Source organism: Camellia sinensis, chromosome 3 (genome assembly GCF_055761805.1).
Source record: "Camellia sinensis isolate YWXY chromosome 3, ASM5576180v1, whole genome shotgun sequence".
NCBI lineage: Eukaryota > Viridiplantae > Streptophyta > Magnoliopsida > Ericales > Theaceae > Camellia > Camellia sinensis.
The window spans coordinates 25,160,600-25,281,324 of record NC_138963.1 but is presented as its reverse complement, the minus strand read 5'-3'; the positions used below and the strand labels follow the sequence as shown (position 1 = coordinate 25,281,324).

At 37.7% G+C, this 120,725-nt stretch overlaps 6 protein-coding genes across 10 annotated transcripts; 2 read left to right on the top strand and 4 right to left on the bottom strand.

The window, feature by feature from the left end:
• Positions 1 to 24,936: 24,936 nt before the first annotated feature.
• Positions 24,937 to 26,285, bottom strand: LOC114281240 (uncharacterized). Its single transcript, XM_082917891.1, has 3 exons — positions 25,345 to 26,285; positions 25,029 to 25,104; positions 24,937 to 24,942 (listed from the first exon to the last, which is right to left on the bottom strand). Exons 1-3 carry the CDS (start codon positions 26,283 to 26,285, stop codon positions 24,937 to 24,939), a joined length of 1,023 nt encoding a protein of 340 aa, XP_082774017.1.
• A 10,808-nt stretch (positions 26,286 to 37,093) lies between these two features.
• Positions 37,094 to 38,122, bottom strand: LOC145822405 (uncharacterized). The gene is made up of 2 exons (XM_082919333.1): positions 37,655 to 38,122; positions 37,094 to 37,484 (listed from the first exon to the last, which is right to left on the bottom strand). The coding sequence occupies exons 1-2, from the start codon at positions 38,105 to 38,107 to the stop codon at positions 37,209 to 37,211; spliced, it is 729 nt and encodes a 242-aa protein (XP_082775459.1). The 5' UTR covers positions 38,108 to 38,122; the 3' UTR covers positions 37,094 to 37,208.
• Positions 38,123 to 41,601: 3,479 nt separating this feature from the next.
• LOC114281247 (uncharacterized) lies at positions 41,602 to 46,498 on the bottom strand. Its single transcript, XM_028223688.2, has 4 exons — positions 45,903 to 46,498; positions 43,072 to 43,523; positions 42,614 to 42,872; positions 41,602 to 42,065 (listed from the first exon to the last, which is right to left on the bottom strand). The coding sequence occupies exons 1-4, from the start codon at positions 46,387 to 46,389 to the stop codon at positions 41,920 to 41,922; spliced, it is 1,344 nt and encodes a 447-aa protein (XP_028079489.2). The 5' UTR covers positions 46,390 to 46,498; the 3' UTR covers positions 41,602 to 41,919.
• Positions 46,499 to 48,121: 1,623 nt separating this feature from the next.
• LOC114281248 (pentatricopeptide repeat-containing protein At3g53360, mitochondrial) lies at positions 48,122 to 63,221 on the bottom strand. Of its 5 annotated transcripts, none has more exons than XR_003635841.2 (5): positions 62,660 to 63,221; positions 58,428 to 61,293; positions 49,856 to 49,928; positions 48,605 to 48,732; positions 48,122 to 48,503 (listed from the first exon to the last, which is right to left on the bottom strand). XR_003635841.2 is itself a non-coding variant. In XM_028223691.2 (2 exons), exon 2 carries the CDS (start codon positions 60,841 to 60,843, stop codon positions 58,549 to 58,551), a length of 2,295 nt encoding a protein of 764 aa, XP_028079492.2. In that variant the 5' UTR covers positions 60,844 to 61,293; positions 62,660 to 63,221; the 3' UTR covers positions 58,102 to 58,548. The 5 variants fall into 5 exon arrangements, 1 of the variants encoding a protein (XP_028079492.2); XR_003635839.2 differs by having other exon boundaries at positions 48,122 to 48,490; XR_003635842.2 differs by having other exon boundaries at positions 48,122 to 48,485.
• A 7,295-nt stretch (positions 63,222 to 70,516) lies between these two features.
• Positions 70,517 to 74,376, top strand: LOC114281249 (elongation factor 1-alpha). Its single transcript, XM_028223692.2, has 3 exons — positions 70,517 to 70,744; positions 72,382 to 72,853; positions 73,133 to 74,376. Exons 2-3 carry the CDS (start codon positions 72,392 to 72,394, stop codon positions 74,012 to 74,014), a joined length of 1,344 nt encoding a protein of 447 aa, XP_028079493.1. The 5' UTR covers positions 70,517 to 70,744; positions 72,382 to 72,391; the 3' UTR covers positions 74,015 to 74,376.
• A 3,351-nt stretch (positions 74,377 to 77,727) lies between these two features.
• Positions 77,728 to 83,086, top strand: LOC114281250 (beta-1,4-xylosyltransferase IRX9). The gene is made up of 3 exons (XM_028223693.2): positions 77,728 to 78,594; positions 80,678 to 80,906; positions 82,583 to 83,086. The coding sequence occupies exons 1-3, from the start codon at positions 77,930 to 77,932 to the stop codon at positions 82,748 to 82,750; spliced, it is 1,062 nt and encodes a 353-aa protein (XP_028079494.2). The 5' UTR covers positions 77,728 to 77,929; the 3' UTR covers positions 82,751 to 83,086.
• The last annotated feature ends 37,639 nt before the right edge of the window (positions 83,087 to 120,725 follow it).

The following is a 120,725-nucleotide window of genomic DNA, read 5'->3' as shown; positions in this document are numbered from 1 at the left end:
CTATCTAGGGTCTATTTGGGGTTGGTTTTGTCATTTGTGCATTGCTTTGGGTACCTCTAGGGTAACGCACTTCACTAGTTTCGGTACTCGGGCCCCCTAGCTTGCATAGTGTGCCATGTTTGCATAATTCAGGACCATTGTTTATCATATCTCAGTGCTGGAAATTGCATGTTTGTATGCCATCTTTCATCCCTTACCATGCTTTGGTAGAGTGGCATTTGATGCCTTAGGTTCGGTCCTTGGAATTCGTGCATGTGTGCACACATTTCGGTTGTCTCAATTTCATCTAATGGCCACTGATGTGAGTGTGGCTGAGGTCCACTCGTGTTGGTGTAAGTCCATCGTGCATTGTGTATGCCATTTCAGTCCTTAGCATTGCATGTGCTAGGTTGTATGTTAGAGCATTGTGTATGCCATGTTACATCGAGCATTGTGTATGTCATTTCATAGCATTGCGTATGCTAGGTTGTATGTTAGTCGCATTGTGTATGCCATCTCATTTGCATCGTGTTTGGGATAGGAGTTAGCCCAAGCACGGGAAACGAGGGACGTTTCGTACTCCGAGTGACGGAACGTGTCTCAATTCCCTGTCGCCGACACTCCGAATTACCCATGATGGAGTTTAGGTCTTGTTGTGTTTTCATGTGCATTCATTTCACATTGAGTCGTGCAATTCGACTCCTCGGCCATCATGCATCGAGATGCGTGATTGGTGGCACGAGGATCGAGGACTACACTCCCTGAAGAGTAGTCATGTATACATATGTGAAAATACTTTGCCATGCCCCTTTGTTGCTCTCTGTTGCAGCAAATCAGAAATCAGCAGCCTTCTGGAGCTTTGCACAATATTCCGAGAACAATTGCAAACAGAGACAAACCAGGGCATCGCAATGGATTTCCGTGCCAGGCAACTCAAGCATGCATCATTCATCATTCGGAACAGAGCTGAGGCGGTCCATGGATTTGTGTGCTAATTTACTTGCTTTCCTAGATTAATTTGTTAATTAATTAGGATTTTGTATTATTCGGACTGTACTATTTGTTCGGACTGTATATTATTTATTCGGACCCTCCGAGCGAGGGCACAATTGTAATAAGTGTGCGTGCCTGTGATGTATGTCTTCCAACCCCACGTCTTTTTCTCTTTTATTTACCAGCTTATGATGGTTAGATTAGGGCATGTTTCAATTAGCATACAGTATGAGAGCATGTTTACATTTATTCATCTGTCTAGCATGCACCGGGCTCGGCGCATCATGCTAACTGCATTTGTATTTCGATTCCGAGTTGAATACTTGTTAGTTGTAGCATTTCACATGTCATCTTTAGAATAGCCGAGCCTATCTTAGTTGCATTTTGCATGTGTTGCATTAGGCATTTCTGTATAGTTAGGATCATGCATGGATTTCTAACATAGCTTTTGTTTTGGCTTGGAGTACTCGGTAAGTGTTTATGTTTTAGCATCCTTGCATGTGTGTGAGTGACTGCCATGATAGCATGCTTACCATGAGGCTATGTGCTTATATGATATAACTGTCTGAATGCCTGTGGGTGAAGGTTGGGTTATTTGAATTGGAACAATTCATTAATTGTGGGTTTTAAGCCCACTAGATAATGGCAAAATTATGTTTTCTAAGCCCATCTGAGGGTGGCAAATCCACGTCTTAGCCTACCAGCAGGTAGCACCACCAAACCATTTTCAAAACAAAATGAAATGTTTTGTTCCAATTCAGGCGATCCAGTCTATACTTGTATGTTGTGCGCATCACATAGTAAATTTAGGCTAATAACCGAAATAAGAATGCATAATGTTTTCAAAACTAGACATCATGGTTAGTAGAGGCTGATCTTTGATCGGGCGAGCGGGGGTGCTCATGAAGTGACCTTCCCCAATCGTACCCAAGTTCCCGAGCCGAGGCAACTTTAGTGATGACGGACACGTGGCCTTAGGCAACGAGTCAGGATTTCCTAAATTTCTCCAAAATAAATATTTAGGTGGCGACTCTGTATCTGGCAAAGCAGTCCATGTTTGGCACTTCTTTCAAAAAATCTATTTTCAAAAATGATTTGCCGGATTTGGACTCTTTGATGATTTCATCGGTCTTGCATTACACTCTGCGAGATTAGATACAGCCGTGACACAAATTGAGTCCGAACTGTAGTGAGGCCCAAGGGCGCGTCTACAGTGAGAAGAGCCAATTAACATAAAACAATTCTAGGATCTGAAACCGACCACATTTACCAACGGTCCAAACCTAATGGTAACAGACGCTTGGGTTAAAGACATGGAAAAGATTTTTCACACCATACCTTGCACCGAAAGATAGAAGGTAACTTTCGCCACTTTAATTTTCAAAGATAATGCGCAAGAATAGTGGCTTCTCACCCTGGAGAAAGAAGAAATCGTGACTTAGGCAATATTCCTGGAAGTATTTTATGGAAAATACTTCCCAGATTCACTACGGGAACAAAAGGCATATGAATTCATATATCTAAAGCAAGGAACCATGACGGTGGCCAAAAACGAGAGCAAGTTTGCGACATATGTCATCCCCACCGAAGCTCGAAAAATAAGGAAATTCGAAGTAGGATTGGAAGCTGAAATCAAAGATAGGTTTGTGGTTTTGAAACTACCAACCTATGCGAAAGTGGTAGACAGAGCGTACATTGCGGAAAAAGTGATAAAAGCCTCTCGTTCCGGGAAACCAAGCTAAAAGAAACAATTTTGGGAAAGAGACAACAAAAGATCCGATGCTACGCCTCCTTATGGGGTAAATACGGGCACAACCAATTCAGGCAATCAAGATCCTATTAACCCCTGAGGTGACATTATTCCAACTTGTCCCACTTGTGGGAAAGCTCATTAGGGACAATGCCATCGAGACATGGGACATGCTTTAAATGCAATCAAGTTAGCCACTTGCTGAGAGATTGTCCAAAGCTTACCAATCCTACAACCGGCCCCTCTAAACCAGTCAAACAATCCGCAGGACCTAGAGGAATGGGGAAGGTCCAAAAAAGCCAAGGAGCTTTTGCCTTGGTACCTAGAAAACCTGAGGTTACCGAGAACGTTGTGTCAGGTACACTTTCTGTTTGTGGTCATTCAGCTCATGTCCTCATTGACTCAGGTTCAACCCATTCTTTTGTTGCACCACACTTTGTTTCCAAATTAGCATCAATACCCGGACCCTTAAGATATATAATGTCTATGTCTTTTCCTTATGGTAGTTCTACCCTTGGTACTAATGTGTACAAATCTTGTATTATATCCTTAAAAAGTAAAACCTTATACGTAGACTTGATTTCCCTCCGCTTTGGCTAACTTGATGTGATCTTAGGAATGAATTGGCTAGCTGCCAATCACGCCTCTATTGATTGCAAAGCCAAAAAAGGTCTCTCTCAGATTACCAAACCGACTCGAGCTTATCTTTGATGGAACAGGAATTTCCACTTCTCTATGTCTTATATCGTCTATGACAGCCCAACGACTTCTAAGAAAGGGTTGTTGTAGTTATATCTCTTATGTGATCAATACGCAACCAGAAGCCCCCATACTTGATGTAATCGCCGTGGTTCGAGAATTTCCAGATGTCTTTCCTGAAGATCTACTTAGTACCCCGGTTGACCGAGAAATCAAATTCACCATAGAAACTCAACCTGGTACCCAATCAATATCAAAAGCCCCTTACCGTATGTTAATGACAGAATTGAAAGAACTGAAGACCCAACTCCAAGAACTACTAGACAAAGGCTTCATTCGACCAAGTATCTCACCCTAGGGAGCTCCAGTACTATTCGTAAAGAAAAAGGATGGCACCATGAGATTGTGTATCGATTATCAAGAATTGAACAAGGTCACCATCAAGAATTGGTACCCCATGCCACGAATCGATGACTTGTTCGATCAACTTCAAGGCATCCAAGTATTCTCAAAAATCGATTTGCATTTTGGCTGTCATCAACTAAAAGTTAAAAAGGAAAGCATCGAAAAGACCGCCTTCAGAACACGTTACGGGCACTACGAGTTCCTCGTCATGCCATTTGACATCACAAATGCTCCAAAAGCCTTTATGGACCTCATGAATCGGGTTTTCAAACCCTATCTTGACGAGTTCGTCATTGTCTTTATTGACGACATTCTCATATACTCCAAATCACCAGAAGATCATGAACACCACTTGCAAAGAGTTCTACAGATACTACGTGATCACAAACTTTATGGCAAGTTAAAGAAATGCGAATTCTGGATTATTAGTGTACACTTCATCGGCCACGTCATTAACAAGGTTGACATCTCAGTTGATCCTCAAAAAGTTACAGCAATCATGGATTAGCCAAGACCTACTAACATCTCTGAGATTCGAAACTTCTCGGGTCTAGCCGGTTATTACCGACACTTCGTGTAAAATTTTTCGAAGATAGCATCACCCTTGACACAGCTAACTAAAAGAACACACCCTTTGAATGGACTGACAAGCAGGAACGTTACTTCCAAGAGTTGAAAAACAGACTGTGACAGCTCTTATACTAGCACTCTCCACAGGAACGAAAAGGTTCGTAATTTATAGCGATGCCTCATACAATGGTTTGGGTTACGTCCTTATGAAAAATGGAAAAGTCATTACGTATACCTCGCGTCAACTAAAGACTCACGAGAAAAACTACCCAACCCATGATCTCGAATTGGCTGCGGTGATCTTTGCCCTCAAGATCTGGCGTCATTATCTCTATGGTGCAACCTACGAATTTTACACTGATCACAAGAGTCTTAAATATCTGTTCACACAGAAGGAGCTAAATATGAGGCAACGACGGAGGCTAGAATTTACAAAAGACTACGATGTAGAGATTCATCACCATCCAGGCAAAGCTAACGTGATAGCAGACGCGTTGAGTCGAAAGACTATCAGAAGTTTGGCATATACCCTCGTTCCCCGCAAGATCAATGGACTGCTCGCCAACATAATCATGGAACCCGCGTTGATTGAAGAAATTAGAGCACATCAATGTGAAGATAAACTTTTGAAAAAAAAGTACGAGAAGCAAAAAAGTCAGAGCCAAAATTCGGCGGCTGACCTCATTCCGACGCAGATGTCTGAGCACACACCTCTCGGTTATCATTTTAACTTCCCGCCCCTTCGTACACTTCTATTTATTGTGATTTAAAATTTCGACGTCTTTTCAAATACATACACATTTTTAGGTGCTCATCGCTGGACTACCTTCTGAATTACTTCTGCAACTTCCTTTTCTTCACTATCCTCTTCGTCTCTTGTAAGTTCTCTCATTCTCTGCTTCAAATCCTTTTTCCTGGTTTGTTTTTGGTTTAGCATATTCCTATAGGCTGAAGGAAATGGCACAATATTTGAAAGATCTCCTCTCCTTGGATCGAATTTCTGGCTTCCGACGCCATTTTTTCATTCCTGATGACGTCCGTCTATTAACAGACGGCACCCTCGATATGGAGAGGGCTGATGAGACCACGATCGTCTTCCCTCTCCTGTCAATCGCAGAGGGTGGAGTCCATTTTCCCCTTTACCCATTCCTTAGGGTTGTGCTTTGCCATTGGGATCTAATCCCTTCCCAACCCAATGTTAACTTTTTTAGAATCATAACGAGGATTATAGAGCTAAACCGTTGCCTTAGGATTAACCTCGGCATTCCTGCTATTCAACATTGTTATGCCTTGGCCAAGTCTTCTGGTCGGCACGGACGTTATTTCCTTCGGGCCAAAGACACCGACCATCAATTAGTGACTATGCTTTCCAGTTCTGGGAAGCGAGTCGATGATGTTATGGTCGTTGTCCAAGGTAACTGGGAATTCGGCGAATGCGAGGATCGCCTTGATCCTATTCCTAGACGAAGGGGTGAACCAGGTGGCCGTATAGCTTTTTGTGTTTATTTTTTGTTATATTTATAAAGCTTCATTTTTTAGACCTCATGGTTTTGCTCGTGCAGGAAACGATTTGAAAAAAGTCCTGACTTCAACCGACGACGCTGTTCTTTCGGAAATCAAAGTCGCACTCAAGTATTTCGGTCGTCTGAGTCTTCAAAAACAAAGGAGGGCGACCCACGTTCTGCTTCGCTACGAGCCGACATATACGACCTTCTCGATGGCAGAAAACATCCCAATTCCGAAGGGTGAAGAGTTTCTTACCGCTCTTATTTTAACCGACTTCAAAAACTTGCGACAAGTTGGTTTCGAGGGGTCCGATTCGAAGCGGACGGAAGTAGTTGAGGTCGCCGAGTCAGATCAATCCGAAGCGGAAGTAGAGGAGGCTTTGAAGTTGGCCTTTGAGGAAGCCGGACTCAATTCAACCAACCCTCTGTCCACTTCGGGCCGAGGAGACCTTCCATTTGATGACGTTTTTAACGGTTTAGAGGACCTTCCTGGCGTATACCCCGAAGACATGGCTGGGTTAAACCTCGCACAACATGCCAAAAAGAAAAACGCGGAGAGGATAGCCGCGCGGCGAAGAGCAGAGGCCATTCGATCTGAAGTGCCACATGCCGCCGAATCTCAGCCCTCATTGCCTATTATTGAGGAGGAAACGGCAAAAAACCGAAGTGTCGAGTCTGAGGTGGTTGTGCAGGCCGATCAAGAAGCTAAGCAAAGGGTAGAGAAGCGTCCTGTCGAGGTCAAGGCCGGCTCAGAAGAAAACCGTACCGACAAACGACCTCGTTTAGAGGAATCAGATGTGATTATGCCTTTTGTCATTCAACCGAAGATAAAAAAAACATGCAGATCTCTTCTGATGCTTCAGTTATTAGAGACCCAGCCATCGCACTCAACATGGCTGCGTCCGTCTCATTGCCGGCTGACAAGGCGGCTTTCCAGGCAGAGCCGGATCTGCTGGTAATAGCACTAGCCGCTCAATCGGCTCTCTTGGTGTATACCTTGACCTTGTCTTTCCCTTTTATGCAAATATTGTTTTCGTTTTAATTTCCTGTTTCGCAGACGGTCGGCAGAATAGCCGAGATAGGTCGTCGCCAACATGACGCCGTCAAACGACTTGGCCGTTTACAAACGGAGGTAGAGGGCCAAAGGAACAGGGCTGATTTCGAGGCGGCGAGGGCAAAAATGGAAAGCGTCGGGGCCAAGGCCTAGATGGAGAGGGCGAGAAATGCGGATCACCTAAGATTGGCCACCGAGAAGAGGGCAGACGCGAGTGAAGACGTGCTCAAGCTAGCCCAAGAGGCGATCGCCAAACTGGAGGCTGAGTTGGAAGAATTAAAGAAGGCGAAGGAAGAAGCCGACTCCAAGGCTTCCAAAGCGTATGAGGCCGGGTAAAACGCTGCTCTAGACAATTATGTGGAAGAAGTCCCCAAATTTGAAAATCGGGGATTCAAACACGGCTGGCTCAAAGCCCTTGCTCCTGCTGATATGACATTGGCTATGCCGATTCCATACGAGCAAATGGATGTTGAGCCGCTGGAATCTGACTCCGAGAATTAATTAGGGCAACACTCTTTGTTACAGCTTTTTGTTTTAGTAGTTTTTATGTATTGCTACAGTTTAAGTTTTTGTTAGGTATTTTCATGCGAACTTGTAGCTTTTTGTTTAATAGTTTTCACATGTAAAATGGCTACAGTTTGTGCCCAATTTACTAATGAAAATTTTCCTTGTACTTTGCTATTATTTGTACTTTAATTTTGCTATTGTTGAATGGTATGAATGGTATTGTTTTTTGCTATTTTGGACAAAACATTCATGTATACTTGCCGATTAGATAACTAGGTAATTTAATTTATCCTCGTTGAATAGCCGATCAGATTACTAAATTTGCCCTTGCCCCAGCCAATGCATGAACTCCAAAAAGCCGAATACTAATGGTTCATGGGATAGCTGTGGCACAAATCGATCGGCATTGGGCTTAGATACTTGGCCGATCAGATTAACAAATCTGCCCTTGCCCCAGCCAATGCATGAACTCTAAAAAGCCGAATACCAATGGTTCATGGAGTGACTGTAGCACAGATCGATCAGAATCGGGCTTAGATGCTTGGCTGATCAGATTAATAAATCTGCCCTTACCCCAGCCGATGCATGAACTCCAAAAAACCGAATACCAATGGTTCATGGAGTGGCTGTGGCACAGATCGATCGGAATCGGGCTTAGATGCTCGGGCTTAGATGCTTGGCCGATCAGATTAATAAATCTGCCCTTGCCCCAGCCAATGCATGAACTCCAAAAAGCCGAATACCAATGGTTCATGGAGTGGTTGTGGCACAGATCGATCAGCATCGGGCTTAGATGCTTGGCCGATCACATTAATAAATCTTCCCTTGCCCCGGCCAATGCATGAACTCCAAAAAATCGAATACTAATAGTTCATGGAGTGGTTGCGATGCACGTCGATCGACATCAGTCCTTTGGAGTGTAGCATTAATGAAATCGCCTTGGGGGCGCTGCAAGCATTAGAAATAAATGGGATGGACTCTTCATGCCAGTGACTCCACTTATTGTATTCAGAGTCAATTTAAAACAGTTTGTTGTGCAAGGTTAGATAAGTGCGAATGTCAAATAGATTGTTCTTCAACAACAAAGGAGAAGCGCGAACGTTGGCTGAGTTTGACACTGCAATGAATCGCAGCAGCGAAGCCACCCGTGCGGGAGGTAGGACGTCCAAGGAATGGGAAAAACGTCAGCCTCTAAGTCGTCGAAGTAGATCACCTCGAAAGGAAAAACAACAACGAAAAAGCTCCCTACGACCACGATCGAGAAATGAGGCTGACGCAACGCCGCGACTGTTGAGTTTTGCGGTTTTTGTGGAGAATAAACCGATGACAGAGGTGGACTCCATTGTCAACGACCTAGGTGTAGCGGTCAAGTTCACTCGACAGATTTTTCCACCAGAAGTCCAGCAGTCGAGGGTTGGTCGACAGGATTTCGAAGTATTTTGAAAGGGCATCTACGGGGCGGTGAAAGGACTATATACCGCTTATGAAGTCGGCATGCGCCTGCGCGCCGCACGGCGAAAAATAGAGAAAAATGACGAACTTGGAGGCTTGCGCAGAGAAGACCGAGCGTGAGCTTAGGAAACTTAGGAAGACTCAAACCACCGAGCCGCGTGCGGCAAGTCAATCTAACCCGGTCGTGGAGGAGAGAGTGACCCAACGGTTGTTAAGTCACGCGATCGCCGATCGAGATACGGCAAGCATGTTTGCCATGGAAAATACAAGGACCATGGGTTATGAAAAAGGCTTCCACGATGGCCGAAGAGTCGGGATGGACAAGACCAAGGAGAAACTCGCAAAGGAGGTGTGCCGATGCGAGAATCTAGGCTTTAGGCACTGGTGGATTAAGGCTCTCCAAGCCTCAGAGGCACTCCAAGGAGCAGGAGTTGAATCGGCGTCGCCATTATATCGTCGTCACAACTTTCCTTTTGACGCTTTTGAAATTGAGAAGAACAATGACGAGGGCGATGCCAAATAGAACTAAACATATATTGTAAACGTTCCAATACAGATTGGGCATCAGCTATGTATCTATTGAATAGTTTAATAAAATATTTTATTTTAAATGTTTTTGTTTGATTTTGAATGTTTACATGCCTAATTAGGCATCTTGTTTCGAATGTTTGCATATTTTAATTGTTTTTATGGTTGCGCCGGCCCAACTTATTCAAGCATTTGATTTTCAATATTTGTATGCTTTTAAGGTGTAAACGGTTTTTGCCGGCTCAGCTTAACAAAACATTCCACTTTGAATATTTATATGCTTTAACCTTCGTTGTGAAGAGCGCTCCGAACCCGGAGCCGTATTCGGCCCACGACTGGGGCTTCGAATTCGGAGTCTTATTCAGCCCAAAAGCGTCATGCGTCGATGGGGCTCCAAATCCGGAGACTATTTGGCTAATCGTGATATCCACGAAGGGCGCTTCGAATCCGGAGGCTTTTTCGGCCCAAAAGTGTCATACGCCGATGGGGCTCCGAATCCAGAGTCAATTTGGCCAATTGTAATATCCACGAAGGGCGCTCTGAATCCGGAGACTTTATTTGGCCAATCGTGATATCCACGAAGAGCACTCCGAATCCGGAGGCTTAATCGGCCCAAAGGCGTCATGTACCGATAGGGCTCTGAATCCAAAGACTATTTGGCCAATCGTGATATCCACGAAGGGCGCTCCAAATCCGGAGACTTTATTTGGCCAATAGTGATATCCACGAAGGGTGCTCCGAATCCGGAGGCTTAATCGGCCCAAAGGCGTCATGCATCGATGAGGCTTTGAATCCGGAGACTATTTAGCCAATCGTGATATCCACGAAGGGCGCTCTGAATCCGAAGACTTTATTTAGCCAATCGTGATATCCACGAAAGGCTCTCCGAATCCGGAGGCTTAATCGGCCCAAAGGTATCATGCGCCGATGGGGCTCCGAATCCGGAGACTATTTGGCCAATCGTGATATCCACGAAAGGCACTCCGAATCCGGAGACTTTGTTTGGCCAATCGTGATATCCACGAAGGGCGCTCTGAATCAGGAGGCTTAATCAGCCCAAAGGCGTCATGCGCCAATGGGGCTTTGAATCCAAAGACTTTGGCCAATCGTGATATCCACGAAGAGCGCTCCGAATCCGGAGGCTTTTTCGGCCCAAAAGCATCATGCGCCGATGGGGCTCCGAATCTGGAGACTATTTGGCCAATCGTGATATCCACGAAGAGCGCTCTGAATTCGAAGGCTTAATCGGCCCAAAGGCGTCATGCGCCTGTGGGGCTCCGAACCCGGAGACTATTTGGCCAATTGTGATATCCACGAAGGGCGCTCCGAATCCGGATGGGGCTCCGAATCCGAAGACTTTATTTGGCCAATCGTGATATCTACAAAGGGCGCTCCGAATCTAGAGGCTTAATCAGCTTGAAGGCGTCATGCATCGATGGGGCTCCGAATCTGGAGACTTGTGAACTGAATTGCGCAATGAAGAAATGAGAAACTTTGCATTGCAAAAGTGAAATATGTACAAGTATCAAGCCCCACAAGTCGGGTCAATGATAGAATTTACGTAAATGCGTTGAATTCTAAGGTCGTGACAGACTCCTTCCAGACATGTCTTTGAGTCGATATGCCCCTACTCCCGCGATCGAATCGACCTGATAGGGGTTGTCCCAGTTAGGACCCAATTTTCCATCAGCCGATTTCCTGGCAACTGGGAGTACTTTCTTCTGGACCAACTCTCCTGGTGTTTACCGGCGCAGCTAAACACGTTGATTATACGACTTGGCAAGCTGCTGTTGATACCGCGCCATCGATGCAAGGGCACGGTCTCTTCATTTTTCAATCAGAACCAAATCCAAGGCCAGCATCATGTCGTTATGGCCCATATAAAAAACTTTCGATTTCAAGGTTGGGAGGTCGATCTCCAGGGATATGATTGCCTGTGTTCCAAAGCATAGAGCAAACGGCATTTCCCCAGTAGATCGCCTCGGCGTAGTTCGATGAGCCCACAATACACTCGGTAATTCTTCGACCCATTTGCCTTTAGCTTTCTCCAGCCTCTTCTCGATGCCGTCCAAGATGGATTTGTTAGAGGCTTCAGCTTGACCATTGCTTTGTGGATAAGCCGGCGTGGAAAAATAAGGTCTGATACCATACTTGCTTCACAATTCTCGGTAGACGCCACAATCAAACTGGGTACCATTGTCTGAGATAAGTACTCTTGGAATGTCAAATCGTGTTATGATATTTCTCCAAACAAAACACTTCACATCAGTATCTCGATGTACGTTAGTGCCTCCGCTTCTACCCATTTTGTAAAATAATCTGTCGCGACAATCAAAAATCGCTTGTTACCCAGGGCCTGAGGCGGTGGTCCGACGATGTCGAGTCCTCATTGGGCGCACGGCCAAGGACTGGTTATGGAGCTTAGCTCTTCAGCAGGCAAGTGGGTCAAATGAGAGAATTTCTGGCATTGTTCACACTTTTTCACGTAACATTCAGCATCAGCTCTCATTGTCGGCCAGTAATACCCCTGTGTCACGGCTCAATGAGCCAAAGAGCGCCCGCCAGAATGGGCGCCACAACTGCCTTCATGTATTTTAGTCAGAAGCTCTTCAACTTTGTCCGGATGCACGCATTCCAAATATGGACCAAAAAGGGATTTTTTATAAAGTTTTCCTTGCGGATCCAAGTAGTATCGCAGGGCTTTGTTTCGCAGCTTGTGCGCTTCTTTCTTGTCCTCTGGGAGCTATTCGGAAGACAGGAATGCAGCAATGGGATCCATCCAACTCGGTCCAGGTTCTATGACATTGACCTGAACTTTCTCCGAGAGGCCAATGCTCGGCTCCGGGATGAAACCTACTTCGATGGTTTGTTTAATCTCTGAGTTAATGGCGGAGGCTAGGCAAGCCAGGGCATCTGCATGTGTGTTCTGATCACATGTTATCTGATTCAATTCATGATGGTCAAATTTTGCCAGCAAGGAATTAGTCATTCTCATGTAAGCCGCCATACGGTCGTTTCTTGCCGCGTACTCCCCCTTGAGCTGATTGATCACCAGTTTTGAATCGCAAAATATAAGCAAACGCCGAGCACCCAGAAGATGTGCATTCCGCAAACCGGTTAGAAAGGCTTCGTATTCAGCTTCGTTATTTGATGCTTCGAAGCCAAGCTTGACGGCCTGCTCAATTATTGCGCCGTCGGGAGCCATGATTACTACTCCAGCTCCACTGCCCCACTGATTGGATAATCCATCACAATATAACTACCAAATGTCCCCAACATAAATTCTCCAGTTCGGCTTTGGTTGAATTTCATCAGACTTGAAGTCGGCAAGATCCCCAGTGAATTCGGCAATAAAGTCGGCAAGCACTTGTCCCTTGATCGAGGTTCTAGATAGAGACTGAATATCGTACTAGCCGAGTTCAAGAGCCCACTTTGAAACACGACCTGATGCTTCTGCACTTCGTAGTATTGATCGGAGGAGATAATCTGTTAGCACCCCGATATTATGCCCCTAAAAGTAATGCATCAGTTTTCTTGCCGCCATGACTAGGGCTAAGATGAGTTTTTCCAGCGGAAAATAGCGTGTTTCGGCGTCAACCATTGCCTTGCTCACATAATACACTGGCCCCTGCTCCCCCACCTCTTCCCTTATCAGTATGGTGCTGACGGCCCGGTCAGAAACTGCTAGATATAAAATGAGCGGGTCACCTGCGGAAGGTGTTGTCAAGAGTGGTGCTGATTGGAGGTAGGTCTTAAGGCCGTTGAAAGCAGCTTTGCACTCAACAGACCATTCGAAAGTCTTGCCCTGCCGTAGCATATGAAAGAATTGTCAGTAGCGATCTGTGGACCGACTGATGAACTTGTTGAGTGCGGCGGCTATCCCCATCAACTTTTGAACTTCTTTCACTGAACGAGGGGAGCCGAGCTCCAAGATTGCTGTGATTTGCCTCGGGTTGGCTTCGATTTCTCGGTGGTTGACAATGTAACCCAAGAATTTGCCAGAACCGATCCCAAATGTACATTTGGAAGCGTTCAGCTTCATTTTGTATTTGCGTAAAATGCCGAATGTCTCTTCCAGATCGGCTAAATGAGTTTGCTCTTCTTTGGACTTGACCACCATGTCATCAATATACACTTCCATAGTCTGGCTGAGTGGCTCCTTGAACATGAAAATGACCAGTCTTTGGTAAGTTGCCCTTGCATTCTTCAGCCCAAAAGGCATAACCTTATAGCAGTAGGTTCCTCTTAAGGTGAGGAATGCAGTTTTGTCTTGGTCCTCCGGATGCATGGCGATTTGATAGTAGCCTCTGTAAGCATCGAGGAAGCTCATACGCTGATGGCGTGCCGTCGCATCTACAAGTTGGTCAATTCTGGGTAGGGGAAAACAATCTTTGGGGTAGGTTTTGTTTAGGTCTGTGAAATCAACGCACATAAGTCCCATTTTTCTTCTTCACAACCACAGCATTAGAGAGCCATGTAAGGTAGGTCACTTCCCTGATTGCCCTGGCGTCAAGCAACCTGTCAACCTCCTGAACAACGGCGGCAGTGTGCTCTGCGACCGACCACCGGCTTTTCTGAATGATTGGCTTGCATTTAGGGTCAACATTCAAACGATGCTGCAAAATTGATGGATCTACACCCGGCATCTGATATGGTGTCCACGCAAATACATCAAGGTTGCCGAGCAGGAAGGAAATTAGCTGCTGCCTGTTGGCTTGATTTAGGGAGGCGCTGACCATGAAGAACCTGTCTGGGTTGCCGTCAATCTCAACTCGATCTAGGGCTTCCGTGGCCTTTTCACTTGGGAGCCGCCCAACATCGTCGAGGCTCTCTCGATCCGGCACCTCAATTGAATTCACTTGCAACTCTTTTGGCGTCTTTTCAGCAAGGAGATAACATGCTTGTGCCGATTTTTGGGAGCCACGGATTTGCTCAATGTCGCGCTCTGTCGGGAAGCGTAGCAGCTGGTGATAGGTGCTTGGCATGGTCTGCATAGTATGCAACCAAGTTCGGCCCATGATGAGATTATACGGTGATGGCAGCTTGATGACCAAGAATTCCACATCCACTATTCGGGATCCCGCTCGAACAGGTAGTGTGATTTTCCCCAACGAGTATTTCGGATTGGCATTGAAGCCGAATAATGGATAAGGAGCCGGAGAGAGATCCAATTCAGAGAAGTCGAGTTTGGTGAATGTCTTGTAATACATAATTTCCGATGTGCTCCCCAGATCAATGAGTACACGCTCAACGGTGAATCAGTTTACGCGTAACTCGATCACTAAGGGATCGATATGGGAAAGTATCACTCCGGTCAAATCTAAATCATCAAAAGCAATGCTCGCAGCTTCATGGGGCTGTTTAGCCGGTGTGAGTTGATTTTGAGGGTCGGGATTCGACTGAATCGTATGCACCGTGAATGACATTGGCAGACTATATATCATGTGGATCACGCTGAGTGGAGGGGAATCCTGTCTCAAGGCTATTGCTTTGGTTGAGTTACCTTTTCGGATGTGTTATTATAGCCGACCATCTTGTACCAATTCCTCTAGGTGATCCTTTAATGCATAACAACTCTTAGTATTATGGCCGTGATCCTTGTGATACTCGCACCGCCTATTCCATCTTCTCGTTTCGGAAGGGCCCACCATTTTGGACGGCCATTTAAAAAACGGAAGGTGTTGGACTTTGGACATAACTATGCTGATTGGCTCTAACAACTCTGTGTATTTCTTGTTGGCGTGCCTGCCATCGACTTGCACTTGTTCATTTGCTCGATAGGAGCATTGGTCGCTCGATCGACGAGAATCCCGTCCCTTGTCTCGTTTAGCCCGATGCCGCGGTTTAGGGCTCTAAGGTGGTACGAAATTTATCGACTCAGCAATTTCAGAATGGGCTGTCTTGTTGGCCACGTTTCCGACTTTAACCCGCAAGGCGTCATCCTCCACTTTGCAGTATTCCTCAACTTTCTTCATCAATGACCAGATTGTTTTGGGGGGTCTTCTAGTCAAGGAGCTACGGAGAGCACTGTCAGGATGCCAACCCATTTTGAAGGCGGTAATGGCCATGGAGTCGTTGCAAGCGTCATTAACAAGATTAAAGCACTCCCAGTAGCGTGCCGAATACGCTCTTAGTGTTTCTCCTAGCTAGATCTGCATTGCCCAGAAAGAGTCGGCTTGTTTCGGTTGGACCTCGTTGGTGATGAATCTGGCCCTGAAGGATTTCTGTAATTGTTAGAAGCTCTTGATCGAAGTCGGCTCCAGTTTATAATACCACCTGACAGCCAATGGTCCCAAACTACTAGGAAATATTCAGCACATGAGGGCCTCGTCATTTGCATGCAGTGTCATGGCTTGCTTGTAGTGACGGATGTGATCGATGGGGTCTGATTTTCCATCATAGAGAGTGAACGACGGAGCTTTGAACTTTTTGGGCAGAACCGCCCTTATGATCCGTCGTACAAAGGGATCATGCTGGTCTTCTTCGTCTGAACTGTTTCTTCTTCGCTTATACCTTATATGTACACTCTCTTCAAAAGAACTGGTAGCTTCGAGTGGACCCTTCTTTTTGGGCTCCGAGGATAATGAGTCAGAGTCACTGTCAGTGTCTTGTTGTCGGGCTCGAGGTCGTCGACCACCTGCAGTCAGAGGTCGTTCCGGATCTAGGCGTACAGCTTGTTTGGACTTCGCTATTTCCAAGGCCAAATCCTGACGGAGACGTTCGTTCTCAGCGATCATGTTCTCCAACCTCTATTCTTTTTGCTTTGCTTGCTCCATAATCACTTGCATTGCCTCATGTGCTGATGTCGAGGGTGAACCGAAGTTTAAGGCCCTTCTTGCGGTAATATTCTCTGGCCCAAGCATATTGTTTGGAGTGGTTTCATCTTGCGGCGTACGGTCGACAGTGACTGTCGGAGGATCTTCCGTCACGCCCGCCATGGATGTGCTTGAGTATTCCCACAGACGGCGCCAATTATGGAGAAGTGGTTTGGAAATACTCTTCTGATCCTAGGAGACGCTCATGATCCTCAGCTAGTCACCTGAAAAGGAATAAACACTCCGGTCGGGGGTGCCGGAATTAGCACTCCGACGGGCAAGTCTATCTCTACTCTCTGAATTACTTGTATTTTAAGTTAAGCGTAATGATTCTCACATACCTCTTTCTAACTGATGTTCTTCTATTTATATCTTTTTTTCTAGGGCCTTGGGATTGGGCCCACTTTCAATTCGTCATTCGGCTTCTTTTGTAGCAAACCGCTTTTCACTCGGCCCCTTACTCAACCGGCTATTTGGCCGAATAGGGTAAGATTTGAACATACGAGACGGGGTCGAGTGCTATATATATATTTTGACTCTCCAAGTTCAAATATTTGGCCTCTTTACGACTCTCAATATTCGGCCCCCACAGTAGACTGATTGGCGAAGTCGGCGCATTTTCTGCCAATCAAAATCACGTACTCCCTTAATAAGTTTGCCACTTTATACGTCAAGGAAATCATTCGATTGCATGGTACCCCAATTTTGATCGTGTCTGACCGAGATCCCCGCTTCGTATCTCACTTCTAGAACAAATTGCAAAAGGCATTGGGAATAACACTGAAGTTTAGCATGTCTTATCACCCGCAAACTGATGAACAATTGGAAAGAACAATTCCGACTTTAGAAGATATGTTACGTGTCTGCGTGCTAGACCTCAAGGATAATTGGGATAAGCACCTACCTTTAGTGGAATTCGCCTATAACAACAGTTACCAACAGTTACCGAGCAAGCATTGGAATGGCACCGTATGAAGCACTGTATGGAAGGAGATGTCGATCACCTCTGTGTTGGACAGAAGTCGGAGACAAGAAACTGTTACGCCCTGAAATCGTGTAAAGTACAAGTGATAAAATTTAACTCATCCAACAACGAATTTGCACTACCCAGAGTCGCCAGAAAAGTTATGCAGATACATAAAGACGGGAATTGGAATTCCAAGTAGGAGATCATGTTTTCTTAAAGATCTCACCAACAAAAGGGGTTATCCGATTTGGAAAACGAGGTAAGTTAAACCCACATTATATCAAGCCATTTGAGATACTAGAAATGATTGGTTTTGTGGTATATCGCATTGCACAGCCACCTGAATTGTCCAATATCCACAATGTGTTTCACGTTTCGATACTTTGACAATATCTTCGAGATCTAGAGCATATTGTTGATTATGAGGACCTAGAAGTTCAAGAAGATCTCTTTTATGAAGAACAACCAGTACAGATTCTCGATCGTTGTGATCAAGTCCTCCGAAACAAGACTATACCTCTGGTAAAAGTCTTATGGCAGAATCATCATATCAAAAAAGGTATGTGGGAAACGAAGAATCAGATGCGGGCTCGATATCCACACTTTTTTGAAAATAAGGTACAACAAGTTTGAGGACAAACTTCCATTTAGAATGAGAGAAATGTGACACCCTAAATATTTAATTAATACTACAACCAATCACGATAATAATAATAATAATAATAATAATAATAGTGGCAGTAATAGTGAAATAAATTAATAAATTTTATGATGGTATGCGATAAAGTGTAATTTAATTTACATTAAGAGTCATCGTGCAATTATTCTATTAATTAGAGTTAATATAAAATTAAGCAGGGTTATTGTAGATAAACCTCAGTATGGAGTGGATGAGCTCAAAAAAAAAAAAAAGTACAGGATAAGCATACCAAAGGAAAGGCCACGTGGTGATACCACGTGGTTCCTTGGAGAGGAAGGAAAATGGATTAGATTAGAGAGAAAAGGGTTGGGAAGCACCTATAAAAAAAGGGGCTTTAGTTAGAAGTGGGGAGTAAGGGAGGCATGGTCAGTCAGCAAAAATGGGGAATTTCGGTGAACGGAGAAGTAACGGTAAGGATTAATATAAAGATGAGTTATATTATACCTTGAGTCTTCATAATACATTTTACGTATATTTTCAGTTACCATAACTTATTTTACGCAATTTGTGTTTTATAAAATATATTAATATTTCGATTATGTTGATTATTTCGGAACTCTATTTGCTTAAATTGAAACCCATAGATATATTTGTTTAAATTTTAATAATTATTTGACAATGATTTTGTAAATAATTATTTTTTGTAAGTACCATCACAGAAGTCTCACGCCTTGGGGGACTTAAATAAACCATTGGCTGTTGAATGGTCACCTTGTGACCCTCTGTTTGTCATGGATCTATTGACCTCTGTTCTGACTGTCACTCCAGTGACCTCTGTTCTGTTATGTTTTGTACCGTGGATATGATTATTTGTTTACATAGTTTCTGTATTTCAGTTTCTGCCATTTAAATAATTTATTATTCAAAGTAAGTTATGTATAATGTTTGGACATAAATAACTATCTATGGTTATCTTGTGTCCCTATGCTCTTGGTATAATATCTCCCACTCTGTTGTGTGCTTATAGTTGTTACCCTTTTCAAGTAATGAAATGTAAGGATGGATTGTAACCTCACGTAGTGGGACCAGCACGAGATTTGATGCCGACATGTTACATTTTTTTTTTCTTTCTCTTTTTTTATATAATAGTCTGTCACCGAATAATAAAATTATATGAGCCCTATAGATGTGTTTTCTTTTATCAAAATAATAAGATAATTAATGAAATAAATTTTCTGTTTAATTATTTTTTTACTTCCATTCTGCCTCTATTTGCGCCATTTTATTATTAAGATTATAATTAATTAGTAAGTTGCGATTCCAGCCCTAAGTCCCTGGAGTTGGGTTGTGACATATATCATTTAATTGGATTTCATTCTTCAATCCATTTAAATGAGGGGACATTGTTTGCACCATATTTTATTTTTCTGTTGATTGTGACCTATTAATTATGTCCAAATTCTATTATGGTATGTCGATTGAAATCATAACTATTTTTAAGGAATAACTTTGACCATATTTGTTTTTATTATTATTATTTCTTTCAACAGGCATGCTAACGTGGCATGACAGATGTGTTAAGGATGTAGTATAATGACATGTTAAATAGAGAGCCAGAAAGTTAGCCATTGCAATAATTTGAAAGTTAGTTGTTGAGATCAAAGAGCCAAGATCAAATTAAGCACCAAATCTACAAAGCGGTTCCTATCAAACATGGGATATGGAAAATGTTGAGCAAATCATTGGCTTGTTGAGGAAATCGTGGGTTTAGGTTATCTCTTTTCCTCATATGGCTAAACCTATAAATAGGCCAAGAGAGATACAAAGAGGAATGGATCATAAACAACCATCAATCATAATCGTGAAGAGTTATTTACGAATAATTCTAAATCAACCATTTTAGGAATAGATTAGAGAAATAGCTTTTTCCAACCCCCACTTCTCTTCTTTCTGTCGATAGATGTATTTTTTCAATTTTTTTTTGTTCTTATTTAAGTTCTTGTAATTAGTGACAAATGACAATTTATTCAAATTAATATATATTCTATTTTATTCAATTTTTTCTTTACTTAATTACTGCCAGGGAAATTCTTAATCTTTTTAAAGTACAGGACTCGACCACGAAGTCTGATCTTTTTATATTTATATAGGACTCAACCACAAATTCTGATCTTTTTACATTTATTTAAAATTTATTTAGGTCTATTGATCAATCACTATCGATTGAGTCTAAACTGAATTTTTGCTAACATAACTAGGACAAGCTTCATGACTTTGTTGTTCCATGCCTTATTTTGCCCGGTGCCTGGCATCATTGTTCTGCTACAAAACTCTTAGTTATAGATAGGGATGGCAATATGAACCCGGCCCAACGGGGACCCGGATCGCCTCATCCCGATAAATAGGATTTTCCCCAAAACATTATTCCCCATAGGGCCGGGGCTGGTATTGAAAAATACATCCCCGATGATTTTCAAGTCGGGAACGAGGATAAGTTCCTCGGCCCTGGCCCCGGCCCAACCCCAGCCCGAAATTTCCCTGAAGCATCCTGTCTATATATAATATACCTCTGTTTAGTTGTATTATATAAATATCTCTCTCTTTTTAACTCATAAATATATCTCTCTCTTTGACTCTCTTATCTTCTCTCTCTGACTCTCTTTCTTATCTTCTCACTGACTCTTTTATCTTCTCATTCTCAACTCTCTCACTCTCTCGGTCTCATCTCTCTTACTGTCTCACTCTCTCTCAACTCTCTCACTCTCACAGTCACCGACATGGCGACACCACCACCACCGCTGGCCCCGACCCCCCTCTCTCTCTCTTCTCCTCGTCTCGGTTTCTCTTTCTCTCTCTCCACTTCGTCTCTCTCTATTCCTCATAGCCACCACCGCCGCAGAAGGTCTGTCTCTCTCTCACTACTACCAAATCCACCGCCACAACTACTGTTGATCTCCCTATAGAGCCTGGTCACTGGCGTCGCTCAGATCTGTGCCAGACGATGAAGGTGTACTCAGATCTGTTAGATCTGTTATCTCTCTTTCTCTCTGATCTATTTATGATTGTTAGATCTGTATTGTTGATGATGATTGTTAGACCTCTGATCTGTTACTCAAATTTAATTTAAATCTGTTAGATCTGTATTGTTGATAATGATGATTGATGATGATAATTGAACAAAATTGATTTGTTGATTTGTGATATATATTGATTAATCTCAAGGATTTGTCAGGGTCGGGAAAACCTGATCCCCGTTAGAGGACGGGAACGGGAGGGTGATGGGTTCTCCCGCTCGGGATCGGGATCGGGGGCGGGGGCCGGGGCTGGGGCCGGGGCGGAAATTTTTTAATCTTCAAAGATCGGGAACGGAGAGTGTAGTCTCCGACTCCACCCCGACCCGTTGCCATTTCTTATAGTAGATTTCTTTAGTTTTTGTTTATCCCAATTCCCTTTAATACTGTGTGAAACATTGATGGATAGAATCACGACACAAATACTTGGAGCAATTATTCACTGCCGATGGCCAAACCCAGTTAGCTCTACACATTTTGTGTGGGTCCCGCCTTTAAATAACATCTTGGGAAGGGTATATTTCCAGTTCCATTTCTATTAATCTTGAGGATTGCATCCTTGTATTATCGATAATATTCTGTGCCTCTCTCTCTCTCTCTCTCTCTCCCCTCAGTTTGTTTACTTCTTTTTTTCGCAAGAAACCTTGAAACAACACCAAGTGTTTCGATATTTAGTCCCATGAAACTATAGGATGTTTCCATGTTATCGTAGTGTTAAATCACAACCTGCATTGAATGATAGAGAGATGACCTCTTTTCTTTTGTTGCTGCAGGACCACAAAATTCAAATGTTCCATGATACATGTTTATTAGTTATTACATCCTTTCAGCCAAAGCAATGATCAACACTCAATTATTGACGAGTGCAGATAAAAGCGCCGAAAGAACTACACATGCGACTAGTCAATCGAACCATAAGACCATCTCTATCTTATCATCAAATTGGGCAATGCTAGAGACCTCTAATTTAGAGGCTGTAAACACATCTCTAATGAGGTGGAAAAGGCAAAAAAAAAAAAAAAAAAAAAAAAAAAAAAAAAAAAACCAAGACACAGTGGTACCTCTAATTAGAGGTCCCAAGCATTTTTCCAACAAATTTGATAAAAAATCATCATTTTTCTTATTTCAATGATTTCATCAGATGAGTATCAAATACAAGATATTATAAATTTTTCACTAAATTGAGGACACCTGAAACCTTTCATCATTTCACTATTTATAGCCATTGATTTTGTATCACCGGACAATTGGCGGGACGTCTTGACGGATGTTCAGTCAGATGATCACCTTTTTGTAAAAATTTGTGAAAAGATTATACTAACCAGTTGACTGGCCAAACATCTTCCTGATTGACCGGTATTTTGATGAAAGTCCGTTAGAGCACGTGATATCAGATGAAATTTTTATTCAAATTTAATAATAAAAAAAGGATATAATGTTGAAGATACTCTAATAACATCACTTATGTGAGGTGTGCTGATGGTCCCAATAGCGGTCAATGATCAAATGTTGAGTAACTATTAATTGCTCGTTCATGGATATTGATTGTGAATGTTGAAGGTAATAGGAAATTGATTGAACTTTAGCAGATCACAATTTACACCCCTGCTAAATTACAGGTCATGTATTGTGTAAAAATCATACTTTCATAAAGCACAATCTAATCAAACTTCCTCCATGAGAAGTGAGCCGTTGGTTAACCTCCTAAAATGTACATGTTGGCACGATGGGACCTATTAGAGATATTCTTGTTCACTTATATTTAGTTATCAAGGTGGGCCTCATTGTGTTGACACGAAGATACTAAATTTTTTTTTTTTTTTCTTTTTTGGGTGGTTTAATTTTGTACATGTAAACTTACTATTCTAACTTATTTTTATGGGAGATTGAATACCTTGGATAAGAGTGGATAAGAGATGTAAATGAGATAAAAGAGAAAACTAGGCCTTGGGGTATTTAGGAGAGTTGGACTAAAATTATACATTAAAAGATAAAATAGATTAAAATAATTAATAAAATAAAATGTCACCATCAATCTATAATCATTTCACTTTTTCTTTCATAACTATCAAATCAACTATAAAAAAAAAATCAATCAACTTCTCAAACATAATTATTTTAATGGTTGTGGAAAAAAAAAAGTAAAATGATTATGGATTGACTGTGATATTTTGTTTTATTAATTATTTTAGCCTATTTTATTTTTTAGTAAGTTATTTTAACCCAACTTTTATTCCAAACACTCTTATTTGTGCTATGTTTAGTTAAGGTGGGATATAGTACTGAAAGAGGGAAGGGTTACTTTTTACCGTTTGGTGAGGAGAGATAAATAGTTCGGAGAAAATGAATTAACTTATCCCATGGTGGAGGTGGGATTAGTTATCCATTAAGGCCATGTTTATTTGGGTGGACATGAGCTTGGGATTGGACTAATAGTCCAATAAAATTATTAATCCGATATTTGGTTAAACAATTGAAGTATGGACTAATTATTTTAAACTTGACTATTAGTTAAGATAGAATACATAATCCAACGGATTCGTAGTCCTAAGACTATTAGTCATGAGAATGTTAATCCAGTCCGTCCAAACAAACATGGCCTAAATAATCCCGCATTTGAGGGATAGGTAGAAGCTTTTACAAAGCAAAAAATGGGCAATGGAATAAAAGGGTAAATTCCACTTGCTTTTCAGCTTTATTCCCGCTACTTAATACGGTAACCAAACGAGTAAATCATAATGTATTAGAAGAATGACATTTGTCAAAATCATTTTTTTCATCATACTGATACTTCTCCTAAAAGTGAACCCCTTGGTGCATATTCACACTATTTGTGTGTTTGTCAATGCTTTTAAGCTGTTGCACTTTGCGCATAAATTACTTTCCATGTGCTTTGGACTATGCTTCACACTTCCATTTCATAGATCTTTATTTTACTTTTCTTGAGTTGGACAGAAAGAGTCAGAATATAGACCTAAATTAGTGACTTTTGAAAGGTAAAGAGCAACAAACACTAAAGAGAGATTTGTTTTGTGGCTTTTGGAGATTAGAAATGAAAAATAGCTTAATCAATTTGATGAAACTAACAAACGTATTTTTAACCTGTTTGGAAAGGATAAAGTGGTAAGATCACCATGTGAACTTTAGCTAAAACTAGGACTTTGTTGTTTGGAATGTAAAAGAGAACAAAAAAATAGTTTCAACTTCATTTTTCATTTCTTTTCTTTTTTTTATTTGTCACAAAGTTAAAGTCTAAACATACCCTTAAATAAATTAGTAGACATGCAAGAAACAAGGTATCGGATGAAAAATTGACTGGCACCTGTGAAGACTGCTAGAAAAGTAAGAGTTGTGATTTCCACCACCACTTTCACCCTTCCACCATCACCAATTTATTACCTCTAATACAACTACTAGTATATTAGTTTTAAGGACGCTATCAAATATAAGAAAATTTTATTTGTGTAAAAAAGTTTTATGTTGAAAAATATTTTCAACCAAAATAAATAAGGTGGTTTAATATTTTTTTTTACCGTATAGGGAGTTTTTATTTCCACACATTTTCTCAGTGACTAAAGTTAGCATTTTATCAAAAAATTCATTAATTCAAAAGCACTTTATTGTTAGCAAAATACACTTATAAACCACCTTATCTGACATGTCAAACGAAACCTAATCTTAAAAACATTCATTAACTTAACTCGGTTAAACTCGAGTCAAGTTCAGAAAATTATACATCATGCCCTTCAAAATTCTCAAGAAAAAAATTGTCAAAGCTATTCAACAACACAAAAAGAGCAGAAAAAGGGTCAGCTCAGCTCATGAGGATAAGTGGACCACCTCTGAAGGTATTATTACTATATTAAAATCTGATACGCAAGAAAATAATTAAAATGGTCAGAGCATCCAAAGGTGATGAAATTTAATAACAATATAAAAAATAAAATAAAAACATCCTAACCCAAAAACTGTCTTGAGAAGTCTAACCGTATCCTCCAAAATCAAAACTATAAAAAGCAAAAGCAGAAACCAAAAACCAAAAACACTGAACAATTTCAGTGAGTCAACAGTTGAATTCTATATTACTAATTACAGCAAAGACAGACAGTAAGAAGATGCCCATGAAGAGACAGTAAGAAGATGCCCATGAAGAGCTCTGCGGCAGAGTCCTTGAAATAAAATAAAATAAATACACTTGAAACAATTTCATTGTTTTCCTCAAAAAACTTTAAATGCCATTATTTCAATAACAATATGTTATTATATCATTTTCCATAGAACTCAGAGATTCCCTCTAAAAAAAACCAAAAAAAAGAGTGATTAACAAAACTAGACATTTATATATATTCATATGAAAAAATGATAGAAGTTTAGGTAATTTTGATTTAAACTAATTGATTAAACCCAACCTTGTCTGCCTCCAGAGACTTGCCTCTGGATTGAGCCTCTCTCCTGTTCTTGCTGGCTCAGATTTACACCTAGTGAGTATCAGAGGCCGAGCATTGTCTCCTTCTTCCCCTGTTTCTGGTTCTTGATCACTAATTTCTCTGTTTTTTTCAGAAATTGAACCTTCAAATTCACTGGAATCTCCCAAATTTGTTTCGTTTTGTTGATCCATCTTCGATTCTGAAGTTGAATCTCTGCAATTGAGTTCGCACTCCGATGTGGGTCTCTCCTGTTCTCTGTTTTCTCCATTATCGACCTCTGTTTCTGAGGTCCCCAATGGCGAACCCACAAATCTGCTGACCAGTGATGAAGATCTGTTTGGAGCAGATCTACATCTAGTTAAAAGCAAAGCATTCTTGGGTGGTAAAGAAGAATTGAAAGCCTCTCTTGATAGTTCTTCTTGAGCTTCATCTTCCTCATCTTCTGTCTCATTTTCTTTGTACTTTTCTTTCCCATTCGTTTCCATTTTCGACGAATCGTCTCTAATTTCAACTTTCCTACAAAACCCAAATCGGAAAAACCACAAACACTTGCTCCAAACAGGACACAACGATTTGGGTCTAAACCTTTTTGCGAAATGGTGTGAAAACAGAGTCTTTCTGACCCGCCAACAAGAACAGGGTTTTCTGGCCGGAGCTCCGGTGGTGCGACGCCTCCTTCCGCCGCCACAGCCGGAGGAGGATTTTTTGGAGGAGCGGCGGACTCGAACTTGGCCGATGCAAGTGACTTTGGGGGAAGATGGTTCTTGGGTCGTTTCTATCATTGATGTGGTGGTGGTGTAGTTCTTCCTGCGCATGAACATTGGGCTCGAGCGAGACTTGCCTCTGCTTTTGCTTCCAACATTGCTTCTCAGAAACCTCATCAATGGCGGTGGAAACTTGTCTGTCCTGCTCGGACTCGACATGGGTTTTGCTAAAATCTTCATCTCTCTCTCTCTCTCTCTCTCTCTGGTCTCTTGATGCGTTCTGGCGTGAGATATTAACTACCTTTTAATTCATTTTTGTTTTTTTTTTTGTTTTTTTTTAATTTTTGTTTTTGTTTTGATTTTTGGCTGTGCAGTGCTGTTAATGTATGTTTTTATTTTGTTTTTATAAATGAGTGCACGTACGGGTGAAGGAGACTGATGGACTTTTTATCTACTTCGAGGTTGTAAGCTTCTGTTTGGCTTTACACTTTACAAATATATTTTTTCTTGGGACTTTCTCCCAATATTATATCGTTTTTACAATATATATTTTCCTTGGAAAAATAATAATTCAGTGTGAATTTTAAAAAAAAAAAATCAAATCAGTGATAAATGTTATGAATTTTAATTACTAAAGTGTTGAATTTTTCCATCAACGTGTAATTATTTTTGAAAGATGGGATTGAGGTGTGTAATTTTTCTAAAATTTTATGTATCATATCCTTTTTCGTAGTATTTAATTATAATCTATTAAGGTAGTAATAATCATTTATGGGATCATTGAGGCCACAATTTTTGTGGCTCAAATGGCTCGAAATTACTAAAACGACGTCGTTTTGAGTACAAAACAATTTCAAAATTGCCAAAACGACGTCGTTTTGGCAATTTTGAGCCATTTGAGCCACAAAAATTGTGGCCCTCAAACATTTTCCTTATGGGATTGAGGTTTTTTTTTTTTTTTTTTTTTGTTAAAATAGCCAAAAAGCTAAAACACCTAATCACATCACTCTTTTTAATTTTTTACACATTTTTTTTTTAAAATCAAAAAGTTAACTAAAATAATCTCAAATACTCTTTATACATGATGTTTGATTATAACTCTTTCTTTTTTTTTTAATTATGACTTATAAAGAATTTAGTTATGATATTTGTAATTTTTAATTTCACAAATATCATAACTTGCATTATGGTACCATAGCATTTTCCATTTTCTTATGATAAGTATGTCATTGAATTCTCTTTAAGAAAAGAAAGGAAAAAATTTACAATTTCAAGTTATTTTTAAACGAGAAATAATTCATTCATCTAAGTCCTGGTTTGACTATCATTTTGGGGTTAAAAAAATATAAAATGATAAAATATACTAAATAAGTTAATAAGACAAAATATCACATTCAACCCATAATTATTATATTTTTTCTTTCATAAAAATTAAAAAATTCAAAAAAATTCAAACCAAACGAGACTAAAAAAGTCAAACTAAAAAAGTTTCAACACAAAAAAATTGACTAGATTAATCAATGCCAAACAAAGCTTAATTGAAACTTCTCAATTTCATCTTCAACAACGCGAGACTCACGTAAAGGCACACCAACGCTTCTCTCTCATCTAGATCATTTGAGTAGAATTAGGAGACTCAATTAGAGACATCTAACCGGACTCCTTTTAAACATTATGCTCCAATAATTTTTTTTGTTTTGGCAACAATTATGCTCTATTAATTTGATCCAGAATAATATAACATGATAAATATCAACTATTTTTTTTTTTTGTCAAACGGTCAATTATATAAATTTAACTCTCTTATCACATTATTATATTATAATTTATAATATAATAAAAAAAAAGTCAACCTTTTCCTTTTTTTTATTTTATACATTTTTCTTGTAACGTTATCACATATATACATATATAGGGTAGATCTATACTAATACAAAAAAACTAACATCTTTATTAGAGTAGACGTCATGAAAAAATAATAATTTGAAAATGTCCCCAGAACATTATAAGTGATATAAATTGCTTCATTCTTAAAAATATTCTTAAAAAATGATAACTACTATAAACTGATACAAATAATTATTATATTTAATTATAAATTATACACATGTCTATCTCTAGTTATATTATATATAATATAGGAAAAAATTCAATTAAGTGTATATTTTAAAAAAAATTACAAATAAATAGTAAAGTTTATATACATTAATAATTAAAGTTGAAATTTGTTTTATGAATAATAATTAAAAAGTTCAAGTATGATGCAGTGATAACTGGTGGATTTGGGTGAAATGTATCATTTTGTATTATAGGTGTAGATATATAGATTGGACAGCAACAAGACCTATAAATTGGGGGAAATTGTATTTTGCTCCATGAGCAAATCCAATAATTTGAAATTGATTGGATAAAATAGCGAATCCTACCATGTAGAATAAGACATTTGTATGTCCCTTCGAAAGAGTTACAAAAGTGATTGACGCCAAATGGTAAAATCTTGAGAATAAATTTAAATTTTAAATTCGAGTCATTCAAAAGAATCACTAAAAATTTGCATGATCATTAACTATAAGACCTTAGAATTAATCAAAATACACAAGTTAGCATGAACACCGACTTATCAAAACAAAACAAAACAAAAAAGAGGAATTACAGTTCAATTGATATTTTCAAAAATAATTATAAGTAAATAGTAAATTTTATAAATATTAATAATTATAATTATAATTTTTTCATGAATTTATAACAAATTTATCTCTAAAATTAAAAAATTTCTCAAAAAAACAAAAAAACCCAAACCAACAAATAACTTCTCATAATAAGTTTGGTCACTCAGTTACTCCAATGATATTTATTCATGATTGGGTGGATGGGTGATTCATTTCTATGTTTTTTTTAGAGTGAGACATCAATACCCAACCCAACTGTTTCCAATGATTTAATCTATATTTTATGATCGAACTTATGATGATCTTCAGAGGACCACCCCAACTCCTCCAAATTCCAATGGAGGAGGTGAACATGACCCACTTCACCACCATTACACTCTACGCAAATAAATACCAACTATAAAAAATTAATAATAACAATATCAACACAAAATAATTACGTAGTAATAGAAGTATTAAATTTTTTTTTTTTTTTTTTTTTGGTTAAAACAAAGCATATCACTAAAAATTAATGAATGGTCTGGTATACAAGAAGTTTAAAATTTATTTATATAATCTAATGCATAAATTATTTATATTTCTATTATTTTATAATTATTTTGTGTTAATATGGTTTATGCTCAATCACATTATAAGTGCTAGAAATAATCTTTAGTCATAAGACATAATTGAATCTACTCTTCAAACAAGATCTTTTGTTTTTTGTTAACCACAAATATATATGGACATAAAAATTTATATAAGTACATACGATATACTAAATTCATTTTAATTTGAGTCTACACTTTACTAATATGAATGCAACGTTCACTTTCTAAAATTATATATATAAAAATATATATGTTTTATAACACAATTCCACCACATATAATCAAAGAGCTTATATGAGCATTTGAGAACTAGATTTTTCAACTGGCCCTCCTTGAATCTGTTTGGCTAAATCATAAGTTGATAAAGCCTTAGATAGGTCAGGGGTTCGAGGGCTGGTAGGGAGAGAGAGAGAGGAAAGAGAACTAGATTTTTCATGTATTTTCTTTTCTTTAGATGGAAGAATAAGCATCAAATACTTCAATTACATCCATCCAACTTAAGCACCAACCAGCCTACTCAAAATTTAAGGGGAAAAATGTCAATAAATTTTTTTTCTTTTTTTCTACTATAAATTCTCACCATCCAAACACACAAACCTACATGTTTCAAAATTTACTTTTTAGTGAAGAACAACTAGGGTCTTCCACATATTCTTAGGAACAAAAAGGGTAGGCTTCCAACCATCCATGGCTCTCTCTCTCTCTCTCTCTCTCTGAGTAACTCTCTCTGTAGTAGCAACCACCACACATTACAAACTTTGGCGATGTTTGGGAACAAATGTTTTAGGGTTTTTTTTTGTTTTTTTCACTAAAAGACAAATTGGTTACAAAATCAAAAAAAAAAAATCTAAACAAAATATCACATCAAATCTCATAATCATTTCACTTTTTCTCTCACAAACATCGCCTCCAACCATAAAAAAATCCAACTATCTTCTCGAACACAAAAAAAAAAAATTCTCCAATAATATCCTACAACTAAAAAAACCTAAAAAAAAACTCACTTCTCAAACACCCACTTTATATATATATGCTGAACTTTCCAAAATTAACCCTAAGGCCTCTTCAAACTAACTTGGGCAATTTAGTAATCACAGTGGTGCCGTTTGGTAACACTTACGTTTTCAGTTTTCTGTTTATATTTACAAAAATTTAAAAAACTCAAATAAAAACTTGTTTAATAAAATTTTTGATTTATAAATCAGTGATCTCAGTTTATAAATTTGGCCAAAAAATGAAAACACAAAAAATGTGTTTCCATTTTGAGTTTTCAGTGTTTTTTTTTACCACCCAACACTAGCCACCACTCGCTACCATTTTCCACCACCGTCTTCCGCCACCACCACCCACCCCCACCCCCACTCCCACCCCCACCTGCCACCACCCACCTACCACCCACTCGCCACCACCACCCATCCCTCGCCACCACCACCACCACCACCACCACCCACCTGCAATCCACCCGCCACTACCATCCACTGCCCGCCACCACCGCCTGCCAAAAAACTCAAATAAAAACTTGTTTGATAAAATTTTTGATTTATAAATCAGTGATCTCAGTTTATAAATTTGGCCAAAAAATGAAAACACAAAAAATGTGTTTCCATTTTGAGTTTTCAGTGTTTTTTTTTACCACCCAACACTAGCCACCACTCGCTACCATTTTCCACCATCGTCTTCCGCCACCACCACCCACCCCCACCCTTCCCCCACCCCCACCTGCCACCACCACACACTACCCACCTGCCACCCACTCGCCACCACCACCCATCCCTCGCCACCACCACCACAACCCACCTGCAATCCACCCGCCACTACCATCCACTGCCCACCACCACCGCCCGCCACCTACTTGCCACCACCACTTACCACCCACCTGCCACCACCATCCACCACCAGCCACCCACCACCACCACCATCACCCATCACCCACCCGCCACCCACCACCATCACCACCACCACCCACTCGCTACCACCCACCACCCGCCACCGTCACCCACCCATCCACCACCACCACCACCCGCCACCTACCCGCCACTACCCACCATCCTCCACTCACCTACCACCACCACCCACTGCCCGCCATCCCCTACTCATCTGCAACCACCACCCACCGCCCGCCGCCACCACCACCCACTCGCTACTACCCACCACTTGCCACCGTCACCCACCCACCCACCATCACCACCTACCACCCACCTGCCACCACCCGCCATCCGCCTGCTGCCACCAACCACCACCTGCCACCACCACCGCCACCCACTCGCTACCACCCACCACCAGCTACCGTCACCCACCTAGCCACCCACCATCACCATCCACCACCCACCCGCCACCACCCGCTATCCGCCACTCATCTGCCACCACCACCCACCACCTGCCATCACCACCCACTCGCTACCACCCACCACCCGCCACCGTCATCCACCCATCCACCCACCGCCACCACCCGCCATCCGCCACCTTCCTGCCACCACCACCACCAGCACCACCACCCACTCGCTACCACCTACCATCGTCACCCACCCACCCACCACCACCACCACCACCACCCACCCACCCACCACCACTAGCTACCCACCACCCACCGTCACCACTTTCCACCACCGTCTTTCGCCGCCACTTGCCACCACCGTCTTTCGCCGCCACTTGCCACCACTTGCCATTTCTCACTCTTTTTTATATTTTTAAAATTTTTTAAACATTTTGTCAATTACCAAACGCGTTTGTAGTTTATGTTTTTCTAAAAATAAACAAAAAATAAACAAAAATCACTTTATAAAATTTTTATAAATATAAACTAAAAACATAAACGTTATCAAACAGACGCAGTATGAGTGGATTGGTAAATATTATTTCTTTTCCAACAAGAAAGCAAAATGTCAACTAAGGTTTCAAGCACCCTTTCTTCTGGCACTGAAAAACAGAGCAAAAGAAAACAAAAGAAAAAAGTGAATAGTATGAATAGTAAGAAAGTCAATCAGAAATCACTGAACTGTAAAGAGCTCGAGACACTAGGAAAAGAAATGTTATTAGGCAGTGTATACTTGCAAGAATAATGCTTGGATTTCCTTTTGGGGGTCACCTCCTCATCTTTTTTGTGACGTGACGGGTGGTGATTGGAGGAGCAGAAAAAAAAAAATATATATAACCAATGAGAGAGAAAGGGGGTCAAAGGGGTGGAGGGAAAAGGGGGAATGAATCATTATTGATACTTGCAATTGTTGCAATTATATGTTTCGAGATGCCATAGCATATTGCAATTTTAATATGAATAATTCTATGAACCAGACAAAAAGAAGCAAAAATTACCCAAAATTTGAAATCAAAAGTCCAGATTCATAGATGATATGGTCTCACACATACAACTTTGATTTTACACCATAAATTTGACATTCTGGACATTTTTTTGGTTTTGTTTTCATGGTCCATAGATTTTTTTTCTTTTAATATATCAAGACAAACAAAAATATTTTAAAACAGAGAATTCTTGATATAGGCTAGAGATTAAATGCCCATTTATTTGGTGTAACTACTGAAAATTGATAATAAAAATATAGTTAAAGACACTCTTTCTCCATATATCAAATAATTATTTTTTAAAAAATTATTTAAGTTACTCATAAGTTATAAGCAGAATTATTATCAAACAATCTTGACATGGATTCACAACATAAAAATAAAAATAAACCAATGAAACAAGCTATAAGCAACACTAAACACTATAATAACTTAACAGATTGTAAATCATAACTTTCAATAATATTCAAGAAAAATAAAAGAATTTTTTCAAATAAAAACAACTTCCTACGAGAGCTGAAAGTTGAGAAGCATGCCCTAAATAACTTTTTAATATGAACTTATGTGACATCAAATAATCTGAAATAAACTTAAGTTATTTCATCATAAATTACAAGCAACATATTATTTCTAATTAAACTAAAACTAGAAGTTAAAAGTTACAACTAATAAACTGAAAGAAACAGCTCTTAAATGTGTTCATACAACTGAAGTTAGGGAGGGGGACAAGTGTATTGTAGTGAGAAACAGGCAATGTGCATTACATAGATACAATATTTAATGGTTATGGATGGCCCGCACATATGAAAAGTATACCTAGAATGAAATCTCAGGGCATCCAAGGATTGCCAGTTTACTATCCTTTCCCCACTTTGCTTTTGGTAGATGTAAAATGATTATCATTTCATTTCATGTCACAACTGTATGGTTCAAAGTCCATTGATCTTTTCATCCCAACCACTGATCTCTTTGACTTAGGTCCCATCTTGTTATCATAATCTCCATGATCAATAATCTTCTCTTCTTCCTTCTGGGCTACACTTTCTTCATTTGTAAAATAAAGATGGTTTTTACAAAAATGGATTACCGAATAGAGACAAAAAGTGAGTCCGACTTGTAAAATTCACTATATATGTAGGACCTGCCATTTATCTCACATTTTTGTATCCCAGTGAAAAATTATCTGTCCACTTACCTCTACTCTTTTAAGTGCAAAGAGTGGCAGCAATGTTAAACAAAGAAATCTAAAATTGTGCCCATTTCGTCCGAACTTTTTTTCTTATTGTTTTTTGTTGTTGTTTTTGTTGTCGTCGTTTTGTTTTTGTTTTTGTTTCCTTTTTTGTTTTGTTTTGTTTGCTTTAGTATTTTTAAAAATTTTCAAGTCCCAAAAAACCAAAAGAAAAGTAAAAATCCAAAAAAATTGAGGCCAAACAGGGATCATCATGAAAAAAACGAAAGAATCTTTAACTCGATTTAACAAAAATTAATCCAAACTAGTCATGTAGCTGTACAGAGAAAAAATTTAAGCACGAAGAAATTTAAAAAAATAAATAAATTAAAGACTGGTTTAAATAAGTGATGAAAGAAAATTATACCTGAGGCAGTTGCTATAGAAAATTCAGTAAGGCGCTTAACGCAGTCCTTTAATGCTTGGAGTTCAGCTTCTTTCTCATGGAGTTTAGATTGGGCCCAATGCAGTTCAGACTGTAGCCCTACAATCTGGCTCTCTTGCTGTTCGATGAGCAAATGGCACAGTTTCTGATCCAGTTCAGATGGCAACACCTCACTCAACTTTGCATCAGCTTATCATTATCTACTGATACAAGGAGCCAAGAATGCTAACACTACTTTTGGATTTCTGAAAGGATTAAAGCACTTGTTAACAATGTGATGCAAGATTAGAACCGTATCTGCAAAAGACACTATTTTTGGATCACCCTCACAGAACTCTATTTCTTGTTTTTAATTAAATCGTCAATTTTGTTTCATGTGACAAAGTATTGTGCATATTTTAATGAATACCCCCAACTTCAAAATATATTAGCTATTGTTCTTAAACAGTTCTGTCAAATATCTTAATCGCAACATGACCAAGCAATCTCCAAACACCAGTGTTATAGTCTTCCACATTCACAAACTAACTTCCTAAACCTTACAAAATTCTTCAGTCTAAGCCCTACCCCAAAAACAATAAATAAATAAACAAAATCTGAAATATATATGTAGACAACAAGGAAAATTAAGATGCCAAGGGAGTTAACTTCTAAAATAAAGAACTAGCTATGCATACATGGCCTTGATCAAAATTCTTTCCCAAGACAAAAAATCAAGCAAAGGCCTCAAAGGAATAGGGAGGTTAAACAAAGGAAAATTGTAGGTTGTGTTTAGTTGTGTTCTCAAAATATATTTCCACCCTTTGGTTTGCACATGGTATTTGTTTACAGTTTTCAAAAATTAATTCCACACTCACTTTTGAAAACTCTGGCCAAGGTGGGAAAATTTGGGCTAACCAGACGTTCGACCAGTTGTCCAACTAGACATCCGGCCAGTTGACCGAAACAATGCAATTTTTTTTTTTTTTTTTTTTTTACAATTGCCACCTGTTATTTTTTATATTTTAAATAAAAAAAAATTGAAAATTTTTAAATTTTTTATGAAATTTGAATAGAATTTTGAGTTGTGTGTTTAGTTATGAGTTATAAGTTTTTATATTAAATATCATATGTCACATCAAAAATTCTCCACTCAATTCAAAACTCATTCACCAAACAAATTTTTCACATTTAAATCATAATTCCAAAACTCACAAACTCAAAATACAACTCTATTCTCAAATCATATTTAGAAAACTCTATCAAACGCTACTGTAACCTTTTCGAATGCGACCCATGGTGTTCTCATGAGCCAGAATTTAAAAAAATTATTTAAGTTACTCATAAGCTATAAGCAGAATTATTATCAAACAATATTGACATGGATTCACAACATAAAAATAAAAATAAACCAATGAAACAAGCTATAAGCAACACTAAACACTATAATAACTTAACAGATTGTATAGATCATAACTTTCAATAATATTCAAGAAAAATAAAAGAATTTTTTCAAATAAAAACAACTTCCTACGAGAGCTGAAAGTTGAGAAGCATGCCCTAAACAACTTTTTAATATGAACTTATGTGACATCAAATAAACTGAAATAAACTCAAGTTATTTCATCATAAATTACAAGCAACATATTATTTCTAATTAAACTAAAACTAGAAGTTAAAAGTTACAACTAATAAACTGAAAGAAACGGCTCCTAAATGTGTTCATACAACTGAAGTTAGGGAGGGAGACAAGTGTATTGTAGTGAGAAACAGGCAATGTGCATTATATAGATACAATATTTAATGGTTATAGATGGCCCACACATATGAAAAGTATACCCAGAATGAAATCTCAAGGCATCCAAGGATTGCCAGTTTACTATCCTTTCCCCACTTTGCTTTTGGTAGATATAAAATGATTATCATTTCATTTCATTTCATGTCACAACTGTATGGTTCAAAGTCCATTGATCTTTTCATCCCAACCACTGATCTCTTTGACTCAGGCCCCATCTTGTTATCATAATCCCCATGATCAATAATCTTCTCTTCTTCCTTCTGGGCTTCACTTTCTTCATTTGTAAAATAAAGATGGTTTTTACAAAAATGGATTACAGAATAGAGACAAAAAGTGAGTCCGACTTGTGAAATTCACTATATATGTAGGACCTGCCATTTATCTCACATCTTTGTATCCCAGTGAAAAATTATCTGTCCACTTACCTCTACTCTTTTAAGTGCAAAGAGTGGCAGCAATGTTAAACAACGAAATCTAAAATTGTGCCCATTTCATACGAACTTTTTTTCTGATTGTTTTTTGTTATTGTTTTTGTTGTCGTCGTTTTGTTTTTGTTTTTGATTCCTTTTTTGTTTTGTTTTGTTTGCTTTAGTATTTTTAAAAAATTTCAAGTCCCAAAAAAACAAAAGAAAAGTAAAAATCCAAAAAAATTGAGGCCAAACAGGGATCATCATGAAAAAATGAAAGAATCTTTAACTCGATTTAACAAAAATTAATCCAAACTAGTCATGTACAATTAATCCAAACTAGTCATGCAGCTGTACAGAGAAAAAATTTAAGCACGAAGAAATTTAAAAAAATAAATAAATTAGAGTTGCTAGTGAAAATTCAGTAAGGCGCTTAACGCAGTCCTTCAATGCTTGGAGTTCAGCTTCTTTCTCATGGAGTTTAGATTGGGCCCAATGCAGTTCAGACTCTAGCCCTACAATCTGGCTCTCTTGCTGTTCGATGAGCAAATGGACAGTTTCTGACCCAGTTCAGATGGCAACACCTCACTCAATTGACAAGAATCAGAAGTCTGGCCATCTGGTTTGTAAAATCCTTCGAAAGAAGCATCTTCATTATGCACAACACAAATTATGTCTGTATTAAACTGAGAAGCACAGTTGTTTAGAAGCAAATTCATTTGCTAGAAGTACTTTCCTAGTGCGGTAAATAATCAAAGAGCCATAGAAACAAAAGAATCTTGTATCTCAAGGATGAGTATAAAGATATAAATGATGAGTCAATGCTAGTAAAAACAAAAATAAGGACAAAGCACACCTCACAAATGTCTGATATTTTTCCATCTTATCCAGAAGCTCTGTGGAGCACCGAGGAAGCTTTTGCAGTTCAGACTCGAGCTCTGCTTCCAGACGGTCCATCTCCAGCACCTCTTGCTGTGGCTCTTCTGTAAGAACACTACTTGCACATTCACCTTCTTCAGTTACAAAGACACCAGAATCTTGAACATGTATGTCTGTATTAAACTGAGAAGCACAGTTGTTTAGAAGTAAATTCATTTGCTAGAAGTACTTTCCTAGTGCGGTAAATAATCAAAGAGCCATAGAAACAAAAGAATCTTGTATCTCAAGGATGAGTATAAAGATATAAATGATGAGTCAATGCTAGTAAAAACAAAAATAAGGACAAAGCACACCTCACAAATGTCTGGTATTTTTCCTTCAAATCCAGAAGCTTCTGTGGAGCACCCAAGAAGCTTTTGCAGTTCAGACTCGAGCTCTGCTTCCAGACGGTCCATCTCCAGCACCTCTTGCTGTGGCTCTTCTGTAAGAAGACTACTTGCACATTCACCTTTTTCAGTTACAAAGACACCAGAATCTTGAACATTGTCTCTGTTCTCAGTGCTTGACTGAGGTATTGGTTCAGTATGTTTGCCTCTAGTTTTGTATGGACTTGTACTAATTTCAGTTTTAGAAATTGAAACTTGCAGATTCCGTGATGATTTTCTTCCAGAAAATTCAGTTTTTAATTCTTGAACAACTTTTGTAGTCTCATCCACTGCCGTGTTCAGCCTACTGAGTTTAGTTGCTCTCTCTACTGCAGCGCGCTCTGCCCTGAGCCTGGCCTCTATACATGGCTTCTCCTCCATAGATGTCTTCGGGTCCGGATCCTCTTTTTTCCTGTAGAAATTCAATGAGACAAATTAGAGAGAGAAGAAGAAGGAGGGAGAGAGAAATATAGAGAAAATTGAATTTACCTTTTCAACTGCTCTTCCTCCAACAGCCTCAACGCCAAATACGGAGACATCGTTTGCTGATCCTTTTCTTTCTTGCTCTTCCTCCACTGAGGGAAACATTTCTTCTTCTCGTCTTTCTTTTCTAGGTCTTTTTCTCTGTTCTGTTTCGCTTTCGTCCCTGCTTTCTTAGCTTTCTTGGCGGATTGAGGCCGTGAGAGGCTCTCATGGTTTTCGAAGGTGGTGGTGGTGGTGGTGGTTGGGATGGTGGTGGTGCAGGAGAGGAGGGGGAGAATGCCGGAGTACCAAAAGGCGGCAAAAACCTTATTCATCTTTGAGAGAGAGAGAGACTGTGTAATCGTGTGTTCTGAAAGAGAATTAGGTAAAAGGTAGTAGTGGTGTCACCAAAAGGCAACGAACCTATATATGAATGAAATGAAGTGGTGCAATATGGAGGGAGAGTGATCAGCGGAGTATCCTAATTTGTTGCTCGAAATTATTGGAGTATCCTAATTTGTTGTTCGAAATTATTGGCTTCAATTTGATTGTTTTCCTTGTTTCATGTTGCTTTTGCCAGTCTTCTCCTTTTTCCTTCTGTTTTGTTGTTCTGTTGTGTGCCCTGTGTCCACTGTTGGAATCTGTCCAAAGTGGCTGAGTTGGGTTGCTTTCTTTTCTTGTATGGTTGGTTGACCTTTGATGTATTTTTCCATTATTTTATCATAGGAGATATGTATTTACATAAATATTAAAAAATAATGATTAATTCTTGTATTTTTCAATTATAAACTGCCCTAATTAATCATCAAGAAAATACACAAAACTGTGGATTTAATCATCAAGAAATCATTTTAAGTCTATTCTTTTTTATCATTTTTTTTTTTTTGGGGTTAAAACAAAGCATATCTCTGAAAATTAATGAATAGTCTGGGATACAAGAAGTATAAAATTTGTTTATATAATCTAATGCATAAATTATTTATATTTCTATTATTTTATAATTATTTTGTGTTAATATTATTTTTCTCCAGTTGTCTAATGAAAAAACCTATGGTTTATGCTAAATCACATTATAAGTGCTAGAAATAATCTTTAGTCATAAGACATAATTGAATTTACTCTCCAAACAAGATCTTTGTTCCTTGTTAATCACAAATATATATGAACATAAAAATTTATATAAATACATACGATATACTAAATTCATTTTAATTTGAGTCTACACTTTACTAATATGAATACAACATTCACTTTCTAAAATTATATATGTAAAAATATATATGTTTTACAGCACAATTCCACCACATATAATCGAAGAGCTTATAAGAGCGTTTGAGAATTAAATTGTTCATGTATTTTCTTTTCTTTAGATGGAAGAATAAGCATCAAATACTTCAATTACATCCATCCGACTTAAGCACCAACCAGCCTACTCAAAATTTAAGGGGGGAAAATGTCAATAATTTTTTTCTCTTTCTTTTTTTCTGCTATAAATTCTCACCATCCAAACACACAAACCTACATGTCTCAAAATTTACTTTTTAGTGAAGAACATCAACTAGGGTCTTCCACATATTCATAGGAACAAAAAGGGTGAGCTTCCAACCATCCATGGCTCTCTCTCCCTCTCTCTGCAGTAGCAACCACCACACACTACATACTTTATATATATATATATATGTAGAACTTTTCAAAATAAACCCTAGGGCCTCTTCAAACTAACTTCTGGTAAGGGATGGGCAATTTAGTAATCACAGTATGAGTGGATTGATAAATATATTTCTTTCCCAACAAGAAAGCAAAAAGTCAACTAAGGTTTCAGACACCCTTTCTGGCACTCAAAAACAGAGCAAAAAGAAAAGAAAAGAAAGCAGTGAATAGTATGAATAGTAAGAAAGTCAATCAGAAATCACTGAACTGTAAAGAGCTTGAGACACTAGGAAAAGAAATGTTATTAGGCAGTGGATACTTGCAATTATTGCAATTATATGTTTCGAGATGCCATAGCATATTGCAATTTTAATATAAATAATTCTATGAACCAGACAAAAAGAAGCAAAAATTACCCAAAATTTGAAATCAAAAGTCCAGATTCATAGATCATATCGTCTCACAAATACAACTTTGATTTTAAACCATAACTTTAACATTCTGAACATTTTTTGGGTTTTGTTTTCATGGTCCATAGATTTTTTCTTTTAATATATCAAGATGGACAAAAATATTTTAAAACATTGAATTCATGATATAGGCAAGAGATTAAATGCCCATTTATTTGAAGTAACTAGGAGTATGCGTGGTGCGATTCGAACGGTTTGATAGTAAAATTACAAATTGAATGGTGGATTGACGGATTAGTGGATTGACAAATTACAATTTAAGCGATTTTTGACAGATTGACGAATTAAAAAATATTCTAACTAATTATCATACATTTACATAATGTATAATACTAATTTATATAATATTTTTTAAATATATAACATAATGTAATTTTATATAATATATTTCATATATATAACTACTAATTTGTAATAAATTTTATATCTTAAATATCTTTTACATTTATTTTTATATTAATATTTCATTGGAGGTTAAAAAATATATATGTGTTAACTATAGCGGAACGGAGCGAAACGGTTCGATTGACGGATTATAAATCTTAAAATTTAAACCGCAATTAGCGGTTAGAATAGTGCGGATTGATGCGAATCAGTGCAATTTTAGCGAATTGGGTAATATTTTGCACAGTCCTAGGTGTAATTGCTAAAAATTGATAATAAAAAAATAGTTAAAAACACTCTTTCTCCATATATCAAATAATCAATTTTTTTAAAATTATTTAAGTTACTCATAAGCTATAAGCAGAATTATTATCAAACAATCTTGACATGGATTCACAAAATAAAAATAAAAATAAACCAATGAAACAAGCTATAAGCAACACTAAACACTATAATAACTTAACAGATTGTAGATCATAACTTTCAATAATATTCAAGAAAAGTAAAAGAAATTTTTCAAATAAAAACAACTTCCTACGAGAGCTGAAAGCTGAGAAGCATGCCCTAATCAACTTTTTAATATGAACTTATGTGACATCAAATAAACTGAAATAAACTCAAGTTATTTCATCATAAATTACAAGCAACATATTATTTCTAATTAAACTAAAACTAGAAGTTAAAAGTTACAACTAATAAACTGAAAAAAAACAACTCCTAAATGTGTTTATACAACTGAAGTTAGGGAGGGGGACAAGTGTATTGTAGTGAGAAATAGGCAATGTGCATGCTAGAGAGCTCTAAATCTAAAGTTCTAATTTGAGCTCTAGTGATGTGTCCAAGAAAAAAAAAAAAAAAAAAAAAAAAAAAAAAAAAAAAAAAAAAAAAAAAAGGCAAGGCACAAACATCACATCAGAGTGGGTCCCACATTCCAATTAGAGCTATTAGAGCTCCTATATTAGAGCTCTAAAGCATTTTTGAAAACAAAAACTAAGACACAAAACACAAAACACATGTGGCAGTGGGTGGGACCCACTGCCACATCCCTAGAGCAACCACTAATTAGTGGTCTGCATCATTTTTCTTACACAGATACAGTATTTAATGGTTATGGATGGCCCACACATATGAAAAGTATACCCAGAATGAAATCTCAGGGCATCCAAAGATTGCCAGTTTACTATCCTTTCCCCACTTTGCTTTTGATAGATATAAAATGATTATCATTCAATTCATGTCACAATTGTATGGTACAAAGTCCATTGATCTTTTCATCCCAACCACTGATCTCTTTGACTTAGGTCCCATCTTGTTATCATAATCCCCATGATCAATAATCTTCTCTTCTTCCTTCTGGGCTTCACTTTCTTCATCTGTAAAATAAAGATGGTTTTTACAAAAATGGATTATAGAATAAAGACAAAAAGTGAGTCCGACTTGTGAAATTCACTATATATGTAGGACCTGCCATTTATCTCACATCTTTGTATCCCAGTGAAAAATTATCTGTCCACTTACCTCTACTCTTTTAAGTGCAAAGAGTGGCAGCAATGTTAAACAAAGAAATCTAAAATTGTGCCCATTTCGTCCGAACTTTTTTTCTGATTGTTTTTTGTTGTTGTTTTTGTTGTCGTCGTTTTGTTTTTGTTTTTGTTTTTGTTTCCTTTTTTTTTTTTTTCGTTTGCTTTAGTATTTTTAAAAATTTTCAAGTCCCAAAAAAACAAAAGAAAAGTAAAAATCCAAAAAAATTGAGGCCAAACAGGGATCATCATGAAAAGACGAAAGAATCTTTAACTCGATTTAACAAAAATTAATCCAAACTAGTCATGCAGCTGTACAGAGAAAAAATTTAAGCACGAAGAAATTTAAAAAAAAAAAAAATTAAAGACTGGTTTAAATAAGTGATGAAAGAAAATTATACCTGAGGCAGTTGCTAGAGAAAATTCAGTAAGGCGCTTAACGCAGTCCTTCAATGCTTGGAGTTCAGCTTCTTTGTCATGGAGTTTAGATTGGGCCCAATGCAGTTCAGACTCTAGCCCTACAATCTGGCTCTCTTGCTGTTCGATGAGCAAATGGCACAGTTTCTGATCCAGTTCAGATGGCAACACCCCACTCAATTGACAAGAATCAGAAGTCTGGCCATCTGGTTTGTAAAATCCTTCGAAAGAAGCATCTTCATTCTGCACAACACAAATTATGTCTGTGTTAAACTGAGAAGCACAGTTGTTTAGAAGCAAATTCATTTGCTAGAAGTACTTTCCTAGTGCGGTAAATAATCAAAGAGCCATAGAAACAAAAGAATCTTGTATCTCAAGGATGAGTATAAAGATATAAATGATGAGTCAATGCTAGTAAAACAAAAATAAGGACAAAGCACACCTCACAAATGTCTGATATTTTTCCTTCAAATCCAGAAGCTTCTGTGGAGCACCAAGGAAGCTTTTGCAGTTCAGACTCGAGCTCTGCTTCCAGACGGTCCATCTCCAGCACCTCTTGCTGTGGCTCTTCTGTAAGAACACTACTTGCACATTCACCTTCTTCAGTCACAAAGACACCAGAATCTTGAACATTGTCTCTGTTCTCAGTGCTTGACTGAGGTATTGGTTCAGTATGTTTGCCTCTAGTTTTGTATGGACTTGTACTAATTTCAGTTTTAGAACTTGAAACTCGCAGATTACGTGATGATTTTCTTCTAGAAAATTCAGTTTTTAATTCTTGAACAACTTTTGTAGTCTCATCCACTGCCGTGTTCAGCCTACTGATTTCAGCCTTCCCAGCAGACATCATACACATGATTCCAACACCTAGTCCCCAACTGAAAGTTGAATTGTCTATAAGGAATAATATGAATTAGATATGTAGAAGTAGAATTCAAAGCTGTCAAAACTGTTGTACTCTTTTGTAGCAGAAACTACCAGAGAAAGACTAATTCATCACAAACTAACAAACCAAAATAGGTGCAAATATGCAGAAATTATAAGTTATTCGCTGTGAGAATGTAAACCATCTGATTACACATTTTTGTCTCAATAACTTCACGAAACATTTAACCTAGTGATTTCAACAAACATGAATGATGTTGCCACCCAGTTCACTCACTGGATTCTTTTGCATATAAATGCCAGCCCATATGTTGGAGGTTATTATACATGGAGTCAGGTATGGGTATCGGGCGCGGGTATGTGTCTAAGTGTCCAATTCATTAATCCCATGTCATGCAACAAAAGTATTTGTATTTTTTACTATACTTCATTAATTTTCTAAGGTAAAATGGTGTTCAAAAGGTGTCATAAAGAATTTCATCCATAATGTGGGGGACTTTATACATAGATTTATGATTAACTCAAATTCCAGATATGCTTACTAGGTGAAAGTCCAACTACACATGTCGGACACATCCTATACCCTTACCCAAAGGTTGTATGTCCGACACAGTACTTCATGCATTTAGAAGAGTCCACATAACATAGGTTGGAGGATTGGTACAATTATTTATACATCTATCACATGTAGAAAAAGTACCTATCGCATGTATTATGTATAACACATGGTTAGCATGGATGGAATTGACAATATCATTCTGTCTAATAAAAGGGATGACAAGCTGAAGTTGGACTTCTCAAGTAACATCATGATGGTGCTCTCAAGTAAGAGATGCGGTAGCATGTATTTACTATCTTCGCCCAAAAAATCATCAAACACTAAAATGTGATGAAAAATGCTGCAATATCCTCTTGTGGGACAATGTGATCAGCTATTGATATGGACATGGATCACACAACAAACATCCCTGCTCAACATTTGGATTTCGGTTCTGTTTATACAAATATATGAATAACAATAAATAAAAGAAGTGAGTGATTAAGACTATAAAGTGATTTGAGATGAAATACTTTCAACAAAATCGATTGGTTAAAATCTTTGTTGTCTTAGTGAGAGCACCATTCGCAAGAAAAATACATCTGAATTAAGTGTCATTCACATGCTAGGTGATGAGCTTCTTTCGTTTCTGAAAATTAGATTCAAGTGTCACTAGATTTCAAAATGTGCATTAGAGAGTCATAAGAGAACTGAAACACCTCTGAAGCAAAAGTATTTCTGGAAAGACCAATTGGTTTTTGAAAACTATTGTTTGTATCACACGCATACCACTAAAGGATCACTACTCACGAGTGGTTCCTCAAAAAAACTTGAGTTCTGAATTTCTCTTGGCAACAGCATATTGAGAAAATAGTATTCTCTCGTAGATTAGTGCATTGGAATAGCATTATTGGTGCCATTGAAATATGAAGACAGATTCAAGCTACTGATCAAACCCCGCATATTGAACTTAACAATGGGAAGATGACACATATCATGCATGGGTTTGCTCGGATCACATTCAAAAAATGTTTTCTAAGGATTTAGATCATCACAATTCATACATACACTTCAAACAAAATGTGAATTTCACTTGACAACACGGTGTCATCAACTTTCATACATAATAGTTTCATTTGTAGATATCCCTCATAATTGACAGGCAACATTAACAAGAAATGACCAAAAATAGGAGCTATTTGCTGAAAACAACTTTGATGGGCACAATCATAAAACTTAGAAAAGCAATCAGTTCCCCCAATAATACACAGACAAAAGGGAAAATTATATCGGTAATCCCTAATATTTTAGCCATAAAACTTAGAAAAACAGTCAGTTCTCCCAATAATACATAGACAAAAGGAAAAATTACATCGGTAGTCCCTATACTTTAACCATTGTGTCATTTTGATCCTTATAATTTCAATTGACTCGATTTTGACCCTCAATTTATCATTTTGTCTCAATTTAGTCCAATTAATTACAATTGTTAGTTTTTTTTTTTCCTTTTATATATAATATGAAAACGGAGCACATAAGTAGCATGTGTTATGCTTTTATACACAAAATTATAAACTTATTCAACTCAATGAATTAATCTCAACCAACCAAGCTATCATTTTCCTACCAATATGACACAAAATCTAAAATTTATAGTCAAAATCGAGCTAACTGAAATTATAGGAACCAAAATGACACAAATAGCAAAATGCAGAGACTACCGATGTAATTTACCTAGACAAAAACAAATATGGAGTTGATCAATTCACATCCACACTCGATTAGTATCAAATGCATATACTTCATGTGTGTGTGTGTGTATTTAAGTACATATGTAACAGGAATCCAACCTTTGGAAGAACATGATTCGCATTTTCCGGGGGAATTCTTGCTAGTTCGCCTCTTCTTCAAGCAAACAGCGAATTTCTTTCCACTCTTACTCTGATCAAAACCCCCACATTTTCTCTCTACTTTTTCAAACCCAGAAATCTTAAACCCCTCTCTATTTCCCCCCGACTTCTTCGACCCAAATCGAGACCCAGTTCCTCCCTTCGACACAGGACTCGAAAACATAAATATCGATCCATCACCAACTGCTGTTGAGCTCTGCGTCTCGGACTCGGATTTGCAGTCATTGCATGATTGAAATGCGAGAGGGATTGCAAGTTGGGGTTTGGAAGGAGGAGTAGTCAAGTGTTGTTGAAGCTCTTTGGATTGATCACATTTTGTGTCAGCTTCAATGTTGGGATCATCGGAATTGGTGGTGGTGGTGTTGAGGAAGCGTTTTGCGAAGAACCCAGATCCCGCTACTGCTGCGGCTAACATTACTTGCCACATTGTGGTTGATTTGCAAACAACAATTGCTGGAGCATTTGGATTTTAGAGAGAGAGAGAGAGAGAGAGAGAGAGAGAGAGTTTGAAAAAGTGACTGGGATGGGAGGTAGGTAGGTAGGTAGGTGTGAGAGTCGGGAGGGACTATATGAGGATACACGTGTTGCGAAGGCGAGTGAGTGAGATTAACATCTCTCTATAGTATTAGTGTGGAGTCTCTGTGTTGCTTCCTTCACGTGCTTCCCGCTTTCAGCAATTTTTCAATCCTCTTCTACTTGGCGCTTTATTTAAGTCTTGTTTTTATGATTCAAATAATTTATTTTGTTAAAAAAAATTAAATAAATTATAATTACTAAATTATCTAATGAATGATATTGACAGTGTCTAATAAAATAAATAATTTAAATTATTAAATGAGCTTCATGATAAATTTTAAGTGTCCCAAACAACACACCGTCCACATTGTTATTTATTTTTTTATTTTTGAGCCGATGGTATTATCTTGTGTAAAACATTAGAAAAATAATAATTATTATATGTTACACATTATCATAATTAGGCTTAAAAGCTTATAACCTGTCCATCAAATTTTTACTCGACCCAAGCCCATAATGTCCTCCAAGGTGAGATAGCACAACTAAAATGAAGATCAATGTAAAACTCAACTCGTTAGTTAATGAGAGCGTGGTAGAAAATGTTTTATTTCACATTAGATTGATATAGTTATAAAGTCAAAAAATTATTATAAATTTCACATCATTTTTTTTTTATATATATCTTTTCATAAAAAATCAATTAAAATAATCACGAAAAAAAACCCCAAAAGTAAGCCCATAGTAATGCATTATATTTTTACAATCAAAATACTTTTACTTTAATAGTAATGGCAAAATGAAAATAATGTACCCTACCCGTATACTTTTAGCCCAGCTCACTTGTTTAGACAGAACTGTCTACCAGGGAGAAGAGGCAAAAAATTGAAGAATAGTGAAACAATCCAGAACATTCCAAAATAATTGAGAGTGTGTTGAATATTTGTACATAATTACATAAATAGTTCTAGAAGCTTCTAAATACCTCCATTAAATTTTTCGCTTCACTTTTTTCTGATAATGCAAGATTTACAATGCTTGAAGTAGGTGTAAAAAGATAAGATTAATGCCTGAGGCCTCGAATTCGAGACATCGAAATTGCCTCAAAATTCAATTTTTTTTTTTTGGCTGTGTGTTTGGTTTTTTTTTTTTTTTTCTATCTTTTATTTTATTTTCTTTTTTGCAAGGGTGGTTATATGTATTAAACATCTCGCACTAACTCAGCCCGTATAGTTTGATAAAGTCCAACCTAATTCACTTACCTCATCAAACTATACAGGCTGAGTTTTTTTTTTCTTCTATTTGTTGGACTATGCTAGTTTGGTTTTTTTTTTTTTTTTTAAAGGTGGTTATGTGTAGAGGTGTGCCAAAAAACTAAACATTCTGCATTAACTCATCGTATAAAATTATATAAAATTAACAAAATTTAACCAGCAGCTTAACAGATCAGTCAATTAGATTGGACTGGTTGAGTGATAAAATTGACTGATTAGTTAGGTTGTTGGTTAAATTTTATTAATTTCATATAACTTTATACGATGAGTTGGTGTGAAATGTCTAATTTTTTGACACATTCCTCCACATAAACCACCCTTAAAAAAAATCAAATAAAAAAAAAAAAACTAACACACACAGCCACCACCCCAAAATAAATAAATAAATAAATAAATTGTTGTCGAGGCGAATTCAAGGCCTCGAATTCGAGGCCTCTAGCACCGCTAAAAAGATAAATACTACATGAACATATAAAATTAAAAAATAAACTATTATTACCAATATAAGCCCTAAAAAATTGCACATCTCTCTCTCTCCATTTTCTTTCTTTTCTCATCAAATCCTTTAATCCGAACGAGCTCTGTCTGTAACCTTGAAAATTCATCAACTTCCTCAACATCACCCTTCTCTTTCGAGTACTCCAGAGAGAGCCAAAGTGGGCTTGCTTGGCTTCCATCTTGGCTTGGGTGGAAAGGAAATGGTGGGCCAAGAGGGAACTCTTCAAATCTTTTCCTTCTTTCCTACCAATGTCAACTAGTGGTGGTTAGTAGTGGTTATACTTTGCAGATATTTACACGAAACATAAATATTTGTTTTTCATGTTATCAAAATAATCCTCAATAAAATGTACATACCTTGCAATCTGGAGAAACAAATAATCTCTCGCTCTCTGTGAATCTATTAGGAATCACCAACATCAACTCTCTTTAGCAAACATCTTGATGGTAACAATCTTCATTTCCAGAAGAATGCCAATGACCAACTAGAAATCAATTCCAAACACTTCCAAATGAATGCACTATCGCTATGCAACCATTCTCAAAAACCTCTTGATGTTGCAGTAAGTCATTGTGTACATTTTCATGGCACGAGTAATGAAGATTGTGATGGTTGAAACTAAGACCTTCTAATGATTCCAGCCCGTGATGGGATGTTTACTTTCCAGAAGATTAACTTGTTCACTTGTGTAAGTAGAGTGGCATCCAATTATAACCAAGACAAGACTCTTAATAGCACAAATTTAAATCTGTACAGCATAGCACTAGAGTAATCAACTTATTATAATTTATATGGTATCACTGTGGTTTGTGGTATGTCTGCAAAGTTATAATCAACCTAAAAGCCATGGAAAAATTGCTATACTTTACCACCTTGAACTATAATAATTCAATTTGAAACTAATGCCGTTAACGAAAATGGATATTTTACATATTTACCACTACAATAATTCACTTTGAAACTAGTGCTTATTGTTTGAAAACACACTCTCTTACTTGGATAACATAATTTACAAAGCTCAATGAAATAAATTTACAGGCCCTATGTAAACAATAATTGGCTTTTGCTGCCATTCCATAGGGCAGAAGAATCAGATGTCAATTACACTTACATGCATATATGCACCAGAAGTAATATTCAAAATTGCACTTACTTGACTGGGAGAAAAAAAAATCCATAGATGTGTTAAAAGTACCTTCTGGGTGACAAATCACAAGACCAGTCAATATTTAGATTCAAAAAAAATATATATATATATATATATATCCAAAAGAAAAATTAAAAAGTTAAATGATAATACAATACAACGTAAATCCAACACTGTACAGTGCTTAGATGATGTCGTTAAAATAAATTCATAAGATTAACAATAATACTAATATAATAGAAGTAAAATCATCGAAGCGCGAAGCCCATTCATCAAATTTTGCCTTAAGCAAGAGTGAGAGTTTCATGTATCCCATTCATCAAATTTTCATGTATCAATCAACAGAACTGATAAACCAAAAAATTAACTATTAAATAGCTCATCTTAGTAAAGCTGTAGGTAAGAAGTACCAATTGATTTCTTGCACAAACTTTTTGTTTGTATAAAATGAAAATCTTACCCACACAATGATCACCTACAATCAACGAGTGAGTACTGGCATGAAGTAACGCCATGTGGCCATCTGTATGCCCCTGAATAAGGAAAATTTTCTAAAGTTAACATGATGCAGCATGTGATGTCTCAAAATGAAGAACAATAGTACATCCGAAAGTTAAATTACAGATATCTCAAGAAACATAAGGGAATAAGGTGACAAAAAGTTATGGAACATACAACTATGATCAAACTGAAAATGACCAAAATCCCTTACGCATTTTGTTAAGAACTTGCGACTTATTAATCCACATATTATGGAAAGTTGACATGAAATTTGAACTAACTAACATTATCAGAGCGTCTTTCTGGTCAAGGATTGTTAATTGGCCCAAGCTAGACAAATGCCCACACAAAATACCCAAGTATCAGGCTATGAGCTTAATTGGAGTTTAGGCTAATCTGCGTTTGCTCAAAACTCAATTCCAACATCTAATTTGTGTTAATATCAGGCTTGCTTAGCTTAACATGATAGCCAGATACATGGAATCTGGTACACATATCAGGTGCAGCTATAGAAGAAAGTTTTAAACTATGCTTTTCAAAAGAAGCAATCATGTAAATAAATATTACTGGGGCACAAATGACTCTCACTCTCTGACCGCCAATGCAAATCCCTTCTCCTCCTGAAACTGGGGTATGGCCAAGAGACCAATGATCTGTACAACATGTATTCATCATAAGAGCATACATCGTTAATTTGGAAGGAAAAAGACCACACCCTATTAAGAACACCAAGAAGTAAAACACAGCCAGTCTTATTTTGGTGCAAATTGATAAATTATGCTCCGATCAAAAATAGTACTTAATTTAATAGCAAGATTTGAGTTGTTATTTTAACAACAGAAAGCATACAATATACCATGTCCATTTAGAACAGACCAGATAATGTTTAATGGTTCATGATTTTATAAAGAATTGTTCAGTTAAAAATGTTTTAGCAGTTTACTAAACGATATTGTGTCAGTCTAGGCTTGTATTTCCTTTAGTATGCTGTGAAAAGATTTTAGATGTTCACATGGAAACAAAATGCATAATCAATCATAGGTACTAAAAAAGTGTGTTTATCATAACAAGAGGAATGGTCATACTGACTTTAACAGGTACACGAGGGCACAAAAATTTACCACAATAGCCACAAGAATTGACAGCTGAACAAACCAAATCTGGCTGGCCCAGACTACCACTAAGATTAAAACCATACAACGAACAAAGAGCCAGAGATCAAGTTTCGAGCATTGATCAAAAAAAAAAAAAAGAGATCAAGTTCTGAGCACTTGGTTCTCAACTCAAAACACGTATCTTTTAATTTTGTTTTTACATAAATTTTGCTTCCTTTCTATAAACTCCATCAGAATAATAAATGGGGCATCACCTCCGCGAATGTGCATTCTTTTCTCAGCCATACATTCATCGACTGTGTGCTCACAATATTGCCATAATCCATGAATGACATAACAGAGTGTCAATGCTGGATTAGGCTACACAGAATACCATGGAGGAAGGAGATATGATAAGGAAGACAGTATATGTTGATTCACCGTTCACAGTTTCCCTCAGCACATCTACATTTCTATGGAAAAGATCACTTCCTGCTGATCCGGTGATAGGCCATCAGTACTTTATCCCAAGCAGCTATCACCATGAAACATGCTTCCTTACATAAAGTCTCGGGTACAAAGATGCCATAAAAAAGGAAGGCTAACAAGACCACCTCCAGTCACACAGCAATTTATATCTTGAACCCCAGGACAGAAAGTCATAAACATCTCAATATGCTCAGAAATTAGAATCCTTTGGGTAGAGATGTTTCAAACAAAAAAAAAGAAAAGACTGGAATTATTTCAGCAGAAGAATGCGAACACATTATACTGAAGATCAGTACTGCCACCCACTAAATTATGAGGCATATTAGTCAGATACCATTTATCCCTAAAATCTGCAGTAAGGGTGTTAATTAAACTACATGGCAGATTTCCAACCCTTAAATCCCACAATTCATTGTTAATCAAGATGACAATTTTGCATCAGCTTGTCATTATCTACTGATACAAGGAGCCAAGAATGCTAACACTACTTTTGGATTTCTGAAAGGATTAAAGCACTTGTTGACGATGTGATGCAAGATTAGAACCGCATCTGCAAAAGACACTATTTTTGGATCACCCTCACAGAACTCTATTTCTTGTTTTTAATTAAATCGTCAATTTTGTTTCATGTGACGAAGTATTGTGCGTATTTTAATGAATACCCAACTTCAAAATATATTAGCTATTGTTCTTAAACAGTTCAGTCAAATATCTTAATCGCAACATGACCAAGCAATCTCCAAACACCAGTGTTATGGTCTTCCACATTCACAAATTAACTTCCTAAACCTCACAAAAGTCTTCAGTCTAAGCCCCACCCCAAGAACAATAAATAAATAAACAAAATCTAAAATATATATGTAGACAACAAGGAAAATTAAGATGCCAAGGGAGTTAACTGTTAAAACCTATCACCTACTTCACCCACTTAAACCTACTTCACTAAACCTAACCCACTACACCACTACCACCTCACCTACTCCACTAAACCTAACCCACTACACCACTACCACCTCCACTTCACCTACTCCTTACCTACTACACACTCACCCTCTTCTATATATAGGAATCATGAATCATTGTAATATATATAACACCCATCAATCAATAATATACATCAATTTTAACATGGTATCAGAGCAGGTTTAGAACCTAATATTTTCGCTTCCCCGGCGGGCGGCAACCTCACCTTAGCTGCCCGCCGGACCTCAACCTAATCCGCTAAAATTTTTTTTTTTACACATACCTTCACTAAGTTGTAATGGCTCTCGAAGCTCTCAACTCACCCACCGCAGCAACCTCTTCGTTTTCAAAGCCCGTCTACAAGTGTCGTGTATGCGACAAGGCCTTCGGCTCCTACCAAGCCCTAGGCGGTCACAAGGCCAGTCACCGGAAGCAAGCCGGAGGAACCGACGACCAGTCAACCCCCTCCACCGGTACCGGCACCATCTCTGGTTCTCTTGATCCAACCCACCAACTTCGCCACTTCCCTTACCACCACCTGTCTAACCCAGCTGTTGATCGATATCCATGCTTTTCTCCACCGCTGCTACGTCGGCGACAAACACTCACACGTACCTTTTCTTCATCTGATTATCATCAAGAAATGAACCGTTTGATTGGTCAACAGATCCAGAAAACATCATCCCCGCGCACGTAGAGCAGACACCAGCCCTGCAATGGTGATGGTTCTTGGTTCTTCTTCTCAGCTGCTGCTGTATGTGTATGTTTTTAGCTTCAAAAAAAAAAAAAAAAAAAAGTGTGTGTTGTCTGTGAGTTGTTCTCCTCCCTCAAAAAGAGTGTTGTCTGTGATAGTGTTCAGAGCCTTATTGCTGAAATTCTATCCCACCGTCTAAACCAATAATAAATTCCATACCCCTTGTGTCCACAGACACTACGGACCGAGACATTAAACCCCACTCTCTCTCTCTCTCCCATGTGACCCACTCTCCAACCTATACTTTTTCTTTTTTATTCTTTCCCCACTTTACCTTTATTTATTTTTTATCTTCCTTTTTTCTTTATCTGCCGCTGCTCCCACGAGGGCACATGCTTTCACCTTTAATATCTTATTATTATTATTATTATTATTCTTACACAAAAATAAAATAAAATAAAATAAAATTTCAAACCCATTGCCGGTTTTCTCCAAACCGTGGGCCAAGAAACCCACGCGAACCAATCTCTTTTTTCCCTCACTCTCTCGTTTTGCTTTCACATATATTCTTATTATTTCTTTCTTTTTTTTTTTATTTTTCTTTCACTTTATTTTTCATTTTTTTCGCAGAAATAATAATAAACAAAACAAAAAAAAAAAACAAACAAACAAACAAAACAAAGCAGAAAGAAGACGAACTGCACACCAAACTCATTTTATTCCTGTCGGGGCTCACCCCGATCACCATGTTTCCACATACAAAAAAAAAAAAAAAATACAAACAAACAACCACATTCACAGGTGGGATTTTTCTTCTCTACTCTGCCGCCGGTCTTTTCTTCTTGCCTCCGTCCTGGGTGGCCCTTGCCGGTGTTGCCTCCGTATTTCCCACTCCACTGGGCATGATCACTACTCCTTGCTCCTCCACTGCAGAATATGGCGGACCTCCAAAACGGAACATCACGGTGGCCTTCCGCTTCAGCTCCTTGTTTTCCGCCTTTAGCACACTTATCTCTGCTCGCGCATCCTTATACATGCGTTGGAGCAGAGCCAGTTGGGCGTTTAACTGCTGCACCTCATTTGTCCTACTCTGCAGCCGGTGCGACAAGTTTGTGACCGCCGTCATGCTCTCCACACATGACTTCAAAGTATACTGATTGGCCTCAATATCAGTTTGCACCGCCATTTTTTGCTCCACAGACCGCATAGGAAAGTTCAACGGAGCAAACCCAGAGGCGCTTGGTTGAGGTTCAGGGGCCACCGCACTAGTTATCTCTCTTGTTGACTCGTTGAGGTCGGGAAAGAGAGTGAGCAGACCACGGGACGAAGAGGCCATATTCTGGGTAGCTGGACGGGAAGAAGAGGCCATGTTTTTTGGGTTGCTGAGTGTTTCCGAGAAGGGTTGGATACAGAGTATTTACAGATTGTTTCAGAATGACCAGTTCAAAGGTTTCAGTCTGGTTTGGTTTCCTCCGCCTCCGCATTGGTTTATATTGACACTGACGACGCGGCTGACACGCCGCTCTGTCGCTCACGTGCCTCGCCGCGTCTCCGGCTGACCTTTTGATGGCTCGACGCTTTCTGTTGGGCACGCCTTTTGATGAAGTGGGCGCACCTTTTGAGGGCGCGACTTTTGAGGGCTCACTATATCTATCCATATGTATATATATTTAGGCAGCCTATATACACCATCATACAGTGTATTTTTTAAGGGTCCGACAAGACTCTGTAAACTGTCCCGACATTGATTCCGGTTAGTTTCTACAAGGGTCCGACAAGACTCTGTAAACTGTCCCGACATTGATTCCGGTTAGCTCCTTCATGGGTCCGACAAGACTCTGTAAACTGTCCCGACATTGATTCCGGTTAGTTTCTACAAGGGTCCAGCAAGACTCCGTAAACTGTCACAACAACTGTCACAACATTGTCTGCTACAACGGTCCGACATGACCCCATAAACTGTCTTCTACATCGGTCTGACACCGCCATCCAGTGTCCTCTACACCGTTATGACACCCCCATACAGTGTCCTCTACAACGTTATGACACCCCCATACAGTGTCCTCTACAACGTTATGACACCACCATACAGTGTCCTCTACAACGTTATGACACCCCCATATAGTGTCCTCTACAACGTTATGACACCACCATCCAGTGTCTTCACCAATGGTCTGACACGACCATACAGTGTCTCCTATCCTCTTTTATTTTTATGTATTTTCTTGTTTTGTAACTCTCTCCAAACTCAAGTTGGTTCGTTCCTATCCCCCTTGAGTTTGCGGGGGGCTGTTAAAACCTATCACCTACTTCACCCACTTAAACCTACTCCGCTAAACCTAACCCACCACACCACTACCACCTCACCTACTCCACTAAACCTAACCCACTACACCACTACCACCTCCACTTCACCTACTCCTTACCTACTACACACTCACCCTCTTCTATATATAGGAATCATGAATCATTGTAATATATATAACACCCATCAATCAATAATATACATCAATTTTAACATTAACTTCTAAAATAAAGAACTAACTATGCATACAGGGCCTTGATCAAAATTCTTTCCCAAGACAAAAAATCAAGCAAAGGCCTCAAAGGAATAGGGAGGTTAAACAAAGGAAAATTCTAGGCTGTGTTTAGTTGTGTTCTCAAAATATATTTCCACCCTTTGGTTTGCACATGGTATTTGTTTACACTTTTCAAAAATTAATTCCACACTCACTTTTGAAAACTCTAGCCAAGGCGGGAAAATTTGGGCTAACTAGACGTTCGACCGGTCGTCCAACCGGACATCCAGCCAGTTGACCGGAACAGTGCAATTTTTTTTTTTTTTTTTTACAATTGCCAACTGTTATTTTTTATATTTTAAATAAAAAAAAATTGGAATTTTTTTAAAAAATTTATGAACTTTGAATAGAATTTTGAGTTGTGTGTTTGGTTATGAGTTATAAGTTTTTATATCAAATATCATATGTCACATCAAAATTTCCCCACTCAATTCAAAACTCATTTAGCAAACAAATTTTCCACACTCAAATCATAATTCCAAAACTCACAAACTCAAAATACAACTCTATTGTCAAATCATATTTAGAAAACTCTATCAAACACTACCGTAACCTTTTCGAATGCGACCCATGGTGTTCTCATGAGCCAAAAGTATAGCATCAGGATTGCTATTTTGAACTACTGATAGACCTCCACCAAACCATCAAACAGAAGATCATAGTCAATTTAGCACCAGTTAGGTAAAACAGCATGTAAATCCAAATCTTTTAGAAGAAAAATTCCAATAAATATTAGAAAATATAAAGTAATTAGTTTTTAGGTAATAACATTTCTACAAGGGAGAAAAAAGAAAAATTTTAGACTTAAATTCACATACAACAAATTAGACATTGAACCACAAGAAAAGTATATTCCTATCAATGTGTATTGTTAATAGAAGCCAATGAAGTCGAGGAGCATTTAACCAAAAAATAACATTATTTGCAAAACTTTGTAGATGCTTGAATTTGGTTGGTGATACATGGCCCTCAAGATCGTATTCTTTACTAAGCACTAAACTCTGGCATCAATATCACATTTACTTTCTAGTCATGGTTGCCAACTTGCTAGTGTAACAAATTGACACCATATGTCAGATGCACAAGTTTGTCTTTACTCTTTATTCTTTAAAAAATATCTATAATCTATATTGCACAAGTGACGGAGAGTAATACCTTAACTGATAACTCAATATATGCCTCTTATCTTGTTGCTGATAGTGGTGGCCATGGGCTCAATCAGGCCAGTTTTGGGTAGAGTCTATTCTAGATAATAATGAGATTTGCAGTAGCCCAAGGCCAGGCCAGCCCAACATCAGTCCTAAATTATTAGCTATAGGCTTGACCCAAAAAATATAACAGGTCTAAGCTTTTCCACTCTAGACTGCATAGTAAAAAATTAATTTTCAAAAAAGACAAAACTTATTTGGTTGCCAAGTGGTGTTGGTATGTTGTGTCAACAACTAAGTTTGGGGATTAAGCCTCACTACTCTGTTCCTTGTACAATTGATACTACATGTATTTTCCTCTACAGAAAAAAGAATAATAGAAATATATGTATACATATTACATACCAGTGTTACCAAAAAATGGTAATATCCTAGTGAATTAGGTTTTGGAATGCATGTTCCAAAACGGTAAATTGCAATTCGAAGCAATCCCACAAGTTGCTTCCAATATAAATCCTTGAAAGTTTCCTTAGTAAGAATAAAAATCAAATATAATGAATTAAAATCTAATGTGAATGAAGTTTTGACAAGACAAAATATCAAAAATGCTCATATAGAAATGTGTTTTTATATGATTAATTTAGAAAAAAAAAATTACATTTTATTGGACACCTAATTGTTAAAAGAAAATTATTCTAGAAGTACGTTAAATTATTATAATGTAATCTATACAAGTCTACCCATATCGTACCACATTTTAGAGCATGTAACATACCACATTCTCGTTCACGTTCCACATACCGGAACGATCCATGTTCCAGGTAACACAGATTCATACATATGCATTACTGTTATGTACAAATGTGTATGAACAATGTGTATACATGAAAGTTCTTGGGCCAATCCTCAAGCACTCTTCCCATGTCTGGGCCGAGATAGGATGGGCCTTAAAATGGCCCTTTTTATTAATTTTTCATAACATTACCTATGCATATCCTTTTCTCTGTATTGGAGAATGGGGATCAGCATGTTTGAATCCTGTGTGAAATGAAACATGTCTCCTTCCCCCAATATCAATTTTAGAAGTCTTCCTATTGATCCTGTCTGAGTTGTGTTCATTATGACAAAAAATTATGTCAGGTTGCAAAAGAAGTTGTTTCCAGCTCACTGGTTTAAACATCAGCTAAAAAATTCCACTTGTCAAATCAGTAATAAAATAATATACACAATGATTAAAATATATGGAAAGGAACAACGTAACTGTTGCTGAAACTTCAGATATTATCCTTAATTGATAGAGGGAACAAGAAATATTAAAGTAAAACAGTGTACACAATATTTAGCAAATTATCTGTAAATGGACTTAATTCCAGCACGGTTTGACTTATTAGCCAACCAAGGCAAGAATCTAGATGGCAATGAAACAAATGTCAAAAGGGCACCTTCGTAATGGACCAGGGGGTACCTGGTCAGACTCAACCTAAATGTCAGGGCCTCAAGACCTCTTGTTACCCATAAGGATTTTTTTTAGAGAAAATGCAAGAAATAAATCATGAAGTTTTACCTCCACAGACTTCAGACATGATCACTCTAGCAAATCCAAGATCAAACTAGAACTTTCTGAAGATTGGGCATGATGTTGAACCTGAAGATCGCGTCATCACTAATTTAACCCCACCAATAGTTCACTCATGAAGCTTATCTTTGAACGGAACATAACCAGCATCCAGCATCTGCAACCACAATTCCTCTAGCATCGAGTATATTTTGTCCCTTTCTGAATGCAAACTATCTTCTGCCAAGAAAACATGGATGTTGTCTTTAACTTCAATCCAACTCTGACCAGGAACTTTCTTGACATTCCTTTGTTTCATCAAACTCCGTACTCTAGCAACATCTTCCCAACTGCTGTCAGATGCATATATGTTGCAAAGTAATACATGAGCAGCAGAGTTGAATGGATCAATTTTCAGAATATTTTCAGCAGCACGTTTTCCAACCTCAACATTATTATGGTTCTTACAAGCAGCTAGCAGAGTCTTCCACATGACAATATCAGGATCAAATGGCAATTGATTGATAAAATCTTCTGCTTCATTTATACGTCCAGCACGAGCAAGCAAGTCGACCACACATGAGCAGTGTTCTCTAGAATGTACAACCCCGTGATCCATTTCCATGGTACGGTACAATTGTAAACCTTCTTCTACCAGGCCAACATGACTGCAAGCAGTTAGAACCCCAACAAATGTCACTTGATTTGGCTTGACACCTAAACTTCTCATTTTCCCAAAGAGTTTAAGAGCTTCTTCTCCATGTCCAAACTGAGCATAACCCACAATCAAACTACTCCAGGAGACAACATGAGGACTCTCAATGGAATCAAAGAGCTTTCGAGAATTTCGTAGAGAGCCACATTTCATATACATGTCAATCAGTCCATTTGTGACGGAGTTATCGAGCCTGAGCCCAGTTTTCATAGCATAGCAATGAACTTGATCCCCCATTTCTAGAGAGGCTATTTCTCGACAAGCTCCCAGTACACTGACTAAAGTAATATGGTCAGGCTTATTCTGAGATGGAAGCATCATTTTTAATAATGAGAAAACCTCCCCAGCTTGGTTGTGCTGCATACATGCAGCAAGAACAGTATTCCAAGAAACTGAATCTGCATTGCTTGTCATCTCGTTGAACATTTTAAATGTATCATAAAGATCTGAACACTTTGCATACATTGAAAGTAAAGTGTTACGCACTGCTATACCTAAATCAAAACCCACTTTGATAAGGTATGAGTGTATCTGCAAGCCTTGATTTAGGGTAACTGGACCTGTGCAGGCACAAAGCAGGGAGCGAACTGTGATATCATCTGGGCTCAATGCCAGATGCCTCATCTGAGAAAAAAACAGCATGGCTTCGTCTACATCACCACCATATGCAAACCCTGCAATGATTGCATTCCAAGACACTAAATCAGGCCTCTCTATCTGATAGAAAGCTGTTTTTGCAAAATCCAATAGACCACATTTTGCATACATATCACTAAGCGAGCAAACTGCAAAAGTGTCTCTCCCTAGCCCAAATTTTGTAATCATCCCATGTATCTGCCTCCCACATTCTGGTTGCAGGAGACTGCCACAAGCACTAAAAGCACTACCAAAAACAAATTCATTTGGCTGATAAACACCTTGAGACAGCATTTCTTTAAAATGGCTCAATGCTTCTAACTCGTAACCAAGTTGTGAAAAGCCCGCAATCATTGAACTCCATGAAATTAAATCCTTTTTTTTAATACCAGAAAACACATCCAATGCATCAGCAATTTGACCAAATTTTGTGTACATTGCAATCAAAGCATTTTGTGCAATAAGGTGGGAACCAAATTCTGATTTAATGACATGAACATGCAACTGCCTCCCTAGCTCAATGGAACTCAAACTTGAGCAAGATCTTATTATGCTTCCAAAGGTGAACTGATCTGGCATAAGGCCAGATTTTTGCATTAGAAAATACAGCTTTATTGCATCAATTTCTTGACCATGCTGTGAGTATCCAGCAATTACAGAAGTCCAAGAAACCACATTTCTCTTTGGCATTTCATCGAAAACCCTTTGAGCATCCTTCAAGGCACCACATTTCCCATACATATTGAGAAGATGATTTTGAAGAATCATGTCGGGCTGACAGCTGTGTATAAGGATATGGTTATGGATTTTTCTTCCTTGATCTACAGATCTCAAAGACGAGCAGGCAGATATCAGCTGGGCATAAGTGCTGGGCTTCACATGAAAACTTGTATGTTTTTGCAAGAAGTCAAACGCATCAAGAGCTTGTTTGAAAAGGTTTTGCTTGCACAAGAAGCTTATATAATCATTGATCGACTGCTCTGTCTTGAAGTGTATTGGGAGAAAAGTTGATTGGATGACAGGTTTAAGATTGTTAACAGTATATTGCAACCCGGATCTCAAGGTATTTATCATTGTTTATGAGTCTAGGAAGCCTAATAAACCAGGAACAAATTTCACCATTATTGAAACATGAGATTTTAAGGGATCATAAACTATAGCAAGGAGAAGACAGGCAGATAGGCTTCAAAGATGTCAAACTGTAGCTCTTTCTGCTGCAATGTATAAGCAGAAAAATGTAAGGGTGTAAAGACAAAGGCAAAGATGCTATTTGCTATTGTGAACAGTAAGTAAGCATAAAATATATTGAAGAAAGCATCATCAGCATATTTGGTTACTCCAATACTCTTCACGTCAAATCTCAGTAAAGTAGCTAACGCCTCAAAATGTTTCTTGAAAGAGAAGCACTACTATCCTGGCTAGATAACCCTCACATTTTGAAAGTTAGTGCACTTCCTTTCTTCACACCACTTCACCTCTATACGTTGTCCATAAGCTTCTTCATGACTCCAACCAGCTGCGAGACTAGTATGTTTCATGAAAGAAGACATCCATCAAGATAAGCACATAAGAAGATAAATATTGAACAGCTAGCATAACAAGATGAATATAAAAATTCTACAAATATGCAGAGAGGCCTAAAGGAACTTATGTACATCAATTTGAGCAGAGACTAAACTGGAATAGACTTTGTTAAACAACAAGATGTTCTAAGGTATCCCTGCTGCTATATGCGTGACCATCATTGAGAGTGAAGATATGTGTATGTGCTCGTGTGCACATGAATACACACATACATCCTCTTTCTTGTATTAATTATTAAATATTTAGTTATACACACCCAGTAAAGGGGATTCAAAGACCATACATGTCCAATCTGATTTTCGCTGACATTTAGAACAAATGCCGGGACATGTTCAAAGAAATTTTGACAGTTTTGGGCAGGTTCTAGGCCTGAATGCCAATGACCCTATTGAAATTTTGGCCATTCAGGCCTGACTTCGGATTGTGCTAAGCAAGCTTTGAGGTAGATGTGTTCCCTTGCATATGGGTATGGGTGTATGTATGCATTAGGGTTTGTGCACATATACAGTGCATCTGTATATTTGTGCATTTACAGATGTATGCGCAAGGGTGTATCTGCATGTGAATCTTTGTTATTGTTGAAACACGAAATACAGAAGTAGAGAGACATGGAGGTGATGAACTTGAATGGCAAAGACAAATTACAAGAATAAATAAATTGAAAGAGAGCCCAACGTAGTTACAGAAGTTCTATACTGGGGAACCAGAGCAGGGCCTCAGATCAATATAATAGCTAGTTTGTGGATGTGTGTTCATATATTATGCGTGCACATTAGCCATCTCAATTCTGAGTAGAAATCAAAAATAAGGGTGCGTGGATAGCAGATTTAATGTAAATTGATGTCATCAAAAAAAAAAAAAAAAAGAGACATGTTTTCAAGCTATGAAATTAAGATTTGGTTGCACTATGTTATAGACCAATAACATTCCAAACCATCTACAACAAATTGCACAGATGCACTTAAAAACTGAAAAAAATGAAATGCAAAGATAACAACCCTCTTTTAAATCTCATGCTTGGGAATCTACCAAGCAGCATGCAAAGAACACAACCATTGAGAATGCCTACGTTATCTCTCGTATGTACATTTTCAAACACCAAGTTTTAGTTAAAATTCACCTCTACAAGCTCTTCTGAGAAATTTATCAAATAGAATGTATGCAAAAGCCAGGCGTGTTCACATTACAACCAAACAGATAACTTGCGAATCAGCAACAACAATTTCATGCAAGAATTTAAGAAACTGAAGCATATGTGTATATATATACATTCATGATAAATTGTGAGAGAAAGTAACAAATTTACCTAAAGAACTAGAAGTAGTGATTGTTTAGCCGTCAGTGAGCTCTGAATCTTCTGGGTATTAAGAGAGATACAATTATTTTCTTAAAAATGTAGAATCCTATACATACCCATTATGGAGTTTTGAGTTATGTTGGGATTTTTCAATCGTTTTAGATATATTTATCAAAATTCCAATGGGGTTTGTCAAGAAAGATGAGACCCAACAATAGAATCCCCAAAGAAGTCCTCCATTTTTTTTTCCCTTCGAGAGAGACAATGGGTTTGGTCCCAAAAGACCAAAATCAAGGTCAGTCTTTCTCAAAGTTTGCCGCTTTCGTTCAAGGGGAAGACTTTGACTGCCGATTAGTAAGATTTGAAGTGATAAACAGCCGCCGAATTTGAGCAATGTGACGGCGGCGAGGCGATGGAGGTGGTGGCGGATTGGTTTCTTCTGCGTGAGGAAACATCCATCAGTTCAGTAATTTTTTGTCTGTTTGGTTAAAAATAATTTGAGCTCGTTCGTTCAAATTGGGTGGATTACCTAAGTCGGCCGATTATTCGGACAATCAGCGTCACCTTTATCAATCTCAACGATATTCCTCCAATGTCATAATTTAAGAAAGTAAAAAAAAATCGCTATTTTATTCAAATCGCATCATTTTATTTAAATTATATTGGCCTTGTTTGGTTTATTTCTCGAAAAAAAAAATTGAAAAAAATTCTCTATAAATAAATTTTTAAGAGTAATTAAACCAAACAATTTTTTTCAAAAAAAAATCTCAAAATTTTATTTGATTACCTACTTTTCAAAAATCACTCTCTCTCTCTCATACACATTAAATCAATCATTTTTTTTAAAACTCTCTCTCCAAAATAATTTTCCAAAATCATTTCTGAAAAAAGGCAAAGCAAACAAGTTTTTATACTTTTTATCTCAAAAATTACTCTACAAACACAAACCAAATACACCCATCATCTCTCTATCTCATCATTTCAAATTCAACCCATATTTTATAAAAAGTCAAAAAGTGTACTTATTTAGATCATTCCAAACAACTCCTAATTCTGGTTTAGTTTAAGTTTTTTGAGTTTAATTTTTTCATTTTTTATATATATATTTTTTAAGTGAATATTGGCCCATTTTAAGGTAAAATACTAATAAATCCTAAGTTTAAATCTTATGAACCATTTCGTCCTAGTTTTTTTCTTATAGACCAATAAGGCTCATAACAATGTAAAAGACATTTACGTACATCATTGGCCCATATGCTTGTGTATAAGTTAGGGGTAGACAAGGGTGTTTTGCTGATGTTAAATTTACATCGTTGTCCAAAAGCGTATTATAAAGGGTTTTTTGGTTTTCTCTCGCATCCGACTAACCCAGAAGAGATTAACATGGAATGTTCTTGGGTTGCGATATTAGTGTGCTAAGTAATACTCCAGTTTTTGGTAATGTTAGATAATTAGCGATAGTTGCCCCAAATAATGTTGGCTTTGATTCCGAAAACCCTATACTCTAACGTTGTGTCGTCGGGAGCATTTGAACCAGTGTGATTTTGGGGGATTGGTTGACGTTAGTGGCGCTACTCCGGCGACATCGCTTTCACATCCACCCCTCATCGGCGGCTGTGATTGTGTTAGAGCACAATGGTGTCAGGTATGTGGTCTCTGGTATTTCATTTCCCTATTTATGGTATGTTGTCGTTGTAATTGGGTGTGTGGCAATGTTGGATCATGCATTAAGTGTGTGGCTGTATGTAATGGGTGTGTAGGGGTTTTTGTTTGGCCAATTTGTTGTTTGATGTTATTGGTTTGGTAGGGTTGTAATTGAGCATGGAGTGAAGTCATGTATTAGGCCATTTCAGTTTGTGAATGTAATTCTAATAATGTAACATTGTGCTTGACATTCTGAGGGTGTTTTCTGGTGACATGTGTTTGTTGTTATCATGTATTGGCGTGAGTTCAATGGTGGAGTTATTAAAATAAATTGGTTGTCTTGTTTTGTTGTGATGCAATCAATAAGTCCCATGTGTTTTTGCAGTTGCATTTGTGTTAGTAATGATGTGGATTGTTTTGGATGTCCATGTTAGTGGAAGGGAATTTTTATAGTGATGTAGATGCTTATGATGCTTAACGGAAGCCCTCTGAAATGTGTTTGGTTTGAGTGGGTTTTCGTTGTATTGGTGATAAAAGATTTTGACACCTTTTGTGTAGGATTTGATTACGTTTGTCCACGCAAACGTTAGAACGTGTGATTTCCATGTTAGTAAATATTAACCAACTTCCGTTGTATTAATGAATCCATTACGCCAGTGTGCGCAATTGTAGGTATGTTGGAGTTTTTATGGAATGTTGATGGCTTGCATGTTATTGGCAATGATTTGTTGGCTGTGTGCATGTTTCTTAAAGTGCATGTCAATGAAGGTGCATTGTCAGTCTCATGTATGTAGTGGGTCTTCTGCATGTGAGTGTTAAGAGTGGTTTTTTTTTTTTGTTTGATTGTCCAGTTTACTGTTATTTTGTAGTTTGTAATACGTTCATGTTTGGCTATGTGTGATTACGTTCACATCCACGTTTGCAAGTATCCATGGTAACAGTTTTCATTTTGTATTTTTTTTTTTATTTGTGTGTTCTTGCAATTGTAGGTGTGTTGGAGTTTTAATGGAATGTTGATGGATTGCATGATGTTGGCAATGATTTGTTTGCTGTGTACATGTTTTTGAAAGTGCATATTAATGAAGGTGCATTCTCGGACTCATGTATGTGGTAGGTCTTGTGTGTGTGATAATGTTAAGAGTGTTGGTTTTTCTTTTTTTGTTTGTAGTTTTCTGTGAATTTGAATTTTTTAATTTGTTCATGTTTAGTGATTAAGTTCATACCCATGTTGGCAAGCATCCAAGGTAGCAGTTCCCTTTTTTGTAATTTTTTTATTTGTGTGTTCTTGTTGCTATCAATTGGACTAATAATTTGAAGTTATTGTTATGACGAGTAGTCGATGTAGGAAAGGATGTGACCGTGAGACGGATGGGAGGACCCCGTTCAAATTTGACCGTCCAAACGTCAACTTGATTGGCCGTGAAGAAACAAAAGCATCTGCAATACAACAAACAAAAAGGCAAACCGACAATGTTAGGAAACCTGCAGTCGACCCGTCGAGGCTAATGTACCTACATCAACGACCCGCGTTTCCACATCATAAAACCACACGAAATGGCAACAACATCAACCCCAAACTATTGTTGGGCCAAGTTGTTTTTCAAGGAAATAAATTATGTTATTAGGAATTTTAAAATTTAACGGTCACTTTGGGAATTATTCATCATTGAGTTTGTAATCAGCAGTGTAGTAATTGTACCATTTTGGAACAGTTTAAACATTTGTTTAGCTCATAAAATTGTTAATTCATCTCATGTTTTTGATGGATTTGATTAAGTGAAAATGAAGTACCTATTGTGAATATTCTAAATAATATAGGCATCCTCTGATATTCTAAACCAGTTGCCATGTCAACTGCACCTATTGTAATCTAAGTTACAAGTGGTCGTTTAGCTTGAGTGAGTTCAGTAACTATTAAAGCTTCACCTGGATACATCAGTGTAGATATCCTACTGGGCAATAAACATGGTAGAACCCTAACAAAAAAAATTTGGAAACATAACATCATACCTTAATAAAACCAACCAAACATCAGTAGCAAAATTATAAAAAAAAAAAATTCACAACCATCAACAACACCACGCTTCCACATCAGCAACCCCCACATCAAATGGCTAAACATTACAAGCCCCACAATTCACTCCACGCAATCCTCTATAAAAAACTTGAAAGATAACATCATACCATAACCAACCCACCCAAACATCAGGAAAAAATAAAAACCAAAATCGCACCTAAGAGTAAACAAGTAAACTCTACAACTCCCAAATTAAACAAAAACAATATACCATAAGTAAAATGACTGATTGGTTTGAAAGAAAACTTTCAAGACTAAATGGAACAACATTTTCCCGAATAAGATTTTTGGATAATTTTTCCTTAATTTTAAGTATTTTTTTTTCTTTTTTTAAATACACCTTACTTAGATGTATCTAAATAGTATTTTTTTAAAAAAAAAAATTGATGAATACACAAAAATACGAGAAATGTACTAATTTTTCTTTTTCTTTTTTTGTATTTTTTGGTATTTAGTGAATTGTTTTTTAAAAAAATTTACAAATATTATAGTTTTTAAGTGTATTTATGTTAAGTATATTTAAAATTTTTAAAAAATACTTAAATTTTTAAAAAAAATTCATTTAAAACATTAAAATACGGAAAATAAAAAAGTAAAATTTTCTGAAAACTAAAACCAAAGCCGGATGATCGACCGGACCACCAGCATGCAAAAATTTAAATAATTAATTTTGAATGTTTATTTTTGTCATAAATTCCTATTTTTTCATTAAAAATAAATAAATTCTAAAAATGGACCAAAAGCAACTTTCTTATTTTCTTTTATTATTATTATTATTTAAATCGAAATTTGTTTTTAAAATATGTTTTAATCATTTTTTGATGAAAGAAAATAAATTTGTATAGAAATGTAATTGTTATAAATTTGGTGAATAATTTGATTTATCTTTGTTTTGTAAAAATTTAGAAGAAATTACATTGAAAAAAAAAAAAGTTCAGAGTTTGATACTTGTAACAAAATAAATTATGAGTTTTAATTTTGTCCATTAATCATTAACATATTTCTGTTAAGTAAAATCGATGAAAAAGTTATATTTTAATTATTAAACTCAATGTAAGTGTATATAAAATGTCTAAAATATTATTTTTTTCATTGAGTTTAATGACTAAAGTATATTTTTCATCAATTTTATTTAATGAAAATAGGGAGATGGTTTAAATTGAAAATAAATCAAAATATTATAGTTTAAATTAAAAAAAATTATGAAACTCAAAATTTATTTTATTACAATGATCAAATCTTATAATTTTTTTTTTTTGTATAATTTCTCTAAAATTTTATATAAGTTTAACGAACTAAGTTGATGTGGAGTTACAGTTATAATAGATACTTTTCACTGAACACAAAGTGTCATAATATAAGGTTTATTCAAAGGTGAAACAATAATAATACTAGAAAAATTAAGGCGATGTTTGGTTTGATTCTCAAACTATGATTTTATATTAATAATCAATTTTTTGTTTGATTACAGTTTTCAAATTATGATTTTAAATCAATTTCAAAACATATTTTGAGGACATGTTTGGTAAACTAGAGAGTTTTTGAATTTTTTGTCTACCTGATTGTTTGCCAGGACATCATCCTAAATAATTTTTGAATTTTTGAGTCTACCTAATCGTCCCTCCCGAACATCCTCCCAGACGTTCGGCTGATCATTCGGCTAGTTGACCGGAACATTATTTTTTTTTCCTCTTAGCAATTGGTACTTGTTATCTTGAAAAAAAATATATATATTTGTTTTTGATATTTTTTAAATATAGAAAATATTTTTTTGAGACCAAAATGACAATTTATTTGGACATTTATTTAAAATTAACAAAAAAAATTAATTTGTCACAGTAAATTTAAAAAAATAAAAAAACATTTTTAAACAAAACAATTAAAAAAAATTTCAACCGAATATACCATCAAAAGTAATTTTAAAGCACTAGCTAAATATTTTTGTTAACAAATAATAATATTTTTTAATATTTTAAATAAAAAAATATTTTTAGAATTTTTTAATTTTTTAAAATAAAAATTTATTTTTTTTGATAATTATTTTTTTGAATTGAATTTTAAAAAGAGTTTGATTATGAGTTTTGAATAGAATTGTCAATAGAGTTTTAAGTTATGTGTTTGGTTATGAGTTATAAGTTTTTGAATTAAGTTTTAAAAACTCTTTTCAAAACTCATAATCAAATAGCTTTTCACAAACTCAACACTCATTTCAAAAATTCGACAATCAATTCAAAATTCAATTCAAAACTTATAACCAAACAAATTTTTTCTTTTAAAATAATAATTTCAAAACTCACAAACTCAAAATAAAACTTCACACTTAAATCATAATTCTAAACATAAACCAAACACTAACTAATTAATGAAATAAGTATACTAATTAGATAAAATGTTAAGTGAGCCAAACATTAAGGGGTTGTGTGGGATGATCTAAATAAGTGCACTTTTTGACTTTTTATGAAATATGGATTGGGTTTGAGTTGGGTTTGCAGTGATGCGTTAAAGAAGTGATGTGACTTAAATAGAATAGTAATTTTTTAATTTTTTATCTTTTTTTAAGTATATCGAACTTGACCTAAGTGAGATATCCCATATGAATATTTTGTGTCTCGATTAATAAATTTTTTAATACACCAATTAATATTTGTAATATTATCGAGGTAAAGTGGGCATTACAAAATGAAGTAATGGAGGAGCGGTCATTTCAAATGATTAGTGAATTATAATGTGAATTAACTTGGACATAGAATTTAGGGTTAAAAATTTTAATTTTTTTTAGTAACAGTTCAAACGGGGTTCACTTAACTGATTGTAAAATGTGACAATCAACCATATTCATTTATCAAAATACCCTAGTCTTCCTTTTTTTTGTTCTAAACTTTCAACCATCAATTTTATCGTTAACAAACACTTAGACAACTCATTGCCCAACACCCAACTGCTTGGGCACTATTATTAACCCTTTATTCATCTATTCTCGACACTTACATTATTTTTTGTCTTAATCCATTCTTATTCCATCCAACAAACTAATCAATCAAAATCATAGTCATCGAAACACTTCAACCCCATTCAAGCACACCTCGTCTCGACCTCTCACCCCTTTTTATGTTATTACATTTTTTTTGGTTGGATGCAAGTCTAGAGTGTGCATGAGTGCAAGTTTTATCCATGCACTTACACGTCAAAAAAAAAAAGGATAGGAGTAATGGTTTTTTTTTTTTTTGAACAGAAGGATAGGAGTAATGGTTGTAGATGATGGGAATCAAAGATCAAAGTTTCAAAACAAGGAGAAAGATGATGAAAATAAGAGATAAAAGTATTTTGGTAAATTGATAAGGTGATTTTCACTTCTTTATAAATTTTTTTTATAAAACTCATTTCAACTATAATTATAAAATCGTTCATATACTTGTTTGTAATTTAAGGTCCCAAATCACACCCTCAAGTTATTTTCCTAATTATATTTTTAAGTATTTTATTTTTTGAGATTTGTTGCTAAAAGAATTTGATGTTTTAAAATTTTTCATAAAAGGAAAAAAGTTTTGAAAAATACTTGCACTTGACAAATAAAAAAGATTTTGTTAAAATATTCAGTGTGTTTGGTTTTAGTTTTTTAAATTTAATTTTTTGGGAATTGAGTTTTTTGTTGTTCGCATTTTTTTAATTTTAGTGAATATTTTTAAAATTTTAAGAATTTTTTTTTATATTTTTAGATACACCTTACTTAGATGTATTTAAATATTAAAATATTTGTGAAAAATATTTAAAAAAATTAATAAATGCACAAAAATATGAAAATTTACTGAATTTTAGTATTTTTTTTATATTATTGGTATTTAGTAAATTTTTAAAAGTTTTTTTCATAAATATTATACTTTTTAAGTGTATTTATATTAGGTGTGTCTAAAAATTTTAAAAATTATTTAAAATATTAAAAAAATTAATGAAAAACAAAAAAAAACAAAAAATAAAATTTTGAAAAGTATTTTCTGAAAACCAAAATCAAACAAGATGATTAATTTTTCTTGATTATCAGTCAAATAAGCAGTAACAAAAACGTTTTTTTTTTTTTTTTTTTTTTTTTTTTTGTGTGTGTTGCCAAACAGACCTTAATTTGTATCGGAATCTAGTCACCTCACACTAACGTGGCGGCCATGGATTGGGACCTTTTTCCACCGTCGGATCAAAGAACAATCCGATGGCTAATAAAAAACCCTAGCTATGGCAGTACATAAGCAGCTCTGAGGCTCATACTTCTCCCCCTCTCTGCGCTTGCTCTCGGCCCTGTCTCTTGTGCAAGAGAGCTTCAAGCCGATCGATCCCAACTCACTCTCTCTCTCTCTCTTCAATAGTCTTTTCGTAGTCTAAAGGTTCGATCTTTTTAATTTTATCTCTATTTCTGAATTCATTTTATCAGTTTATACATGTATGTATTCATACTGATCTTGCTTGGTATGTCAATTTTTTTGTGAATTATGATTTTTGTGTTATACGTATCGAATTGAATATATACATTATCGATTAGCTTGTGATTTGGTTTTGTTTCTTCGAGTTGATGTCTGTGGTATACAAGTATATCTCGATCTCGATCTCGATCTCGATCTGCATGATGTTCTTGTGATCGATCGGTTTTATGAGCTAAGTAGCTGGTTTATACTGTAGGTATATGTATGTACTTTGTATGGATTTTATGGAAAGTGCTTGTTTTTATCTTATCGAGTTGGATTCTGAAGTTTGTGTATTTTTGGTGAATTAATTCTTTTATTAAAATATAAAATATTATTTACAAATCAAGCAGGAAAAAGGCCATCTTTATTTTTTTTTGGTTAATTTGTCTTTATATATGTTATGATTTTTATTGTAATTTTGTACTTTTTAAGTGTTATAGACTAGAAGACCCAAAAAATTTTTAAAGTTGGATCTAATTTGAGGAACTTGAAAATTTTCAGATAAATATATATTTTTTTAAATTTCAAACTTAACTTATTTTTTTTTTTAAATACTTATATTTTTTGGGGCTTAAAACACAAATAAATGAAAAAGATATCACTAAAACAAAAGCCATCTTAAAAGTGTGCGGTTACTCATATTGGTTTGCAAATAACTTTCAAGTTGATTTTTCAAATATTTTTTGCTTTTTTTTTCCCTCTCTTTTGTTCAAGGTATTGTATCAAATTTTCAAGTCAACAAAAAGTTTTAACATATTGATGTTATTTAAAAAAAATTGCACAAGAAAATGTCCAGTTAAAAAAAAATGCCAGAAAATGATGTTCCAGAGTTGGGGGACTTTTTTTGGGTGTTGTACTTTTTGTTGTGCAATGTTTTCAGATAAAGTTGGTTTCTTGTGGACTTTTTTTTGTGGGTAAAAAAGTGATGTTATCTCCAGAAATTTTTTTAGATACTGCAAATGATAATGGAGAGTTTTTGAAGAATATGGTCATGTTGCATTATAGATCAGTTGTTTCTAAATGAAATTTGAACAAGGAAAATCAGGAACAAGTTATGGTTCTCGTGTTCTTCCTGTATTATATGGAAATTGGTTTTCAATGAGAATAGTGAATGCAGCCATTGGTTCTGAATTATAGTGCTGAGGCATCATAATTCTTCACCACTCTTCACAATAAAGCTACATTATGAATGGTGGCATGCAGTGAAAAAATTACTGTGGACGGAATTGCATGGAAAAGTAATGGTGGTCTTCCGTTACTTGTTCATTTTCTTTTTTGTATTGTATTGGACGTAGAATGGAGAGGTGACAGGGTTTTTGCTGTTTTTATCGAGTTGGATTCTTGTGTGTGTTCCTCTTTTAAAGATAATATAGACAGTAGTTTCGGAGTAAAATCAATGTTACAGCCTGTTGTTAAAGGCCTAATGTTTTGGTTGGAGTACTGAATAAGATTTCATCTGTCCTGCTGCTTTTACGTACTTGTTGAACTTTATTATCAAGTTGTTATTTATGTTCTGTTGAAATTTTAGTTTTCTCATTTTAAATTTTATTCTCTCTCAGGTTTTGATAAATGGGTAAGGAAAAAGTTCACATTAACATCGTGGTCATTGGCCATGTCGACTCTGGGAAGTCGACCACCACTGGTCATTTGATCTACAAGCTTGGGGGTATTGACAAGCGTGTCATCGAGAGATTTGAGAAGGAAGCTGCTGAGATGAACAAACGTTCATTCAAGTATGCATGGGTCTTGGACAAGCTCAAGGCTGAACGTGAACGTGGTATTACCATTGATATTGCTTTGTGGAAGTTTGAGACCACTAAATACTACTGCACTGTCATTGATGCCCCTGGCCATCGTGACTTTATCAAGAACATGATCACTGGTACCTCACAGGCTGACTGTGCAGTCCTTATCATTGACTCAACAACTGGTGGGTTTGAAGCTGGTATTTCCAAGGATGGTCAGACACGTGAGCATGCTTTGCTTGCCTTTACCCTTGGTGTCAAGCAAATGATCTGCTGTTGCAACAAGGTAATGAATGAACCGTCACCCTGCTATGTTGATATGCTTTATTGATTTAAGGTGGGGCAAAGTCTGCCCTTGTTTAGTGGCTGGCATTGGCAGGTGGCATGATGTTTGGCGTCATTATTGAACAAGTTCTCAGTGATGCGTTAAGAGGACGTTCCAAAGAACTAATGGATTTGGCAGGAGCAGAGTTTTCTACCTCAATTGCATAATATTATGTTTTGATGATAAAACCCTTTGTAATCATTGCTTTTTTGCTAATTTCTTCTCATCTTTCCATTGTAGATGGATGCAACAACCCCAAAGTATTCAAAGGCAAGGTATGATGAAATTGTTAAGGAAGTGTCTTCCTATCTGAAGAAGGTGGGTTATAACCCTGACAAGATCCCCTTTGTCCCAATCTCTGGATTTGAGGGTGACAACATGATTGAAAGGTCAACCAACCTTGACTGGTACAAGGGCCCAACCCTGCTCGATGCCCTTGACATGATTTCGGAACCCAAGAGGCCCTCGGACAAGCCTCTCCGTCTCCCACTTCAGGACGTCTACAAGATTGGTGGCATTGGCACTGTCCCTGTTGGCCGTGTTGAGACTGGTTTAATCAAACCCGGCATGGTTGTCACTTTTGGCCCAACTGGTCTCACCACTGAAGTTAAGTCTGTAGAAATGCACCACGAGGCTCTCCTGGAGGCCCTACCAGGCGACAATGTTGGTTTCAATGTAAAAAATGTTGCTGTCAAGGATCTCAAACGGGGGTTTGTTGCCTCAAACTCCAAGGACGATCCTGCAAAGGAAGCTGCCAACTTTACTTCCCAGGTCATTATCATGAACCATCCTGGCCAAATTGGAAATGGTTATGCCCCAGTTCTCGATTGCCACACTTCCCACATTGCAGTCAAATTTGCTGAGATTCTGACCAAGATTGACAGGAGGTCTGGGAAGGAGCTCGAGAAGGAGCCCAAATTCTTGAAGAACGGTGATGCTGGGATGGTGAAGATGATTCCAACAAAGCCCATGGTGGTGGAGACTTTTTCCGAGTACCCACCACTTGGTCGTTTTGCTGTGAGAGACATGCGTCAAACTGTTGCTGTTGGTGTCATCAAGAGTGTTGAGAAGAAGGATCCATCTGGTGCCAAGGTCACCAAGGCTGCTCAGAAGAAGAAATGATCGGTTCATTTAAGGGTTTTCATATTAAGAGAAGTAGACTTATTGTCTGTTTTAAATTTGGTAAATTCTGTTTTAAATTTGGTAAATTTTGTTTTTATGTTCTGTTGGATCTTGTAGCTGCTCAATATGGTGGTGGTGTTAAACATTCAGGTGCAGATCTGAGTTCTCGACAGGCAGGCAGTCACAAAAGTGTTTTTCGTGGTATTCTATTTTTCTAGTATCTGTAGTTTTTAGTTTTGAGTGATGAAATTTGGGTCGGATGTGAACTTGTAAGTCTCTTGAGTTTTTATCCAAGTATTTGAACTCTTACATTTGTCTCTTGAGTTTTTATCCAAGTATTTGAACTCTTACATTTGGATGCATCTTTATGTTTTACTTGTGCCTTGTTTTATTGTGAATTTTTCCAATTTGTTTAAGCCTGATTATTGCTTGGTATATGTGGAAGAAATGGGGCTATGGACATATACGATGGTTGAATGATATATTTCATGTTATTATATGTATAAGACCGCTCCTGTTACAAGGTCATGTGTGGTCATGTAAATTGCTGAGGAATACTTTGATTTCTCTGTGACTTGTAATGGTTTTGGTCCTGCTACAAGGTTATGTGGGGTTATGTAAATTACTAATAGTATGAAAGGTGGAATACTTGATTTCTTTGTAACTAGGGATGGTGCATGGAAGAATACTTTGATTTCTTTATGAGATTTATGTTGTGTTTGATTTCTTTATGAGATTTATGTTGTGTTTGGTTGGGGGATTTTGGGAGGGATTTAGAAAGGAAAAGGGAAAAGGTGTGTGAAACTATGTGAAATATAGGCATGATTTATTCACATTTCACCTACCTGTTCTATTTCTTTTTCTAAATCTCTTTCTAAATTCCCAAACCAAACACAGAAATTGTGTTTGTGACCAATTTGGAAGTTCTTAAAGAGTACTAAATCAGTGAAGACCCTTTGCGTTGCATGCTCAACATTTGTTATCCTGATTCATATACCCTTGAGTATTTTGGCCGTTTTGTCACCCAACCTACATAAACATTCTAAGGCTTGGCCCTCTTCCATTTGGACCCCTCTAAAGGCCTTGCCCTCTCCCATTTGGAGAATGACCCTTGTGACACGGTTTAGTTAGTTTCCTAAAGGATTGGCCCTCTCCCATTTGGAGAATGATCTCTTATGGCACGGCTTAGTTAGGGTTTCTCTGAATTTAGATAAGATTTGGACTGCCACTTCTTTGAGAGCATGATCCTTGTTCCTTTCTCCCTCCTTGGAGCTCGGCTAGTTTGCAAGCAGAGGCTAATGATATGGCATGTCCTTGTTCGATCTGCAGTGGATGGATGTAGTATGAAAAACTCCACAATAGTTGAAGTTGCCCTTTGTTAAAAGGGTTAATTACACTTTAACCCCCTCTAGTTTGGCTCGGAAACATATAACTCCCCTATCATTTAGAAACATGCACATAACTCTCTTATGATTTAGAGTTAAGCATAAAACAAGCAGAATCCGTTAAACCTAACAGTGCGTATTGGTCAAGGGTTGTGAGGCGCGTGGCAATTATGCTACAATAGAAGTATGGGGGTAAAACTATTATATAATCCTTATTAAAACATTTTCCCACTTTTTTTCTATTTTCTTCCTCAACCCTCACCATTCATTTCTACCCTCCTCAACCACCACCACCAGATTCTTTTACATCCGCTACCACCAGCATCAAGCCACCATAATTGAATCAATCACCAAGCACCATTCAGTGTTGAAGATGGAAATCATAGGTGAAGTTAACTGTGTTGAACAAATTTAAAATGAGAAAAACCCAGAATTGTGATTGTGAATAAGTATCATGAGGCTAGCATAAAGACACTAATTAAAGATGGAAAACACATGCAAATGTGTGCTTAGTTATTTATTCCTGCATTTTTATTAATGTTGAATGGTTGATTAGCAGCCCTTAAAACTCATTTTTCCAAATACAGTGTAGTAGAACAATAGATTGAAATTGATATGTATAATCTGCCATTGAAACTAATATGAAAGACATGGATTTATTTCAACCACCAACCACTCAAGAGCTACTAATGGTTACCATAAACCTCAACCCCATAGTGGCAACAGTTCCGTTCGCTACTTCGTACAGCAGCTATGGCTATCCCATAGCAACCCCATGCCAAAATAAATGAAGTTGATTTACTTAGATTATGAGAAATAAAATTTCGTATTAAAAGAAAGTGATGAGTTAGTACGGGGGGATAAAGAAGGATAAAATCAAATTGTTGGCTTTTAGAGAGAGAGAGAGAGAGGGAAAAAAAAAGAAGGGAGTGGTAGATATACGAAAATTAAATAAAGCAGTAAAGGTACTATAGGAACTTTGTAAAATTCGTTAATAGAGTCATAAATTGCACTTCCGTCCAAATTAAAAGGTGGTTATGTGTACATTTATGATTTATAAAGGAGTCATGTTTTTTGAACAAAATTACAAGGGGATAAAGTGTAATTAACCCTTGTTAAAAATACAGAATGGAGATTCACATGAGAGCGACGGTTGGATGGGACCCAACCTGGTTTTCAATACAAACAACAACGTATGTATGAAGCTATCACAACAAACATCAAATATCATAATGAAGTAGTCAACAATTCTTGATGTTTAAGTTTATTCTCCTTTTCTTTGCCTTCGAATTGGTTAATGTTGGACCCAACCTATGAAGTGTGAAACTCATGATTCACACTACCAAAAAATAGAAAATTCATGGCTAGGAGGTTTTACCTTTTTTTATCTTTAGGTGGGTCACTCTTGTGCCTATCAATTTGGTTAATGAAAATGCAACATTTCATTCTCAAATCACAAATCATTTACCAATCATAGCTATTGTAGCACTATATACATTGGTGAATAAAATACTTGTAACTCATTTGCTTTAGCTATCTTGCCTAAGTACAAAAATGATATATGCCATCGGTTTTCATTTTACAAACTCTCCTCTTTCTTTTTCCTCTTCCCTCCAAAGGAATTGTATACTTTATAATTGTGTCTTGTCCTCTAAACAATAATACATTAAAATTTTTATATGTTAATTCAAAATATTATTTTTGTTTCTCGTGTATGTATAAACCCAAAAAAGAAAAAGAAAAAGAAAAAAAAGAGAGTAGTTTGAAAAAGAAAAACCTTCTTCATATCATCTTCATTTTAGCATGAACAATTTTTGATAATTCTAAAACAATTTAAATATTTCTCTAAACATAGTTTTTTTTTTTTTTTTTTTGAAAAAAAAAACCCAAATATAGTTTTCCTATGAGAATAATGGGAATGAAGCTAACAAACTACATTCACAATAATTAAACTAAAATTCAAACATTACGTTTAATTAAGAAACATTTTAACCACCAGGCCAATCCCGGATTAGTTTCACATGAAGTTAATGTGTCATGCTTCCATTTCATCATGGTCAACTCCAAACAAACCATCCCAACCATTCATTATTTAAATTATAAGTTATTTTTTTTTTCCAGTCCCCAAAAGAGTGTAGTTGATGTGTTTGCATCTCTCAACAACTAGTTGGTGCTGATATCAACTCAGACCCTCATTTTTATTTACTACTTATCATATTTCTTTAATTTCAAGGTATGACTTTGTTAAGCAATCTCTAACCAATGAAGTACTCGAAACCAAAAAAACACAACCATGTTAAGTTCACCAGTACTAATCATATGGCAGTTGGCTCCCGCCATATTTAAAAACAAAAACAAAAACAAAAAAAATTAAAATTAAAATTTGTGCAGTCTTTCCAACTTTCAAATATAAAGCCCCACTTGACATTTTTGAGCCCTCTACCATTCTTGTTCCTTCCAAGACTATTTCATTCATTCAAGTTCACCAGAAAATTCACCGGAAAAGTCAGATTCCGGCCACTGTCCCGAGATGGGTTTGACAGAAAGATCGAAGAAAAAGGTCCAATTATACAAGAAAGCAATTGTCCATTTCTTGTTATGTTTTGTCATGGGATTTTTCACCGGCTTCGCTCCAACGGGTAAGCCATCGTTTTTTTCTAGCCTTTCATCGACACGATCAGCATTTTCGCCACAACCCATAGAAATTGTGAGCGGGAGCTCCAACAGAACTCTATTGGATGAAACTCCGGTGGCAGAGCCAACATCAAGGTCTACTAATAATTCTGATGACTCAAATAGTGAAAAAATTCAGGAAGAATATAAAGAAGTTGATGAATTGGTTACTAGAAGACTCATAATTGTTGTCACACCTACTAGTGTTAAAGATCAGACAAGAGGTGTGAATTTGAGGCGGTTATCGAACACGTTGAGATTGGTTCCTCCACCGTTGTTGTGGGTTGTGGTGGAGCAACAATGTGAGTCCGATGAAGTGTCGGAAATACTAAGGAAAACTGGGATTATGTATAGGCATGTGGTGTTTAAGGAGAATTTTACTGATGTAGAAGTTGAAATGGATCATCAGAGGAACCTCGCGCTTAATCACATCGAGCATCACCGGTTAAGTGGGATCGTTCATTTTGCAGGGCTTTCCAATGTTTATGATCTTAGCTTCTTTGATGAGATTAGAGGAATTGAGTACGTTTTTATCTTTTCTCTAGCTATGATTATCTTGTTTGGTATTTGTTTTCGTTTTACTTACTTTCATTTTTTGTGTTTCTCAAAACAAAAACATGCAAGAAGTTTAAAAATACTCACCGTTTTCATTATTGTGAGAAAGTAGTTTTAAGATCATTAAAAAATAATTTTTTTGGGGTGTTTCAATGGGTTATTTTCAGAAAATTTATCTGTGAAGTTTTTGAAATAGTTTGACAAAGAACTCTCTTTTTGTGTTTTTTTGAAGGACTAATTACAATTTTATTTGGGAGCCTTGTTTAATTTTAGTCTCCAATATTTAAGTTATATGTTAATTTGGGCTTTAATATACAAAAATGTTTTAATTTGGTCCCTAATGTTTAAATTATGTCAATCTGGTCTCAAATGTATAAAAAAATGTATCAGTTTTCAATTTAGTCGCTAATGTTTGTGTCAATCGGTCTCCGATATATAAACAAATATTTCAATTGCGTCTCTCAATTGCATCACCCAGTCTAATTGAGGATCATATTGACACAATTTAAATATTAGAGACCAAAATAACACAAGATTCCTACTTTGGAAATTAAAAATATAATTAATCATTTTCCAAAAAATGAACAGAAAACAAAAATGAAAGTGATACTTCAACTAATTTTTAATTTATCTCTGTTTATCTTCAAATCCAAGAGGGAGAGGAAAAATCAAGAGAGGTTGAAGATGAAATAGTGCAGGCTGGTGGGTGGAGGTTTCAAGGTTCCACTTATTGTTTGGATAAATATATTTTCAACAAAAGTAAGTGTCAGCTAATAATTTGAGTCCCCACAAGTCTACCAAACATGAAACTTTTAGTTACCAAATCACAATTAGGTTTGCCTAATTTTGTTGATTCTCAAAAGCTTCTTCTCTAAAGCTCATAACCACTAAGTTCTATTTAACTGCTGAAATTGAGAATTAATCAAATGGTCAGGTTTTCCGTTCTGTTTTGTAGGCAATATCAATTTGACATTAGGCAATTATTACATTTTATAATTACATTTAGGTAAGGTTGTCACAAGCCGTTCTGTAGACATTTTATACATAAATTTTCAACAATTTTCTAAATATTTAGTTTTTTCTGTTTTTAATATGGCAATACTATGCACATAAAAGTGTGTACAAACAAGTTCTTATCTTATAAAATTAAACGTTTAAATAAGATTCATTCTGAGTATGATTCACACAATACCAAATTTAAATTTATGCCATACATATTATTTTCTAGACATTTTTTTGATATCACTAACCATTACACCTTAAAGCAAAAACTAAAAATATATAATTCATTCTTTACCATGAAATTATTTTGGTCATGACAAAGTTCCTTTAAGGTATGGATCATTATTATGTCTCTTCTTTTTCTTATATTGCAATATTTTAGTTGGGCATCTATTCTCTTGGAAAACTAGTGGATCTTTAGATAATCTGATTTTGTTAGCATTAATGTCGTTGATTATTCCAAAAAGATTGTTAAAGATATTCCACCTCCATTATGGTTCCAAATGGCTTTAGACAACCATAGAATCTTTACTCAACTTTTAAGAACCCTAGGTTTGCAAAGGAGGACTTGGTCTGGTATGTCAATATAATGCACCTAGAGCTACCAACCTTGCTTCCAAACAATATTCTTGAGATTAGATCAAAAGAAAGAAAAGAAAATTATATTAGGAATCCGAAACACTTAGGATCGGCAAGACATGAAAAAAGAGAAAAATAAATGTATAAAATTTACTTAATTCACTTCAAAATTAGAATTATGTTTACAATTGTTGCCGTTCTACGATGATCAAAAAAGTTATCCCCTCAACTACATATATATAGAATTAGGATAACAGGTTATGAGTATAAAAATATCAAAAATACTCTTATTTCAAATTTGGGTCAGTGAAAAGATCTCAAATCCCACAATCAATTGAGCTTTTATTGTCCAATACTTATCAACATCCATACTAACCGACGAAGTCTTTAGTCTTAATAACCCATTGAGTACTCAATAAATAATTGTGAGAAATCAATGATTAATTGTGAACTTGGGACAATTTTGCAGGGTGTTTGGGACATGGCCAATGGCATTGGTATCTGCAAACAGGAATAGGGTGATAATTGAAGGACCTGTATGTGATTCTTCAGAAGTTGTAGGATGGCATTTGAGAAAGATGAACAATTTGACAGACGTAAAATCACCTGTTCATATTTCGAGCTTTGCATTCAACAGTTCAATCCTTTGGGACCCTGAAAGATGGGGTCGCCCTTCATCTGTTCAAGACACCACACAGGTAAGCCCATCACCCCCAAGAATTATACTTTGTTGTTTAAGTTGCAAGCATGTATATACGTATTTACAAATATCTAAAAAATATTTATATCTAATACATATATGACTCAGTATCCGTATTTCATGAGTTGGTGTAACAAAAAATAAAAAAGAAACTTGAATATGAGACTACTAGCACACTTTGTTGTCCAGCCTTTAAAACAATATAAATATTTAATTTAGTTGAAAAAAGAAAAAAGAAAAGGAGTGAGGGCCTTTAAAAGATATAAGGAGTAAACTTTTAAGTAAAAATATAATTTTTAAAAGGCATCCATCCTTCTTTGCCTATTGTAGATCAGCTACTAGTTATATATATGTCTGAGCATATGTAGTTATAAATATTCAAAAAATATCGATATTTTATATGGTAAAATTGTCGGTGCTTCAGAGTTGATTGCAACTCAAACAAATAAAAAGAAAACTTGAGTCAAGATGATAACACCATTTCACCAACTTTAAAGTTTAGTCATGGTTTCAATGGGCAGTTAATTGGAAAATTTGTTCATCACACTTGACCTGTGACATTTCCTGAGACCTCACTAGAAGTATCATTTTACTTTGCAAAAATACAAGGGACACAAAATCAATTACCATTTATATGTTGATCTTAGTTATGCATGTTCAGTGATTGATCTTGTGTTTGTAGAGTAAACAAAATCATAACTCATCAGGTACTGATTTAAGACTATTACTGAGACTTTATAAATCTGAACGCCATATATTCAACTCCGGCTAACAACATCTTAGCTTATTTAATATCTTATGATTTGTGAGTGGCTGTACATAATTTACCTTATAGAGATGGGTCTAAAACAATAATTCTTTAAAAGATAATACCATCACATAATATCACTGTTATATATAATATTTACTCATTCAAAAGTGTTGCACCTCAATAAAAAAAAAAATGTAATAAATCCTAGCTGCATTGCAATGATGCCACATATTTTATATAGGATGCCTAATCAATCATGCATCCACTAATGCAGCTGGATTCCCATTAAATTAACAACTATAAGATATGCTTTCAATTTCACTATTTGAATTTCGTACTCGTTTAGCCAACCTCTCCAACCATTTTATATTTTAAAACTCTTAAGACATTAGTTAATTAAGGGGATGAAAGGTGATATCTACTAAACTAATCACAACAAGAAAAATTAAAATGAAACCAAAACCATGCACCAAACTACTATATATAAAACCAAGTGGATTGACCATGAGTAGAAAAAGAGGCAAAAAAAAAAATATATTTTTCTTGTTCCCAAAAACTGATAAAACAGAAACTGATATGAAAAAGTGTTTGACAAATTATTTGTTGGAAATTATTTAAAAATTTGTTTTCACACGAAAAATAAAAATGGGCGTTTCCGAACTTTTGTTGGTTTTTAATTCTAAAAAAAACAAAAAAAACAATCAAAATTTTTTGAGAACTATACCAAACTTTTCTTGGTTTTTTGCTCCTTTTTTTGGGTATTATTTTATTTTATTTTTTTTTTGAAAACTTGAAACAAACATGCATAGTAGTTTCTTATTGATACCTAACCTCAAGTGGTATGTCAAATTTCAAATCATGAAAGATGTTTACATTGATGAATATCTTTTTATTTTTTTTTATTTTAATCTTTGATTCGACAGAATACGATTAAATTCGTGAAGAATGAAGTTCTTGAAGAGGAGACACAATTGATAGGAATCCCGGCAGAGGGTTGCTCCAAAATCATGCTATGGGATGTTCATATTCCAACAGGAACTGCAACAAACACTCGTCTCCATGTAACTTCGCCAGATAGTAGTAAGAGATGACAATGTAGAAGACCATCAATGAAATGGAAAAAGATTCAAGGAAGATACTGAATTAGTTGAGAGATAAGATTTTTCCTATGATCAGGAGCTCATTTTTTTAATTCTTCTCTTGTAATTTTATAATTCTCTTTTCTTTTCTTTCCCTTTCTTTTCTTTTTTTCTTCAAATTTTGGCAATGCTTTTGTTGATGGGAATATCTTGAGGCTGGACTCAAAAACTAGGAAAAAAGAACCACAAATCCAGAGAATCAACTTGTGATCTTTCTAGTTTTAAACACATTGCTGTCATGCCCTTGTATTATATGAAACCAATCAGTTCAATTTGCTGTTTAGAGAATTTGAAGTAAATTGCATTTCTTCTTCTTTCATTTTTTTATTTTTTAAACTTATCAAATGCCCCAAGACACAAGAACATTAGACACTTTTTACCTATTTTAAAGCACTCTTTATTGATTTCATTAAGCATTTTTCATCCCAATCCTAATACTAAAACAATGTTTCATAGGCACTCATTAGTATTTTTCAAAAAAAACAAAATTATAAAGCTTAGTTTCATACTCATATAGATTAAAAATTGTTATAAAATGGGTGAAAATGTCATAAAATTGGTAAAAATTATATCAATTTTTTTTTTTCCCCCCGCAATGGATGCACAAGACCTTGGGCCTTCGTTTGGCAACTTGAATTGGGTTGGGTTTGGAGCTATTTTAACCACAAAATGACAAAATAAGATTTTTAACTTATTAAGACAAAATGTCACATCCAACCCATAATCATTACATTCTTCCTCTCACAAAAAGTCAAAAAAATCAAAAAACCTATCTCAAATAAGACTTTTTAGCCCCACACTAAAATAGCCAAAAAGCCAACCTACTTCCCAAACAATTATAGTTTTAGGTACTTACTCATGATTTAGGTGTTGTTTGGGAAGTGCTAAATTAGTATACTTTTTGACTTTTTACAAAAAAAATGTGAAATTTGAGTTGAATTTGAAATGATATGATAGAAAGGTGATGTGATTCAAATAAGATGATTATGACCAAAATAAGATAATGTACTAAAATAATATGTTATTTTAGCACATGACAAACAAAGCCTTAATATGGACTCTTATCAAAACCAAGTCATCCAAATCAGTAGAGTTACTTGTACTTGGGCTTGAGGTTATAATTAGCCTTTCCATATGGACAAAAACTTGGGCTTAAACCAATTTGTTTTACTTATTTTTAGTTGGGCTTGAGCTAATACTTGCACCTTTTTCATATTTAACAAACGGGGTTAGCTCATTGGGCCAAGAATCTTTGCACCTTAGTAACGAGTAGGAGTTTGATTCTCTTCACCTACGCGTTTTCCTTCATGTATTTGTTTGGGAATTTCTTGCGTTTGTTAGGTTTATTGTATTGCTATAACTATGTATTTGACTCTTTTTTATTTTTATTTTTTTTAATAGTTGAATGTTCTATTTGATAGAATTTTTGCGATATTTATAATTGATTTTCTATAGATTGTAAAAAGACATATGCAGTGGATATTTGATTATTACTATAAGCAAGAATCTTATGTTACAAATTCAGGTAATTTAAGGTTGTATTTGAATATTGGATTTATGAAGAAAAAATAAATAAATAAGAAGAAAGAAGAAATGAAGTAAAAGTTTTCTCCCGTAATTGTCAAGAATTCGACTATTCTTATTTCGAATAAGTTTTATTTGTTTGAAATCTCTAAGGTGCCGTTTGGTAACACTTACGTTTTCAGTTTTCTGTTTATATTTACAAAAATTAAAAAAATTCAAATAAAAACTTGTTTGGTAAAATTTTTGATTTATAAATCAGTGGTCTCAGTTTATAAATTTGGTCAAAAAATGAAAACACAAAAAATGTGTTTCCGTTTTGAGTTTTGAGTTTTTTTTTTTTTTTTTTTTTTACCACCTAACATTAGCCACCACCCACTACCACCACCACCTACCACCACCACTCACCACCCACCTGCCACCACCCGCCACCACCAGCTACCAGCCACCACCCACCTGCCACTCACTTGCCACCACCACCCACCCCTCCCCACCACCACCACCACCACCCACCTACCATCCACCCGTCACCATCTACCACCCGCCACTACCATCCATCGTCCACCACCTACTCGCCGCCACCACTCACCACCCACCTGCCACCACCATCCACCACCTGCCACCACCAGCTACTTGTCACCCATCCGCCACTACCAAAGACCACCCACCACCCACCACCACCACTATCACCCGCCACCCACCTACCACCACCACCCACCACCACCCACCCGCCACCACCACCACCACCACCCACTCGCTACCACCCACTACCCGCCACCGTCACCTACCCACCACCCACCACCCACCACCCACCTGCCACCACTACTCACTCACTACCACCCACTACCTGCCACCATCACCCATCCACCCACCATCACCACCCACCACCCACCACCCGCTATCCGCCACCCACCTGCCACCACCACCCGCCACCCACTCGCTACCACCCATCACCCACCACCGTCACCCACCCACCCACCACCACCACCCGCTATCCGCCACCCACCTACCACCACCACCCGCCACTACCACCACCACCCGCCACTACCACCACCACCACCACCCGCCGCCACCACCACCACCACCACCACCACCCACCCGCCACCACCAGCTACCCACCACCCACCGTCACCACTTTCTACCACCGTCTTTCGCCGCCACTTGCCATTTCTCATTCTTTTTTATATTTTTAAATTTTTTTAAACATTTTGTTAATTACCAAACGCGTTTGTAGTTTATGTTTTTCTAAAGATAAACAAAAAATAAACAAAAATCAGTTTATAAAATTTTTGTAAATATAAACTGAAAACGTAAACATTACCAAACACATTGTAACATTTTAGAAATTTATATGTGATTGTAACATATATATTTTAAAAAATAAAAAAATTGAAGGAAATCTCCCAATCATATGGCTTGTCTTAGGATCTTCACAAAACAGCCAATATAGTTTAATCATCATGTACATATATATATATATATATATATACAGCCTTGGAACACCTCAAATGTGGGCTCCAAAACCAACCTGCTCCAATAATGGATACAACTCCAGGGTGATGAACCCTGTTGGCTGAGGTTGGTTTATGCACTGTCTCTCGGTTGTTATCAATCACCTTCTCCCCCATAATTATACTGTTTAATTATATCAATAATTATGCCTCTCTGTCCTACCAATATATAATGACATATTAGGTTTGGTCATACTTAAATGAAGAGCAAATTCTTCTTATATTTCTGCTCTCATATCATTTTGATTTTTTTAGTTTTAATTGGTTTGATTTTTCTCATAAATTTATGATTTTATATCAATTTGATCTGATTGATTATATCTGTTGGTGTTTCTGTGAAAATTACGTACAAGTGGTATGTGTCATATTTTTAAAGATAAAATTATAAACTTACTCAACTTAACAAGTTAATCTCAACCAATTCAGTAACTGTTTTTTTTTAATAAATAAATCTTAATTGGGGTTATTAAAAAAAATTCTAAATTAAATTAACTAAAAATATAGAGATTAAAATGAGATAAGAAACATGGAATGCCAATGTAATTTATCTTTAAATGAACTCTGATTTTGGTTGGGCAACATACTAATGTATATGATAAGTTTTGTTTTCACTTTGCAACAACCAGTAATGGCATAGGAAAATAACCGAGGGTACACTGTAAGTTCACCTTGACATGGGAAGCCTATAAAAGATATAGCCCACCACTTAGGACCCAATGCATAATTCAAATACTAAAACCCAGCGTTGTTGGAGCTCAACATGGCATCAAGAACCAATGACACTTAGACACGTGGCAGGTGAAGGATAGGCCACATAAGCAGACAAAGATCCTGCAAAGTTATTGCATTGCACATCAGCCATTAATGAAGCTCCTTACAGCATTTATTGTCATAACCCCTCCCCGTCGAGACAGAATGGCCTCACCATGAACAAGGCAAGCTAGAGCATAGACTTTCGGCCAAGACGGCAGGTCGGAAGGGACAACGAAATGATTACCAAAGGATAAAAGTAGACGTCGAAGACAAGAAGAAGGTTAAGCTTTCTATATCTAATCTATCTCCAGATTCCACCGCTTTTTCTAACTTTCTTGTCGGAGGGTTCGCTAGGGGACTCCCCGTTCCCCGCTGAACTCTTGTACAGGTCTTCTGGTGGGCTTGGAACCCTGGGCATTGGTTTGGGAAGCGTGGATCAGTCCGACCCGTTCCATCTGGAACATGCTGCATCATCAGTTGGCACTGTCTGTGGGAATCCTTTCTGTTCCGCGTGCCAGTTGTGCTTATTGCCGCCGGAGACCCTTTCCCAATAACCTCTTCTTGCCACCCACTAAGGTGGATGGTCACGACTAGATTCATGGCTTCCCATCACAATGTTGCCGACCATCCTAATCCAAACAACCCCCCACAATATTTCACCGAGCTCACCAACAGCATCAACCGCTTGGCCGAGCAAAACCAAGCCTTGATTAATGCTCTACTCCAAAGAAACTTTCCTATGCCTCCTCCACCACCTCCAGATATTCCACCCAACCAAGAACGAGCCCCGAGCTATACTATCCAGCAGCCTCATCCACCCAACTTGGAAGGCTTGCGACCCCCTCCCCCAGATATGAACTCTCCACTTCGAGTCCCACATCCATCAGCCCCGGCACCCACCCTTGAGGGCGAGGCCAGTAGCGTCCAGCCTCCGCTCCAGTCCGGAGGTGACAATGTCCCTTTCTGGGATGCAGAACTTCGAGCCATGAAGCTCTAGCTCCAAGGAGTCATGCAGAATATACCGAATAAACCATCTACCACAACCAACTCACCATTCGTTGCCTCCATCCGGGACAAACCTCTACCTTCTAAGTTTAAAATGCCCAGGATCGACTATTTCGATGGTACATCAGACCCAATCGATCACTTTGAGACCTACGAAACCCTCATGATCCTCCATGCATTCTCTGATGAAATCATGTGTCGGGCTTTCCCCGTAACACTCAAGGGGTCGGCTCGACTCTGGTTTAGTCAATTGCCAGCAGACTCTGTTTTCACCTTCCAGCACCTCAGTGACTCCTTTCTCAGCCATTTCATTGGAGCCCAGCGCCAGCGGCGTCCGGCAACCCAGCTCCTCAACATCCGTCAGACTGAGGGGGAGTCGTTGCGCAACTTTGTCACCCGCTTCAACACCAAAGCCTTGCAGGTAGCGAAAAACGATGACAAGGTCATCCTCACGGCGTTCATAGCCAGCCTACGATCATCTGATTTCCTTTTCTCCCTCTCCAAAAATCGCCCGACCTCCATGGCAACCCTACTTTCCAAAGCCCAAAAATACATGAACGCTGAAGATTCCCTAGTCGCCCACCAAGATCCTACAGCAAAAAATCCGACCCCCAAAGAGAAGAGAAAGGACTCAGAAACCAGAAACACCCAGTATAATAACCAAACACCTCAGTATACTGACCGACCACCTTGAGCCGACCGGTCGGCACCAACCTGAACGCCCGGCCGGTTCGAACGATACACACCCCTTAACTCCCCCATGGAACAAGTCTTGAACCAGATTCAACGAGATTATCCCCTAAAATGGCCCCAACCATCATGGTCTCCTTCCAACCTGCGAGACCAGTCCACATACTGCCGCTTTCATCAAGACCACGGCCATAACACGAAGCAGTGTGTTAACCTCAAAGACCAGGTCGAGGGCTTGATATGTCAGGGACGTCTCAGTCGATTCATGGACGCCTGCTCTCAGTAGAGGCAAATGACTGAACCTGTTAAAAACAACAGCCGACGCACCCCTTCCCGACAACCCACATAACCTAATCAAGGTCATGATCGCCCTCCACAGCAAACCTGGGCACAAGGGAACCCCGCCCCCCCTGTTAGAGAGATCAGAGTTATTGCCGGCGGGCTTGCTTGCGGAGGACCATCTTGCTCGGCTCAGCGGGCAGAACTCAGAAAAATAAGGCAGGACTCAGACAAAGAAGTTGTCACATTGGACCGACCCTCCAAATAACCCAAGTAGTGGACAGAGCCTATCACCTTTACGGACGCCGACAGCATAGGCATCTGTTACCCCCATGACGACCCTCTCGTCATTTCTGTCCTCCTCTCCAATTTCAAGGTCAGACGGGTTCTCATCGACAACGGCAATTCTCCAGACATCATCTTCTTAAATGCCTTCCGCCAGCTCAAGATCGGGGAAGAAAGTCTGTTCCCTCTCCAAACCCCATTGGTCGGTTTTACTGGAGATCGGGTGACCTCCATCGACTCCATTGATCTTCCTATCACAATCGGAGAATACCCACGGCAGACCACAAAGTTACTCATCTTCCTCGTCATCGACTGTCCCTCTGCTTACAACATCATCCTCGGTCGCACCGCCCTAAATGCTTTCTTAGCTATCACATCCACTTTTCATCTTGCCGTCAAGTTCCTCACCGACCTAGGGGTCGGTGCAGTAAGGGGAGAGCAGACTGTGGCCGGGGAATGTTACGTCGCTTCACTTAAAGAGGTTAAGCTAAAGGAGGCTATGATCATTGAAGGGCTCGACGTTAGGGTTGAGGATGAGCTGGTTAGAGGGGAACCAGTGGAAGAGCTTGTCGAGGTCCCCATCGATGCCACCAACCCGACAAAAATTGCCAAGATCGGCAGCCAACTATCCTTCCAGGCAAAGGCCGACCTTACTTCCCTCCTGATTGAGCACAACGACGTATTTTCCTGGACCTACTTCGACATGCCGGGCATTGACCCCTCCTTCATAACCCATCGTCTCAGCATTGAGTCCCACTTTTGACCCTTCCGCCAGAAGCAGCGCATCTTTCAGCCGGAGCGCAACACTCTTATCACTTCCGAAGTAGATAAGCTCCTTGAGGCACAGTTTATCAAAAATGTGGACTACCCCAAATGGCTATCAAACGTGGCCTTGGTCCGTAAAAACAACGGTAAATGGTGACTCTGTGTTGACTACTCCGACCTTAACCGAGCTTGCCCCAAAGATAGTTATTCCCTTCCTTGCATAGATCTGCTCGTTGACGCCACGGCCGACCATCAAATGCTCAGCTTCATGGACGCCTTCTCTGGGTATAACCAAATTCTGATGCACCCGTCTGACCGGGAACACACCTCCTTCATCACCGAACGGGGAACCTACCATTATTGTGTCATGCCATTTGGGTTGAAAAATGTCGGGGCTACTTACCAACGGTTGGTCAACGCCATCTTTCATCCCTAGATAGGCTGGAACATGGAAGTATAAGTCGACGACATGCTAGTCAAGAGCAAGCTCTCCACTGATCATCTGTCCGACTTGCGAGAGACCTTCGGCACCCTACGAAAGTATCAAATGAAACTCAATCCGAAGAAATACGCCTTCGGCGTAGGATCTGGGAAGTTCTTGGGTTTTATGGTCAGTCAGCGAGGCATCGAAGCTAACCCCGAAAAGATCAAGGCCTTGATAGAAATGCAGTCGCCTAGAACGGTTAAGGAGGTTCAGAGGCTTACTGGTAGAGTCGCCGCCCTCAACCGCTTCATTTCCCGCGCAACGGACAAGTGCCTCTCCTTCTTCAAAGTTCTTCGGCAAGGTTTTGAGTGGACGGTAGAATACGAAGAGGCTTTTCAGCAATTGAAGCAATGCATGGCCAACCCCCCTTACTTTCTCAGGCAATCACGGGTGAACCCCTTTTCCTCTACTTAGCCGTGTCAAACACCCCTGTCAGTGTAACACTCATCAGGGAAGACAGCTCTGTCCAACAACCGGTCTACTATATCAGTTGGGCTCTCAGGGGAGCAGAACAGAACTACCCATTGCTTGAAAAAATGGCTTTAGCCTTGGTCATAGCCTCAAGACGACTCCGACCTTACTTCCAGGCCCACCCCATTGTCGTCCTCATTGACCAACTGTTGAAGAAGATAATGCAACAACCAGAGTTGTCTGGCCGACTTATGCAATGGTCAGTTGAGCTCAGCTAATTTGACATCTCCTACTGACCTCAAACGGCGATCAAGGGGCAGGTTGCGGCCGACTTCATCTTGGAGTTCACTAACCTCACTCTAATCACGGCTCCCCCGCCCCCGCAATTCCATACTGAGGCAGAAGACCCCCACTCTTGGAGCCTCAACGTCGACGGATCATCCCGCAAAGAAGGCAGCGAGGCTGGTCTCATCCTTACCGCTCCTGAGGGTGGTTATTTCAAGTGTGCTCTCCGTTTCTTGTTCGACGCAAGAAAAAATGAGGCTGAATATGAGGCACTTGTCGCAGGTCTCTGCCTCGCCAGAGACATTGGTATCAACCATATCCAAGTGTTCAGCGATTCCCAGCTCATTGTCGGACAAATCACGGGGGAATTCGATGCCAAGGAAGACACAATGCGAGCATACAGGGATATTGCACTCCCCCTTGCTTGCCTCTTCAATAATTTCCATATCAAGCACATTCCTCGGACAGAAAATTCCAAGGCAGATGAGATGGCTCAGTTAGCTTCTGCCAACCAGTCAGAACTCAGCCATGGTGTCCGCCTCAAATATTTGGCTCACCCTGCCATTTCCCTGAACCAGCAGCAAGTTCACTTCCTCCAAAACGAACCTATTTCATGGGTGGCCGACATCTTTATATTTTTGACAAAGGGGGAACTGCCAGACGACAAGCACCAGGTCGCCAAAGTCAAGGCCCAGTCATCCAATTATATCCTTATCAGCGGTCTTTTGTACAAACGTGGCTTTTCACGCCCATACCTGAGATGCCTCAATCCTGCTTAAGGGACCTACGTGATGAGAAAAGTCCATGAGGGGGTATGCGGCAATCATTCAGGTACCAGGTCACTAGTCCACAAAATAATCGGCACTGGTTACTTCTGGTCTACTTTCAACCAAGATGCCACTGAATTCGTGCTTAAGTGTGATAAGTGCCAACGCTTTGCCAACATCCCTTATGCTCCTCTTACAGAATTGATCACACTTTGCAGCCCTTACCCATTTGCCAAATGGGGGATCGACCTAGTTGGCCCATTGCCCACTGGCTGAGGCCAAACCAAATTCGCAATTGTCGCCATTGATTACTTCGCTAAATGGGTAGAGGCGGAACCCCTTGCCACAATTATCGAGCGGAACACCACCAGATTCATCTGGCAGTTGATCGTGTGCCGATTTGGCTCCCTCAAGCCATCATCTCTGACAACAGCAAACAATTTGACAATGCCAAGTTCAGAAAATTCTGTGCAGAACTTCAAATCCAGCCATGTTTCTCTTCCCCAGATCATCCCCAAGCCAATGTCCAAGTTGAGGTTACCAACTGTTGTCTTCTGAAGATCATCAAAACTAAGCTGGAAGCTGCTAAGGGACTCTAGGCGAAGGAATTACCAAACGTACTCTTGGCGTACCGTATTACAGCCTGAACCCCCACTGAGGAGACCCCTTTTCGCTTAACATACAGCGTTGAGGCGGTCATCCCAGTGGAAATCGATCTGCCTACCCCAAGGGTTCTGCACCCAAATCCAGAACTCACTGAAGAACTGCGTTGAGCCGACCTAGACCTGATTGAAGAGCTCCGAGAAATCACTGCTGTCAAACGGGCCTCATATTAACAGAAAATGAGAACACACTACAACCGCAAAGTCCGACCGAGGGAGTTCGCCGTGGGGGACCTTGTTTTACATGAAACAACTCTTGCCACCAAAAATCCGATTGAGGGCAAGTTGGCAGCCAAGTGCGAGGGGCCTTACGTTGTTAAGACCAGACCTCGTCCGGGTACTTACCGACTTCAGGACATGGAAGGTCGAGATCTCCCCCATCTGTGAAACGCCGAGCACTTGAAGCGTTATTTTTAATAAAGCCCTATTTTTGTATTGATCAGTTGCTGTATTTTCTTTTTGATAATATACGCACTTGAATGTTCTTATTCTCTTCTCACATGGTGTACATTTATGATCAAATAGGTTGCACCTTAAAAGACAGCAATCTTATATCTTAGTTATCTGTGTGGTATTTCAATAACACCCTATTTAAAGCCTCAGCCAGACTGAGCACGAAGGGCTCAGCCAGACTGAGTTACTTAAAGCCTCAGCTAGACTGAGCATGAAGAGCTCAGCCAGACTGAGTTACTTAAAGCCTCAGCTAGACTGAGTACAAAGGGCTCAGCCACACTGAGTTAATTATGGCTCAAGCATTCTTACAACTTCATGTTTGTAGCATAGTTGCCATACTTGGTCCAATTCCTGGTCCATGCTTTTATGCCTCTTAACATTCTTTACATTTTTAACTTTCATTTGCCAACCACTTAACTCTTCAAAACTCTCACATTTTAAGACCTATATATTTCAACATTCTTACTATTAACATTCTTTGCATCATAATTTTCTCACAAGCTAGTTTGGCTCCCTACTTCTCAATTTTCACTACGATTTATACACAGGCCTTATTTGAATAACCATTCTCAGATTTACAAAAATAAAGGCCACAGTGCGACAAACACAACTCAGAATTTTATTTATTCACAAACTTATACATAAGTTTACTACAGAAATTACAAAAAAAAAAAACAAACAACAACTACTACAAAACAAAAACAAAAACAAAAACAACCAAAATTCTATTTACAAATTTTGTTCACACCAATCATTCATTTTCACTTGAGGCAAGGTCCTCTTCGTCAACATCCTCGTCTAGGGGGGTCTGGGCCACGTCGTCTTCATCTATCCTTACGTTGTTGAAGTCTAAGTCTGAGAACAACTCTTCTGCTTTACGCTTAAAAGTCTTCCAGCCGCTGTCCCAGAACTCAGCCATCTCATGCTTGTAGAAGTCCGACCGTTGGAAGCTCTGGATCACTTCTTCTTCACTCCTGCTCCCAGCGGTCGCTCCCGACGGGCCAGCCCCCCCAGACCCCTCTCTTGCCAAGTTGCTAGCGATCGCAGCATCGATAGCCATCTGGAAGTCAGCGGACCCCTTGAATTGCTCTATTGCTGCGATACATAAGTCGGGGTACGCTGCCCTCTCAGAGGCTAACTTGGTCTTTTCTTCCTCCAAAGCCTTCTCCAACCCCGCTTTCTCCTCCATTGACTTGGCCCGCTCGTCTGCCAACGTCCTCTCTAGCTCAGCGATCTTTAGATCCGCTTCTTCTTTTTCTTTGATTGACTGAGCACGAAGATCTTCGTTGCAAGTCATGGCTTTATCCCATCGTTCGTTGGCGACGGTGCAGGCTTTTTGGGCCTCTTCTAGCTTCTTCTACTCGCCAACCAGCTGGAACTCGAGCGACACCACCTTGCGGTGTTTCGTCTCTAACTCCAACTTGGTCTCGAGCAGCTCAGCATGGGCACGGTCGGTAACATTGCTCTGCACCATCACCAACACCTCCATTTTCTTCGCTTTCTAGGCCTCTTCCAGCCCTCTAACACACGCACTCCACGCAGTCTTCCTCCACCCTGCAGTCTCCCTCCTCAAACTTTCAAGTTGGGACTCCGCCTCCTCCAACTTTGCCTTCAGTGGCCTCACTTCGCCTCTTGCAGCTGCCGCCTTGTTCAGTAGGGCTCCTGCTAAGGTCGTTGCCTCCATCTGAGCAGAGCATAACCCCCTTAGTAGTTCGGCCTCAGTAAAACTGGCCATCGAACGCACTACCGCGTCCTCCACCGCGCCCAAAAGTCGGTCGGCAGCAATCTTGGCTGGGCCTCCTTCTCCTTCCAGTTGCCCAGACACTGCTGGCGCGTGGTAGATAACAGTTTTCAACTTGACCCCTTCTCCCTCTCCTTGGGAAGCAGTCCCCCCCTTTGGCTATTGTTCTGCCCTCTTCTCAGGGCTGGTCGCCCCATCTTTAACTTGTTTTTGAGGGACACTCGCCCCACTCTCCATCTCCTTCGCCGCCTCCTCCGGTCCCACTTTGGGGGTGTCCTCGCCACCAACCCTCATCTTCTTCAAACCGGGCTCATCCTTAGCCCCCTCAGTGGCAACTATCCTCTTCTTCGACTTCTTCAGTCCTGCCTCAACCTCTCGTCTGCCCCTCTCCTTCAGTGGGTCTATGGGTTGTGGCAATGGGGCAAACTCAGTCAGGTTCTTGTCCCCCAAAGGCTTAGGACGAGGTCGAATCCTCTCATTCGGCACCAATTTCAGAGCAGGCCCCAGTTGTGTCTCCTTATATTTGTTCGCTCGGGCGAACAATCTCATTTCCTCCTCCTTCTCCACCTTCCGTTGCCTCTCTAACTCCTCCCTTGCCGGATCCTCCCCCAATAGTTACGGTCCCAAGTTCAGGGAAAACAACATTGACGGAAGGACCAGCTCGTCCCACCTTGCTCCATTCTCCTCCCTCCATTTCCTTATCTTCTTCACTTGGCCTTCGGCCGCCTCGTCCAACTTGGACTCAACCGATTTGGTGGGGACCTTCTACATTGTCCGAACTCCCCTTCCACCGTTCGCAGTCACAAAAAACCATCTCGGCCTCCATCTCTTCACCGAAGATGGAAGACCCGCCACCAGACCTCGCCTCGCCACTACTTGCAGAGTCACCCAAGTCTCCTGCTGACCGGAGGCCTTGTAGTAGGAGAAGAACTCCTCTACTGTCATCGTCGTTCCTCCGGTTGCTTGCTGCCAGGAACTTGCACACGCCATCAGTACTTTCCAGGCGTTCGGCATCAACTGCCCTGGCGCCACTTCCAGCTTATTTAACACGTCCACCATAACTTGTGGGAGAGGTAGCCTCAAATCTCCTTGCAGCACCTCCTCGTAGAGGCTGAACTCGTCCGGCTGCACATCCGACGCCTGTCTTTGGATATGGGCAGCCTCAGCCCTATCTCCGAGGGAATTTGATATTTCCTCCTCATTCCCTCCAACTCCTCTGCCGTAAGTATGGATCTGTCCGGTTTGGTATACTAGTGGTTCGGCTCCACCTAACTAATAGGTCTCGTGGCCGTAATCATTGTCCTAGGACGAGTCCGCACCGCCTGACTCGCTACCTCCCCCTCCCTTCGCTCCGTACAATATTGTTCCACCAAATCCACCACATCGTCGTCGCGTAACGGATCAACCTTTGCGTTTGCCACTCCCTCTTGGGCCATTTCTCTTGTGTGTCTAAGAATGGCTTCAGATGCGGGCACAAGAAAGTTCACAAAGTGTTGCAGGGGCGTATCACTGGCAACGAACGAGTTTACTTCTGGGATGTTTTGGCTTTTTGCAAAGAGATAGGTAAAACGGATAATACCAAAAGCCCAAGGCTTACCTATATTCCAAGGGTCACAATTAAATTTCGTTAATTTGAAAATTTTCAAAAATCCGCCAAAACTGTCTTTTCAACACCCTATATTGATCTATCGCTTCATTTCTTGCCCAATGCCTAACCTTCCCCATCATGGGATTCCACCACGCGTATGCCCATGATCCACTGCCCCTTTCCCCTTCTCTGTCCATTCCACTTCACTTCACTACGTGCCTCACCGCTCCTCGAGTCCCACGCCACACCACTCACCCTTCGAGGTTGACCCTCCTCATGGTCGGTCCCTCCACTCGGTCACCTTTCGCGGTCGGCCCTCCTCATGGTTGGTCCCTCCACTCGGTCACCCTTCGCGGTCGACCGTCCTCATGGTCGGTCACTCCACTTGGTCACCCTTCACGGTCGACCCTTCTTATGGTCGGTCCCTCTACTCGGTCACCCTTCGTGGTCGACCCTCCTTATGGTTGGTCCCACCACTCGGTCACCCTTCCCGGTCGGCCCTCCTCATGGTCGGCCCCTCTACCTGGTCGCCCTTCGCGGTCACCCATCGCCGTCGGCCCACCCCTCGGTCGGTTTTCGCCCCGCCGGTCTCTCACAACCATCGTTTTCTTCCTTATTTCCTTCGTTGGGCTAAAGCTGCACTCGGGAATGAGGGATTACTGACATGGGTAAGCCCATCAAAGATATAGCCCACCACTTAGGACCCAATGCATAATTCAAATACTAAAGCCCAGCGTTGCTGGAGCTCAACATGACATCAAGAACCAATAACACTTAGACATGTGTGTAGCTTGGGTTTTCGCGCTCCCTTTCGGAAGAATGAATAGTCGTTACAGTTTAGACTCCACTTGTGTGTTGGTTCTGATTCTGATTTCACAAGTGCAATGTGAAACAGTGAAAACACAAAAAGAGTCCAATTCCGACAATTTCTTTTGAAAAATCGATGTTTGAATCAAATGCCACAAATGGACTGCTTTTCCAGATATCTGAGTCGCCACCTAAATATTTATTTTGGAAAATTTAGGAAACCCATGACTCGTGCTAAAGGCCATTAGTCCGTCGTTACCAAAGTGTCTTGGTTCGGGAACTTAGGTATGAGAGGGGAAGGTCAATAATTGAACACCTCACTCACCCGATACTATGGGTTTAGCATCGTAACCGGCTAGTAATCCGTGATTACCGAAGGCCTGCTTAACAGTAATGACAGTAATACAGAGTAAAGGGGCTGGCGGAAGTCAAAACAGTAAATAAAAGATGTCCAATGAGCTGTAACAGTCTAAATACAAAAAGACTCTTTATAAACATGCCACATTGACAACCAAAATATATATAAATGCAACATATACACAAACATCCATGTCAGGGATCAAATCCCTAACTATAACTGTACAGTCAAGTCTATAACATTTGTTACAAAACGGAGACAGAAGGGTGGAACTGAGACACCCCAGAGCAGCCCTAGCTTGAATAGACATGGAACCTCAAAGTGAGGCACAAAGGTTGGCTTGACAAAACAAGAGCTAACCCGACGTTCTTAGCTCCGGTCCGGTGCCTGGACACCTATATATATATATATATAAACAATGAGCTAAAGCCCAGTGAATAACATATGCGTAAAGGGGTTAAGAATGAATGTCCTTTTAGTAATTAGAACAGTCAATTGCATCAGTGAATCAGTCATCTAGAGCCACAATAGTCATATGTGGTACATCCATTAGCAGAACAGTATAGTAGGTCTTAATAGGCCAAACAGCCAGTTGATGGCCATCATAACAGTAAACAGTAGTGGTTCCAAACATGGGAAGTGTCACGACCCAAACCCGGCCCTATGGGTTTAGCACCGTAACCGGCCAGTAATCCGAGATTACCGAAGGCCTGCTTAACAGTAATACAGTAAAACAGAGTACAGGGCCTGGCGGAAGCCAAAGTAAATGAATAATGTCCATTGAGCTGTGACAGTCTGTATGCCAAAAAGATTTTTCATGCATTCATACACACAAACAGTACAGTCTATACAGAATTTACAGTCACACAGTACAGGGACCTAATCCCTTGATAACAGTACAGTTAACATTCAGTCTATACAATCCATTGACAGTACAGGAGGGGAAATTGTAAAACACCCCTAAGCCTTAGCAGATAGGCTTGGAACCTCGCAGTGAGGCACATAGGCTGGCTTGACAAAACTGGAGTCTAACCCACGCTCCTAACTCCGGTCTGGTGGTTGAGCACCTACATATATATATAAACAGTGAGCTAAAGCCCAGTGAATAACATAATGCGTAAAGAGGTTATGAATGAAATGTCCTTACAGTAATGAAATCAGTTCATTAAACAATACTTCAGTCTTTCAGTCAGAACAGTTATTCAGTCATATGTGGTACATCCATTGGCATAGCAGTAAACAGTAGGTCTTAAAGACCGAACAGTAATGATGGCCATCAGTCAGTAAACAGTAGTGGTTCCACGAGGGAACCGACAGAGATCTCTGTAACAGTAACAGTAGTTGCTAAGGATGCCACAATACAGTTCAGAATATAGGACATGCATTCATTCAGTAAACAGTATCAGTTCAGTAAACAGTAGATAATCATTTTGAACATATCTTTACACAATTGTTACTCACAGAGTTTGGGCTACAGTAGGCTAGAGCGTGTCTCCCCAGTCGCCAACCCTACACAGTTCACAGGTTGAACACACACTAAGCTACACAGTTGGGAAAGATAACAACTTAATCCCTAAGATGCCTCGGTGTGTTCTACATCTATATCCTCAATAAGATGTCTTAAACTAGGCCTACGAATGCCTAGAATGGGATGAGGATGCAAAGATGCACATTTAAAAGCATTTTCAGAAAAACAGAGTCCTGCTCGAGCGCAAGTTTCCCCGCTCGAGCGGTCATGCAACAAAGGTACACGCTCGAGCGTAAACTTTCCCGCTCGAGCGTACTGTAAAAGTACTGGATGGGTGAAATCTCCGCTCGACGCCCGCTCGAGCTTGAGACATGACTCCGCTCGAGCGCCCAATCCTCCGCTCGAGCGGACTGTAAAACAGTGCAGAAAGATGCTGGATGCTCGGATTCCACGCTCGAGCGGCATTTCCCCCGCTCGAGCGAAAGTGCAGAATCTGGAAATTCCAGATTGCACCTCCAAGCTCAAAACCAAGTTGTTAACAACTCAAAACCGATCCTCTTGGGCTCATTTTCTGGAAAACTCTTATAAACACATAGAATAACATGTTTCAAAGCTCAATTTTAAGAAATCAAAGCCCAAGGGTGTTTAATTCAAACTCAATTCAAACCAATTTCATGAACAATATGAACATGCAAACATGCATGAATTCAAACCAATTCAAAGCTTCAATTTGATGCTCTAAGGAGCTAATTGTTTCCAAAACATGATGAAATCATGGACCATAACAAAATTATGGACATGCATGTGAGGAAACATGAACTTACAACCTCAAAACTCAAGAATGGCAACATGCATGCAACAATCAAGCTACAATTCAACATCTAACCCATGATTGGCTCTAAACTCCATCAATATGACATGAACCATGCAAGAATCCACTCAAAACATGAACAAGAAGACAATGGAGCTACCTTAAGTCTTGTATTTAGGATAGGGAAGCTCAATTGTACAAAACTCCTTCAATTCTTCAAGATTCTCAAGCTAAATCAACAAGAACAATTCCCTCTCTCTCTAACTCTCTTCTTGGTCGGTTAGAGGCAACACAAAGGCTGATGAAATGTTGGTTTTAATCAAATGCATTAAGTGTAATAAGCCTCAAAAAGGTTTGAGGTAGTGGCCCACTACAAGGCTAGTTTGGTAAATAAGTCCAATTCATGTGATTAACTCTTTTTAATCTAATTTAATCATACCTAATCAGTTTTCAGGTAAATACACCATAAAATCACATTAATTATGAGGATCATAAAACATTAATCAATTCCCAGTTCGGCCGCGATAAGGCCTTCAATTAGCAGTTTAAACATATAAGCATGAACAGATAATCATACAGTCAAACAGATAGAATGCAATTCAACTAACATATACTCAATCAATTCGGTTTCCAATTTTAGTCAGTCAGTTCAGTACTTTTACCAGTCCAATTATCAGTCACGATCAGTTCAATTTTAACGGTAATCAATGTTTATCGGTAATCAATCAGTCATTAATCGGTAAACAGTATGAGAGTTGTTACAGGAACCCGCAGAGATCTCTGTGACAGTAGCAGTAATAGTACAGTAACATTAAATTGCTATGGATGCCATGGATACAGTTTACAAGTAGGACAAACATTCATTCATTAAAGAATAACGGTTCAGTAAGCAGAATAGTTGATCATTCAGGAAATAATCATAATTGAACATATCTTTACAACATTATTACTCATAGAGTACTGGGCAGCAGGTAACTAATGAGCGTCCTCGAATGCCAACCCTACAGTTGCAGAATGAACACATACTCGGGATTAATAACTTAGCCCCTAACTATACAGGTGTGGTTCTATAACATTATCCTCATTAAGATGTCTTAAACTTGGCCTAGGAATGCCTAGGATGGAATGAGGATGCAAAAATGCACTTTAAAACATTTTTCAAATTTTTGCTGAAACAGGGGTCTCGCTCGAGTGTGGCTTTCTACACTCGAGCGGACATGCAGACAAAGGAGCTCCGCTCGAGCGTGACTTCCCTCGCTTGAGCGGACTGTAAACTCATGAAAAAAGTACTGGATGCACGATTTTCACGCTCGATGGACGCTCGACCTCCGCTCAAGCGTGAATTCTGTCGCTCGAGCGGACTACAAAACATATGAACTTTTGGGCATATGCATTTCACGCTCGAGCGTGACTTCCTACGCTCGAGCGGAAGTGCATGTACTCAGAGTGTATGCTAGAGTATGAGGTTCTACGCTCAAGTGTGGGTCCAAAATCTGGAATTTCTAGATTGATCCTCAAGCACGAAACTCAACTTTTAAAGCTTTAAATTCGATTCTTTTGGGCTAATTTTCTAGAAAACACTTGAAAACCCATAATACAACATGTTTCAAAGATCAATTTGTAAAATCAAAGCCCATAGGTAAGTCAATTGAACACAAATTCAAAGGAAACTTTAAGAACAATGCAAGAACATCACATGCAAGTGTTCTAATGGATTCCAATGTTCCAAAACATAACCAAATGCAAGTTTGAACTCCAAAACATGATGAATTCATGGACTACAACCCAAATGTAGACATGCATGTGGAAATTCTTACGAAAACAACCTTTAAATGCTAGAGTATGTGCATGCATGCATGCCTGGATTAGCTACTCAAATCAACTCTTTAACTTAATTCTTGACTCTAGTCACCAAATTTCCATGAATCATGCAAGAAACAATTTAAACACATGAATAAGAGGATGAACTCCCTACCTTAGGTCTTGAATTCAAGTATAGAAGCTCAATTATGCAAATTCCTTTCAATTCTCCTAACTCTCCATGCCAATTTTGATGAACTCAAGTTTTCTCTCCTACTCTCCCTCTCTCACTGTTTGGTCTCAAGAAGATGAGCAAATGATGCCTCAAACATATGCAAGGGTGAGAGAAGTAGTGGCCTAGCATAAACCACTCAATGGCAAAATGGTAGTAAATGCAAACTAATGTAATTTAACTTTATTTAATCTAATTTAATCGTTCCAAACCAAATTTTAATTAAACCTACCATAAAATCACATAAATTCTAATTAGCATAAAACACTAGTCAATTTCTGGTTCGGTAGCCGATAAGACCTTCAATTCGCAGTTCAAAGTTAAAACATGAACAGATTCATTCAGAAATCAAACAGATAGAAATGCATTCAAAACAATACACTCATACAATCAGTTCAGAATTTCATTCTTATCAGTTACTTATCATGCTTAATCATAGAATAGCACTAATCAGAGGTGAGTGTTGTCACAGTCTTCCCTCCTTAAAAAGAGTTTGGCTCTCCAAACTCAGATTACCTTCATTTTGGAAGAATACTGGGTCCAGGGGGAACAATTCAGGATACCGTTTCATCATATCGTCTTCATTTTCCCAAGTGGCATAAATGCCACCATGGTTTTGCCAGTCCACTTTCACTAACGGAATTTCTTTATTCCTCAATTTCTTGATTCGTCGGTTCACAATCTGAATAGGTCGTTCTTCATAAGTGTAGTCATCACTGAGCACTACACGGGTAGGCTCAATAACATGGAAGGGATCCCGAAGATAATCCCTCAACATTGAAATACGGAAGACATTATGCATATGCTCCATTTCAGGAGGAAGCGCTACTTGATACGCCACCGGATTAATATTTTTAATGATCTCATACGGTCCGACATATCTCGGTGCTAGCTTACCCTTGACTCAAAAACAAGTCTGCCCTTTCATTGGTGTCACTTTAACAAAGACACAATCACCCACTTCATATTCCCTGTCTCACCTTTGGACATCCGCATAACTTTTCTGTCGGCTTTGTGCGGTTTTTAATCTTTGTTGAATGAGTTTCACCTTTTCTGTAGTTTCCTGTACGATCTCAGGCCCAAGTAAAGGCTCATCTCCAACTTCTGCCCAGCAGATAGGAGATCGACATTTTCTGCCATATACAGCCTCGAAAGGCGCCATACCAATGCTCGAGTGAAAGCTGTTGTTGTAGGCAAATTCGACTAACGGTAAATGATTTTCCCAATTTCCTTGGAAATCAAGAACACACATACGCAGTAAATCCTCCAGAGTCTGGATGGTCCTTTCTGACTGGCCATCTGTCTGAGGATGGTATGCACTACTCAGTCTCAGTTCAGTACCCAATGCAGTTTGCAGACTTTGCCAAAATCTCGATGTGAACTTCAAATCGCTATCAGAAACAATAGATACAGGCACTTCGTGCAATCTAACAATCTCGTCAATATAAATTGTAGCCAATTTGTTCGCATTATAGATTGTTTTGACAGGCAAGAAGTGAGCAGATTTAGTCAATCTATCAACAATAACCCAAATTGAGTCCATACCTTTACTGGAGCGAGGTAAACCGACAATGAAATCCATAGTCATATGTTCCCATTTCCACTCCGGTATTGGTAAGGGCTGAAGTAAGCCTGCGGGTCGTTGATGTTCGGCTTTGACTTGTTGGCAATGTAGACATTTCGATACAAACTCGGCAATTTCTTTCTTCATTCCCGGCCACCAGAAATTCAGTTTCAAGTCTTGATACATTTTTGTATTTCCTGGATGGATGGAAAGTTTTGAGTTGTGGCCTTCTTGCAAAATTCGTCGTTTCAGTTCAGAAGCATTCGGTACACACAACCTTTCCTGGAATTTCAACACATTGTTCTCAAATTTAAAGTCCAGCCTCAGTTTGGATTCCCGTTCATCAATGATTTTCTTCAGATAGTCATGTTGGTGTTGTTTCTCCTTAATCTCCTCAATAAGTGCCGGTTGAGTAGAAATAGCAGCCAATGTTCCACCTTGTTTACGCAAAACAATTTCAACTCCAAACTTTTCAAGATCACATAACAGCTCTTTCTGTCCAGTGCGTAAGCAGGCTAAATTCGCAATTGATTTCCGACTCAATGCATCAGCAACGGTGTTGGCTTTCCCCGGATGGTACAAAATTTGCAAGTCATATTCTTTTATCAATTCTAACCATCTCTGCTGCCTCGTGTTCAACTCTTTCTATGTAAAGAAATATTTTAAGCTCTTGTGATCGGTGTACACTTCAAATGTAGCCCCATATAGGTAGTGGCGCCAAATTTTCAATGCAAAAACCACTGTGGCAAGTTCTAAATCATGAGTAGGGTAATTCTTTTCATGCGGTCTCAGTTGTCGGGAAGCATACACGATAACTTTTCCATTTTGCATTAATACACATCCCAAACCCTTATAAGAAGCATCACTAAAAATAGTAAATCCATCCGTACCTGAGGGTAGGGTAAGAATCGGTGCAGTCACAAGTCGAGTCTTTAATTCTTGAAAAGCTGATTCCCTTTGATCGGTCCAGTCAAATGATATACCCTTTTGAGTCAATTGAGTCAATGGTAGAGCTATTTTGGAGAAATCTTTCACAAATCTTCTGTAATACCCGGCTAAGCCTAAGAAACTTTGGACTTCAGTAACATTAGTCGGTCTAGGCCAATTCACTACTGCTTCAATCTTCTGTGGGTCAATTGAGATGCCATCCTTACTAATTACATGTCCCAAAAACATAACATTGTCAAGCCAAAATTCACACTTTGTTAGTTTAGCATACAGTTTCTGTTCCCTTAAGGTCTGTAAGGCAATATTCAAATGACGTTCATGTTCTTTCTTACTATTGGAATAAATCAGAATGTCATCTATGAAAACAACTACAAATTTATCGAGGAATGGTTTAAAAATTCTGTTCATAAGGTCTATAAATGCAGCAGGTGCATTAGTAACTCCGAAAGGCATAACAAAGAATTCATAATGTCCGTACCTCGTTCGGAAGGCAGTCTTTTCAATGTCCTCAGGTTTGAATTTCAGTTGGTGATATCCAGATCTAAGATCAATTTTAGAGAAAACCTGGGCACCCTGTAACTGGTCAAATAAATCATCAATACGAGGTAATGGGTATCTGTTTTTCACTGTTACCTTATTCAGTTCACGGTAATCAATGCAGAGTCTCAGTGAGCCGTCTTTCTTTTTTACAAATAAAACTGGTGCGCCCCACGGTGAAGTATTGGGCCTGATGAACTTCTTATCCAGCAATTCCTGCAGTTGAACTTTCAATTCCTTCAATTCAATAGGTGCCATTCTGTAAGGAGCTTTAGAAACTAACTGTGTACTCGGTAATACTTCAATGGTGAGCTCAATCTCCCTATCAATCAAATCCCCTGGCAAATCATCTGGAAAAACATCTGGGAATTCTCTGACTATAGGAATACTGTCCACATCAGCTTTAGTATCAGTAGGTACCGTCAATATGCAACATAGATATGGGGAGGTACTACTCCAACTCTGCTAAACACAAATTCAGGTAATCTAGGTGGACAGAAAACAGCTTGTTTCGTTACACAGTCTATGATAGCATGATATTTTGTTAACCAGTTTATTCCTAAAATTACATCGAAATGATCAATGTTCAAAGGCAGTAAATCAATATACAAATGCACATCCCCGACAACAATCTCACATGCAGGATACGTATAACCACAAGTCATGGATCCCCCAACGGGTGAGGATACAGCTAACAAATAGTTCATGGGTTCCAGTGGTCTATTCAATTTTCGTGAGAAAGCATGCGAGACAAATGAATATGTAGACCCCAAATCAATCAGAATATAAGCATTTTAAGCACAAATTTAGAGTATACCTGACACAACTGTCTCAGTATTCTGCACATCTCCCAGCACGAGTGCAAACACCCGGCCTTGCCTTAAAGGCTCATTTCTAGTAGCTTTGGGGTTGGGTTTTGGTGAGGCAGTTGATGCTGCGGCATTAGCTGCAGCTTTACTATTGCCTTGAGACGTAGAGGCCAATCTTTAACCATGTGGCCCACCTTGCAACATCTGTAACAAGCACCAGAAATTTTATAACAAACTCCGTTATGCCTTTTTCCACATTCGGAGCAGTGTGGTATGGAGTTGTTTCCTTGACTAGAGTTGGTCATTGATCCTGTATTTTGCTTCTTGTTCGATGAGTTATTTTGGCCTTTCTTAAACTTGAAGCCCCGTCTCTTACCACGCCACTCAGACGCTAGTGTTTCAGTCTGTTTTAATGCCTCGATGTTCGACTCAGCTATTATTGTTCGATCAAGAACATCCACATATTTCAGTAACTTCAGAACATTAATTCGATCAAGTATCTCGACATTGAGCCCGCCTTCAAACTTTCGGGCCTTTTTATAATCAGTGTCCACCATGTGTGGTGCCTATCTAGCGAGTTCGGTGAATTTTGATTCATATTTAGCTACTAACATGGTATCTTGCTTCAACTGTTCAAACTCAGTCACTTTGTAGTCTCGGATGCACTGGGGAAAGTATTTTTCAAAGAAGGACTCCTTAAACTGAGCCCAAGTCATAGCATTGTTGGTGTCACGGATGAGCATCCACCACCGTCTAACCTCTTCTTGTAGAGTAAAGGTAGCCAATAATACCTTATGTGCTTCAGAACACGGAAACACTTCAAATAATTTCTCAGTTTCAAGAACCCATGCTTCGGTCTTTAATGGTTTAAGGCCTCCTTGGAAGGATGGTGATTTCATTTTGCTGAACTTCTGTGTCAGAGCAATGATATCATCATTAACATTCTATTCGGGTTGTACTGGAGGAGGTGGGGCTGTTGGCTTTGTTGTTGTCTTAAAGCTTCAGTCAACAGTTCAACTGTTCTTTCTAACCTTGCCATTCTTGCCTCAGATGATTTAGATTCATTGGCATTTCTTGCGTTGTCCATTTCACTATAGGCAATATGGTAATAATAAACATATGAAGTTGCTGAATTAAGCATATTAGCACATTAGCACATATATTCATATCATAGCCATACACACTTTCTCGTGCTCATGCAATGCCCTAATTACTTTTCTAGGACATCCTATAGCTCACTTAGACACGTGTGTGCGGTATAACTCGTGCTTGGTATCGCTCTGATGCCACTTTGTCACGACCCAAATCCGCCCCTATTGGTTTAGCACCGTAACCGGCTAGTAATCCGTGATTACCGAAGGCCTGCTTAACAATAATGACAGTAATACAGAGTAAAGGGCTGGCAGAAGCCAAAACAGTAAATAAAAGATGTCCAATGAGCTATAACAGTCTAAATGCAAAAAGACTTTTTATAAACATGCCACATTGACAACCAAAATATATATATATGCAACATATACACAAGCATCCATGTCAGGGATCAAATCCCTAACTATAACTGTAAAGTCAAGTCTATAACATTTGTTACAAAATGGAGACAGAAATGTGGAACTGAGACACCCCAGAGCAGCCCTAGCTTGAACAGACATGGAACCTCAAAGTGAGGCACAAAGGTTGGCTTGACAAAACAAGAGCTAACCTGACGTTCTTAGCTCCGGTCCGGTGCCTGGACACCTACATATATATATATAAACAGTGAGCTAAAGCCCAGTGAATAACATATGCGTAAAGAGGTTAAGAATGAATGTCCTTTTAGTAATTAGAACAGTCAATTGCATCAGTGAATCAGTCATCTAGAGCCATAATAGTCATATGTGGTACATCCATTAGCAAAACAGTATAGTAGGTCTTAATAGGCCAAACAGCCAGTTGATGGCCATCATAACAGTAAACAGTAGTGGTTCCAAACATGGGAACCGACAGAGATCTCTGTGACAGTAGCAGTAACAGTACAGTAACAGTAAATTTCTATGGATGCCACAGATACAGTTTACAAGTAGGACAAACATTCATTCATTAAACAATAACGGTTCAGTAAGCAGAACAGTTGATCATTCAAAAAATAATCATAATTGAACATATCTTTACAACATTGTTACTCACAGAGTATTGGGCTACAGGCAGCTAATGAGCGTCCTCGAATGCCAACCCTACAGTTGCAGAACGAACACACACTTGGGATTAATAACTTAGCCCCTAACTATACAGGTGTGGTTCTATAACATTATCCTCATTAAGATGCCTTAAACTTGGCCTAGGAATGACTAGGATGGAATGAGGATGCAAAAATGCACTTTAAAACACTTTTCAAATTTTTGCTGAAACAGGGGTCTCGCTCGAGCATGGCTTTCTACGCTCGAGCGGACATGCAGACAAGGGAGCTCCGCTCGAGCGTGACTTCCCTCGCTCGAGCGGACTGTAAACTCATGAAAAAAGTACTGGATGCACGATTTTCACGCTCGACGGACGCTCGACCTCTGCTCGAGCGTGAGACTCAGATCCTCGCTCGAGCGTGAATTCTTTTGCTCGAGCGGATTGCAAAACATATGAACTTCTAGGCATATGCATTTCACGCTCGAGTGTGACTTCCTACACTCGAGCGGAAGTGAATGTACTTAGAGTATACACTCGAGCATGAGGTCCTACGCTCGAGCGTGGGTCCAAAATATGGAATTTCCAGATTGATCCTCAAGCATGAAACTCGACTTTTAAAGCTTTAAATTCGATTCTTTTGGGCTAATTTTTTGGAAAAGACTTGAAAACCCATAATACAATATGTTTCAAAGATTAATTTGTAAAATCAAAGCCTATAGTGTAACAACCCTCACCACTGTTTATCGATAAGCTACTGATTACTGCTAAACTGGGACTGATTATGAAAAGTAATTGAACTGATCGAAATACTGAACTATCTGAATGACTGAAATCTGAAACTGATTGATTGACTGTATTTGTTTAAATGCATTATCTATCTGTTTGACTATTTGATTATCTGTTCATGTTTTATGTTTAAATTGCCAAATTGAAGGCCTTGTCGACGGCCGAATCTGAAATTGATCGATGTTTTATGATCATCAGAATTTATGTGATTTTATGGTATATTTATTTAAAATATGATTTGATATGGTTAAATTAGATCAAATATTCATAAATTGCACCACTTGGACTTAATTACTATCTTGCCACTTAGTGGCCCATTACATGGAACATTTGGAGCCTTTGATATACATCATTCTTGTTCATCTTAGAGAGGGACCAAACCGTAGGAGATAAGTGAGAGAGTGAGAACTTGGCTTCAATTGAGAATTGGCTAGAGAACTTGAAGGAATTGTAGAGGATTTGTGCAAATTGAGTGTCTACACTTGAATACAAGACTTAAGGTAGAGTAATTACCTTATTGATTGTGTATTTGAGTTGATTCTTGCATGGTTCTTGAGCCTCTAGTGATTTAAGCCTGGAATTGGTCCTTATATGTTGAATTGAAGCTCATTCCATACATGCATGCTTATATCCTAGCATTTTGAGGGTCACTACATGGAATTTGGTACATGCATGTTCATATTATTGGTATAGTCCATGATTTCATCATGTTTTGGAAAGAATTGGCTCAATTGAGCTTGCTTTTGAAGTTTTGAAGTTGTTGAATTCAGCATGTTCTTGAAATATTGGTTGAAATTGGGTTTAATTCCCTCACATTTGGGCCTTGATTTTACAAATTGAGCTTTGAATCATGTTAAACTATGAGTTTTGAAGTGTTTTCCAGGAAATGGGCCCAAAGGAATTGAATTTGACACATTTGAAGTTGAATTTGAGCTTGAGGTTCAAATCTGGGAATTCCAGATTTTGAACTCATGCTCGAGCGGAGTGACTGGCGCTCAAGCATAAAATTCATGCTCCCAGTATTTTGCACTGTTTTGATGTCCGCTCGAGCGGGGTAATTGACGCTCGAGCGGTAGCTTGTGTCTTACGCTCGAGTGGATGTCGAGCGCCCAATCGAGCGTGATTTTCACCTATCCAGCACTTTTGACTGTTTTGCAGTACGCTCGAGCGTCTAAGTCTGCGCTCGGGCGGAAACCTTTGTCTGCATTACCGCTCGAACGGAGTAATCGACGCTCGAGCTGGAACCCTATTTTCTGAAAATTCTGAGAATGCTTTTAAAGTGCATCTTTGAATCCTCATTTCATCCTAGGCATTCTTAGGCCTAGTTTAAGGTATCTTAATGAGGATATAGATGTAGAACCACACCGAGTCAAGATAGGGATTAAGTTATTATCTTTCCCAACTATGTAGCTTAGTGTGTGTTCAATCTGTAAACTGTGTAGGGTTGGCGACTGGGGACGCGCTCTAGCCTAACTGTAGCCCGGAACTCTGTGAGTAACAACTATGTAAAGATATGTTCAAAAATGATTATCTTCTGAACAATTGAACTGCACTGTTTTTGAATTGATACTGTTAATAGAATGAATATATGTCCTCTATTCTGAACTGTATTGTGGCATCCTTAGTAACTACTGTTACTGACTGTTACTGTTACAGAGATCTCTGTCGGTTTTCTTGTTGGAACCACTACTGTTTACTGATTGATGGCCATCATTGACTGTTCGGTCTTTCAAGACCTATTGTTTACTGTACTGTTATGCTAATAGATGTACCACATATGATTGCACTGACTGAACGACTGAAATACTGATTTAATGAACTGTTTTCATTACTGTAAGGACATTCATTCTAAACCTCTTTATGCATTATGTTATTCACTGGGCTTTAGCTCACTGCTCATATATATACGTAGGTGTACAGGCACCAGACCGCGGCTAGAAGAGTCGGGGTAAGCTCTAGTTTTGTCAAGCCAACCACTGTGCCTCACTGCGAGGTTCCGAGCCTGTCAAGCTATGGTTTAGGGGTGTTTTAATTTCCCCCGTCTGTCTCTGTAACTGTTTTGTTAACTGTATAGACTGTTACTGTACTGCTTAATAGGGATTAGGTCCCTGATCTGAATGATTATAAATATCGTACATACTGTTCTGCACTGTGTATATATATATATGAAAAGTCTTTTTGGCATATAGACTGTCACAGCTCATTGGACATTGTTTATTTACTGTATTGGCTTCCACCAGGCCCCTGTATTCTGTTTTACTGTATTACTGTTAAGCAGGCCTTCGGTAATCACGGATTACTGGCCGGTTACGGTGTTAAACCCATAGGGGCGAGTTTGGGTCGTGACACATAGGTAAGTCAATTGAACACAAATTCAAAGGAAACTTGAAGAACAATTCAAGAACATCAAATGCAAGTGTTCTAATGGATTCCAATGTTCCAAAACATAACCAAATGCAAGTTTGAACGCCAAAACATGATGAATTCATGGACTACAACCCAAATGTAGACATGCATGTGGAAATTCTTATGAAAACAACCTTTAAATGCTAGAGTATGTGCATGCATGCATGCCTGGATTAGCTACTCAAATCAACTCTTTAACTCAATTCTTGACTCTAGTCACCAAATTTCCATGAATCATGCAAGAAACAATTTAAACACATGAATAAGAGGATGAACTCCCTACCTTAGGTCTTGAATTCAAGTATGGAAGCTCAATTATGCAAATTTCTTTCAATTCTCCTAACTCTCCAAGCCAATTTTGATGAACTCAAGTTTTCTCTCCTACTCTTCCTCTCTCACGGTTTGGTCTTAAGAAGATGAGCAAATGATGCCTCAAACATATGCAAGGGTGAGAGAAGTAGTGGCCTAGCATAAACCACTCAATAGCAAAATGGTAGTAAATGCAAACGAATGTAATTTAACTTTATTTAATCTAATTTAATCGTTTCAAACCAAATTTTAATTAAACCTACCATAAAATCACATAAATTCTAATTAGCATAAAACACTAATCAATTTCTGGTTCGGTCGCCGATAAGACCTTAAATTCGCAGTTCAAAGCTAAAATATGAACAGATTCATTCAGAAATCAAACAGATAGAAATGCATTCAAAACAATACACTCATACAATCAGTTCAAAATTTCATTCTTATCAGTTACTTATCATGCTTAATAATAGATTAGCACTAATCAGAGGTGAGGGTTGTTACACCCGATCAAAGATCGGCCTCTACTAATCATGATGTGGTTTTTATGTACAATATATGTTCTTGTTCTATATGTAACATACAAATATAGACTAATTTCACGAAAAGTTGGAACGTTTGATTTCATGTTTGTTTTGACAAAAGTGTTTTGAATATGTATCACTTAAAATGGTGATCTCATATACACAAGAATCAAGTATCCCAATTCAAGTGATTAGCCTTCATCCACAGGCATTCAAATAAGTATATCAAGTAAGCATTTAGCCTCATGGTAGTATGTTTGATATGACAATAATCACACTTATGCAATATGCTAAAGCATAAAAACTTACCTTATGTCTGAAGGTGAGTTAAAAGAAAGTAAATAGTTAGAAAAAATGCATGATCCTAATTAATGCGATATGGCTAATGCAACACATACAACGTGCAAGTAATAAGCTCGGCTACTAGCATGGCATGTGAGTCAATTCAAGGCATGTGATAGAGCATGTATTCAAGTAAAGAGTTTGAATTTGACATTTGAATAATATGATGAGCCGAACTTTTATGCATGCGAAACGAATGGATGCAAGTCATGGAAATGCTAATTTGAAAATATGATGTCCCTAACCTAACCATCATAAGCAATGAAATAAAAGGGAGAAAGAATGGGGGTTGGAAGACATACAACTTATTACATATTTGTCCTCGCGAAGAAGGGTCTGAATGTCCAAATGTCCGAATAAATAATTATTACAAAACCTAATGAATAATAAATGAAAGGGGCTGTCTAATTTATTACAAGAATTGATGTAAGGCAAGCCTTGACACAATAAACTCGATATAACGTCTGACCGAATTCAATTAATCATATTGGTTCTTTATGTCAGTTATAATCCAATTTTAACCAATTTATTAGCCTTTTTTATTACATGTCCATTTCTTTATCTTTTCTCCTGTTTGTACAAAAGTGATATTTACATCCACTAAGTCCAAAATGCAATAAAGAGAAACAAGCATCAACTTAACCCGAGAAAATTTTCTTCGGGGGAAATTACAAAAGAAGAGTCAAACTTATTTACAAGCGATAAAGGATTCCAAGTCAAACTCAAGATGTGCAACAAGGACTAGTCAAACTCAAAAGAGTGATAATGACTTAGAAAAACCCAAACTTGGGTGATAATGACTTGAAATCCAAACTTGATCATAAGTGATAATGACACTTTCCTTGGTGATTTCCAAGAGTCAATTAGTCCCTTAAAAGTAAACACACTGATGAATAAAGAGAAATGAAAAATAAAATATTGTGCTTTAGTATAAGAACATGTATATATTTGGGGTAGTAAACCTCCAAAAAATTTAATCCGTTAAGTATAGAGCGTTTTATGCTTTTGGTAGTAAATCTCCTAAGAGATTAAATCAGTAAGCATAGAACGTTGTACACTTTTGGTAATGAACCTTTTAAGCATAAAACGTTTTAGGCCTTTGGTAGTGAATCTCCAAAGAGATTAAACCATTAAACATAGAACGTTTTATACCTTTGGTAATGAACCTCCTAAGCATAAAATATTTTATGCCTTTGGTAGTGAATCTTCAAAGAGATTAAACCATTAAGCATAAAGCGTTTTATACCTTTGGTAATGAACCTCCTAAGCATAAAACGTTTTATGCCTTTGGTAGTGAATCTCCAAAGAGATTAAACCATTAAGCATAGAGTGTTTTATACCTTTGGTAATGAACCTCTGAAGAGAATAAATCATTAAGCATGGAAGAGTTCCTTTCTTATACTTGAACCACAATCGTAATTTTTCACAACTTTTTAATCGAAATAAGCAAAGAAGGGAGGGAGGTTGCAGAGATGATTATGCGAAGTTGATTAATTGGTTAGTACAAACAAACTTGATATTTAAAAATAAATTAAACAGCCCCCTAAATAATATACAATAGTGCTGAAATTAAGGTATAGAAAGCGAGCAAAATTAAATAGCCGGAGGTTACTATTCACCGCTGGAGGTACTATTTATCCGGTGGGGTAGATTATTTAAAGTAAAAAATTATAACAGTTTATATACAATATTTAAATTACAGCAGATATGTGGGTGGTGCAGCCATCCCATTAAAGCGATAAAAAAAATAGTTATGAAAAGAAGTAAATGAAGTATTTAACCAAATTATATCACACTTTAAAATTAAATGAAAATTTGCGAAAACTCACCTTTTGGGAAATGATGAATTTTCTGAGTCACAAACTTTCTTTTGATTACTCTCAAGTCTGTGGAATGTGTTCTCAATTCTCAGTCCAAAATTCGGAATTACAGCTTTAGTGGTTGGTTTTTGAGTGGTGTATTGATGAAATGGAAATAAAAATATCAAAGAAAATATTTTATTTTTCCTCTCTCTCTTAAAAAAAACTAATTTTCTTTCTTTATGATTCTTTTTTTCTCAAACTCTCTCGCCCCACTTCCTTTTCCTCTCTCTGATTAGCCTCCCTTTTTTTTTTTTCCTTCTGCTGAGCCCTTCTTTTTTTTATTTTTTTCTCTTTCTGATTAGCCTCCCTCCTCTCCTTTTGATTCTCTCAGACTTTTCCTTTTTTCTTCTCTGCTGGGCCTCCTTCCTTTTTTTTTTTTTTTTTTTTTTTTTCACTTCAGACTCCCTTGTGTCCTTATATAAGGAAAACATAGAATATAATAATACAATATATATGTATGCATATAATATAATATTTAATATATATGTGTTTGATGTCGGCTGCCGAGTTGACCGACATCAATTAGTTTTATTATATCATATATATAATATAAATATTATATAATATATCTATAGACGTATAATATATAATATAATATAATATAATATATAAAATATATAATTTATACTAATTTATATAAAAATACTAAAAATATGAACAAACACATAAAATTATGCAAAATTACAAAACACTAAACTAATGAAATGTTTAGTAGTTTAAAACAATTTAGCCATCATGGTAAAGATTAGGATTAAAGTTCAAATTCTATCTCTCTTACTGAGGATTCTGTGAGAAACACACTCTAATTGTCATCATCGGGTAATCAAAAGAAAGCGCCCAAGTCTTAGGGCCGGTCAAAATGGGGTGTCTACAATGTGGCAGGTGAAGGACAGGCCACATAAGCAGACAAAGATTCTACAAAGTTATTGCACTGCACATCAGCCATTAATGAAGCCCCTTATAGCATTTATTGCAATAACCCCTCCTTGTTGAGACAGAACGGCCTCACCATGAACAAGGTAAGCTGGAGCATAGACTTTCGGCCAAGATGGCAGGTCGGAAGGGACAACGAAATGATTACCAAAGGATATAAGCAGACGTCAAAGACAAGAAGAAGGTAAAGCTTTCTATCTTTAATCTATCTCCATATTCTATCTCTCTTTCTAACTTGCGCGTCGGAGGGTTTGCTGGGGGACTCCCCGTTCCCCGTTGAACTCTTGTGCAGGTCTTCTGGTGGGCTTGGAACCCCGAGCATTGGTTTGGGAGGCATGGATCAGTCCGACTCATTCTATCTGGAACACGTTGCAGCATCACACCTTATATGGACAAGTGTACATTTTTAGGTGAACTCATAACGATAATACGTTTTAAGGATAGAAAATCAACCACAAGAGTTAATTACACAAAATATAAATGGAATAATTTAGGCAAAATTACAATTTTTATGATTGATTTCACTGTCTAATATATATGATCAAAATTATTTTTTGACGGGTCTCACTATGTTAAAATTTTACTCCTGGCATAGTTCTCACTCATGATGGGGACAAATCTCATTTACACTTTATTAATCGGGTTTTGCTAACTAGTGTCCTTAAAATTCAAGTAAAGAATTAAAAATTCGAAGAACACGAGACATTTTTTACTAAATTCAATATATTTTTAACAAAATTAGTACACTTAACATTTTTATATATTTTCAAGAAATTATTTACATGCTCTTCAACATTAAATAATGCTCATAAGACACTTATTAGCATTTGCCTTATTAATTTAGACAGTTATTTTTCTCTTTTTCCATTTATCTAACATTTTTTAAAAATATTTTTTGGTTGGATAATGGTTACACAAACTGGATTTTTATACAAAAATTTCATACATGACATTTTATTTTTTATTTTTTTAAAATTAAAATACCCATCATTATAATTTATAATTACAAAATATCACAATCATTCTAAATATATTTTATATGCATAAATCATATAATTTTGGATAAATTACAAACATAATTTCCTTAAAATATGGAATGTTTCTTATTAGGGGAAATTTTTTAAGGTCCTTGATATTAAGATTTTATAAGATAAAGATTTTATAAGATAAAGGATATGTAATATTTTCATCAAAAATGCTTCAGACCACTAAACCTTCATCACTAATTCACCACTAATGACATGGCTGCGAACGTGGAAAGACTGATGCAAACTCGCCCGTTTCTCTCTCTTTCTTATTCATTTCAAATTTCAAATTCATTTTCAAAATACATTTGAAGACTCTCTCTCTCTCGAGTCTGGATCCTCTCCAGCCAAATCCTCCAGCCATTCCTCCTGTTAAGGGCCAGGATTTGGCCACGTCACCTTGGCTAAAGTCTATGGCTCAGATTAATGCTTGGTAATAAATAAATAAATAAATAATTGAATTTCTTTTCATTTAACACAGCAACAGAGCTTCTTTCCCTTTCACTTTTTCCCTCCCTCTTCGAAGTTCTGGTGAATGACGATCGCGGTGAATTGAAGTCGGCAGCGAACATTGCCGGTCTCTCCCTCTGTCTTACTCCGAAGATTTCTAAATTTTCAATAGCAACACAGCACAAATTCAGTAGCACTTTGATAACCCATACATCAGCACAAGCAGGGAAGTTGCAAAGCACATGGAGGAGGCATCCTTTAAAACACACAATGTTAAATCAATAACACCATCCCCATAATCAGGTGGCACAATTGTTCCATACGTTTCCTTCACCAAATCAAGAGAAACAATTACCCAAGAAGAGTAACTCGAATCTGTATCAACATGGGTGACCCAATGGAGAGCCTAATTTGCAAATTATCCTGAAATAAATGGATGTGGAGGAATACCTTAAGGAAAGTCTCCGATCCTTTTCCACAAATTCCTCCTCAATGAATATAGGGTGAAGCACCAATAAGTCTCAAAATATGATCTTATGAACTATTTAGTTCTCCATTTTTTCTTATAAACCCAAAGGTCCCATTAAGGTGGAAATTACATAAAAGGGTAGTCACTTACATATTTGGATTTAGTTTTTTAGGAATAAAAGTGGGTTTTTCAAAATGTAAAATTACATATTTAGGCAATTTGCACTATTAAAGTTTTGGATTTTCCCTCATTCTAGAACAAATCCCACATTACGAACAAAAACCTAACATTCTAATGTAACACTTCAATAACGTAACACTTCAATGTAACACACTAAAAAATTCATTGGTGTATTTTTCCTAAATGTAACAACGTAATACTAAAAAAAAAAAAAATCCTTAGTGTACTTTTCTCAAACGTAACACGTTAATCAATGTAATCCCAAACGTAACACTTCAATGTAACATATTCCAATATAATACACAAAACACTAAAAAAAATTTATTAGTGTACTTTTTCCAAACGTAACACTCACAGTTTGAAATTACACATTTGCCTAAAACTTACTAAGGAATATTTATAGGGGGTGTTTGTTTCAGCTTTTCAAAGCCAACTTATGGCTTTTAGCTTTGAAAAAATTATTTTGGACTGTTTGGTTAAACTTATTTCAAACAGTTTCTGATTCTAACAGCTTATTTTAACTCAAAAAAGCTGATTCTGAGAAGCTGCTCACCCCTTACTTCTGATTATCAACTTCTGCTGTTGACATGTTAATTTATGGTTATACTCTTAAATTTTTTTATTTTTTATTTTTAAAAAAATAGAAAAAGACTCAAATGGACTATAAATTATTATTATTATTTTTTATGAAAAATGTAGACAAACAAAAAATAAAAATTAATTGAAAAAGCTATTTCACAGCTTATTTAACAAACACTACTCAGCAACTTAAATCTATAATCCAACAGTTACACCAAACAGATTAACAACTTCTGATTAAAGTCATAATCTATAATCTGTTAAGCTATAATCTATAAGTTGTTTTAACAGCTACACCAAATGGGGCCATACTCATGTTACAATGGTTTGAAAAATCTCACATCCTTTCTTTTTTGTTGTTACATTGGAGTGTTACGTTTAGGAAAAGTACACTAAGAATTTTTTTTTTTTTGTGTTAAAAAGTATATCAAAGAGCTTTTTTTGTGTGTTACATTAAAGTATTACACTAAGAAATTTTTTTTGAGTGTTATATTGAAGTATTATGTTTGAAAAAAGTACACTAAGGAATTTTTTGTGTGTGTTACATTAGAATGTTATACTGAGGAGTTTTTGTGTGTTACATTAGAATGTTACACTAAAGAATTTTTGTGTGTTACATTAGAGTATTATGTTAAGGAGTTTTTTTATAATATTATATTAGAGTGTTACATTTGGGAAAGATACACTAAGGACTTTTTTTTTTTGTGTTACATTAGAGTATTACACTAAGAAGGTTTTTTGGAGTGTTATATTAAAGTGTTACATTTGGAAAAAAATACACTAAAGAGTTTTTTTGTGTGTTACATTAGAGTGTTATACTAAGGAGGTTTTTTGGAGTGTTATATTAGAGTGTTACGTTTGGAAAAAATACACTAAGGAGTTTTTTTGTGTATTATATTAGAGTGTTACACTAAGAATGTTTTTTGGAGTATTATATTAGAATGTTACGTTTGAGAAAAATATACTAACGAGTTTTTTTGTATGTTACATTAGAGTATTACGCTAAGAAGTTGGAGTGTTATGTTTGAGAAAATTATAATAATGGATTTTTTTATGTGTTACATTAGGGTATTGCACTAAAATTTTTTTTTTTTTTTTTTTTTTGAGTGTTATGTTTGAATGTTATATTAAAGTATTACACTTTTTAGTGGGTTAATACGCTTTGTAGATATGAAGCCCACTAGTTTTTATCAATTAAAATTTGTGTAATCATTTTAGGCTAACACCAAGTAGGTAACATCGACAATCCACACAATCACTCCACGAAAACCCTAAAAAAATGAAAATGTTAAACCATACCTTACCCATATACACCCAAATCCCAAAAAAACATCAAAACCAAATCTCAAACAAGGGCAAACAAGTAAACTCCAATATTACTAAATCAAATAAATAATACATACTACAAATAAAAAGGATTAATTGGTTTATAAAAAAAACATATAGGACTAAATGGACTAACATTTCTCCAAATGAGATTTATGAGCAATTTTTCCATGAATGTACCACCACCCCCATCCCACTCTGGTTCTGACCCTTACTAAAGATCTTAATCGCCTTGAAGTCATCGGTGGACTTATAATAACCAAATCCACATGCGCCTGTAAACCCATCTTTAGCATCCAAATTTGGCAATATCTTGTGTTTCCTAGTAGATGGGTTCCATAATGATTATAACATGTCGACTGTAACCAGCCCACACCAACCCATTACATGAACCTAAAATAAAAACTACATTGCCATCTACTTGAAATAGACAATCAAGCTCAACGGCGATTTCTTCATCATTCATCAAGTTCAGGTTGTTTATTATTGAATACAGAGTAAAGAGAACACGACTTCAAATCAAATTCGGGAATATATCTCAGTATCAGTCTCTACTGTATATAATCATCATCGTTGGTCGTAGATGAAATACAAAGGAAGAGATCGACGGATGAAATCACGGCTGAAATCTTCGGATCGAGACAGAGGGAGAGAGGGACAGACCGTCGATGTTTGCCGCCGATTTTGATTCACCACCGATCGTCATTCACCATAGCTTCGAAGAGGGAGGGAAAAAGTGAAAGGGAGAGAAGCTTTGTTGCTGTGTTGAATGAAAAGAAATTCAATTTTTATTTATTTATTACCAAGCATTAATCTGAGCCGTAGACTTTGGCCAATGTGACATGGCCAAATCCTGGCACTTGATGGGAGGAATGGCTGGAGAGGATCCAGACTCCTCTCTCTCTCTATTCTTTCTTCTCTTCTCTTCTCTCTCTCTCTCGACGAGCTCCCCAACGAGCGCAGCTCTATAACCCCAGCGACGATCGAGTCTCTTTTCAACTTGTATCAGTCCTCAGTCACGACGATCGCTGGACTGGTTTTTGTCACTTCTCACGACAACGATGATTGAGTCACTCATGATGACCGAGTCTCTCTCCGTCTTCCCGCTGGATTCGCTTCTCTCAACTCTCTGTCTTTTCTCGACAGATCTGTCTGCTCAATAGGTTAGTTTTTTTTCTCTCTCTCTCTTTGTCTCTCTCTCTCTTTCTCTCTCTCTCTCTCTATATATATATATATATGTGCTGATTTGTTGAGATTTTTGTGACTTTGATTTTGATTTCATCTGTTTAGGAGGATTTTGATTTTGATTTTGATTTGCCCCAATTTTACATTGGATTAGTTGTGGTGCTGTGACTGATGATACTAGAGTTTATGAGGTTCCGACGTTAATGATTGAGTTTAATGAATGAATGAATGATATTGTCTCTATTCCATTTCAATCTATTACTAATTTACAAGGACTTAATCAATTGGATGTGAATAAAACAAGAAAGCATTTGTTGTTGAATTGTTTTGGCAAATTGTTCATGTTGTGATATATGAAGACTGATTTGAAGACAGATTTACGGACACAGTTTTTGAAGACTTACATGCAAAATAATATATAAAAATAGTATAATTGTAATGTATTGTGCAAGAATTGTAATTGTCAAGAGTGTATTGTGCAAGCATTGTAAATAAGCATGAGGTGTATAATTGAAGCATGTGGTGCCTTTAATATATTTGCCATCATAGCACACTTGTTGACAAATCATCTGTTAGACTTATTTATTTTGATAATTTATTTAATTATGTTTTAATTTATTTGAAAGAGAAAAATAGAATAAAAATTTATTTTAATGATTTATTTGAAAGAGAAAAATAGAATCAACATTTATTTTGATGATTTTATGTTTAATTTATTTGAAAGAGAAAAATAGAATCAAAATTTATTTTGTCCCATTATTTCTTACCTAAAACTTTTATCCTAAATGTTGTTAGAATGTATTTAATATTTGATTAAATCAGAGGTTCAAGTAGCCCAAAACAAAGGTTCAAACAGCCCAGCACAG

Bases quoted from the DNA above. Each gene is read 5' to 3' on its own strand.
- LOC114281240 (XM_082917891.1), bottom strand. From the start codon at position 26,285: ATGTCGAGTCCGAGCAGGACAGACAAGTTTCCACCGCCATTGATGAGG. The intron at 25,105-25,344 runs GTTGGGTTTAAT...TTTTATTTCAAG, and splicing joins AGTCTCTGGAGGCAGACAAG to GACTCTGCCGCAGAGCTCTT.
- LOC145822405 (XM_082919333.1), bottom strand. From the start codon at position 38,107: ATGGAGGAGAAGCCATGTATAGAGGCCAGGCTCAGGGCAGAGCGCGCT. The intron at 37,485-37,654 runs GTGTGCTTTGTC...TGTGCTTCTCAG, and splicing joins AAATACCAGACATTTGTGAG to TTTAATACAGACATACATGT.
- LOC114281247 (XM_028223688.2), bottom strand. From the start codon at position 46,389: ATGTGGCAAGTAATGTTAGCCGCAGCAGTAGCGGGATCTGGGTTCTTC. The intron at 43,524-45,902 runs GTTGGATTCCTG...TATTCCTTATAG, and splicing joins CGAATCATGTTCTTCCAAAG to ACAATTCAACTTTCAGTTGG. The intron at 42,873-43,071 runs GTGTGCTTTGTC...TGTGTTGTGCAG, and splicing joins AAATATCAGACATTTGTGAG to AATGAAGATGCTTCTTTCGA.
- LOC114281248 (XM_028223691.2), bottom strand. From the start codon at position 60,843: ATGATAAATACCTTGAGATCCGGGTTGCAATATACTGTTAACAATCTT.
- LOC114281249 (XM_028223692.2), top strand. From the start codon at position 72,392: ATGGGTAAGGAAAAAGTTCACATTAACATCGTGGTCATTGGCCATGTC. The intron at 72,854-73,132 runs GTAATGAATGAA...TTTCCATTGTAG, and splicing joins TGATCTGCTGTTGCAACAAG to ATGGATGCAACAACCCCAAA.
- LOC114281250 (XM_028223693.2), top strand. From the start codon at position 77,930: ATGGGTTTGACAGAAAGATCGAAGAAAAAGGTCCAATTATACAAGAAA. The intron at 78,595-80,677 runs GTACGTTTTTAT...ACAATTTTGCAG, and splicing joins GATGAGATTAGAGGAATTGA to GGTGTTTGGGACATGGCCAA. The intron at 80,907-82,582 runs GTAAGCCCATCA...TTGATTCGACAG, and splicing joins CTGTTCAAGACACCACACAG to AATACGATTAAATTCGTGAA.